This window comes from Lagopus leucura, unplaced genomic scaffold, assembly GCF_019238085.1.
Source record: "Lagopus leucura isolate 7727_CA_CO unplaced genomic scaffold, USGS_WTPT01 Super-Scaffold_100159, whole genome shotgun sequence".
Classification (NCBI taxonomy): Eukaryota; Metazoa; Chordata; class Aves; order Galliformes; family Phasianidae; genus Lagopus; species Lagopus leucura.
Window position 1 is genome coordinate 16,239,774 of NW_024962335.1, and position 144,179 is coordinate 16,383,952.

The 144,179-nt window shown below is 40.3% G+C and overlaps 4 protein-coding genes across 5 annotated transcripts in view; 2 read left to right on the plus strand and 2 right to left on the minus strand.

The window, feature by feature from the left end:
* Window positions 1-617: 617 nt before the first annotated feature.
* ALDH1L2 (aldehyde dehydrogenase 1 family member L2) lies at window positions 618-30,024 on the plus strand. The gene is made up of 23 exons (XM_042889376.1): window positions 618-726; window positions 6,674-6,815; window positions 8,988-9,222; window positions 12,354-12,519; window positions 13,149-13,250; window positions 13,997-14,086; window positions 15,041-15,175; window positions 15,526-15,651; window positions 17,136-17,227; window positions 17,998-18,145; window positions 18,899-19,018; window positions 20,176-20,303; window positions 21,304-21,454; window positions 22,159-22,229; window positions 22,364-22,469; window positions 22,828-22,915; window positions 23,901-23,994; window positions 24,249-24,345; window positions 25,105-25,203; window positions 25,890-26,055; window positions 27,219-27,324; window positions 28,411-28,610; window positions 29,284-30,024. The coding sequence occupies exons 1-23, from the start codon at window positions 676-678 to the stop codon at window positions 29,337-29,339; spliced, it is 2,769 nt and encodes a 922-aa protein (XP_042745310.1). The 5' UTR covers window positions 618-675; the 3' UTR covers window positions 29,340-30,024.
* A 496-nt stretch (window positions 30,025-30,520) lies between these two features.
* Window positions 30,521-34,631, minus strand: NOPCHAP1 (NOP protein chaperone 1). Its single transcript, XM_042889377.1, has 4 exons — window positions 34,553-34,631; window positions 34,263-34,349; window positions 33,595-33,731; window positions 30,521-31,827 (listed from the first exon to the last, which is right to left on the minus strand). The coding sequence occupies exons 1-4, from the start codon at window positions 34,611-34,613 to the stop codon at window positions 31,645-31,647; spliced, it is 468 nt and encodes a 155-aa protein (XP_042745311.1). The 5' UTR covers window positions 34,614-34,631; the 3' UTR covers window positions 30,521-31,644.
* A 705-nt stretch (window positions 34,632-35,336) lies between these two features.
* SLC41A2 (solute carrier family 41 member 2) lies at window positions 35,337-85,361 on the plus strand. Its single transcript, XM_042890390.1, has 11 exons — window positions 35,337-35,367; window positions 43,076-43,820; window positions 46,827-46,934; window positions 52,035-52,106; window positions 52,950-53,094; window positions 54,641-54,787; window positions 60,352-60,499; window positions 61,112-61,191; window positions 70,661-70,792; window positions 72,805-72,953; window positions 82,420-85,361. Exons 2-11 carry the CDS (start codon window positions 43,266-43,268, stop codon window positions 82,603-82,605), a joined length of 1,722 nt encoding a protein of 573 aa, XP_042746324.1. The 5' UTR covers window positions 35,337-35,367; window positions 43,076-43,265; the 3' UTR covers window positions 82,606-85,361.
* Window positions 85,362-93,405: 8,044 nt separating this feature from the next.
* CHST11 (carbohydrate sulfotransferase 11) overlaps window positions 93,406-144,179 on the minus strand; it is a 155,744-nt gene continuing 104,970 nt past the window's right edge. For both annotated transcript variants that reach the window (XM_042889897.1, XM_042889898.1), the window contains exon 3: window positions 93,406-97,582. In XM_042889897.1, the coding sequence (XP_042745831.1) occupies window positions 96,734-97,582 (849 nt within the window). In that variant the 3' untranslated portion in view covers window positions 93,406-96,733. The remainder of the gene's footprint in view (window positions 97,583-144,179) is intronic.

Below are 144,179 nucleotides of genomic sequence, written 5' to 3' on the forward strand. Positions count from 1 at the left end.
GGATCTGGAGCACAAGTCTAATGGGGAGCAGCTGAAGGAACTGGGGTTGTTCCGTCTGGAGAAGAGAAGCTCAGGGCAGACCTTATCTCTCTCTACAAAAACCTGAGATTGTGGTGAGGTAGGGGTCAGCCTCTTCTCCCAGGTCACAGTATTAGGATAAGAGGAAATGGCCTCAAGTTTCACCAGGGGAGGATCAGGTTGAATATTAGGAAAAATTTCTTCTCAGAAAGGGTAGTACTGCAATGGCACAGGCTGTCCGGGGAGGTGGTGGAGTCACCATCCGCGGTTGTGTTCAAGAACCGTGTGGATGTGGTTAGTGAGCACGGTGGGGATGGGCTGAAGGTAGGACTACATGATCTTACAGGGTGACTTCCTACCTTAACGATTCCAGGATTCTACCCGCAACAAGACGTTGTTGTTACGGCTTGAGAACGACACGGAACCCCTCGCCTCCCCGCAGGGCCCAGCATGGCGGTGCCCCTGGCGGCTTCCCGCTGCTGCCGGGGCAGTGGCGGCAAGCGCGGGGCTGCCATTCCGCCGCCACGTCGCACCCCGGGCGGGGCCGCGCCGCCGCGGCGCAGCCGCAGGATTTGATCGGGCGCCATAGGCGCGGGTTGCGTCAGACGAGGCGCTCCGCCGGGTGGGCGCATCGCTCGCCCGACCGCGCACCGCAAGATGTTGCGGGCAGCCCCGCGCCTGTTGCGGACCTTCTGCACGAGCTCCGCGGTGAGCGGGGCGCTAAACGTCGACGGACGGGGCCGGGCCGAACCGAGCCGAGGCAGGCGGGCCGGGGTCGGGGGGGGATTGTAAGGCGCGTACGGGCGCGGGGAGGGCGAGAGGTTTCTTGAGGCACCGGCGCAGCATCCTGCCCGGCCCGCGGTCATCAAATGGGCGCCGCGGGGATGCGGCTGGAAGGAGCCGGTCGGCCCCGGGCCCGGCATGGTGGGGGCCTGTGGATGCCGTCTCCCCCCGGGTGTGGAGCTGCTCCCGAGCCCGTCTGGTTCTGCCTCACAGCCTAAGTGCCTCCGCGGCCCCTGCATCAGATTTTTGGTTCCGAGTGCTTGTTCCGAGCTGTTCTCTTTTTCCTCCTCCATATATTAGACCGTACAAGTGCCTTGAAGTGCCCTGCCCGATCCGCATTGTCCAGATGCTTGAGTCTGGCAAGCTGAGGCTGGGAGAATGCTTCTGCTTTCCTAAAGAGCACTGTGTTATGCTGGCTCAGTTTAGTGCAAGGAACTAATGCCAAGGGCTTTGCATGGAAAGGTCAGAATAAAGAGATTGAACACGAAATGCAGTCAGTGGGGGCAACAGATAAGAGTAAATAACTGCTGTGAGCCCACAGATGTCTAATGGGAGGGAGGGGGACCCTATGCTTGGATTCTATTTGGAGGCACTGGAATTTAGCACAAATCCTGATACAGCACTGCTTTTCAAAGGAGGCACAATTTTAAATTCATCTTTGAAAAGATGCAGCATATTGAAATATTTACTAGCTTTGCTACATCCTGGTAGAGAATAAATAAAATATTGCAGTGTTCTTGGTAGCTTCACAGTCAGAGTAGCAGTTATTCAGCATTCACCTTCAATAAATTTGATTAGAAATTGATAACTCATTACAGGTAAGACCTATGTATATGCCCATGTATGAGAAGCAGCAGCAGAAAATGATTTTTAACTATGAAATAAATATTCTTACCAGCAAAAGTTTTGTAGCATTAGAAAGGAAAGAAGAATGTGTAACTCTTGGACTTGACTCCCTTGTTAGGAAGAACAGTTTGACAGAATATCACAGAATCATAGAATCACAGAATGGCCAGGATTGGAAGGGTCCTCAAGGATCATGAATCTCCAACCCCCCGGCCACATGCAAGGCCACCAACCTCCACATTGAATATCAGATCAGGCTGCCCAGGGCCCCATCCAATCTGGTCTTGAACACCTCCAGGGATGGGGCAGCCACAACCTCTCTGGGCAGCCTGTTCTAGCTCACCCTGTAAAGAACTTCCCCCGACCTAAATCTTCCCTCCCTCAAGTTAAAGCCATTTCCCCTTGTCCTGCTGTTATCTATCTTTTCAAAGAGTTGAGAGTAGTCACTGGATTTTGTTTGGCTGCTTCTCTATGCAGTGTTGAACTCAAAACCAACTGAGTTACAGTAGAGTGAGCAGCAGCTTATCTTTTGAGAGCACTGTCATATTAACCTCGTTATCCTGTGACTGCTTAACTAACAAGAGAAAGACCAGATCTCTCCAAACCGCCTGGGCTCCATTGTTTCTCATAAGTAGGAATTGGGCATCCTTGCAGGAATAAAACAAGAAGTGCACTGCGATTATATATGACCATTAATTTTCCCATGAAAAGGAGTGTCTGTTGATGAATATCATATATCCACAGTGAGCCAGACAACTGCAAACAAAATCCAATGTAACTCTTAACATCACTGACAGAAACAGTGATAAGTTTGTTCTTTGGATGTGCCAGTGATAATGCTCTGGTACCCGTCCATCACTTTATTCAATAGCATTGTTTCGGTGTTCTTTAAAGACCTCCTTTCTACAGCTTTATGCTGAGTGGCACTGATGGTATCCTGCCGCAGATATGCCATTTCCATAAGAAAGAAAACACCAAACTATTTTTTATTTCCATGTAAGTTTGTACTACTTTCCATTTTAACTGGGTGTTTTGTTCATACCTACTTCTTCAAGAAGGATTTCCCACTTTCACTGGTCTGACTCATCTTAGGTAGAAATTCTTGAGGAGAGTTTCCAAAGTAAGGTAGGAGCTGGCTCTTAGATTTTCTGCAGTGAATCAATTGTCATTTTTCAAATAAGACAAAAAAATGAAGGACTGAATTTGTGGTCTGAACTTGCAAGTCCTTCCACATACGGGATTTCTCCCACAGAACCCAACAGACTTGTGAGTTTGGCTCCTGCTTTCTGCTGATGACAAAGCATGTGTTATGGTGAGACAAGCAAACTGCCACATCTAAGCCAGGTGCTAATAACAGTCACACAGTACACATGTACCACTTGTTGGAGAAGTAACTGAAGAATCAACAGTTGAAAGATCCATTCTGCAGTTGAATTAGGTCTCCATCTGAGTAGCTTTCTATGCACATGAGACACCAGAGTTGATTTCTTGCCACGCTGATCGTTTTGTGCAGTGCCATTAAGAAATGGAACTTTCTGAGCCCATCTACATTCTTAACTCCTCAGTCCTTCATAGAACATAGTCCTCTCTTTACTTGTTACCATTTGTTGACTCAGCTCCACAATTAATGTGAACTAAGCTAGTATAACTTACTTAACATAAGGAAAAGATACTGATTTACGGCAACTCGTGATTTGGAACTGGAACTGATACAGAGTTCCATGTAATATGATAGCCAGACTTCTTCACAGAGAAACATGAACTAAGAGTTAAGTTTAGCATTATGCTATGAGGGAATACAAGAAAAACTGTTCAGAGCAGAAGCTTTGGAGCAAGATAAACAGCAATGCTATATGTAACACTTTGTGAATAAGAGGAGAGAAAGTAGCTCTTAAAGTGATGGTAAATTTGGACTGTAAATTTCAAAGAAGATTGCTGAATATCAAAAAAGTAGTAGAGTACAGCAGCAAGTACTTGAAAAGTAATTTAGAATGGACGTTGGATAAATCTGTAAAAGCAATTGTATTACATGATCACTTGTGATGGCATAGGACTGGATTTTAACTAAGCAGAACACTTTCAGTCTTGTGTTCTTACTGAGAGATGTTAACAGAAGGACGAGAGTAGAAGTAACTCATATCTGGACTATCTTCAGTATTTCTTCATTGTACTGGTTGGGTTCCCACTTTAAATTGGCTCTGTACAGAGATCAAAGGATTTCCATGCCAAGCATGTTCAGTGAGCCAGCACATTTATCTTTCCCCATGTATTTCCCCTGGTGTACTTAAAATAATTAAACAATTACGAAAATCTGATGACTGATTTTGATAAGGCAGCAGTGTTTCTGCTGTAAAAGTAAAAATATTGGTCATAAAAACATTGGTTATACAATCTACTTGTATCCACAGAGCCTTACTAGATTAAATTCACAACAGGGACTTGTCTTTACTAATGTCATTGAGATAGTGGATGTATTTTAAGCATAACTAGCAACAGTGCAGCTTTGGTTAGGAGCACCAGTATTACTGGTCTCGCAAAGGATTTCCACCATCCAGTCATAAAAATCTAATCTTGCAGCAGCCCAAGTTATGTTCACCTTTGTAATTATTTAGTACTGCTTCGATTGCAAGCAAGCTGACTAATGCTGTAATACAGAGAAGTTTGGCCATGGAGCTTCGTTCTGATAGAAAATACTGCCTTTGGACAAACAGTTATTGCCTACTGCTTTACATAAAAACAGTATGCATAAAATAACAAGCTTGCTTCAGCGTTCCTGTAGTGGAACCTTCTATTTTGTAATGCTCTTTCTCTGAGGCCATCTGCAGAACTAAAACTAAAGCTTGAAAACATCAAGATTCATCCACAGTATTTCAACTGTGAAATGAATTGTGATGAAATGGACTGTGGTTTTGAGTAATCTGTTTCTCAGGACATTTGTCATATGATCTGATGGGCAGTCCAGACCGTTTAGCATTCAGTCAATAACCCATTTTGTCAAGGATCCTCATGTCCCAGACTCCATAAGAAAGGGAAGAGAGGAAGGAGAAGAAAAACGTGTGTCAACATACAGCACAAATACCAGTGGTTAAAATATTCAGTGCTTTGATTCACAGAATCATGAATCTCCAACCCCCCTGCCACAGGCAGGGCCACCAAGCTCCCCATTTAATACTAGACCAGGCTGCCCAGGGCCCCATCCAACCTGGCCTTGAACGCCTCTAGGGATGGGGCATCCACAACCTCCCTGGACAGCCTGTGCCAGCACCTCACCACTCTCTCTGTAAAGAACTTCCCCTGACATCCAACCTAAATCCTTCAAGTTAAAGCCATTTCCCATTGTCCTGTTATCTATCCTTTGAAAATGTTGATGAAGAGTTGATAGTTGGTTCCTATTTATGCTTCTGAGCTTGTGGCATCCAGTGTGTCATTCAGGAAAGAAAGGCAGTCGAAGTCCATTTGGGAAAGATGAAAGTTAGGATGAAGGTGAGGATGTGGATTTATATTCCACCTTTCATTCAGGGGCCTCCCAAGAAGTCTGAGTCTTTAATAGTCTGGGTCTAGAAGAAGTTTCTGTCCTATTCAGCTCTGGGGAAGGCAAGCCTTTTTGTTTATGTGAACCTTTCCTTCGTTGCCAGGTCTGTTTGTTTTTTAAAGGTTGAAAAATGCAAAGGAAGTGCTTGCAGGGGCAATCCCACCCTCTGCTCATTCTTGTACCCTGCTGGACCTGCATTAGGGCTCATGGCAGTGCAATGAACTAGATCTGTGAATCAGTTAAGAATTAGGCGTGTTTTGTTAGGTCAGTGTCCACCTATCTCAGTACCCTCAGGAAGACTTCTTCAGGAAGGAAGCGAGGAGGCATATGTGAGGAGGATTGTAGGATTGTGGACGTGGCACTGAAGGAGGCACTGAGGCTTAGTGATGGGATTTCATAGGTCAGATATTGGTATTCGTAGGTACATATTGGACTTGAATCTGGAAGGTCTTTTCCAATCTGGATGATTTTGTGGTTCTACAAGATCTTGGGTTATTTGAAGAGCATCCCAGTGTACTTGTAGTGTTCACAGTAAAATTCTATTAATCTTGGAGCAGTTTCAAAGTTGGAGCAGATTCACTGAATCTGGGCCACTTCTCCCTGCCTTTCCTGTTCATACAAGTACTACATCCTGCCCAGAAAACATATGCTGTGCTCCAGCTGGCATGTTTTCCTGGAAGGAAAAAAGGGAAATCAATGTCCTCAAAGCTGGTATTCTGCAGAAGACTGCTCTTCAGATTTTGAGGAGTCTAAAGGAGTTAGTACTTTTCTCAGGGTTTGAGAGCTTAAGTAAAGCAGCAGTAAGTGATTTTCTGATACCACGTAGTGTCATTATTCTCACTCCCCTAAAAATCAAAAGGTGGGGCAGCTATTGGCATCTGCTCAGTCTGAAGAAGCTTGAAAGCTTGTATCCACTGAACTTAGAAGCAGACACAGAAGGCTGGGAAGTCCAGCAAAGGCACTGAGTAGCAGTGTTCCCTTGTAGGAAGATTGAATGAATGATCACTACCTTTAACTTGGTAGGAACAACATGAGCTTGTCTTCTTTGTGTATCCATGTTAACAACAAATTATACGCCACCATTTAATTAAAGGGATTTAGAGGGCATGCTCCAGGCACCAATGTTATGCCAAGAGAAAATGTTTTTAATGTTTTCAAAAGTATTGTTTCATTTAATATCATATCTTATGTCCAGGAGTAAGATAATGGAGCCTGTTATACCTCTTGTAGCAAGCAGTGTGTCTGTCTAATGAAAATTATGGGAAACCAATATACATAAACGTAGTATCTGCTGATACTTTATGCTCAGTGTGGTCTCACAGAACTACACATTGCCTATTGCTTATCTAAAAAACTGATTGCTTTTCCTTCAAATGAAAAAAGATTATTTCACTTTAAATTAAAAATAATGCTGAAAGAGCAAAAGAGAAACATAAGCAGCAACATAAATACTATATATCCTATAACATGGTTTGTTTTAATTCTTTTGATCAGGCATACCAGCATAAGCTAAAGCTAGCCCTTATAGGTCAAAGCATTTTTGGACAAGAGGTTTATAACAAGCTGAGGAAAGAGGGCCATAAAGTTGTGGGAGTTTTCACAGTGCCTGACAAGAATGGACAAGCTGATCCTTTGGGTAAGTGTACTTAATCTAAATGCTGACATTACAGGCATACAGAACTTGCCTTGCTCTGAGATGTCTGCATGGGAGTGACTTACATATGCATGTATTACATATATTGCCTTTGATACATTGGGTTCAGCACAAGAACTATGCTTAAATGAATACACAAGTCCCAGAGCTGGTTTAACACTTTGTTAATTAGTGAGCATTTAAAAATTGTTTCTAGCTATGCAGGGCCATATGCTACGATATTTTCTTATAAAATAAATTATTCTGGGTACCTTATTTGAATGTCTACCTAGAAGTACCATCCTGAACTAGATCTGTATCTTAATAATAATCAAAGATGTAAAAGTAAGTTTGAGGAACAGTCCATTAGTCTTGATTAGCTCCTGACTTGACAGGATGTATTAGCAAATAGCTGCTGAGCCTGCACACAAGCACAAATGTCTGTCACCTGTTCCATGGTGCTGTCTGGGGCACTCAAGTCTTGGAGCCAAGCCTGTTTATTCTTGGCTTTCTGCTCTTTCTGACAAGTTTGTATGCAGCAGTATATCTGCAGAACCCATTTATCTTCCATTTAGACTAAGGAAAACTCACTGGAAAGAGTAAAAGAGGCTTTGCTCTTCTTTTTTACATTGCCAAGATTTTGGAAACTTTCTAAGAGATATTCAGAATTGAACTCATACAGCAGAAAATAGCGTGGTGAAGAAGCTGCTTTGTAGCCATTATCTGAATTGTAACTTTCTCTTATTTTTCAGTGCCACAAAAATGGTGAGTTAATAGGATTAACAAGTGCCAAAGAAGAACTTACCTGTATGAATTAACAGAAATTAAAACTACATTCCATGACCTGTCTCAAGTGTCTCTTTTTCTGATCTGTTCGGGTCCTGACATGTTTTTATAGAATGAGGGAAGAATCAAACGTAGATTTTTCTTACTTGTTCTGTGGCATTCCCAACGGCTCTCAAGTTTGTTGCTTTCTGTGACCTCATTGAAAGAGTTATCATACACTGGAAAAATTATAGGAGATATTTATTGGTTTAGAAAAAGACAGTGTGTCTGTCCAGCTCTGGAAGTATACCGTAACAGTTGGTTGCATTATAGAAACTATTATTATACAGTTTTTATACTAGCAGATGTGACTCAACAAATCTTTGGCTGATTTCCATCATGACCATTTTAATTGAGCTGTAGAATGTTTGCTGCTTTCCTAAGACTTCTTTCTTTTTTTTTACTTTCTGATGATCCAAACAACTTAAGTCGCAAGTGAAATTTTTTACTGTTTCTGTATCCTCAGTCAGCTATGATTTTTATTTCTAAAAGCAATTCTAGTGCATGCTAGCTTGCAAAGCACTGTGTGGAATGATACTTCATTAAGTATTTACTTAGGACCTATGTTAATAGGCTAATGATGTTTCAGGTCAAACTCAAAATTCAATTCTAGAAATGAAAAAGAGGACGGAAATCCAAAAAGTGTTTAGAAATAGGAGTTAAATTAAGTGAATTTTCTGTATTCCCTTTTCTTCCTATTACAGATTCAGCTCAACAGCTGTAGAGTTTGACTCTACCATCTTTTCTGTGATGGTTTGTTAAGCAGATGTTCAGTGGAATTTATCAAACATCTGAAGATTCTGTCTGCAATAATGCAGTTGCTTTTTCTCACCCTTGAGCTAAATTCTTGGTATAGCTGTGTCTCTCACAGATAAATGGGAGCATATCCAGAAAGCATCAGTAAACAGAATATTGAAGAAATGACTGAAGGCTTCTAGCATCTGTAATTATTTGAGCCAAATGGTAAATTGCTGCTGACACAGGCACATATTTGTAATCAAATACAAATGTGAAAGGTAAAATTAAGCTGTGCTAAACAAGTTGCAGGCAAATGTAATGAGCAGACAGTAAATGAAGTGTAATTTAATATTCAGTGGCATTCATCACTCTTACTAACAAGCCATGAGAGCAAAATTAAAGTTGAGAATGGCCCAAGCTATAGTAATGAGAATCAATGACATAATTAATCAAATTTATCCAAGTGTAAAGTTTTATTTAAGTAGCATACAGAACAGTACAAAGGGCTATCTGTAGTACATTTCACTATCTGGGTTGTCGTATAAAACTTATTTCAGTTTGAATTTTTAACACAAAATGTGAATTAAAGAAGCATATATTTTTGTCCCTCAGCACTGGCAGCAGAGAAGGACGGCACTCCTGTTTTTAAATTTCCCAGATGGAGAACTAAAGGCAAACCTATCCAGGAAGTAATTGCAGCCTACAAATCGGTTGGAGCAGAGCTAAATGTCCTTCCATTCTGTACACAGTTCATCCCAATGGATGTCATTGACTGCCCAAAACATGGCTCAATTATTTACCATCCATCCATCCTACCACGCCACCGAGGAGCTTCTGCAATCAACTGGTAAGCTTTTGCCTGTTGTTCATCAGAACTACAGTGTAGTTTTAATGTTTCTGTTAGGATGTTGGGCCAAATCCATTATTTATGTAAACATTGACACAGTTCTGTTGCCTTGCAACTGCTCTGAAACAACTTCTCCGAAGCAGCTGAGTATTTGGATCATGGACTCCACTTCATACCAGAGACTCAATATTATTTCCACCACAAGTGTGGCTGTTATTCCTAGAAGATCAGTGGTATGGTCTGTGGATTTGTGTATTTTACTCACACGGGTATATCAGCAATATGTAGTTTCCATAGGCAGGATGATACCCTTTCAGCTAGTCCCCTTCAAACAATAGGTAACTGTCACAACAGGGCTTCATGAAGAGTCTAAGACTTCACAGAAGGGAAAGAAAGAGATGAAAGAATCCATAAGAAGAAAAACTTCTATCATCCTGTGCAATGCACAAGACTAGATTGAAAATGTTACTTTGACAGAACTAAACTACAGTAATGAGCACAGTGGATTCTGATGTAACATTCCTATGTCAGAAGAAATGTCCATATCATTATGTTTAAATTCAAAGAGAAATTGCCTAAATATATTTAAAAAAAAAAAAGACTCTTGCAGGTGTCATGATGATTATCTAAAAAATTAATGCTGTAAATTCAAAGCAAAAGCATGTTTTGTTTTTTGAAGAATGACCCACAGTGAAAAAAAAAGCTAAGCTGAAGTACTTGAAAAGAGTACTTGAATGGAGAGTAAAGGAGACCATTAGAGATGCAAGGAAATCCTTCAGAAAATGGCATTTCTCTCCAAAGAAGTAAAATAAGAAAAAGCACCAAATCTGTAAAACATATAAAGGGCCAGCTTTTAAGGCACGAAATTGAATAACAGCTATTTTCTCAAATGTGCTAAAGGTGGGAGGTACGTAGAGTTATGTAGGTGTTTGATATTAAAAGGTGCTAAGCAAAAAATATGGCATAGCAGAAGACATATATTGGTATTCCAGGTGAAGGAGCTTAAGGTGTTACTACAATACGTAGGTGAGTAAATTAAGATCCAGAAAACAGGAGGTAAAATTTGAAGTTAAAAAGACATAAGGTAATGATACATAAGAGGAAAAAAGCTGACTTTGTATAAGCAGTAAAATCTAAGTTGTTGTTCAGAAAACAGACCATGGGAAGGATCTTAGTGCATGAAGGAAGTAGAAATGCCTCAGAAAAATCTTGGTATAGACCAACTTCTACATGATGGCAGATAAGTCTAAGAGTCTTCAAAGTGGGAAACAGGTCACTGGGAAGGAAATATGTCAGCAGTATAAAAATTCGTGAAAGACATGGGAAAGTGAATAGGGAGTGATTGCTCATTCTTTCTTAATCAAAGTGAGGAGGCAGCCAACAAAGAGATCAGATGGTAGAATTTGAATAAATGAAGTACTTCTCTCCTTTCTGTCAGTTATTAACCTGTGGAACTGTTCATCTAGAGAGAGAGGTCAAGAAAGAAGTTTTCTTGGAGAAAGGGTTCATTAAGATCTGTTCCACAGGAAGGTGTAGATACAGACATCAACTATCTTTCAGTAAGTTCCTAAGGTAAACATTTCCGGAATCAGGAATGTATCCCAGTGGTCTGTCACCAAGTCTTGCCTTATTTTACATATTCATTCTGTAAGCATCTGCTTTTGCCCTTTGCAGATAAAGGCTGTTCTTGTAAGACCTTTTAACTATGCTAGAATTTAACTTTAGTTTGGCCTTTTCTGATGACTCTCATGTTTCAGCTTTACACCCCTTACTCTTGTTACAGTTTCTTCCATCTGTTGTGGCTGCAGCCCATGAGCTGTGGCAGACCCTTTTCCCACACAAACACCATGACTGAGAAAACCAGTGGGAACGAGGCATGTCTAAGAGGCATCTGTTACAGGCAAAGGTCCTGAATCTCTGAGGGTTCCTCACTCCATTCTTTACAGCCTCTTCCAGCTGCTGCCACTTTGTTATCAGCAGCCATCTGCTTGGAGGGAGCTTGGAGATGGTGCACAGAAGAAGGAGTTCTCAGGAGTTCTCATCCTGTTGTCTGCTCAGCATCAGAGATGTTTTTCCACAGTACTTTCTTCTCTGCCAGAGCAATGCTGAGGACATGCATTAGGGTGATCATTCTGTATTTCCAGATAATATAAAACAGATGAGATGCTGCTTCAATGTGTGGAGGATCTGTTATCTGTTTCACTTTTATTTGAACTACTAACTCCCCCAACTGTCTTCAGAGTTTGCCCCTCTTTCTACACAAATGCATGCTTTTAATAATGTAGTTTTCAGTGTTCATACAGTGAATTTTCAAATATATAAGCCAGATTTCAGATGATCCTCTCACAACATGGACTGCCAAAGGAATACTTACATATGTCTTATGTCTTACAAAAATGGTATGAATGTTTGCACACAGACACTTCTGGGTGCTCCCTTAAGCACTTTGACTTTCCATCATTCTGAAGTACCTGCATCTCCAAGGGACAAGTGGAAAATCTATCTGGCTGGATTTCCCTTCAAATTCAGAAACAAATCCTGAGTTGATGTAAATTAGTATAGATCTGCTGTATAACCAGTGCTATGTTCATGCAGACCAGCTGAGAATCTGACTGGATATAAATTCCCCCGATATTTTTTCCTTAAACAATTGTGTATTAGTATTTTGCTAAGTGTCCACCATTTTCCACTGTTGGTTTAGCTCTTTTTCAGCTGTGAGACAAGTGTGCTTCTTTTGCTGACCTACAGATAAGCTGTGAAGCTTAGCTAATTACAATAAACAATTAGGAATTATTTAGACTGTTTAGATGCTTCCATCTTTCAAACACACACAGCTATTGCACACTTTCTGCTCTATACATTTAAGCCACTGATGATGCATTTTAAATAGCACAATGACTGTGATGGGCACTCTGGATTCAGCTGCAGCCTTTCTTATGTCACTTTGTGAAAAATATATATACAGTATCAAAGGTCTGGGTACTTGACTATGAAATGAGCAATGAAACTGGTGATAAAGACAGTTGGGATCTTCTATCTACATAAAGCAAATGAATGTGTAACACATACATGGATATCCCTGGCTGCTTTCACATTTTCTCTATTTACTGTAAGGCTTCTTTTACCTCCAGGACTTTAATTCAAGGAGATAAGAAAGCAGGATTTACAATTTTTTGGGCTGATGATGGTTTGGACACTGGACCAATACTTCTGCAGCGAGAATGTGATGTTGGCCAAAATGATACTGTGGATGATCTGTATAACCGGTTTCTCTTCCCAGAAGGAGTAAAGGCTATGGTATGTTTACCTGTACTAAACATTTTATAAGAAAAGAATAGCATCTGCTGGAGTTTGAAACGACAAAAAAAAAAAAAAAAAGGGAAATATGGACTAGATGGTTACATTTGGGGAGAGAGATTGTGGTGCTCAGATGAATTCTAAACTTCACAGGAACTCTATTGCTTTACAACAGCTGAGGAGGTGGCCTCAGAATATTTGTTGCTGACAGTGGGCAGAGCATATCCTGTTTCTGCAGAAGACAAGAGTTCAGGTTTGTCCTGAGTGTATAGAAATAACTTTCTTTGCAGAAAGAAAGGGGAAAGAGATGAATGCAAAGGAATGCAAAGGTACAGAGCCACATTCTGTCCTTACCTAAACTCTGGTCCTGCTTAATTCCGGCAGCTGCTGTATGTGTGGTGACTAGGTACTCCCATCATATTCTGAAGCTATTTCTTTTGTCACAGAAGTTTCTCAAGAATATATGTACATTAACCAGTGCCACAGTGGTCCCCTAGATTTTGGAAAACCTGGGTTTTGAAAATAAACCATTTCCTCTTGTGGACGAAAATTTTCTTCTGTCAGCCATGAGCGTGACTGAGGACAAAAGGAGAACCAAGCTGATGTTAAATCTGTTCCTTTTTACTTAGGTGGAAGCTGTACATCTAATTGCTGATGGTAAGGCGCCTCGTATACCTCAGCCAAAAGAAGGGGCAACATATGAAGGGATCCAGAAAAAGGAAAATGCAGAGGTACTCTTAAGTAACACTGTGATACGTGCCAATTACTAGAAGAAGTTGTTGCTAATTCAGACTGCAATAGCAGTGACTTGAAATGAATGTACGTTTTAACTCAGTTGTTTCCTCCTCTCCTATTTCTGGGACAAATGCATGAAGACTCAGGTTAAGTTCAGATTGTCAGCCAGCAGTTACATATGTTTAGAAACTTGATCTACTTGGGATCATCTGCACATAGCTAGATGGCTGTTGTGCCTTCTGTGGGTACTTAAGTTACCGTACTTTGAAATATAACACTGAACAGGGATAAAACTGTCCTAGCATGTTTACCAATAGTCTATGCTGTTTTCTTTACCAGAAATGGGTTGGAAGTTAGGAAATGGGAACATACACTTTTTACATTTATACTATGCTTACTAAATTTGTTAATCATAATATTATTTATGAGTCAATAAATACCTAGTAGCAAGAGTTATGTTACCAGTATTTTAGTATGAGGAGGAGAATCTGTGGACAGATAAAAACTGCACAGAGCAGAGAAGTGTTAAGATCATCCCATATGATAGGAAGAGCATCCCATTTGATAGATCTTTGATAATCAGCCATGTGGAGATCACTGATCTTCCTATATTAGATCAGACCCTTTCTGTGTTCCTAACAGCTGAAAGAAAGCGAGGGAAAAATTTGTAAAGTGGTAAACATTAATAACCTGATTTGTAACTAAAGAGAGAAGAGTTAGCTGGTATGTCATGATTTCCTAGATCTCCTGGGATCAACCTGCAGCAGCTTTGCACAACTGGATCCGAGGGCATGATAAAGTACCTGGAGCATGGGCAACAATAAATGACCAGGTATGCTCTGTAAATTCCACACCCAATTTGTGGCTGTTTTCTCTTATAAAAGCTATGAGTGTCTGCATGCAGGTGAATAAATATGTGAATTACACTGGAGGAGCTCATTTGGTAACTGTATATAGCTAATTTTTTAAAATCATAATTTAATTAAAAGATAAGAGCAGTATATAAAAAAATACATGGTATGAAGCAGTAAATAACAAGGCTAGAACTGCAGTCAATTTGGGAAGCAGATAAGCATTACAGTGCAATGCAACTCATACTGAAAGGGCACCGCCACCATGTAACAGAAAAATGAAACACTGTGAGTAACAGAAATAGCAAAGGAAGGGTTTTCTAAAAGAAATTCAGGCCTGGGAATACAAAAATCACTTGCAGAAATAAATATGCCTAATTTTATCTCTGGACGGCTATTTCCTTTTGATGTTTTAAGACCATTATGCATATGATCCACATTTTACTTGCATAAAATATTTTAAAAATCACATTTCCTGGCTCTGACATCCTAAGTTTTTTTACTTAAAAATTAGCCATCTATGGGTAGATTATCCCAAAAGCCTGGTTCTGCACTGGTGTCCAGGGACTGATGATGCTTTGAGAGCCCAGAAAAAGCAGAAGAGCCCAAGTTCAGCAGCGCCAGCCTGGAGGCAGATCTGGACTCCAACACTTAAGTCTGGCTTCTGCTGTTCATATACTGTTTTATACTGTCAAATGTTCCTTCCCTTTTTGCACTGGTTTAGTCATGCACAATGTTAAAGCTAAGCAGCTTTGCAGGTTTAGGCAGCTTGCAAAGTTCTACGTGTCCCGGGTTGTAAAGATACAGAAATTACGTTGTAACATGGTTTGCACCTTTGTATTACTTTGTATTGTATCAGTTTCCAAATAATGTCAGTTATTTGGTTTTTAAAACACGTTTAGAATCTATGTACTTTTAATTCCCTTTACTTTTAGATGGTTACTTTTTATGGTTCATCATTACTTGATGCTTCAGTGCCTGCTGGACAAGAGCTGGCAATAAGAGGTGCTTCAAGACCTGGACTTGTAACCAAGAATGGTCTAGTCATTTTTGGTAATGATGGGAAGATGGTAAGTGCTCCATCTGACAAACATGAGTATGGATGGAATAAATTAGCAAGAAGTGCAGGTAGTGTGGAATTGTCAGGTTGTACAAATCCAGCTGCAAATGGTAGCTGTTTTGTTTGACATGTACCAGTGCACCACCATCCTATAGGTAGGATATCCATGTTTTGCTTCACACTCAATATATTCATTTTCAGTAAGGATTAAAATGTATTAGTATAGAGGATAATCTGAAAGACAAGTAGGAATGTCCTGTTTTATATTATATATATCATATCAGCTTTCCTGCAAGGCACACATTTTACTATTTGTGACCATACTGATGCATAAAAGCTCATATCCCCCTCAATTTTCAGGTATTAGTGAGAAATCTGCAGTTTCAGGATGGAAAAATGATCCCTGCTTCTAAATACTTCTCTGCTGATGAAACAACTACCCTGGAACTTACAGAAGAGGAGAAGAAGATGGCAGAAGATATTAAGGTAATTCAACAAACTGCTTAAGTTGAATATTACTACAGATGAAAACATCACTTCATTCTCATGAGTGGCATATCGTTTATTTAACCATGCAGATTGTCTTTGAAAAAATATTGTATGAGTCTTCAGTTAGTAAAATTAATTTGAATGGATTTAAGAGTTCTCAATAAGCTTAGACGTATCCTTATCAAATTTTATTTCATATGCAAGTGATACAAAAACAGTGATCACAGAGGCAGTTATGGTAAATGTTTATGAATGATGAAGGTGGGAGCAAGGGTAGAGTCAGGAGAAACTAGGAGATCTTTATCTCACAAAATGAAGTTATCTCACAACAGTGAGTCTACTGAAAACAGCCTTGAACTGTGATGTCGTTCACTTGCATGCTGTCAAAAGTGGTTCTTGTGGACAAGATCCAGGGAGTCTTGAAACAGCAGTCTGAAGGAGAAAAGCAGCGGTTTTCTCCCTGTGCCTTTGTTACTTTAGCTATTAGTAAGCTGGCTGGTAGTTGCTGCAATAGTTTTGTTCTGCCCTGATGTCCAGGAACTGGTGCTACTTTGAGAGCCCAGAAAGAGCTCAGAGATCTAGCTGGTAGAGGGAATGCAGCAGTAGGGCAGCTGGAGCAAAAGGTTGCCAAGGCTAGACAGGCACCTTGCTGCTCTCTTCTGTAATCTGCCCCTTGGTAATGAGTGTCATGTGCTTAACTGAAAGCCATGTTGGTCAGTAATTTAGGTTTTGTGCCAGAGCAACCAAATCATAGATATCTTCCCTTCTCCTAACTCTGCTACAGTCAGTAACTTTTGACACAAGCCAGGCAGCTTGATGCGCTCATGTTTTAAGCTGCTGCTCCAACATTACCTTGAACTTGCTTGCCAGCAACTGAAGTGCTGAAGGATTGACTGACTAAAACAACAGCTAAAAGAAATATAAACTCTTTAGTTCAAGACATGAACTGCTAACTCTGAAACCTAATTATACTTAATTGATATGTCTCTCTGCCAGTTATTTCAGCTTGTGTGTTAGCAGGGATGTCCATTGAATGCATGCAGGTTAAACTACTTCTCAACTTTGCCCAGGTGCCAGAAATTCCATCCATCCTGTCACAGCGTTCTCCAGGCTGCTCCCACCTCTGCTGACAGCATATTCCATAATGCAGTGAGAAGTTATTGTTAATATTGTTAATATTGTTCATAAAGATCTTAAAAATGGGCCTGTACATTTTTAGCATTGTAGCCTTTAGGTTCCTTGCCTGATTAGGTGAAATTATCATGGATGAAATAATCATTTTTTATATAATTTTGCTGGAGATTTTATTGGCTAATGTGAGGCCTGCATTTCCAGATCCTCTTAAGATAGTTTTCTGTTCTAGGATCTTTAGAAATAATGCATTCACAGGCATGAATATCTTAGAAAATATTGTGTGATAAATACTTCTTTCAATTAGAGGATTGTTCATTATTGCTTCCACAATTTTTGTATATTATTAGGCTATCTGGAAAGGAATTTTGAGCAATGTTCCTGTAATAGAAGATTCCACAGACTTCTTCAAATCTGGAGCATCCTCTATGCATGTTGTCAGGTATAAAACTAATCTAAACAAGGAAATTATGAAGCAAAAGTTAATGGGAACAATATTGTCACAGTGCTTTTAAGTCAGGGTGGATAATATTAAAAAAAAATTAAAAATCCAGTGTCTTTTCCAGTACTTGAACTGTTGATTTTTCTACCTTTGAAAATGTGACGGGGTTCTGTTCCCAAAACTAGGACTTACTGGTCTTTCTATCCAAACGAAGTTCCCCTTAACATCAGGAACAGCAGCCTCACAGGCAAGCATGGTGGTGCCCAAACCTGTCTGCACGTAGTGACAAGTATCTCAGGGGGGCTGATTGAGAAGCTGAGCAAAGGACTCCCCAGAGGGAGAGAGGAGCCATTCATAGAAGTAGTTCAACCCATGCATACAATTGCACAGAATTTAATGGGTCACCTCAGTTAACTTCTTTTTCCAAGTCAGATATCCTAGGCCATAGTAGAAGATCAGCATATCATTGGGTTTTTTTGTTTTTTTAATTAATGTATTATTGTCCTAAAATACCAGTCTCATAGAGCTCTGAACTGCCTCTGTGTATGGGTTAGGGTCATCTCATATGCAGTTTTGTCTATCAATATATGCTATTTATCATTTATTTACAAATGTTTATCAGAAAGTATTCTCAGAGAAACAGATACACATATATTCAAATGCATACGAACTGGTGCCCAGTTTTGACCTCTTTCCACCTTCCAATGGCTTGTTTATCTGAATAATTCTTCCATTTGTAATTTAACTTATTCTTTCTTTAAAATCCTCAGAATGCTAGAAGAGATCAAACAGAAATACAGCGGGCTTCAGCTTCAGAATGAAGATGTGTATATGGCCACTAAGTTTGCAGACTTTATTCAAATGGCTGTCAGAAAACTCAGAGGAGAGGACGGAGAAGAAGAGTTGGTCATTGATTATGTAAGACCTTTTATTTTCCCTTCCCTGGTTATTCTTTATTTGTGGGTTGTTGTTTTTTTGGGTTTTTTTTTTTTGGAAGAGGAATAGACACTGGATTGCTTGATGCAATGAGGAAAGCAACTGTTTGGTCATGCAAACTCTCCTTTGTAACTTTTGTTTTTCAAGTTTTACATATAGGCATTTTGAATTGGAAGTACGTATGTAACGTCATGTACAGTGTTATGGTGTTCTAGAAACTGTGAGATCTAGAATAGAGTGGCTTGCACATGGGCAGATACTCCTACTGCCCCTGCACTATCCTACCAGAACGCCTCAGTCACAGTGGTTCCAGGCCTTCTGTCCTGAGGCAAAATGTGCCAGACTCACTCCTAAGAAAAGAGAAGATTGTGTGTTTTATGAAGTGATTAAGCAAGTCAGAATTTCTTGAATTTAGAAGTTAAGCATGTGTTCAATTCCACTGGGACTAGCCTTAACCAGGATTTAGTATTTGTTTAACCATAGAGATCCAATGATAAAAAATACAGAAATCAGCTTAACTGTCTCGGAGTGTGGGCAGTGGTGTTAATAGATAATGTTACTTGCATTTAATTTTGCCTTTCTGGGCATTCCTAACAGCCATATATACATCCTAAAATTCAGCTCAGTGTTGACTACCCATATATATACATGTACACATATCAAAACCCTGATAAGCTGCATTAAAACCTTAATTGTTAAAAAGGTAAATTAACTTCTTATTTATTTTGCTCCTAGGTTTCAAAAAATGTGAACAATATGACTGTGAATATGCCATACCAATGTTTCATTAATGGTCAATTTGTCAATGCTGATGATGGAAAAACATACGATACCATAAATCCAACAGATGGATCAGTAAGTAATTTTTAAATACAATCACAGAGTCACAGAATTGTAAGGGTTAGAAGGGATCTCTGGAGATCATCTAATCCAGCTCTAAATTTCCGTGTATTTCAAGTACTTTGCCTACTAAAAAATCTGAAGCACCAAATATCACCATGTTCAAAATCATACATTAAACAACTTCCCAAAGTAATTTTAAATGTAAATTTAGTTCTCAATTTATATATTCTACATTTTTTGCATTTCTGTCAAGTTGTGCTTTAAAAATAACCCAATTCCACTTCAGCTAGCATCTTAATCTCAATACAGCTGTATGTTTTACCTTGTTCTCATTCCTGTTTATCTTCACAACAAAAATTGCTAATGTTTAGTTGCTAAAGAGGTATTTCTTTTACAGTATTGAATGTATTTTCTGTCAGTCGTTAACTTCAGCTTTTACTTTACTACAAATCTGTCTTAGGGTAAAAGTGACTTTAAAATATCTCATTAAATTCCCAGTTAGAAAAATGACTTTTGAACAGGAAAATACAGTTCCACTTTTTCCTCTCAAAAGCACTAAATCTTGGTTGAGCAACTCAGAATTATTAATATAAGTCATTCTGATGCCCATGTATTATTTCTGGAGTAACTGAATTCTGCTAAAATCAGTAGCACAAATTTCACTGTCATCAGAAGCCAGAATGTGGCACTTCTCTGTACCTCATTCTGAAATGGAATAAAAGTCATAGCAATTCTGTTTTAGGGTTTACACTGTATATTGGTATAGAACACAATCGTCATAAAATACTACATATAAGTCGTGGTAACAGAAACTCAGCTTCTTAGAAATGAAATGTTCAGGACTCGTTTTACCACATTTGGATATAAGATCATAGACCTTCAAGATCTGTAATACCGTGCTGATCTTACATATAGAAAGAAAAGGTGACTTCCAGTGGGATGATGTGCCTTGCTGTGAGAAAGGAAAGGAGTTCCTACATTGTCTTCCAAGTTCTGCCTCCATCAGCTGTGTCTCAACTTCTTGCAGCATGTCTCACCCATGGCAGCTGATTGGCTCAATGATATTATTTGCTATGTTATTATATCAATGATTTGCTTATACCCAGTTAAGAGTAACACTCTGCATCCAGCCGTTCTGTCTGAGCTAAGGCATTTCTACCTGGTGACAGGTGATTGCCAGTGTATCTTCTGCTTCCTTGGCTGATGTTGACAGAGCAGTGGCAGCAGCAAAAGAGGCATTTGAAAATGGTGAATGGGGAAGAATGAATGCAAGGGAAAGAGGGCGACTCATGTACAAGTATGTAAAGGGCAGCATGTGTGGGTTTGGTTTGGTTTTGTTTTTAAATCATATTGTTTAGCTCCTCTGAAGATCTGTTACATATTTTCTGAATATGTTGGATATTCATACTCCAGTGTCCACCTTATTCAAATAAGGGCCATTTTTCCTCTGGCCTCTGTTCAAACTAGACCTTTTGAGTGCCAAAATGGAGAAGTTTGTACTGTTAAACACCTATCTCTGCTACTTTGTCTTAAGGAGTCATTAATAGAGGATATTAGGCGTGCACTAAGTGGAACTTTCTCCTTTGTACTTGACATGCCATATTTATCCTTTTGTGCAGTAATGCTGATGCCCTAGCCATTAACTGTTGGATGCAGTTAAAACAGGTACTGAAGAGCATTTTTCCACATTTCTACAAATTTTTTTAATTAGCAGAATTGATGTAGTAGAAAAAATAGTTTCCAAATCCAGTTTTAAATACTCTTTATGGAATCTAAAATGCACCTAACTAACCTCTTAAAATCATACGAGAGCATTGATTATACATTTGAGTAACAAAACACAGACAGAAGCTTAAGAAAAACCTTGATGCATGTTTTGTTTCTATATAAGAGACTTAAGACATGGTTGTAAAAATCTGTTCATGCAAACATGCCTTTCTGCTGAGCAGGGGACAGCAATGAGACACTCCTGTAGTTACTGTTAACAGTTTTTATCACAAACACTTTGACAGTCTGTTATCTCACTGATGTGCTTGACAAACCTAACAGACAGAGAACTTGAGGCCTAAAAAGAGACTAGCCCAGATTCTTAAACATGCTGAAGCATATAAAATTCAATCTGCACTATGTTAGGATCTGTATCTTTGAACGTCAGTATGCCTTTGAAGCATCTAACACTATATCAGTATTCCATGCTGTTTTAGCTACAGGTCTTTGCCATACAAAACACAATTTTACACTCTCAATGGTTAGAGGTCACTTCTCTTTGACATGCATTTGTAATGGTTTGATTACAGGCTTGCAGACCTAATGGAAGAACATCAAGAAGAGTTAGCAACTATAGAGTCTATCGATTCAGGAGCTGTCTACACTTTAGCTTTGAAGACCCACATTGGAATGTCTGTACAAACTTTCAGATACTTTGCTGGATGGTGTGACAAAATTCAGGCAAGTGAAAGTGTAAAGAAAGTAATTGATGGTGATGCTTCTTTACACATTTCTTTTTTTCTTTTTCTGATATAGTGTCGAAAAATAGTATTGACAAAATCAACCAAGAAATTCAAAAAATAAACTAAAATTAGAATTTTACCTAAAGTGAGTCTTCCAGACAATACAAAAAGCACAGTCTATTTTCAATTTGAGAATAAGAGTCTGACTCCAAATACCTAATAAATTAATTGAGGTGTTATTGGGTAGGTATGCTTAGTCAATTCTTGAATATTCCTGGAGCAGAATCGCTGTATTACAGTCATGCTATATGTTATGTTCTGATCAAGGCTGGCGTGCTTGTTTGGTACCACAGCAAGTGGCACAAGTTCAACAACATGTCCTGAAGTATCTTTAAGGTGCACAACCAAGAATATCATTCAGCTTTCTTTCCTCCATTCATTCCTCACCCTATGCTCTTCCATGGTTTTGTTATCTATATTTTTATGTCACCCAGCTGAAAATGGGGAGGTGGTTACTGGACTCTTAGCAGGAAATGTTATAGTGTAAACATCTCCCTCTTTCCATGATGCATAAATTGAATAAATGCTACCGGTTTTAAAGACTATTCTGTGGCTTTCTAAAATATACTTAAATGGCAATTGTATTTGTAAAAAAAATAAATGGTTAAATGGTACCAGTATTAATCTGTCTTTTTTTTTCAGGGTGCTACAATTCCAATTAACCAGGCCCGGCCAAACCATAATTTAACATTCACCAAGAAAGAGCCAATAGGGTAATTATCTTTTTTTTTTCCTTCTTAGTGACAGCCTGGGCATATAGAAAAATCATTATAAGGCTGCATTCAAAACTACAATTTTTGCCTGATTTTCTGGTTTGTTTGTTTGTTTGTTTGTTTTGAATCTTAAGTGTCTGTGCCATTGTTATCCCTTGGAATTACCCACTGATGATGCTTGCATGGAAGAGTGCAGCATGCTTGGCTGCAGGCAACACACTGGTTCTCAAGACAGCTCAGGTAAGAAGTAAAAGGAATGCTCAAGTGGCTCCGGCCCTCCAGTGTTTTGTTCAGACACAACAGTTCATACATCTAGCAGATTTCATCCATAGCTTGACCTGTTCATATATTTTAAAGTGGAGGTATAATTATATAAATTACTGTGCTCATACCAGGTACTGATTATTTTAAATTCTGCTCTAATGGTACTTTCATTTTCAAGAATGATTTATTTTCTGCAAGAAAATGCCATTTTTGATTTGTCAGTACTGTGAGGAAGAAGATGCATATTGTATCAAAGTGAAGAACTATTGAGTGTAAGAGTAATTACTATGCATTTCATTAAAACAGGAGACCTAACCTAAGTGTTTCTATTTAGGTCACACCTCTGACTGCCTTGAAGTTTGCAGAACTCTCAGCTAAAGCTGGATTTCCTAAGGGTGTTATAAATATACTGCCTGGTTCAGGTAAAACTTTAACAAATCTTTAACACTTCTTTATAGAAAGAGTTGTTAAGCACTGGAATAGGCTCCCCAGGGAGATGGTTGAGTCACCATCCCTGGATGTGTTTAAAAACTGTTTGCATATGGTGCTGAGGGACGTGATTTAGCGGAGGGCTGTTAGAGTTAGGGTAGTATGGTTAGGTTGTGGTTGGACTCAATGATCTTTAAGGTCTTTTCTAACCTGAGTGATTCTGTAGTGCTATGAAATCATTTTTCTATGAAGAACAGGTCATACTAAAGCTGGTGTACTAGTATTTTACCGTTGAAGACCTGTTACATAAGTTCATTATCTTTGTTGATAGTAGTCTTGCATCCATGACATGCAGCAGTTTCACATATTTTCCTGAACAGAATTGGAAATTTCTGTACGTCACGTGACTCTACCTAGTGGTAAGAGCTGTCAGCCCACACCTTTTCCAAGCTCATACAAACAGCATGAAAACTCTGAAAAAGAGAATGCGTTACAGAGAAACAAATTGCACTTGCCTATAAGACTTCATTGTTTTTCTCCTAATCTTATAATCACTTGGAAGTATTTTAATGTGACTGTGAGGCCTAGGGCAAGCTATCAGATGTTTCGTGGTCACTGTAAACTAGCTGTTCTTCATACCACATCACCTTAGGTCATCATTTTCATCTTTCCCCTGAAAAAGTGAGATGACAGAGTAACTGTATGGAGCAGACTCTGTTACAAATTATACTATTGCACCTGAAGTGGAATATTAGGAAAAAAATTCTTAACAAGAGAAAGATGGGAGAATTTGGACCCATCAATGTGATTTAAGTTAACTAATATGAGATTTTTGTAGTCCTATGAATAAAGCCGTAAATATCAACCAGAATGTGATATTTTATTGGGTTGCCATAGGTCTTTCTGTATACAGTGCTGTTGCTGGGGTAGTAAAAATCATATTTGTACTGTCCAGTTAAGGTGTTTTCCTCATCCCAGGTGGCTTAGTGGGACAGCACTTATCTAAACATCCAGATGTTCGCAAAGTTGGCTTCACTGGATCCACACCAACTGGTAAAGAGATCATGAAGAGGTACTTTTAGCATAAGATTCATGAATAAATGCTGCTTAATCCAGTTCTTAAGCACCTTATTAGCAATATCTTTCATGTAGCCATAGTAGAAAAGCATACCTACATATGCTTGTTTACATTTATCTCAGATTCTGCTAAGTCACTGTTGAAAAGTAGAGGCTTATACTGTACATTTTCACTAGATATGATTGAAAGGAAATGATTAAATGAGCTGTTTAAAAGGTTTGTTGTACTTTTTTTCTTATTTTTTCCAGTGCAGCCACTAATCTGAAGAAAGTTTCTCTTGAACTTGGCGGTAAATCACCACTGATCATATTCAATGACTGTGAACTTGACAAAGCTGTAAAAATGGTAACTAGTTTGAAGTAAAATATATTTGAAGCCTTGATGTTACATGCTCACAGTATTGCAGTACTCTTCTGGACTTGTCAAAAACTGCAGCAGGAAGCCCTTGCATGAAGATTCATGAAATCTGTTAGAAAACACTCATTTTCTGTAGGATATTTCTTTGTGTCAGCATAATTAACTTATTTGTGCAGCACCAAAAAGATAGGGATACATTAGAGAACATGACAAGGAAGAATTTACATCAGCCAAGTCAACATATTGGAAGTGATTTCTGTCAAAATCTATTAGCCAAGAAAAACAAGCTTTAAAAAGAAAAGCCTGAAAATGAGCTAAAATATACAGTATACTCCCTGTTGTCACACAGTGCCTATTAATTCACCATCAATCACATAATCCACCTTCCCAACTAGCCATAAGGTGTTTAAGTACATGAGTAAAGTGTGAAAATGAGAAAAATGGTAGATTTAAGCTTATTTCCTGCTCAGGTGATCAAAATGACAGCAGAAGCAGTTCGCTCACTAAGAAGCAAATAAAGATCTCCCACACTGTGCTTACAAGAAGTGCTAATTCCATTAGTTCTCTGAACCAACAAAAGCAGAAGGAAAGCTTCCCATATTTTTTTGAACTTTTGTTGGCAGGACAAGAGTCTGAATGTCTTCACTGATATATGGAAAGTGAAAGCTGAAACTTTGCAGTCAGCAAATGAAACAGAAGGATGCCTATGAGAATATAAATATAAATGTTTTTTATTTCCCCAATCAGGGTATGGGAGCAGTATATTTCAACAAAGGAGAAAACTGCATTGCTGCTGGCAGGCTGTTTGTGGAGGAGTCAATACATGACGAATTTGTTAGAAAAGTGGTAAGATAGTTGAAGACTAAAGTTTAAGCAGACGTATTACTATGGCACAAAGCTGCTATGACACGTGCTTTTCTTATTATTTTTGTTATTGCTTACCATAGACTATTCTGCTTCTTGTGAATGTCTTACAGTGTCAAAAGAAAGGCACTGAAGGCAAATATTTTCATCAATAATGCAGATAAGTGACACTGAAGTAGATAGTGCATCTTCAGTGATACTTCATATTTCACTAGGAAAGTAAAATGAAAACAATGACTTGAACTTCAGTCACTGTGACTGAAGACTGCTATGAAATTTTGAAAAGGCATATTGGAAGAGTAGCTGGTCATAAAAATCCAATAGTTACCTCAGTGAGCTGCTGGACAATTCATATATCTAGCTTAGCCCAGGAAATTATTGTGGTAACTCATTTACTCCTGGTAAAAGCTAACATTTCACCTGCTTCCATAATAGCATAAGAGAATTATTACATGCAAACTGCATCAAAAACTTTAAGGAGTAACTGGAACTTACCAAACAAGACCATATAAACAGCCTCATTTTAGAAGGGGAAGAGCGTTCACCTTCTAAGATTGCATCCCTTTTTTGAGCCAAGCTTCGCAACACTAATAACAAAGCATGCTGAATCACCGGTCATTTTAACAACTACTTGTTATGTAACTTCGTTTTGCTTGGGTAACCCATAGGTGGAAGAAATAAAAAAGATGAAAATCGGTGACCCACTTGATAGATCAACAGATCACGGCCCACAGAATCACAAAGCCCATCTGGAAAAGCTGCTGAACTATTGTGAAACTGGAGTGAAAGAAGGAGCCACTCTAGTGTATGGAGGAAGACAAGTATGTAGACCAGGTAAGATACTGGTCAAAGCTGTTAGGAGTTAGAAAGCAGCAACATCATGGAAAGAGTACAAGGCAAACCCAAGAAAACACCTGAGGACAGAGTATTCAAGTCAAATATTACAAAATGCTGTGCAACTGAAATATATCAAAATGAGTCAAGATTCCCATCTGTAGCAGTATCTTGCACTCATTTACTTGTATTGTTTATGAGGCATGGAGGCCTTTTTTGCAACAACCTTGAATTGTCAAGAGCTGTAACTGTAGTCATCCACTTTGATGAGCAGAATACTTAAGCTGTGTGGAAAGTCTGCATTAGATACTATTATCAAAAGCCTGTTTTGTTATATGAAGACTTTGTTATATGAAGAGTTTAACAGGAAGGCATAAAAGCAACATTTTGTCATGATGATCAGTCCTTTATTAGTAATGGAGAAGAAACATTTGCATGAGAATTTTAAAACATATGACTGCATCCACAAAGAAAATGAAAATGCAGATTTGTAGCTGTAAGAAGTCAGTGTAACAAAATAGGAAGGAAAAGGTGATTATACAAAACACTGGAAGCTGGCTTTATCCACTCTCAATGAAATGTACTCACTCTTGTAGATGGAGATACCCAAAATCACTTATATCTAACACTGTAACAGTTCTTGATTGACAACAACGTGAACTTGTTTATAGATGGGTCTTTTATACCGCTTAGAAAGGAACAGTAGTTATGAGGTGAGCTTTTGTTTCAGTTAAACCTCAATAAACCGTAGGCAAAGTTGCTGCCCATTGCATATTTTTTTCTTGTTTTTGGAAGATACAGATATGTATGGCTATCTTCTTGTCAGGTAACAAGAGAAGCAGTGGTCTCTCTGACATTCTGTAACGCTGCCTTCCTGCTGCCAGAATGCAGGATCTGTCCCTGAGGAGCAGCCTAGCCTTGCGCATGCAGGCCTTCTCTGGACATGACCCACATGTTAACTGCTCTCATCAAGAAAGGCCATTCTTTTAGCCTTCTTTCTGCTGTTATACATATGCATCACCATTCACTATTTATTCTTATTGATCTTGGTATTTTCTGTTTCAAGCCTCAATGTATCTGTGACATTAAGTACAGATAGCCTGGACAATACAAACAACAAAGCATTTTGTCTTCACTTAGATGCTGTTTTATCCTCTATTTAGGTTTCTTCATGGAACCCACTGTATTCACAGATGTTGAAGACCATATGTACATTGCGCAGGAAGAATCCTTTGGTCCAGTGATGGTCATTTCCAAATTTAAAAATGGGTACATTCTTCTTATTTTCACCGTGTGTTGAAATACATTGAATGGTTCTTTTAATCTTCTAAGATCTAGCTGAAACTCAGGTTCTCTTTCTGCTAAATTCAGAGGTTTTCTAGTATGAGTGTCCTTCTGCATGTCAGTATAGAATAAATGCTGTTACAAGTGTGCAAGGGAGTAGGAGGGAGCACCAAGCACCATTTCTTAAATAAGACTCAATTTTCAATGAAAGATTTTTACTCAAATTGATACAAACGCAGAGGTTGGATCAAATTGCTAAAGGTGCATTTTTTTCCAGTGGACAAAAAGGACCTCATAGTGTTTGTGCATTGTCTAAGTCTGGCACATTACTCCTGTAAATGAAAATGCCCCTGTATATTTTGTGGAGTGCCAGTTTTAGTAGCTTTCATTTTACATCATAGGAATTATTTTACAAACAGATAATATAACAGCCTTATGTAGAAATTTCATACAGCTGTTTCCACCAGGTTTCTTTTTTCTGCAGCATGAAAGTGAAGTTGGGAACTGGCCACACAGATACCCCTTTACGTCTACAAATTATGTGTGGAAATACGGGATTATAATCAGTTTTTGAAGCTTTAACATATGGATTTTTAAAATTAATTGAGATTGGATAGAAATAGCAATTTGAACATTGCTTGAAAAGACTGCTTGAAATGGACAGCTGAGGTCCAGCATTTACTCCATTAACTGACAGACTTTAGCAAACTGACTCATAACGCGCTGCCAAGTTCTGCTTTACAAGTCATTTTGTATTCTTCTGATCCCTGAGATGTACAGTGTAGTTGAGTGAAGATAAGTGTGCATAATGCAGCTTTCTTTTGACATTTCCTAGTGTAGATCTTAAACACCGAAATGCAAACACATGCTTTACAAGCTTGAAGCAAGTGTATGAATTTCCATAACTGAAACAGACTGACACAGAGAGTAGTCCTTACTAAACTACTGTGTCTTTGTAACAGCTAAGAGAAGAAGCATGGCAGAAGATGTTTCTATCAAACTGAGGATCTAAGCTTGCTAGCACTTACTTGTTTTACCTCCTAGCAATTAAATCAATATTTTCTCCTCCAGGGATATCGACGGAGTGCTGCAACGGGCAAACACCACAGAATATGGTTTAGCCTCCGGAGTTTTCACAAAGGACATAAGCAAAGCTCTCTATATCAGTGAAAAGCTGGAAGCTGGAACAGTTTTTATCAATACGTACAACAAAACTGATGTGGCAGCACCATTTGGTGGATTTAAACAGTCTGGCTTTGGAAAAGATTTAGGTAAGTTGTTCTCTCCCCTCGTTTCTCATCTGACAATCCAAGTCAATGAAAAAATAGCATTACCTGAAATCTACAGATGTATTTCCTGCATCTCCCACATTCCTCCAGCGAAGTGATCTAATTCTTCTCCTGTCCTTACAAATCCCACTTCAGTATCTCCAGTATTGTTCATTTTATTACAAGACTGGACAGATCAAGCCTCATGGCAAAGAGTAATACAACAAATTTTTGCCCTCGGAATCCCTTTTTTTTTCCCCCCCCTCATCAACATTATTAATAGGGGAAAAATCCCTATGTAATGTAATTTTGTAATGTAATTTTTTTTTTTTAACCCAGAAACTTAACATAGGCAAACCAATTCTTAAATTCAGCTCCAAGCACCTCCACACAAGTTGCCACCTAGAGATTGCTGCTGCTTCAGTACTCCCCCCAGGTGGCAGCTTGTTAAAATTAAGCTGCATTTTCTTTCCATACTTGTTGGGTTTGGCCTCTTCTCGTTAAACCAGTCCTGTAAATCTTAAAGGGAGAGTAAATGCATTAGTTTCTCATCGTGTCTCAAGGACTCAAATGTTGGCTAAAACATTACAAATTTATTTTAATGATACAGTTACCTTCCCTGACAGCTTTCTCTCCTTTAGCCACTATTCTAACTGGTTAATATTTGCTTGTACAGGTGAAGAAGCTCTTCATGAATATCTTAGAACGAAGGCTGTCACTGTGGAATATTAACAGCCTCACTTGGAAAGTAAACTTTTGGCAGTTCTAATCTTAAAGGCTCCACTTAATACCATGCCTGGGATATGCCATCTGCAGTGCTGCAACTAGAAAACAAATACACTCATTCCATAGATAATTTCTTTAAATCAGGTCCAAATTTTAGTCTCACAGAAAGACAGAAGCATTTGGGAATTAGCCTGACACCATATAAATGATCCAGCAACAGTAGCAGTGATTAGCACAAGCCAAAAATAAAAAAGTAGTTTGGCTTATTTTTAAAAAATACAGCTGAATAGAAAATTCTCACATGCCTACTTCTTATTTGTGTGACCACATTTACATGAACATTTTAAACTTACTTCTTAGGTGTCTTCTAAAATTGAACTAAAATATGCATATTATATCATTTTTGCTATTAACTGGTTCAGATTTACAGTAGCAACTTAACATTCTGCTCTGGTGATTCGTCAGCAGTACAGAAAACCTTTGTGCCATAAGAAGTACATCAATGCAAGGAAGTGCACTTACTATGATCTTTGTATAGTACATACAGAGTTCAACATCCATGTTAACTATGCATACCAAGCTAAAGTTACTGAAAATATTTTCTATCTTTTTGTTGAAATGGAACATGTGATCAGCCTGCAATCTGAAAAGTGGATACATTAAAAGATTAAAATCACTTGGTGCAAACAGACTCTTATCAGTTTTATATGGCATGACTATTACTTTGTACTTCAAATGTCTTTCCTTCTTAAATCTATGCGAAAATCTCTTGTAAAATGACTGAGTTAAGACTTTGGCTTTCAAATTTTCTTCAGTTTGAAGTTTTCCATACAGATCAAGACCTTACCCAACAAACAGACTGTACTTAATGCTGGTTGCTCTTCTTACATTGTACCTCCACCTAAAACTTAATCTGATCTCTGGACTGCCATTAGAAAGAGCAGTCCCACTTCCTGACTCCTATTCTTCCTCTTTCCTAAAATATTCTGGGACTTCATCAGCTGATTTTGATAAATTGTACCCCTCTTCCATTTTTAAGAAGCTATACTGAGAGGGGAAAAAAAAAAAAAAAGAATCCCTGTAATTTCTTATCACAAACACTACTGAAACAGGTCTTAAAAAGAAAACTTCAGAATTAAGTACTGGATTTGAAACAAGTTGTGTACATAACTGCAGGTTTCAATTCATTATTTTTTAAGTTTAATATCCGAGCAAATACAATAAAGAAAATATGAATGATATAGCAAATAGAAAATAGTACTTCAGGAAACAACGTGTGATACACAGGAGCATCACAGAGACTTTTGAAACACGAAACAATCTGTAAAGTAAATACAGCAGCCCAAATCATTGTATTTCACCAATCTGAGGTAAGTACAAATGAGACATATTTTCACTGATTGTGGTTTCACGATTGTTTCAAGCTAGCCTGAGGACAGGCCAACTGAAAATAAACTTTTTGATTCTTCTGGTAGTGACAATTAACAAAATGAAGAGCAGAAATGTGATAAAGCAGTAGATGAGTAGCGTGGCTTAGTGCACCTGTAACACCACAGAGGTGGACTTGACCTGAGTACCACAGGTATTTACTCAAACACTGCAGATAGGAGCTAGCTCAGGGAATAGCAGCAACCTACCTGTAACTCAGCGCAAGCCCAGAAGTATAAGTAATTCTTTGCTAAACTCTTTCAAGTCATGGCTTATTAAAATGTTATCCTTACCTATGCTACCTCATCTTGAAACAGCCTCAGCTGTTGCTTTGGTATTCAGCAGTTACTGTGATGATGGCAACATACAAACAACTTCTAATGTACTTTAAGGTAACATTTAATATTGAAGACATTGTACACTAATACTTTACAGGACATAATAAAGAACAGATTTTTCCTTGTCATTTCTTTCCTGCCCTCGAAGTCAAGCTTTATTCTAAGCACACTACAAAAATCTTTCTTCAACAAAACGAGAACAAGAATTTTCTCAACTAGCTCTGCAGTACGCCTTTCTGCTCAAACATTCCAACTTGTAGCTGCTTTCTTAGTCTAACTTCACAAGAAAGCTTGGAATTTTCATGTTGTCTGATGAATAAGACATTACTTAATTCTTCAGAGATGTGGCTTGCTTCAGAGCCATGAGCGGATCCTGAATTCTCCACCAAGTAAACAATAGCATTTCACAGGATCCTCGGGAATCTCACATGGAGAAACAATGCCATTTAAAGGCTAAGTCTTCAAAGTAAGAAAACATGGTTTGCTTGAATACTATTTTTTTTTTTTTATTTTTTTTATTTTTTTTAAGTATAATAAAAATTGATTCACTCATTCACTTTGCTGTCCAAAATTTCTATTTTGCCCTTTTCTCCCTTTGGTTTAGGAAACTTAATGTTGTCTATTGTCACTTCATCAGTTATACAGTCATCTTCAGATTCTGAGTCATCTTCTGAAGTTAGGTTCTCTTCATCTGTATCAGAATCACTCAGTTCAACTACAGCCACATTCTGAAAGAAAAGATCTTAGTTAACACATGATACGTTTCTGTACTCTTCCATAATTTGATTAAAACACAAAGCAAACAAATCAGCTCTACTACTGTATGAAAACCACAGTCAGACAGTGTTTTGTCAGTCAGACAGACTTTTGGGTTCTAACATGACTAAGGCAAATATCATAAACAGATTCCCAAGTATTTAAATTGTAGCTTTTATCACCCAAAGCAAATACAAGGGCATTTTTATATCCTTATAAAAGAGAGAAAGGAAATAGATGAACTCAGTCAAAATCTAAAGTAATGAGCAGGAGGCATCCAATAAAGAACTTAAACCACTTAAGAGTATGAAGACGTCACGCTATACGTGTATATATATATATATGCATATATTTATGAATGTTATTCATATCATCTGGTATTATTAATGCTGCTACAACTACTGCAAAGTAGTCTAAATCACACTTTGTGAATCAAGTGATCATATATTTTCTTAACTAGAGCTGTAATTTCTGAGGGTTGTTTTTCTCTCTGAAAACATCTGTCTTAAACTGCTGATCCTCACCTCAAAAACTTCCTGCATGCTGCAAGGCAAAATTTACACGAAAAATACACGAATGTGTATTTATACAAAATATTTATAATATAAAATATACAAAACACAAAAATAAACGTTACACAAATAAATGTATTCCATGATCTGCAAATAACACGATGCTATTATCTCCTGACTTGTTTATTGTAAAGCCAAGGATTGTCAGACACTACCACATGAAAAATCTTTTGAAAATCCAACTCGTTCCACATCAGCACGTTACAACAAACAATTTTTAGAATCCATTCTGTTTTCTGACAACTTATTGCACGTAGATTGAGTACAGTCTATAAGGAGGGGGAATGGTTTTAAACTGAGACAGGGGAGGTTTAGATTGGATATTAGGAGGAAGTTTTTCACACACAGATTGGTGACGCACTGGAACAGGTTGCCCAAGGAGGCTGTGGATGCCCCATCCCTGCAGGCATTCAAGGCCAGGCTGGATGTGGCTCTGGGCAGCCTGGTCTGCTGGTTGGCGACCCTGCACATAGCAGGGGGGTTGAAACTCAATGATCATTGTGGTCCTTTTCAACCCAGGCCATTCTATGATTCTATGATCTAACCAGCATCCAAGCAGTTGCTCTGAGAGCTCGCAGACCAAACTATCTGGCTGCCCCATTTCTGCCTTATTTCTTGTCGGTTTGCAGACCAGAAGACACTTGTCTGGAACACACATATATCACATCGCTTTCAGAATGAAATTTTCCTACGTGAGCACGTGGACTTATAATTTCAGCTAAAAGCAGAATGAAAATATTGCTGTGACTGTAAATATTAGCTGTAAAAGATCATAACACTAACAACATTTTTCAACCCAAAGCTATTATTATATTAAAGCCTTCTGTTATGCTTTACTAGGAACAACGTCCAATTTTGAAATCAAATCTCCTACATTTAAAATAGAATGAGCAACTTACTTTCAGTTCAGAGTTTACAATTCAAAGATAAAATACCTTATTCTGACCTTAATCTACTTCATCCCTAGCCATTATATTCTGCAAGTATTAAAATCAAGCAGTAAATTTCAACCCCAAAAGGGTTTACTACTTTCATTATGAATTTGCAGGTCACAGAATAAAATGGTAAAGATTCCACCTTATTTATCAAGCTAGCTTAGTGTAAGATCAGAGGATTATTTTAATCATACCAAAATGCAGTTTGTAGAACCAAAAACGTGTTATTTACCATTTCTATAACTTTCTCAGTGGCACTGTCGAGATTTTCAATATCAAACTGATGAGCTGGTGCTGTTACCATTTTTCTTTTTAGCTCATCATTTGCATGAGCCATCTGTGGTAAAAAGCTCTGTACTCTGTCCAAAACTGAAACAGAAATAATTACTACCTGTATATATATATACACATACACACAGACACATTTATAGTTTTATACCTCAGAAATCCGAGCATCTAAACAGATTCAATTTCAACTCTGATTCCCAATTGTCAACCACAGCAGCAAATATTTCACACTGAGAAATTACATCTGAGAGATACAAGAAGCTCAACAAAAAGCAGCAAGGCTGATTATACTGGAAACAAAAGTCCGAGCCTAAAGAGCACTGGTCTATTTTCACGAAGAGAAAAATTCTCGAAGATCACATAATTCCTAAAGAATCTCAGTTTTTCATTACATGTAGAAACACACCAAAGAGAACGCTAGATGTCTATGCGTAATTTGTCTAAGAACCCAAAGCAAATAGAAATGGAATGAGTCTCCCCCTTTACCAAAGCAAATATTTGATGATTCACGGAAGCAAAAATACCTTAAAGTTGTTCAAGCGTTAAATATTCAGCTATGTTAAATAAACTACTTAGTTGCTGCCACTGCTCTAGTAACAGCGTTACACTTACCATTACTCCTTGGCACCCTTACAGTCTGTAAAGTCGTAGCCTTCTTGCGGCCAGGCTTTGAACTAATCAGTAACGTTTCTTCCAAACCTAGAAACAAACAGGTATTTACACGTTTACCTGCATCAACCACAAACTCCACGTTTTTAACTGTGAGGCTTTCCTCCTGCTGCTCCTTCTCTACTCTTCTATGCCAAACCTAAACAGATGAGGATTCATTTAACAAGCACTGCGGCATTCCCGCAGCTCTCGCTCCCGGAGGAGCCCCGCACACCGACCCCTCGGCCCCTCACCTCCGCGGCGCCCCGCGGCCAGCAGCTCCTGAGAGGCCGCCGCCTGCCCAAGCCCCGCCATGCTCCCCACAGGCCGGAAGTAGGGCTCTCCCTTCCCCGCCCACCGCGGCGCAGCGCCCCCTGCAGGTCGGGATGACCGCTTCCTCCGCGAGGTTCGGCGGGTGCCGACTACTGGCGGCCGTGGGCGGCGGGAAGGTTCCCTTTGCTTCCCCTCACCTCCGCGGTGCAGCACGTCTCATCTCCGCTAATGATGTGCCCCGGCAAACTGTGCCCTTCGGCCTCATATTGGCTCAATAGGTCAAACACACACGTGGTGTTCTCTCTGTTCCCGTGCGAGCATTCGTGAGACCCGCCTGGGACAGTCCCGTATCGCCATCGCCATTCCCAACGCGCTGGCGCCGGCGCTCAGCTCCTCGCACAACTCCCCGGCCGCCACCTGCGGATTCAGGCAGATGAGTGCCGGAGGGCCGAGGGAGAGCCCCCGCCTCTTTGTTCCCCCCTTGCGGGGTGCGGCCGCCCTCTCGCCATCCCATCAGCGCCTCTCAGCGGCGCGGGGCGGCGGCTGCCGCTCGGCTCTCCCCCGCCCGCCGTCGGATCGGAGCGGCCGGCGACGGCGGCGGCGGCGGCGCATCACGGCCACATCATCGCGGGGGCCGCCCGCCCTCTCTCTCCGGCCCCTTCCGCGCCTGCTCAGTGGCGGCGTTGCTCACCTAGCCCGGAGCTGTCACCGCCGCCGGGTGGCCCCTCCCGCCCGCCGCGATGGAGCGGGACCGCGAGCCGCCGCCGGCCTCGCCCTCGCCCTCGCCCTCGCCCAGGTAAAGGGGCAGCGGGGGGGGAACGTGAGGGGAGGGCGGGCGTGGGCGGCGGGCGAGCTGCAGCCGAGGGAGGCGGGGGGCCGGGAAACTTTCCTCGCCGGCGGCGGAGAGGCGCGTCCGGCCCGCTGCCATCCCCGCGGCTCCGGGCGGGCTCCAGCCTTCCCGGCGCCCCGCCGTTCTGCGCGCGCCTCGCCTCGGCGGGTGTGCGTTTGTGCTCCCGTCTTTACCCCTGTGGGATACGCCAGAATGTGGCACCGCGAAAGCGTGAAACCTTTCCCCGGTTGAGTTCGAGTGGCAGCTGTGACCGTTTTCTTTAATTCCGGTAAAATATTGCCGTGCTCTCGCCCTGTGCTGTCCAGGATGCAGTCGTCGGAATCTTTCCGTTTGATCTCAGGTTATGGAGCACTGAACATCAGCCAGGCTGCATATAAAATGTTATTGCTTAGTCTTACTGTAAGTAATAACATGTGAAAAATACAGGGTGATACATCTGTCTCTTGTATTTAGAGCCCTACCAGCTGTTAATTGGCATCCTAACAGTCGTGGGTTGGGCACGGTGGTCTCCAGAGGTCTCTTCCAACCCCTACAATTCTGTGTGATTCTGTATGTGACCTTAAGTGAGATCCTCCCTTTACCAGTAATGCTGAAGATAACAGATGGGACTAGACGGGCTGACCTGTTTTGGCACTGTTCCCTGCGTATATTGCCTTATTGAAGTTCTGAGCCTGGAGCCATAAGGCTACAGTATGGTGGGTAGACGTTTCAGAAAGAAAAAAGGTGGATGTCATTTTCTTTTCAAATACTTTGGGATATTATCCTCCAAAAACAATGTGAGATCTGTATTCTAGTGCCCGACTTAATAAGCAGTTCATGCCCCCCTTAGAAACCTGTAATCAAGATCCCAAGTCGTACAGTTAGGACTCATCCTGTTAAGTACCCACTGGTTACATAATCTAGACGAGCGTGTTACCTCTTCTATTTCAGACTTTTCCCACCTTTTGGCAGGTAGTTTTTGTGCTGGCATTCCATTGGGATGATGTAGCAACGTAACCACATTTCACAGCCCGCTCCTTCATTTCTGGCTCTGTTTTGCTCCTTTTTTTTTTTTTTTTTTTTTTTTTTTTTAATTGAATTGAAGGTCAGAGGCAAACCAAGTCTTTTTTCTGACAGCTGCTTTTCCCTTCCTTGGGGCCAAAATCGAAAGCTGACATGTTCAGGAAGTGAAATGCAGCAGTCTAAAACTTGTCTGAAAATTGAGCCTGAGGCTGGCTGCTCTTTCGATGTATTACTTAAATTCACAAAGGCATTTGGAGGTTGTTTCATCTCTTTCTTTTCCTCATGCTGTTTTCTCTTTTCTTTCTTCTGCTGTTGATTTAACCTACAACTGCCACAAAATAAACACCATGTTAAAAAGTATACTGCATAACATTTAAAAGTGGTACGTACTGCCCATAATGCTGCTATGCATGTGACATTTATTGTTTTTCAGCACGTTTTCCATCTTTTTGTACCAAGCATTTAATATCTGGTATAAATAATCATAGCACAGCGCACTATCCTTGGTTCTGAGTTCTACAAAATGGTTAATGATAAAACAGTCTGTTTGCTTGCTCTATATGTTCAGGTGATCTGATGTAGCTTTCACTTTCTACTGAAATGTTCACTAGGATACAGCAGTGTCAGTGACAGTCGTCTCTGTCATAAGGATATCAGCTTGATACTGTGAACTTGCACGTACACAGGACACAGCAGTGGAGAAGAGGCTGTGCAGAACACTGTCTCATCTGCATAAATCTTATTCAAAATTTACAAAATTCCCATTCCAAACTTCAGAATATGAGAATTCTTGAGATTGGAAGGGAGCTCTGGACGTTGCCTTGTCACTAGCCTTGCTCAATGTAGGCTCGACTACAACAGGTTGCTTTGGGCCACATCCAGAAGCTCAGTATTATATAGCTAGGTGTTATCTTTTGTTTTTTTTGCCAAACTCAGAAAGCAATCAGAAAATTAATTTTCCCAGCCTTAGACTTCAATAAATATTTGTTTTAGCCCATCATAATGCTGACACTATTTGTGTTTTTTTTGTTCACTGTTCTTCTTCCTGCTTTCTTTGAATGAACTTAGAAAAGCATGGCTATTGTTTCCATGCTTTAAATTAATCTCTAGCAGACTAATTGCTGTACAGTCAAACTTTTAGCCCTAATGTCCACTCCTTTAATCCTTCCAGTGATGGATATTACAGAATCACAAAATGGCTTGGGTTAGAAAGAACCTCCAGGATCATCAAGCCAAACCCCCCCTGCCACATGCAGGGCCACCAACCTCCCCATTTAATACTAGACCAGATTGTCCAGGGCCCCATCCAATCTGGCCTTGAACACCTCCAGGGACGGGGCACCCACAACCTCTCTGGGCAGCCTGTTCCAGCACCTCACCACTCTCTCTGTAAAGAACTTCCCCCTGACATCCAACCTAAATCTTCCCTTCCTCAACTTAAAACCATTTCCCCTTGTCCTGCTGTTATCTACTCTTTCAAAGAGTTGACTCCCCTCCTGTTTATAGCCTTCCCTTAGGTACTGAAAGGCTGCCATGAGGTCACCCCACAGCATTCTTTTCTCCAAGCTGAACAAGCCCAGCTCCCTCAGCCTGTCTTCGTAGGGGAGGTGCTCCAGCCCTCTGATCATCTTTGTGGCCCTCCTCTGGACTCTCTTTTTATTCTTTAAATACACATGAGGATGTGTGGAAGAAGCACCTCCTACCCATACTCTTGAGAACTGAATCAAGACTGTGACTGAAACAAAGTTTAGAAGATGAAATCTGTTCCTGCTACTCCATCCCGAACAATTACATTTTCATTTCTTTTATCTTCCTCAGATGAAACAAAAGCAATCAAGTCAATCGAAGGTGAAGTATGGAAAAATGTGATACTGGTCCAGTGTTCAGCTTCATGGCTGAAGTGTGTGAGATTTCCACAAGTCAGCATCTCTTCCTGCTTATGGGCCTGTCTATTTTCCATACCATCTGCTTCTGCTGTTCATTTTCTGTGTCATACATTCAATCTCTGTTGGCATTTTTAAAATCGGTGTACTCATCAATTGCATTAATTCTATATGGGGAAAATTGCTTTGTTGTATGTTGAACTGCTAAGTGTTTCGCTTTTCAGGAATATGTCCTCAGCAAACAGTGGGGTGTGGTTGTATTTCTGTTTGTGTACATTTGCAGGACTGAGAAAGAGAGGTAAATAATGCACAATAATTGATATGTGAATGAATGAAAAGAGGAAATTGTTAAATGTAGCTGCTTAGGAAACAAAGAGTAGAAAATGTTTATGTCTGGGCATAGCTCATTATTTTCCTTGTAGGGAGAAAGACAGGGTCTGCTTTCATTTCACTTATAACATGCCAAGTATGATAAATTTGAGGCAATTTTATGGCTTCTCAAAGAATCTTTATCTCTTGGTTTCTGGTTGTTTTTTTTTTCTCATACTTCTCCTTTCTCTGCAGCTTAATTGTATGGCAGGAAACCAGACTCACTTATCTCCTCCTGTTTTGGACTCGTTTTTGAGCATTTTGCTTCCTTTATTTCACATGAGTTATTCTAGTAGTGCTTGCTTCTTTACCTGGCTATATCTTTTCTAGACAACACAATAAAATTGCAATTGTTCATGTCAATGATAAAGCTTCACAGGGATTTCTGATCCTCAAGATCATATTGCTCTATAGATGGTTTGCTGCTTTCTGTAGCTGCAAGCAAAAAGTAAATACAGCAATATTAGCATCTAGAACTCACAATGAAATTATTGCATCAGGTGACATTTGGAAGAGCAGGTTTTTAGAAATGAATAGCTGAATTCAGGGGACTGTACACTTATCCTCTGAAGATGTAATTACTTTTCACTGTAGGTTTATGTACTGTAGTATATTTTTCACTTCATCTTCTTAAGTTCTCATTTTTCAGCATTTACTGTTAGCTCACATTTTATCATTCCAGGCAGTTTGGTGGGAAAAATCTAAATGACTGCCTTCTAAACTGCTTTAGTACTTTTTTGTTTCAGCTGTTGGCTACCAGTCTGTCTCTGAAGCTTTTACAGTTGTTTGAAATATTTTTCTATCTCTTTTTCACACTTGTAGATGCCATTTCTATTTGTTAACACTTCTACACTGTTCTACTTCTACACTGTTAACACTGTATTCAGTGAAACCACTATATCCCCAAGGAGTTCATTTCTTGAAAAAACAGAAAGTATAAACTTACAAGGAGAGAAACCCATATGGTATAAAGATATGGATAATTAACCCAAATACTTCTAGTCAGAGTTCCTGAGCAACGAATAATTTCCATGAATCACCAGCCTAGCACTCCAGTGATGTGAGAGGAGGACACTGGAGAAACCGCAGTGACAGCTGAACTCTGCCATCTTACAGCTATTGGGAAATTTTCTCAGTGTATTTCCCTGGGAGTGAAATAGAGTCCTTTGTTTGTGAACACTCCTCAAAAACTAACAAGCAAACAAGTATCGCTACCCCTAAAAGACCTCTAATGAGACTGCTTTAACGTAAGCATCTTTTATCATGAACACATCTTAGTTTAGCACACTATTCTTGAATTATTAAATAAAGTTTCTCTAATCTGGATGCTTCTTGTGATCAACTGAAACTCACCTGTCGGAAGTGGTCTGAATTTCCCCTTTGCATGTATCATAGCTACTGTACCACTTTCCATCCTCATAAATCAGTTGGCCACTTCAGCGTCCAGGGCCAGAGCCTTTCTGCAGTCTTAATTTTCCAGTTTCCATGAAATGCTCCTCTCCTGTACTCCTTTTAATCCTTCTACAATAAACCTATTTATTATTGTCTCAGAAGTTGGTAATAGTTTGCTAGTTTAATGATACACCTGCTTGTATTTCTTTATGCACCGTATCTTTTCTTTTACACAGCTAAAACCTTCTTTGTGCAGGGCAGAAACAAAATTGTTCCCTGTTGTTGCCTTTCTGTAGCGTATAACCCAGCACCATTTTGGCCTGTGGTTAGAGCTCCTCTGGGAGAGAACAGAGGTTGTTTTGTTACTCGTAATGATGTGTGTGGAAACTAGAATTGAGGCCTAGGAGTTTTTATATGCTTATAATAAAAGGTTCAGCATAGCACAATTTACTACCAGGTAGCAAAAAGTTATTTCAGGAATCTTGGTTTCTTTGTTGGTCATGTGGAAAAAAATACTTTTCTTTTGCTAAATCAAGCAATACACTCCTTTGTTGCTTTCAAAATGTTCTTTTCTTGATCAGAACTGCCTTGGATAAAGCAATTGGTAGGGGGAAAGTCTTCATGGTAAATATGAGTCTTTGCTCAGAAAAGCAAACCAAATGCTTCTGTAAGCAGCAGATCTGAAGTTGACTTGCTGTGGCCATATGTGGGTGAATTATCCTTATGTTTGAAGATGCCTTACAGCAAGGGCACAAATGTAAATCTCTGGTAAGGCTGATAGCTTTGACCTCTCTATTCTCTGTGAAATTTAATAGGATAGAAAAATATTAGCTTATTTAAAAACATTGAAATGGAGGGAGTGAAAATATAGGAATCATAACATAAACGTGAATGTAGGAGCCTCATCTTCATAGGCGAGGAGATGAAAAATCCTCCAACCTTCAACTGTTTTTGTTTCCTGCAGTTTGTAAAAATTGAAGTCTTTCCAGCTTTGCATGTTGGAGGGCCTACAAGGCTGACATCCTGGTGGGGGTCTGTTACAGGCTGCGTAACCAGGCTGAAGAGATGGACAAGGTGTTCTACAAGCAGCTGGCAGAAGTTGCGCAGACACCAGTCTTGTGCTCAAGACTGTGGGGGACTTCAACTTCCCTGATATATACTGGAAATATAGTGCAGAACAAGCAGTCTAGGAGGTTTCTAGAGTCTTCAGGAGGATAACTTGCTGACTGGTAAAAGAGTCTGCCCGGGGAGGTGCCCCACTAGACCTGCTGTTCACAGAGAAGGACTGGCGGGAGTTGTGGAGGTCAGGAGCTGTCTTGGGCAGAGTGACTGCAAAATGGCGGTTCTCTATTCTTAGTGAAGCCAGGAGGGGGGGTCAACAAAACTGCTACCTTGGACTTCCAGACAGTGGATTTGGATCTGTTCAGGACAGTGGTAGGGGAGGGTCCCTACGGATTCAATGCTGAAGGATAAAGGGGTCCAAGAAGGCTGGACACAGTACGGGTTTGGGGCAGAGTGGCCAGAAGAAATGGACCTGGGGGTGTTGGTTGACACTTGGCTGAACATGAGCCAGCATTGCCCAGGTGGCTAAGAAGACATCCTGGCTTGTATCATAAATAGGGTAGCCGGAAGGAGCAGGGAGGTAATTGTCCCCCTGTACTCAGCTCTGGTGAGGCCATGCCTGGAGTACAAGGGAGACCTTCATAGAATCATAGAACTTTGCAGGCAATTGGACTCTGCTCTTAGTGACCTCACACGTAACTTTGCAGAAGGAATATAGTACTTTAAAATGCTTGTGGATGTATTTGCTCCAGAATTCCGTAGTCCAAAGAATATGCATTTGAGGAACTTCTATATTATTGTTCCCCCACTAGTGAGAGTATTGCTATTGTTTGTACCAGCACTTAAAAAAAAAGAAAGAGTATAGGTTTGTTTAAATATTTTGAATGAGACTATCAATGACTACGTTATGCTTTTTTCATAGCACCATAGAATGGCCTGGGTTGAAAAGGACCACAGTGTTCATCTAGTTTCAATCCTCCTGCTATGTGCAGGGTCACCAACCACCAGACCAGGCTGCCCAGAGCCACATCCAGCCTGGCCTTGAATGCCTCCAGGGATGGGGCATCCACAACGTGGGAGGGGTCCGCCTCTTCTCCCACATGACTAGCAATAGGATAGGAGGGAATGGCCTTGAGTTGCACCAGGGAAGGCTCAGGTTGGATATTAGGAAAAATTTATTCTCTGAAAGGGTGGTCAGGCACTGGAACAAGATGGGAGGTGGTGGAGTCACTATCCCTGGTGGGGAGATACTGGTGGTAAGTGGACAGTTGCATGAGATGATCTTTGAGGTCTTTTTCAACCTTGGTGATTCTATGATTCTGTATATAGTGTATTGAACTTGTGGAATTATGTCATTCAGCATTGTCTTGGTGTAGTCTGACCAACTTTTGTTTCTTTGGTTGTGCCAATGATTTTCTTGTATTTGTGGCATCCAGTAATAAAAACAGATCAACAAAATTTCAAGTCAAGTAATGTTGTACTTACAGTAAATTACTGTAACTATTATCACCACATGAAAGCTAAAGAAGAGGAAAGTAAAGTGACTACTAATGGAGGAAATGTCAAATGACATGAGACTACCAATATATCATTGTTTAATGTTCGACCATAACAGAAGTTGGAAAGTAGAAATAATTGCACAGTCATGTTAAATATAAAAGATATAATTGTATTTGTATGACTTGCAGAAAGCAAAACAAAGTGACCATGACTGGTGTTAATATTGATCAATTAATTATAGTTTAGTGGTCACTAGACATCAGAACGTTATATATTTCAGGAAATATTTACAACCTACTCCTCATGCAAATTTGAATGAAAATCAGGTTTTTAATATCTTATTTATCCTAACTCCTTTTTTTCCTCTTAATTTTAATTAAATGTAACATGCCATTACAATATATACCTTTTTTTTTTTTTTTTTTTTTTTTTCTCTTTTTTTTTAGATCCAGATTTGTGTATGGAGTTGTTGAAGATGTGAGATCCATTAAAAAAACTTTTTGCATTCAAGAAAGCATCATTTAAATTTATCTGTTTTAGAATTATCAAGTGTGGCACTTGATAACTCATCTTCAAGATTTCTTCACTGACATCTGAAGAACAAAGTGCTTTTCCAACCTGTACTTCTGTAGCACTATGACTAACTGTAAAGACAGATCTATCATCACCAAAACAAACAGCAAAGTTCATGACAGAGAAGGTTTTGTAAACTGGACCATAAGTCTTAGCACAATTCAGTCCGATAAATTTTTGAATCTGCTTTTGAGTATGGTTCCAGTTGTTTACCAAATAAACCAGGATGAAAGACACAAAAAAGTGAATGGTGTTTGGCAAGATGGATTACAACCAGCAGGACACAATTATAATGTTAAATCTGAGCAGCACGCGGAATATCATCACTTCTCGGAACAAACTTTTCATGGAAGTAATGGACACAGCCCTTCTAACTGTAGCCCTAAGTATGATGACTTTTCCAGTTATAATTACTGTGATGGAATGGACACTTCAGAAACAGATGCAATGTTGCAGGAAGACCATCTGTCTAGTGACAGTAATGAAGATATTATTGTGGAGGGGAGTAGAAAGCAACCCAAGGAATCTAGTAGTATTATGGCACTGCAGATACTCGTACCTTTTTTGCTAGCAGGATTTGGAACTGTTTCAGCTGGCATGGTTTTGGATATTGTACAGGTTGGTATTTGCTTTGGGAACTATATTTTTAACAGATAATCTGTGAGTTTTATAATTTGACACATGGTATTGTGGATGCTTACAATAATGAGAAGTAATAAAATGTGTGTATGATTCTGCTATTATGAACTGCTTTCCCTTCCAGATTATCTTAAACAGCTCAAATATTTTGTTTGGAGTTATTCAAGACTTGGTAAGTATTACAGCCACAGTGAACTGGTGGAAAGGAACTGTTACTTCTGCTTTAACTGAAGATAGAAATATAATAATTAGTATGAATCAGTTAAAAATTCTGGTCAGTAATAAATGTTCCTTTTGTGCTTCGGATCTCTGCGATTTCTGACATAATGTATAGATTTGATCCAAGATAATGTGTATCATATGTGGAAGCATGCCTAAAATTCGTACACCACATGAAATTCTTCTGCAGTGAATTAGAGCTTTTTTAGATATCCAGGTGTGACTTTTTTTATGTAGTGTTAAGTATACTGAACACTTGGAATTACAAACATTATTGGTGTGAACAGGGCTGCAGAATCACTTTCACCTTGAAATATAGCTGTGGTAGGTCCATAGAAGCAGACTATCTTAATTCATGATAGTGTATTTAATTGATGATAGTTATTCAGGGTTAAGATAAACTACAAGTTCCTTTGAATTTCAAGAGTTACGTAAATAACCTTTTTAAAACCTGTTTTGGAGTATTGTATCACTAATATCCTACTGATACGGAACTTCTGTAGGTCTGGTTTTGTAGCTTAACACAGCTGTAGTGTTTTTTAGTGAAGTTAAAAGCAGAAGTTTCCTACCAAACATTTCTTTGTGCAGTGACGTTTGAAGAAAATTATTGAGAAAGTAGCAGCTAAGGAAGGTTTATTAGATTAGCTTACTTTCTTGCTTTCTCTTTGCTTTTTGGAGGCCATATTTACTTTTGTTTCCTACCTACTTTTATTTTTTCCCTGAAGTTGAAATTTGTTGTAAGCAAAAATCTAATAGATTCTGTCTTCCCTTATGGGTAGTTTCAGAAAAATATATTCAAACAGATTAAATATCCATGCTATTCAAAATGAAAAGGCAGTAGGAAAATTAATCTGCTTCTATTTTGTTTTGTTTCATTCTGTCTTGGGGTTTTCTTTAGCTATACTTAGAGTTAAAAAAGTTCTCTTGAAGGAGGAGTAAGAAGTGGCCATTTTTTAAAACTTTCTGTTAACTGCCCTGGAATGGCACATTGAACTAAATGATCTATGAAGGTCCCTTCCAACAGGAATTACTCTGCTCTATTCTGTTTTTTGTTACTCAAAAACTCGAGAGAGAAAATAAAGCTTGGTCTTAAATCAGTTGCAATGGAAAGACACTTCATGCGTCAAGAAAAAGGAAAATTATAATTGACAAGCAAACTTTACTGCTTCCTTACCCTGTTTTGCCTCAGTCTTGTGCTTTGCCTGTGCCAATCTTATTCTTTTTACGGATGCTTTGTTCATACATTGTTGATATGTGATTTACGTCGCAATACAGCTCAATGATCAGCCAAAAGAGGCAGTTGTGCCTACCGCCACTATTGGCTTCCAACCCAATGTTTCCCAATGCCTTTCTTCTCTGAAAGGCACAGAAGTGCTCTTTTGGTGTATTTTTTTTAGCTGTTCTTTGATCTGGATTGAGATAATACTTCTTTTTTTTTTTTTTTTTTTTCCTTCTGTATTACTTCCAGTCATTATTGGTTTCCCAGCCCAGCACTGTGACTGAGAGAGAGAGAGGGCACAAAGTCAAAAATAATTGGCCAATGTTACCTTTTTCCATCCTAAATGGATGTTTCATCCATGAAACCATAATGTCAGTAAAACAGGGAAGCATGAAAGAATACGTTGTGAAAACAAAAATTTAAGGAAGACAAAGAATTCGAAGCTCTTTGAAACCATTTCATAGCTACTCTTTTTCAATAGTAAATACATAGGTAACTTCTCCCATCTTGTTTACATTTGAAAATTGAATCCTTTTTTAAATTAAAATCATATTTTAAATTGCTGCAAATCTCTGAATACAAAGATGATTTATTAAAATGATATATTAAAGTTTTGTTAGTTTCTGTGATTAGAAATTAAATACATGAATAGACAGGCATATAAAGTAGTACAGCTACTGTGCTGAGAAGTCAGCACACAAAATAATATTGGAAAGTTTGTCTTGGTTTGTTTTATAAAGTCTAGGTTTTGGAAATCTGTATTCTTCTAAATTTCTCACATGTGAAAGAGTTAGGAGACAATTTTTCATGTACAGGCTCTGTCTGTTCAATAACTTATTCCTAGCTGTTTTTTCAGATGAGGTTTCTGGAGAGCCACAAGAGGTGAGATGAAAACATCACTGTAAATTAAGAGCAGTCATAGCACCCGGTACTATTTTGAAATTATTTAAAACCTTGAAATTAATGACATTTCTTTTTAACTAGGTTTTTTTTGTTGTTATTTTTGGTTTTAGTTTTTTTGTAAGCCTAAGTTCTAGCATCCTGCTAGTACAAATAAATGTTATAAATGTTTTTTTTTTTTTTCTGGTGCTGACTTTCATGTATTAGTATTGGTGCAGTTTAAGTGGCCAAAATTAATATGCTTAATCAAACAGAAATTATATGCATCAAACAGATTAAGTACCTAAACTGTTCTCGGAGAGAGTAAAATAAATACTGACAAAACAGGAAGAATAATTTTTTAGTGACCTATAATTAATCTCTATTTTAAATACGCAGAGAAAGTGCAGTAGTGGAGAAATTAGTTTAGGAGATTTTGTATTGCTTGCTTTTTGTATTCTGGTCTTTGAAGTAGTGGTATGCAGGCACAATTAACTAGATGCATAGCAACTCTTGCCTTAAAGACTTTTGGGTCTAATCTTCAAAGGTCGATTTTTTTAGAGACCTAAATTATGAGTTACAGATTTTTTGGCACTACTTTTAAGATGGTCTAAAGGGCATTTTTCAATTGATTTTTTTTTTTTTTCCTCACTGTATCCTTTAAATAGCACTGGGATGTATTCAAGAATGTTACTGAAGTTTTTATCTTGGTTCCTGCTCTTCTTGGTCTCAAAGGAAATTTGGAAATGACCTTGGCATCCAGGCTGTCAACCGCAGTAAGTAACTTTCTCTTCTGATAGGTGTTGTAAATTCTTGAAAACAAATCTTTGGAACACTAGTGTTTTATGTTTATGGCTTAATCTGGCTTTTGCAGGAGCTGTTTAATCTGTTATTAAATTGACGGTGTTAAAAAGGCAAGCCTCTTCCAATCACCACACATCAATATTTTACTTCTTTGGTCTCTTCTAAGCCATCATTCAGAACAGTATATTAGATTATTGAGATTTACGTGTGTATTCTGTAAGGTTGTCTAATATCTCTGACCTTGGTGGGGTTTCAATATGCTAACATGCAGATTTTACATATTTTGAACGTGTTTTTCCATGGACCTCTTAACTCTGAAATGAAGCTATTCCAGACCTTTGTTGATGAAGCTGGAAGGTTTGATTTTATTAACCTTCTAGCTAAATAATTTTACGCTTTTTTTTCATCGTTCTTTTTGTTGTTAGCATTGCAAGATAACTATTTCTTTTTTTTTAATATCTTCTTTTGTATGTGTCATAGTTCTTTTCTACATCTCAAGAGATGTTCTGTACCTTCATTTTTTTTTTAGCCTAAACAAGCCAAACTGCCTTAGCATATGTATTTTTCTGTGTGTGGGAGTAGCTATTGTGAACAGCATTCTAATTATGTGGCTAAACTATTTCTAGTGCCTGAATTATGTATTTCTGTACAACGCCACCTTTGCAGTACTTCTCCTTTGTAAGATAAGCTTTCCATTTTCCATCAAGGCCACCTTCTCTCTGCCTGTGCCTGCTTGCATGAATCTTTGTAGAAAATGCTTGGTCAAAGGTGTGTGTAACTGCAGATGAGACCTCAATATAACACTGTAAAATAACACTTCCATATTTCTCTGTACAATTGCTCTTGAAACTTTCCTGTTTATATCTATTTATTCTCCTAGTAATGTCAAGCTGGGACCTCATAGTTACTTTGCAATCAATTACCATGTCCTACTATTTCTTCTTTTGTGTTATTTCCAGTTGTCACTCACTCCCGTATTCTGGCAGAAACATTGTTAGTCTATAAGTGCATGACCTTGCACTTGTGCTATTGAATATCATCACTTTTGATGTAATCCTCAAGGTCATCCAGTTTGAAATGCTTTGTATTGACAGGGCCTCTCACCATTCTGTCGTTAATAAATTTCATTATCACGTTATACTGAATCATTGCCCAAATGCACACTGTGATGGACATAACTGTAGCAATCCAGTGAAGGTTTCCTTGTGTTATGCTAACCCCAGTTCATATCATCGGTCAACTGTTACCGAACTGACAGGAGTTGATCTTCCTCACACAGAGAAAATTGACACTGGAGTTTCTACAGTAGTGGGTGCATTCTCAGTGATTAACTAAAATTGACATGGGGTTCATTCCCCTTTCCCTAATCCTGAATGGAATGGAAATCTTATCTCATAATCTGTGTGATGATATAATCTGCAGGTGTTTTAAGATTGATTTTTTTCAGAGCCATTTGAGTTTGGCCATTTGAAGCACAAACCCCATAAGAACAGCCCAATATGAAGGGGCTTAGTTTGAGGAGTATTGCCAGTGTCACTTAGCAGTGCTGTTAAGTCTCACCAGAACATAAGTCAGTTGATGCTTCAGTTGGTTTTATTCAAGCATATCATGAAAGGCTTCCTCTTACGTCAAAGCAAACATTTTCCATGGCTATCTTGACCAAGCCAGGTTACTGCCAACATAAAGGTAGATTAACTGACCAAGAAGAGGCTGGAAAAGCATACATTTCTTCAGACAATGCAATGTCGCATGTGGGAGCTCTGATTTCCTTGGCATTTCCTGATGACACAATCACTGAACCACACAGAACCACACAAGACTTCAAACTCATGAACAGTTGCAGTGGTTGCTCTGCCTTCCCCAGTTTTTGAGAACAGGTGTGATATTGTACAGTATCATTCCTTCTGAAAAGTTTAATCAAACAGCTTGCTACTGGACCTGCAATTTACATGCCAGTTCTCTGAGATTATTCTGACTTCTGCACATTTCATAAATTTTGATTTAATTGACTGTGACTCTCTTCAGCCATCCCATCTTTGCTTCTGTTATCCTCACCCTAAGTGAAAACTGAAGGAATATATTAATACAGGACATATCTAAGCAGTTATTGGCAGGCAGTTGTAAGATTAATCTTCTCTCCTAAATTTTCCAAAGCCAGCTCCCCACCAGATACACCCTAAACGCAAGACTATGCCCCTGTGAATAACTTTACTTCGGAGATAAAATTCCTAGCATGACTTCAGTGTTGGAGATAATTCTTGCTCAGCTAGCTTATAATTGCATATGAATTTGTATTTGTGTCTGTGCTTTTGGAGTTGTAAACTAATTATTTTCTCTTATCAGTAGTACCTTTGGTTTCAAGTTTTACCTGATCACCTACCTTCATCTTCTTGCTCAAATTTCTGCTTTAGCTGTTTGCTACTGATCATTCTAGTTTGGAATCAGTCACTTCACTGTCTCAAGACTGTGGTTTCAGTCAACTTCAGGGCATAGCTTGTACTTGTCTTTGGCATTAGCGTGGATGTAAACAGTTTCCTCTTACTCCTTGAAAAGCGTATGAGGTATACTTAGGTCAACTGCCTGCTCAAGCATGATATGTATGTGATATGTTTTGTATTCTTCAGTGTTGTTTTGGCTTTTTTTGCATCATTCTCATCTTCTCTATTCACACTGTTGCCTTTTCTCCTTATTACTTCTCCCTTTTTAAGAGGAGGTAAAGAAAAAAAACACCAAAACCCACTCATCCAGACATCCCTGTAAACTTTATTCAGACTCTCATTTTTACTGTGTGTTATCAGGCTAGCAATGTGGCTTTACAAGCCTTTTCTTTGGATTCGTGTATTCCACAGTATATCAATAAACTTTACCTCACTTAATAGAAGTCTGCAGCTGAAAGGAGTCCTCCTACTTTCCTTCTTCCTTTCAAATACTAAGAGTATTTGTGCCACCATGGGTGGATCAGATCGTTTTGTAGGAAAAAAAAAACAAATTTTTCACTACACAAAAGAATGTTTTCCATCAGTCTCTGCTTGATATGCGAGTTGATGTGAACTCACTCATGGAACTGATGGATCTGGCTGAAGAATGACAAACATGTAGCCAATGGTAGGGGAAAAAAGAACTGCACTTTCTGGTAGCAGCTCACTTTTGGATTGGATTGGCTATTTTGCAAAATTACTGTTTTAACAGTTTTTTTGGATACTTTTTAAATGCTTCTTCAAAGAACAAAAAAAAAAAAGCTCTCCATTGCCTGTCATTTAATTCATTGATTGTGTATATTTAAAAAGAATACAAAGGTGGTTCATAGAATCACAGAATCACAAAATGGCCCTGGTTGGAAGAAACCTCAAAGATCATCAAGCTCCAACCCCCCTGCCACAGGCAGGACCACCAACTTTCATGTCTAATACTAGACCAGGCTGCTCAAGGCCCCATCCAACCTGGCCTTGAACACCTCCAGGGATGGGACATCCACAACCTCTCTGGGCAGCCTGTTCCAGCACCTCCCCACTCACTCTGTAAAGAACTTCCCCCTGACATCCAACCTAAATCTTCCCTCCCTCAACTTAAAACCATTTCCCCTTGTCCTGCCATTATCTACCTTTATACAGAGTCATAAAATGCTTGGGTTGAAAAGGACCATAATGACCATCTAGTTTCAACCTTCCTGATATGTGCAGGGTTGCCAGTCACTAGACCAGGTTGCCCAGAGCCACATCCAGCTTGGGATGAGGGAGTTGACTCCCCTCCTGTTTGTAAGCTCCCTTTAGGTACTGAAAGGCTGCAATGAGGTCACCCCACAGCCTTCTGTTCTCCAGGCTGAACAAGCCCAGCTCCCTCAGCCTGTCTTCGTAGGAGAGATGCTCCAGTCCCGAGATCATCTTCATGGCTCTCCTCTAGATCCTCTCCAACAGCTCCCTGTCTTTCTTGTAATATGGGGGTCCCAGACCTGGACACAGTACTGCAGATGGGGCCTCACAAGAGCAGAGTAGAGGGATAATCACCTCCTGTGGAGCTTTGACTGTATTTCAAACACCATAAAATAATGACAGTGCAGACTGAGATAGTGTCGTATTTCATTTCCCTTTTTTAAGCCGCTGTTTTTTTAATACTTTGTTCTGCACAACTGATTAATATCACAAATAGAACAATATGGAACAGAAGTAAAACCAATCAGAAATTATCAGAAGAGGAAAAAAATATGCATTAAGACCTATAGAGAAATATAAAGTGCTTTAAAGATTAGGATTCTGTGGACAACATCACTGCAGCTTATGCTAAAAAATATTAAAAACTTAGTTCAAGAAGGAAGTTATTTTAAATATTGTCATATTGCAGTGGTACATGCTATCTTCAGAGTTTTCGTTTAATTCAAAAAATAAATGCAGGTATGAAATACTGCAGTAAAAGTATGTGCATACTTTTTGTCAGAATAGTTAATTTACTGTCTTTCCAGCAATTGTGTTTCAATTGGACCTACATCATTAAAGCATCGTAAGTCTGTAGCAGTGCTGTATAAGTGAAAAATTAGAATACTAAAGGCAATGAGATGTGGTCTATCATCTTCTCTAATCTAATCCAACGTCTGTATGCAAGTATTTTTATTGCAGTCAATTAACACATTCCCACGAGAGTGTTTGTGCTCATACACTGTATTCCTGTGCAGTTTTTGATTGGCTTATGGAATTTAACAGCCACAGAAACAAGCTCAGCCTGTGGTGATTGAACACTGAGAACTTTCCCTTTCAGCCTCTGATCTAATCACTAGTGGTGCCTGGACATTCCTGGAACACAAGGCAGCTAGTGTACCTTGCACAATAAGCTAATGTTAAACAAGTTAGCATGTAAAGCTGCACTGAGCTTAGCTACTTTTGTATAGATGGTTTAAATACAATTTTAAATCAACCGGAATGTTTAACTTGAAAAAGCACAGAGAAGTTTTAGTTTACTTTCAAAATGTCTCTTTTTGCAATGAGAGTTGAATTATTTGTGGGTTTCTGCCTTGTTAGTGAATTTTCAAAGTAATACAATTTTAAACCCAAATGTCTGAAATTCTCTTACAATTTTGACAGGTAAATATTGGAAAAATGGATTCTCCCATTGAGAAATGGAACTTGATAATTGGCAATTTGGCCTTAAAACAGGTAAGTGTAATTGATTTTTTATTAACTTTTTTAAGTAAATGAAGTTATTTAAAAAGCCCACCACAAATGTGGACAAGAAAGATCCAGTGTTAAAAGGAAACAAATTCAACTTAAGTCTCATACTTAATGTGCAATGTTTTTGTGACTGATCTTTTTTAGTGCTGCATAGTTCTTCTATAAAGCAATAGAAACTTATATTTATCACAATAAATATAAAGTATTCTTTGGGCCTGCAGCAAGGGTACTTCCTTTTAATTTTTTTGAAAGCACATTTCTAAGGAATTTGACCTCCCAAATATTTTCAATGCTGTATTTTCATTGGATTCAACGTTTAAAGAATATGTGATGGAGCTTTTGGGTAACAAGCAATATTTTAAATAGTTTGTTCATTTGAGGAAAGGAGCGTTTGATCTCCAAAGCAACTATTTCTTAATCTTAGGAACTATTTCATGTGCTGTGTTATAAAGCAACATACTCAAGAATAAGTGAAAAGTTTATGCTGTGACTTCATTGTTTTAAGTGGCTTAGAAACCTCTTGGAAGCATTTCATCTTTTGCTCCTTGTAATTCCTCAGCTCTTTTCCCTAATCTGACTTCTGTTATTCTTCAGTCTATGAATTGTGGTTAAGGCCTTTCCTGTTAGCATGAGATGTTTCTTCTTTGTCAGCTAGAGTTATCATTGTCTCCACAAAGTAGATGAGCGGAGCATGCTCCCTTTACAACTTGCAAATAGATATGGAGGAAAGAATAACAAAATCATTCTGCAATCCTCTTAAAACTATCAACTATTTTAGGAGTCACTTATCACTAAAAAACAATTGTTTTCCTTCTTTTATTTTTCCAGGTTCAGGCAACAGTAGTTGGTTTTCTGGCAGCAGTGGCAGCAGTTATATTGGGTTGGATTCCAGAAGGCAAATACAGCTTCAGTCATTCAATCCTTCTGTGTTCTAGCAGTGTAGCAACTGCATTCATAGCTTCTCTTTTACAAGGTAAAAGAAGTATATATGTTACTTTTTATAGCTTTTTAATTCTCTGTGCATGCTGAGTGTATATTATGCTGCTGTTCATGAAAAAATTAAGTCCAATAGGGTCTAAAACATCTGAAACACAGTTACGGGTAGGATACCCTTTTACAATTTCCATATAAGCCTGAGTATTGCATACATCTGTCATATTCTTTCAGAAATACTTGATTTTCTGTCCTCCTTAGCATGTCTAAAACAAAACATATGTCTTTTAGATTTTACCTTGTAGGGTGAAGAATTTGTTTTCTCCTACTTTCTGTATTCAGTGATGTACAAAGTTTATTCTTAATAGTAAACAGGTAGGACGTATTTGTAATTAAGATCAAGTGAGCTTGGATTTTAGTTCAGCTGAATCCAAACTTCCTGTTTATCCATGCAGCTTGTATATTATCCTGTGCTCTGCTGTGTTTCTGAAGTGAACAATTTGGTTTGCTGTGTGAAGGCTTTGGGTCAAGTTGAGGTCCCCTTCTGCAAACAGCATCAATGTATCTGTCCTGAGCCACACAGTGTGATGGATTTAAACCTCTCTTGCCAATTGTCAGGAAATACTTAACTGTAGAGTGCAGTACTTACAGGACAGAAGGGTGAAAAAGGAGTGACTCTATCTTTGAAATATTCTTAAAAAAACACAGTATCAGAAGCCTTAATAATGGTAGATCAAGTAAAATATGTTGCTTCCTTTTTATTAAATTGACTTGCTTATTTATGCAAAAATTATGAAATTGTTAAGGTTATGCATTCAATTAAGAGCTTACACTTTTTTTTTAATAGCTACAAAGCCATTGAATTTGATCATGCTACAGAATTAAGAGCAGCAGGAGAGCTGGGGAACATTAATGTGTTTTTTCCCCTTCTCATATATTAGGTGGACATGAAAATAAACTTTTGGTGTTACTTGGTGATGGGCTTGCGCAGGAAATTACTATCTGAACATCAACCTCCTTTGCATGAAACAGGCACTTTGGAAATCTGACATCATTTCAGTCCTGTTGAGAATTTCTTGGCATGTAATTCTCTAGGCAGTTTTTCTGAAAGTGAGCTCCTAATTTAGCCTGCAATAAATAATGCTACTTTGCTAAAATAGATGAAAATTGTAATATCAGTTTTTCCCAATTTCAGACACATGGATATGTTATCTAATGCTGTTTTCAGGGTAGAGGCATTAAAATTTCAATCATCTAAAGTTAATGGGACGTAGAAGTAATATGCTGAATGTTTTTTCTTCAGGGAATGGTTGATTTACAATTTCAGTCTCGCTAATTCTAATCATAAGCAAAATAATACATTATACAGATGGTTCTTGATTTTTTTGGTGTATGCTTAGTGTCATTTTCTTTTAAAATCTAACTTAATTTTTTAAAATGACTGAAACTTAAAAGAGTAGTCAGTCAAGTGGGAGGGACAAAAGCAAAGACTTAATTACTAGGTTTCCACTTGCCATTATCTTGAAATTTCCTAAGTGATTACAACAGTAGATACATTACTGTTCTTTCTTCTTTGTTGAATCTAGGAATAATAATGGTTGGAGTTATTGTTGGATCAAAGAAGACTGGAATTAATCCTGACAATGTTGCCACTCCTATAGCAGCAAGCTTTGGAGATCTTATCACTCTTGCTATTCTAGCGTGGATAAGTCAGGGTCTTTATGCTTGCCTTGGTGAGTATGTTCCTAGGTTTGTTTATCCCTAGAAGCCTCTTTTGTGTGGGGGATGGTAGCGATATGGCAGGTAGGGAGAAGCCAGTTTTCTCGCATGCCCCGTGTCAGTTATTTGCTTCGCAGAGCCCTGTTGAATTGTCCTTTTGCACTGAAGGTGTTGAACTGCCTCGATCTTTATGATTCAAATTCGTGCGCTTCGTAATTACTGCGCATTGTACGTATTGCATAACATCACGACGCCTTCTAACACTTTGCTACGTACTTACATAGCCAGGGGAAAGGAATTTCTCACAGAGGATTGCGTCCTTCTGGCCGTGTTCCCCGTTCCAGCAGGGGGCGGAGCTGCCGCTAGGGGGCGCTCCAGGCCCGCCCTTGGCACCTCGTCACTCGATCTCACGGGGTGACTTCGTTTAACGCCTGTTCTAACTACAGAACGTGCCGTAAATACATGCGTGTATCTGTCAAGTCTTCTTAGGCGTAGATTGAGAAGACAAAGCGTGCTCTTGCCATTATTGTTTTCAGATTTCTAGTTTTTGCTTTGAAGTAGAATCTAGAATCATTAAGGTTGGAAAACACCTCTATGACCATCCAGTCCAACTGTCAGCCCAGCCCCACCATGCCCACTGACCATGTCCCTCAGTGCCACATCCGCACAGTTCTGGAACACCTTGACTCCATCACCTTCCTGGGCAGCCTGTGCCAGTGCATCACCACTCTTTCTGAGAAGAAGTGTTTCCTAATATCAAACCTAAATGTGGTGCAACTTGAGGCCATTCCCTCTCATCCTATCACTGTTACCTCAGAGAAGAGGCCAACCCTTACCTCACCACAGCCTCCTTTCAGCTCACTGTAGAGAGCAATGATGAACCTGAACCTCCTCTTCTCCTGGCTGACCAATGCCAGAAGTAGTGTAGTTCTAATTCATATCTAATTCCTGCCAGTGGCTGCATTATTTTCAGTGGCACCACACTGCACAGTACATAGCAGTAGATACCTGCGTAAGGAATAAATGTTGTGCATCTGAGTTCTCCAGACACGATTGATGGCTGTCAGTGTTTACTGAGGGGATGGGGGCTTAAAAAATTGAAGATCAGTAAGGACTTGGTTGGGAACCTTTTCTCTCCTTCCTCCTTCTTTATTTACTCAGGCTCACAGGCTCAACTTTGTTGAAGAACTGTTGAGTGTTTCTAGAATTTATATTTCTCTAGTAGATGTCATAAACTCCATAGCAGAGCCACCAAAGCAGACTGAGCAGGATTACATCTACCATGTAAAAATCTACCAGATAAAGATTACAAAGTGATCAAAAGTGGAGATAAATGAGCCCTAAAAGGGGGGTCAGTTATTCCATTTCCCCTTCTCCAGCTACTGTAGAATAATTTGTTTATTTCTCTGTGAATTGAATATGACTGGGGTGCATCTGGACGTTACAGTTTCCTAAGATTTTTGTAGTAAACTTTTCTACCAGTAGAGTGTCCCATAGCTAAAGGAAAGTCCTGCATGCTGTTTCTAAGGGTTGGATTGTGCTGAGCAGTTTCTCTGGTCTTGCAGGGAGCTGTATTCTAGCATAGCTTGTGATAGTTTCTGTGATATGCTTCTAAACTATTAATTGCTTCTATGGTTCTCTTTTTAGATAAACTTAATAGATGAGATGTATAATTTAAAGTTATAAACAGCTGCCTTGGCTTAAATTTTACATCTTCTTTCCCTTAAAAACTAGGTAAATTTTGGTTGTGTAGTCTAAAACGGGTAAATTGATTAATATGTATACCTGATTTTTTCCTCTTTAGCAGTATGAGCATGGCTGATAGCCTATTCATCCATTCATCATTCTCTCTAGTACTTTTTAAGCAGGGAATCCTAATAGAGTGCTAGTATACTATCATAACAGAAGTTTGTATTATTTTTGTCGCTATTGTTTTGTTTTGTTTAAATCTAAGCTCTGGACTCATCCTGACATCAAACATCTCCGCTTCTGAGAACCACTCTTGGCTTTTGTTCTTTTCAGGAAGAGACTTACGACTCTTGTAACACTGGGTAGCTTTTATAATCTGGTCTATGTGTGTTTCCATTGAAAGGTGTCAGGTATAAATTTTTCTCTGTATTTTTCTCCATGATAAAATTGAGACATTTGTACGTAGTAAAATATGTACAAACACTAAAATAAGGCCAAAAAAATAACTCCTCTCACTTGCTGTCTCAGAGGAAATTTTTACTATTGCTGAGTAGTCTTGACAGCCCTCTCTCATGCGTGTAAAAAACACTTGTTGCATTTTCTTTCTTATCATCTTTTATATCACTAAACACTTTTTTAAAATTACTATAAAACATATATTCACCCTCTTGAAAGTTTATCTGACTTTTGCTTTCCTCACTGTAGATTGAAAAGCTGTCATATTGTATAGATACGCATTTCTTTCTTTCATGTAGCTGCTGTTGTTGAGTTCACCTATAGTGGAAAAGGGTTGAAAATCAGCCATGAGTTAATTGCGTTTCCTAAGAGTTGCAAAGTTTCCATTGCTTTTGGCTGTTGATTTCTGAAATAGTACAGTCCTGTTGCACTGCACATGTAGATTGCAATTATTTTGGTTATAGTTCACGAATCACTGTACACTGAAGACTGTCTTCCACTTTTTTTCCTTTTTTCTCATACCATATAAAACATTTCTGTGGCAGAATGATACATTTGTATATGCATTTTTTATTTTACATAATTTATTAAAAGCTGCTTATTAAGTAGCTCTTGGTTACTAATCATTGTACATTTGCTGGAATGATTTCTCTTTTATCTTTGTGCTTTTTTTTCTTTTTATTTCCCAGAAGAAGGAGTTACACAACATAGTTGACTAGAAGAATGCTTATTTTTAGTGTTCTTAGTAATTCTTGAACAAGCTCTCAAGGCTTAGAGACTGATGATGATAGTTAAATATTCTCCCTTTTCTCACGAACATGTTTTAACAAGTTCTTTACATTGTTAATGCCATGCTTTTGTGAACTTTAATTTCCTATGTTAGTAAAAATCCTGTCATAAAAGTAAATGGGCAAGTGTGCAAGTGAGAGATCTTTAAAAACTGGTGAATAATTAGGATAAGGCTCAACACTGCATCTCTATTCTGCTGCTAAGTGTTTTTTGTTTGTTTGTTTTGCAACAGAGGATCCTGTCTTTGAACTGTTTTCTCATTCTGACCTTTCAGTTATTGTGGCACTGGTGTATGTGAGTGCCTCAACTTGGGTGCATATGAGGAGAACAGACATAGAGGGAGAAAATGAATAAGTAAAAGGAACATAACGTCTCTTAAAAGGAGAAAAAGAGGGAAGTATCAAAGGTTTAAGAAAATAGGAATAAAATAAATGATGCCTTTCCATGTGACCAACTGTAGTATACACACAGATCTTTCTTTGCTGCAAATGGAGGGAAGAATCATAGAATCATAGAATTGCTCAGGTTGGAAAAGACCTTAAAGATCATCGAGTCCAATCGCAACACAACCATACTACCCTAACTCTAACAACCCTCTGCTGAATGCATTTAGCTGTGCAGTAAGCAGCTGTCCACATGACAAAAAGTTCAAGAACTTTCTATCAGTACTTTTTTCTTCTTTTTTATTGTTTGACAGAACAAAAGTATCATGTATATGTTCTTTTGAGTTAGACTTTTTTACATTAGGCCCATCTCTTTGCTTATAGAAAGAAAAGACTGAAAAAAGGCACTACGAAGGAAGGATATAATATATTGTAAAATAGCTAGAAAAGGAATGGAAAAATTACTTCTCTTTTGGACTTTTTCTCATTCTGATAGCTTTCTACTTTTAGCTTACACTGTGATAGGAATCTTAGTCTCTTGTGCCAGCTCTGCTGCAGAGGTTGTTACCAGTCAATGCTGAAGGACAGTAACATCTAAAAATACTGGAATGATTCTTCCAGGAGTAATTTTAGCTGTTATCCCTCCCTCCACCATGATAACATCAAAGTAGTAATTGCTTGAATTTGCAGGCTTTGTAATAAGTCATAATGCTTGGTTGGGAATATTTTTATATATACTGGGTATTTGTCTTTGTTGAAGAGTTTATGTGTTCTACATCTCAGAATCACAGAATCACAGAATGGCCCGGGTTGGAAGGGGCCTCAAGAATAAAGAATCTCCAACCCCCCTATCACAGGCAGGGCCTCCAACCTCTCCATTTAATTCCTGACCAAGCTGCCCAGGGCCCCATCCAACCTGGCCTTAAACACCTCCAAGGATGGGGCATTCACAACCTCTCTGGGCAGCCTGTTCCAGCACCTCACTCTCACAGTAAAGAACTTCCCTCTGACATCCAACCTAAATCTCCCCTCCCTCAACTTAAAACCATTTCCCCCTGTCCTGCTGTTATCTACCCTTTCAAAGAGTTGATTCCCCTCCTGTTTAAGGCTCCCTTTAGGTACTGAAAGGCTGCAATGAGGTCACCCTGCAGCTTTCTTTTCTCCAGGCTGAGAAAGCCCAGCTCCCTCAGCCTGTCTTCGTAGGGCAGATGCTCCAGTCCCCTGATCACCCTTGTGGCCCTCCTCTGGACCCTCTTCAACAGCTCCCTGTCTTTCTTGTACTGGGGGCTCAATACTACTTAAAAAAAAAAAAAATTAAAAAAAAAAAAGAAGAACTACTTCAGCCTGTTAATTTAAACTGTATTTTGCATTGAGTTGTCCAAATTCTGAAAATTCAGATGAAATGTGTTTAACATTAAATACATTGCCACATTTCTCATAAAAATAATATATGCAAAAATGAGGTGTTTTTATGAGCTGCGTATATATTTGCCATGAGAATAAATTTTCTGTTGCTTACCACACTGTTGAATTAGGAATTTCTGGACCACTGTGATGGCTTCTGAGTGGAGGGGACTCTAAGACTGAACTAAGCCAAAAAATTATTACTCTTTCTGTGGAGACAGCTCTCTGCATTATTAGTTCTGTTTTATGATGGTACTCAGTTAATGGTATTTGTATTTGTATTTCTATGAAATATGATGCTGTTCTGATGGATGGGTGCAGGCAGTGAAATTATGGGTGTGGATTTCCAGTCTTGCAGACAGATCATAAAGCAACTGAACTACTAATAAAAATGTTTCAATATTATACCAGGTACTTGCATCATTTTAGATGTTCTGTGTTGGGGAAGGTTAGCATATTATCTGCGCTTTGGCAAGAAGGAAATTTACATATGCTCTGAATTTGTATATTAAAAAATATATATTTTCAACATGTTCAGTTCCTTTTTTTTTTTTTAATAGACATATAACAAAATAATGTTTTATATTCCACATCTTTATTGCATTTTTATCATTAAGCATCAAACAAAAACATTCTTCAAAGGTTCCTACTTTGCACAGATAGTTTTGTCCTTGATGGGATGGATGAAGGTGATCACATACGGTAGATGTTATACCAACCATATCATTTGATGCAGTAGTGGATAGCATAGTGAAAACAGTAGTGATAAAGACTATTGAAATTTCTCAACTGCTTGATGTAGAATACAACTTACATTATGTCTGGAGAGCAAAACACTTTTCTGTATTATTTTTCAGAAACATATTACTATATATCTCCTTTGGTTGGTGCCTTTTTTTTGGCTCTGACTCCTATGGGGATTGTCATAGCTGCCAAACACCCAGCTACTAGAACTGTTCTCCATTCAGGATGGGAGCCTGTTATAACTGCCATGATTATAAGCAGGTGAGTCTGTTGTGGTTTGCCTTGGCTCTCCTCTGTCTCCATATATCTAATTTAACTTTGCTTAAAAGAAACATTTAAGGAGCGTCTAGAATATGGAGGCTAATCTTCCAAAAATTAGGAAGTTACATAGTTGGTTTATGTGGTTTATTGTTGGTTTGGTTTATTGTTGGTTTATTTGTTGGTTTTGGTTATTTTGGTTTTTTATGTGGTTTATGTGTTGGTTTACATGGTTTAGAATGAGTGGAGAAGGTAACAATACACTGTGGAAATGGTTCAGCAGCAATGTGTCATATCTAATGAAGGAAATGGTGAGCTACTCAAACTATTCATCTCCTGCAACTTTTTATCAACACTGTGATTTAGTCAAATGAAAGCTATGAATCTTGAAAGATGAGTGACTGCATGAAATTCTGTTGTCTTTGTTATACAACCAGTTGTAATATTTAAGCCAGTAACTGTAGCAAGTTAATGAGGTTGACAAGTAAATAAGGTTAGTAAGATAAACTGAGAAGAAAATTGTGATATTACAAGGATGAGATTACTAAAACAGTTTTGTAATAATGACTAATGTGTCTGTTTGCCTTATTCTAAATATTGTACTTTGTCTTTCAGTATTGGTGGCCTTATTCTGGACACAACTGTATCTGATCCAAACTTGGTTGGAATTGTTGTTTATACCCCAGTAATCAATGGTAAGACCATGGCAGGATTGTATAATTCAATATAGCAATTGATGCACCTTCATTTGATAAAAGTCTGTTACAGTAAATGGTTTTTATGCAAATTAGGATCTGCTATATTCATTGCAAGTCTTGATTTTGATATCAACAATTGTTAATTTGAACTCCCAAGGAGAGCTTCTTGATCCTATTTACAACTATTAAAGTATTACATGTGAGAAACAGAAACCTAAAGCATGCATTAAGAAACCATGAAAATGGAAGTAGAGGTATATACAAGTATTACCAAATAGAATATTGAAACTGTTTTGACTGAGGAAAACGTAAATAAAATTTTATTTCAAAGGATTTCCTTTTGGACATCCAGGAACAAATTTTCAAAAGAGTATTTTAATATTTACTTGCAACATATGTAAGTGTAAGAACTAACACAGATACTACAGGCAAATAAATAGATTTGTAAAGAAGTATTTGTATTGGCTCCTATTTTGTGGTGCACTTTCCAGTTGTGAGAATGTGTTGACGATAATTTACTCCATGAATTAGAATTTTAATATGTAATGTTAACATCAAGCCAAATTTTGTATGAATATCTAATATCTTATTAGACTTAGTCTGAATGTTTTGTGAAAATGCATGTTTTTCAAATGTTTTTACATCATCATCATATGATTGATATGTAATTAGCTTGCAGTAATTATAATAACCAGATATATTTCCATTATACTGCTGCCTGGCTCTTCTTATCCTCTTTTGTATTTCTTTATTTGATTTTGTACATTATTTTGCACTTTAATGCATTGCTATTTTTAAAACCATTTCTCCAGTTATCAAGATGTTTCTGACTTCTGATTTTGGCTTACAGAGTGCTTTGACTTATCGTAACTTGGCCTTTGCAAATTCTCTAGGGGCACTTTTTTCTGAGGTATCTATTAAATAAATTATAATCACTAATTTTGCTCACCATCTTTGATAATAGAATGTTAGTATTAATGATGAGTAATATTTTTGAAACACATTGCCCATTGTATAACTAATTGCCAGAGGTTGCTAATGTAAATGTGGCATGGGGTAGCATCAAAACATCTTGCTAACCTTTATTACAGTCAAGAATTAGTTTATCTGTGCCCGTTAGGCAAGCTGTTTTGTTAAAGGAGGAAATTGTATTACTTTGATGGAAGCAAGTTTTTTGCAAATTCATGTTAGCTCTTGTTTTACCACTTTTATGTCTTCTCAACACTTACAAATTGTCTGTTTAATAATTTGTTCCAGTACTTGTCTAGGAATAAATTCCAGTGACATGCAGATTCCCCTGGTGATATTTTTTTGGTCCTTAGAGATACAGTTTCTGTTTTCCCTATTACAGCTCTCTGGTATTTGCTAACCTCCAAGATAATCAGTTTCCAAAAATGATCCCTGATAATTCATGGATTGTTCATCTGGCTCTCTAAGGACACTCTAAACTTAAATTGAATTTATCCTCAGGCACTACAGACTTAATATGAACAAGTGTGTGATCAGGCATCTCCATTTTTTACAAAGACAGGATACAAAAGGAATCATGTATTTCTATGTTCCATAAAGCAGGTTGCTTGTTCTTCCTTCCCATTACAGTCCTATATTTCCTTTTTTCTTTTTTTTTCTTTTTATTTATTAAATATGAAGCATTTCAGTATTGCAACTTTTGTTCTTTGCTGACTGTAAATTGTTTTTTTACTCTTCAGTCTTTATGCTCCTTGCCTGTGCCTGTCCCTTATATTCATTTAAAATTAGAAGCATTTGCATCTACTTTTATTTTGTTTCGTTTTGATTTCCAGATATCTAAAGAGCAGAGCAACTATGCTGACCTTCAGCTTTTACTTTCTTTACTTTGTTTTACAGCTTTACATCTGAAAGTTTTCTCATAATAGTCCTCTTTGGTTACTCCCTAGATTAACTTTCATATAGAAGAGGATCCTGTTTTCTTGTTAGTCAGGTGCACTCAAAGCTCTTACCAGTGGTCCTGCTTTCTTAGACGATATGCATTGATTACAAATGCAAACAACTGTCTAGCAATTGTTTTGTACTGTTTTCCATCAGACTTCTATCTGTGCTCCAGTACAGTACCAGAATAGTTCTGGATTTCCTCCATAGACTTGCTTGTTCTAGTCTTGCTGCCTACAGCGCATACAGATCTCAAGGGCTCAGGCCTTTCTCAAGGCCTCGTGCTCCTTCCAAATGTTGCAGTGATGATGTTCTTTTACCTTACAGCAGTTATGGACTGCTGTTGTACGTGGAACTCTGCATCCTGTTCAAGGTTGGCTTCTTTCACAGAAATTAGCTGTGAAACCTGAGTTGCCTGCATGTTTGTATTTTACCTTTTTACAATTTTTAGCTAATGATTAGACTTAAGTAAATAATGTTAACTGCTAGGAGTGACAGCTTGCTATAAACATACCTCTAGAGAAAATGTTAAATGCCCCGCTTTATTTCTTATTTTCTTTCATAAGTTAATAAATGGAATTAAGGCAATAGTACATACATTCTTTTGAACTGTCTTGAGAGAAAATGAACTAGCCAAATGCTATACATTGTTCTGGATGATTAGCTGGCAGGTCAAAAGATTCTTGAAGAATTAGGCAGGTGGAAAGGGAAAGCTGGAGCTACTGCAGTAGACTTGTAGCTGTAGCAGTTCCACAGTGGTTCTCTGCTGATTCCTGTGGTTACTGCACCACTCCTATTCTAAATGCTGAATTTTTATGGATATCTTGTGTTTCAAGGCTGCTCAGCCTTTGACATTTGCACTCCTGGACTACTGTGCAATGCCTGAGAATGTTGTTTTCCAGGCCATAAGTGGTGCCTAATCCCATGGCTCATTTGGGTTTTTCACACTTGTTACGAGTAAAGCTGTCTTTTCCCAGTTCTCAAGGTTTGAATGTCTTCAGTAAGTAGTAATGTCTGGACCATCAGCTAGTTGTTCGTTGTCTTGTGTCCATATATTTGAGGTTCTTTGCTATCATCTCAGACTGTAACAACAGAAACCTAATCTTACAGTTAAAAAAGCACATCTGTTGACACTCATTTACTAACCTAAAAGGTGGGCCAGGCCACTTAATAAACGGCTTTTAAAATATTACTGTTGCTGAAAGCTTTCTCTATGAGCGCTTTCCTGTCCTTGGAATTCTTGTTGTAAGCATAAACAGTGAAAACTGCCGAAGGGTTTCCCTCGCAAAAAGCTTTTGAGGTGCATTTTTCCTTCTCCTTTAGAGACTGTTGCTCCTATCTCATAGGGAAACCTGAAGGGAAAATTTTAATCTATTGAGATTATGCCGACCAAAATTTGAGGACAATATAAATTTACTGGTGATCTCAAACTGTCACTGGTATTTTCAGTGCCAGTTGTTGGGTGTCTTGAAATCCTGGGCAGTATGGCCTGCACTGCAGGTGTTAGACTTCCTGCATGTGCCATTGAATGACTTTTGACGTGGTCCTGTTAAGTGGTTTGCGTATTCTTAGATGTGGGACAAGTCACTTTCCTCACATATGATTTGGAACCATGTATCTTTTGGTTTAAGAAATATTGGTCTGGAATTTGAACAACCTCAAAGGCTCCTACTCCTATTAACAATAACTACAAATATTTGCCAAGAATATTAAATAGTTCTTAAGCAGACAGACATTTCATAGTGAACTTTACTGCTGCTGGGCAGAAGTATTTTACAACCATTTTTCCATTTTTCCCTTGTTAAACACATTTCTTTAGATGAATTATTATTTTTAACTCTGTAGTTGGCTGGGTTAAATTGTAACTCTGCTTTCTGGAAATAAATAAATCATTTTGTGGTTTTAGTCATCATGATACTTGCAGTCTAGTTGAGGCTTAGATACGCGTTTGATGTACTGAAGTTATGAAGAACATAACTACCAGAAGATACCAAAAGTTGATCTTTGATTGAACATAAGTTTTCCAATGGATGAGAAGGTTACAATTTGCAAATCTTCTCACAGCATCACAGTATGCCAAATTTGGCTCAGGAACTGCAATTTGCAAATAACTGAGTTCCTTTTTTTGCAGGAAAAAGATAGCACTTTAAACAATTATATACTTCAGAATAATCAGAAGAAATGAACTAAGGTGCAGTTACTAGATAAAGCCACTTCCTTTTTCATATTCCTTCTATGCTTGTACAAAACATTATGAGAGTTTCTGCATAATAACCAACATTTCAGTAGATGTCACTCCATTTTTATGCATTTTGTAGAAAGGAGGTTCTGCAAATTAATTCCAAATATGCCTGAAAACCAGAACCACTTTGTAGGCTTCAGATAGAAAAACTTGCATTTACATATGGTTTGAAACAAGACTCTTTAAGGGTAACACCAACCGCTTATAATAGTTCCTGCTCTTGGGCTGCACAAATTACAAGAGCATTTGATATGGGGAGGAAATGAATGTAGAGCAAGGAATATTAAAAACATGTATGAGAAAATTTTACACAAAACTTATTGAGTGTCAGTTAGCTTGGAGATGAAAGTTAAGCTTATGTAATATATTCCCCAAATTATACCTTTTTTTAATTGTACAATTAGTAGGAAAATTGAATGAGTTTCAGGCTTTTCAGAAATCTTTTCCTTTAAGTTATGAGAATGTGGAAAGAAAACACAGAAATCACTCCTCCTCAAAAAGTAAAATGTATTTTTTTAGTTACTTTATGTATTTTGCTCTGTTATAAGATGGTTGTACTCTCAGCTTTCATGCAACAAAGAAATACTTTGATTAGAAGCCAATCATTGTCTTAGTTGAGTTTCTGAAAATTTCCTCTGCAAATTACAAAGATATTAGCATACCTTTATGGTATTAGAGCAAATTGGCTGAGTAGCACAGTAGCTTTTATCTTGAATTGGAAAGCATGTAAGAGTCTTACAACACACCTATGCTGAATGAGAACTTAATAGTTCAGTCCTTATTTTGGTATGAAAAAGGAGGATTTTGATTCTGCATATTTAATTCTCATTCATTACTAGGTGACAGTTCTATTGCTTTTTAGTTGCTAGTCTGTACAAGCAAATCTTCACAACCTATGCTGTAATAGATGTGAGTTCTTCTAAGTATTTTTACATTTACATATAATACCTAACTATTAAATACTATACATTTTTTACAAGATTTCAGTAGTGATTAATTCCCACATCACAATTAGATCCAGAATATTTTCGTTTTTTGACAGTCAAGGAACGCTTTAAAAATTATACATAGGAAAGAAGTTATTTATGAGCTGAATCAGACACATACCATTCAGTTTTAAAACGTAATGGTTTGCATGGGTAAGGTTGTCTTTTGGGCTTCTCTTAAAAATGGGCCTATGAGTCCCAGCACTCGCCAGTGCTAAGGGGAAACGTCACTTCCTTCCACCTGATGACGATGCTGTTCCTAAAGCAGGTCAGAATACCATTGTCTGCCTTGCCATCAAGGTGCACTGCTGGGTCACGGTTGACTTCTTGCCCTCCAGTACCCTAGGTCCTCCTCTGCACAGCTGCTTTCCAGATAGTTAACTCTCAGCCTGTTCTGGTATGTGGGCTTGATCATCCCCAGATGCAGGACTTTGCATATCCCCTTGTTGAACTTCCTATCAGCCCAATTCTCCAGCTTGTCCAAGTTCCTCTGAATGGCAGCACTGACTTCTGATGTATCAGCCACTCCTCCTAGTTTTCCCAATGTTACCCAAAGTATGAAGTATAAGGTATGTGGAAAAAACAACAACAACAAACAAACCAACAGCCTGGTGTATTACTTAGAACATTAGATGATCTGAGATTAGGATGCATCAGCAAAATTCATCCTGCTTCCTTTAACTTATCTTTGTTTACCTGTAGAGCACTAATGTGGGTAAAGAGAGACAGATCTTCTTTGAAATACTCTTTAAGATCCATTGATTTGAATGTCCTATTAGGCAGGCCTTTTTCCACGTGATGATTAGTAGAATCATGTCCAGAGGCATATTCACAAATTCCTGACATGGTTTTGGCTCTACTTTAAATACGGTTTTGTGTGCTTGTTATACGAAAAAAGAACTGTGAAAAAACTGAATTCAGAAGTATTTATTCTCGCTTAGCCCTTGACTGACTCAATAAAATGATGAGGTCTTCAGTTTTCTTTTAATGCTGTAAGTCAGCATGACAACCTTCACACTTTAGCAGACAATGTCTATTCTTAGGGGAAGTACAAAGCAGCACCTTGTATTCAAGCTAAACACACCAGCTATCCTGAATGCAGATGCAGGATGTTACTTTTGAAAGCAATTATTTTCCTCTATGATATTCTCTCTCATGAGAATGAAAAGAAGCTAAGGAAGTTAGCCTTTGTTATGAATTATGTGCTATGATGATTACAATACTATTTTCCAGAAAACAAATTTTCTCAATTAAATATTCTTGGAAACAGTCTATAGGTATGCCTGAAAAGATTTTCATAACATGAGCAGCTACCGTGTACATTACAGTTTTATGCGTTCAGAAGATGCTCAGAAGCTATCAATTGTGTGTATTGACATTTTGTCAACCTACACAGTTTTATCTGTTTTTTTTTTTTGCTTCTTGTAGGGATCTGATTAATCTGATATTGCTGGGATAATTTCACATGCACAGTAACTGCTGTACAAGGAAAAAAGCCCTGAATATCTCTGTATATAGCGAAGTGATTCATTTAATGCAAGCACAGCTTTATTCAAGTCATTCTTTGACCAGCAGAATAATGAAACCTTATTCCGTGTTGATTTATATCCTGTGCTTTTAGAGCACCTCTCTAGCCACAGTGTTCTGTAGCCTCATGTCCTTGCAATACCTATTTCTCACAACACTCTCTGTTCTCCCTTTGCTTTTGACACCATCATTCATCTTCTGTGTCATTTAACTACCAGCTGAACAAGAGGCATCGTGCCTCGCTCCAAGCTGTGTGCTGACTGTGCAGCTGGCACACCTATGCTGAGAAATATACAGCTTGTATTACTACCTTGACTCACTTAGGACATGGATTTGAATCTTTACCTAGGATTAGCCACGCTTTCATTTTGGTTAGCCTTTGTACTTGGAGACAGCTGTTATTTATAGAAAGCCTTCTGTCAGATGTGGTTGAAATTGGCCCAAATGTTCACTAATAGTTAGGAGGAAGAGTGGTTGGGTAGAATTAAAGGATAGTATGACTGCTGCTGTCCATCATCACATACTGTTAGTGGGTTGAGACTGAGCAGGACCTATGGATTCTGGAAGTTTTTTATATTGCACCTGCATAAAGCACATAAGGTTATTTGAGAGCTATCAGTGGTGTATCCTGTGGGGTTCTCTGACATCTTAATGATGTTAGATTATTGAGACTCAGACCATAAGTGATCTGAAATCTACATATCCAATAGGGTTTGGGAATTGCTTTTGCTAAATTATTGTTATAAAACTATTTGGGATGAATAGCTATTCATCAAACATTTGACAGCCAATCTCATACTTTCTCTTCTGCATTAGTCTACATCTCTGTTGCTTAGCCAGATATGTTATTATTTCAAGTGGTTGAATTTCCATTTTCCTTGATTGTTTTTTCTCAGTTTCTTCTGTTGTTAATGAGGGAAAGATGTCCAGATAATCCATCATATTTCTGTTTGTCTGAATTTGTTACAGCAGATGATTATCAGTCACAAGAGGAAATTGCCTACATCCTTGGAAATACTTGAAGTCAGTTTTTTATGCCAACATCATATATGGTTTCATTGCTACAAGCCTCAAAACATACCTTGGAAGATAGCTCTATTTTCTTTTATCTTTTATTTCTTCTTACAATGCTTTAAAAGATAGGGATAGCAAGAGAAGAGATATCTAATTGAATATATAAGTTGTTGCAATTTCTAGCCTGCCTGCAATTACCCCGATAGCTTTTATCCCCTCTTTTTAAAGCAGAAGCTTTCTTATTTTCTCATCATATAGCATCATCCTGAACTTTGTAGCTTTATTTAAATGCAGTTTTACATGACAGTTTTTTCTGTAGTTCAGTCACAGAAATTATCTGATCCCCATCCAAACGTAGTGCACTGATCCTTCACTTAACTTCTGTCTCCCTTTCCTCACCTTATTCTCATTAGTCAGAACTATCAGAATAATTGTTCTTACTCAAAAGATAGATTTGAGGCTCTACTCAGATCATTTTTTATCTTGTTCAAATCCCCTTTATAGTTTATATACATCCCTTAATTCACCTCAGTTTCTGTAGTTTGCTGAAAAAAATATCTGTTACTGTAATTTTCTTTGCAAAGGCTGAATAAACATTTTCATAGTTCACATTTTTTCCCTGTATCTCCTGGCTGGAAAGAGGCAGGTAGGTTTGGTAAACTGTCCTTTCTGCAAACTCTGTGACTTCTTTCTAATTCCTTATTTCCCGATTTTTATTTGAAGCCTTTTGTTTAGAAGTTTTACTCCTTTGTTAGATTCTATCAAAAATCATCTTTAAGATGCAGTGAGGCAGAAAATTTTCTTTAGGTTCTTAGTATCGGGTCTTTGTCCTAAACACATTATGGTCCCCAAAGAGATTTGGTAGATAAGTTCTGGTGATGACAGACCAAAGCCCCAAGATTCAGATATACAAATTAGTTCAACTGCAATAACCAAGGGCTTTCTCCTGCTTAAGCAGGGACAAGATATGCATGACTTCTACCTAATCATATCTTCTCAGATCTATAAGGCATATGGGGGAAAAAAAAAAAGGCATATGTTTGATATGCAAGCAGGCAACTTTCAAGTGTAATAGTGAGTGGAGAGTTTTATGCTAGTGCCACTCCACTCTGTAACATAGCTATATCAAGTTGGTTTCATTTTCATTTCATTGAGATGAAATTTGTTCCCCAGCAGTCTTTTCTCTCCTAATGGAAAGCATACCAACAGCTGTCACAGAGAAGACCTATGGCAAAGGGGAATGGATAAATTATCTCTTGAATTCCTTTTTGTCCCTATGTGTGTGAAGTCTGCATTTGTATTTGTGGTAATGAGTGCATCAGCTCTGCATTATTTATACATGTTAGCAGTATCGACCTAGGAAAGTCATCCAGCAGTGGCATGGCTGTACAGTACTTCTGTTTTTCCAAGGGGGATTGCCAAATAACAAGGAGCCTTACAATGGAGCTTCACCTATGCAAAAGTAGCAGGTTGGATGTGTTGGAGGAATTTTTTGCATTTACTCCAAATAAAAACTCATCATAATATTTCCAAATTTCCAATTGGAATATTCCAGATAACGAAATTTTCAGTGATACAGTAAATTGTAACCCAAGTTTGACTACATTAGAGATTGGTGGCAGCCTGTCTGTAGCACACATATTCTGAAGATGTTTCACTTTTTTGACTTTCATGTTTAGGGGACTGTGGTAAACAGAGAGGAGGTTGGGAGTTTTTACAAATTTTACTTACTAATGGAAAAAAAAAGTTGAAAATGTACCAGTTTTTATACCAATATTTTGTTTTTCAGGTATTGGTGGTAATCTAGTAGCTATTCAAGCTAGCAGAATTTCTACCTACCTCCATTTGCATAGCATTCCTGGAGAGCTGCCAGAAGAAGCCAAGGGTTGCTATTATCCATGCAGAACCTATTACGGTACAGGTACATATTAATCACCTTATTGTTAAAACTAGTGTCTTATATTTCCTCTTTTTCTCCCTGTATGAATGTAACCCCAGCGAGACTCAAATGCAATTCAGAAGCAGCAAAAGTCTGGCAGTTTCCATTGCCTGCAGCTATTTACACAGAAGAACCACAAGCAACAGCTTGCAGGAGGTGATGCATAGAGAGTATCAGGGAGAAAAGTGTAACCCTGGCTGGAGTCAAAGACAGAGATCAATCAGGCAGGACACTGATGATACCCACTTAGAAAAATTTTTATCTTTTCTTGTTTCCCTTCCAGCCTTTGTCATTTAACTCCAGAGTTTAAATCAGTCTTCAGATCAAATTTTTTTTGTAGCATCATTACTAACCTAGTCTGTTTTCATTCCTCATATGCCATTTTCTTTCCACATGCTTTCTTTGCAACTCGTTTCTTCCCTGTACTTCCCCCTTTGCTAATAATGTAGTAACTGTAGAGAAATTTGACATTTAATTGCATGTATTACAATGTAATATTTATGAAATGCATTGGGACAGATGTGAAAATAGTGTGGAATTTTTAGACGTATGAGATACTTTTGAAGATGGCTTGAATATGGTATCCAAAACATCCTATTTCCTAGGAAGGCTCTAGGAGGCCGCTGGAGCTCCAAAAAACTAGACGCTATTTCTTAAGTACAGAACACAAATGGATGAAATACACACAGCTTGCCCCTTCTTCTGGAAGAGCTTTGCTTGACTTTGCTAGCATACATTAGGGATGACATCCCCTCCTCCTCCCCCCTCCCCAGTGTGGAAAACTTCAAGGATTGTTTTAGTTGAAAATAATGCATGCTGTTCCACAATAGCCAATGCTGTGGAATGCCAAAATTTCTTCTCACGTTAAAATCAGTAAGAATCATAGAATCATTCGGGTTGGAAAAGACCATAAAGATTATCAAGTCCAACCACAACCTAACCATACTACCTAACTCTAACAGCCCTCCACTAAATCATGTCCCTGAGCACCACATCCAAACGGTTTTTAAACACATCCAGGGATGGTGACTCAATCACCTCCCTGGGGAGCCTATTCCAGTGCTTAACAACCCTTTCTATAAAGAAGTGTTTCCTGATAGCCAACCTAAACTTACCCTGGTGCAACTTAAGATCATTTCCCCTCATCCTGTCACCAGTGAGAAGAGACCAACCCATCTCTGCTGTAAACATCTTTCAGGTATTGGAAGAGATCAATAAGGTCTCCCTTCACCCTCCTTTTCCCCAGACTAAACAGCCCCAGATCCTTCATAGGGCATATGCCTCTTTATAGGGCATATTCTCCAAGCACTTCACAAGCCTTGTTGCCCTTCTTTGGACCCACTCCAGCACCTCTACGTCCTTTCTGAGCTGAGATGCCCAAAACTGGACACAGTACTCGAGGTGAGGTCTCACCAATGCCAAGTACAGGGGCAAGATTTCTTCCCTAGTCCTGCTCACCACATCAGGATGCCATTGGCCTTCTTGACCACCTGGGCACTTCTGCTGGCTCATATTCAGCTGACTGTCCATCAGTACACCAAGGTCCCTTTCCATCAGGCAGCTTTCCAACCACTCCTCCCCAAGCCTGCAGGGTTGCCTGGGGTTGTTGTGACCAAAATGCAGGACCTGATACTTGGCCTTATTGAAACTCATACAGTTTGCCTTGGCCCATTGATCCAGTCTATCCAGGTCCCTCTGTAATGCCTTTCTACCCTCTGGCAGACCAACACTCCCTCCCAACTTGGTGTCATCTGCAAACTGCAAAATTATTAACGTTTTAATTAATAAAACGTTAAACAGAAGCAGCCCCAGTACCAAGCCCTGGGGGACACTGCTTGTGACCAACTGGATTTATCTCTGCTGACCACAACTCCAGCCAGTGTTTCACCCAGCAGAGTGTACACCCATCTAACTGTGGGCAAAGAATATGGTATAGAAATTGAAAATCTTAACTGAATTTTGTTTTTTTATATATTTTTTTTTTATAATTGTAGGAGTAAATAACAAATCAGCCCAAGTCCTGCTTCTTCTGGTGATTCCCGGTCATCTAATTTTCTTGTACACTATTCATTTAATGAAAAGTGGCCACACTTCCTTAACTCCAATCTTCATAGCAGTATATTTGTTTGCAGCTCTGCTACAGGTAAGAAAAAAATACAGTTTGAAATGCTCACATACATAAAATTAAGTTCTTAAAGAAGGTCACGTATTATCTGATTTCTGAAATCTCATGAATAAGTGAAAGAGGAGATGTGTTATTACAGGCTTTCAGCACAGTTACAAAGCAACTAATTATCTCCACATGCATATAGCTTGTAGACATGTATCCGTATTGTAAGTGCTTTTCAGAAGATACATGACTACATTACTTCCCAGTCATGCATTTTGCACTCTTTTGTGTGCTTCTTGGCACCATTGCATCTAAAACCCCCATCATTTTAATCAACTGGAGGGGAAATGAAGAGATGGAAAAGCAGTATTTATGAATAAAGAATGCATTAAGGAAACTCTCAGAAATTTCCCACTGTGGTTTGTCAAAATGGTTCAGGATCCTGTTTTAGTACAGTTAAAAAGGTAGTAGATGGGACTTCTATTACTTGGTAAAATTTTAGTTAAAGCTGAAATTAGTGTAACGGATCAGTGATCAATGTACAAGAAATTATAATTGCATCAATTGTCAAACATTGTTACATTATTTTATGGGCTACTGCCTAGTGGTCTGTCCAGACCTCAACAGTGGTGATTTTTGAAAGATGTCTTCTGAAATATTAATGTCTTAAATTGAAACAGTTTCTCCTACAAATTAGTAGTATAAAATGAAGTGTTTTTACTGAATGTACAGCCATTTTTAGCTAAAACTTGGCTGACTTAACTGGAATGTTTCATTGTACTTTAAAAAAGTAACAAGATGTTCACATTACACAATCAAAATATAGTGGAAATATCCATATGTTCAATATATATTGAGTGCTTCTAAAGTGTGACCAACTTAGTTTTAAAATTCTAACAGCATTATCACCAATAATTTCTTGAGAAAGTCATGATTTTAATATTCAAAGTTATCTGTGTTTATTTATTCCTATTCCAATAACAATAGGTCTTGAAGACTGCTACTATTTTAATTTTATATGAGAATTTTATACTCTTTTCGTACAGTATTACTTTAAAAGTTCCACATTTTGCATGTAAGAATGTCATAGTAAAAAATACAGAACTTTACTTTTCATTTTCCTCTTCTGTGCCATTCCTGGTTTCCAACCTTACCACTTGTTTTACACTGTGTTCTCCCAAGGAAGTAATAACATTCATTGTCAGCGATATGAAGTCCTTATAAGCTTAATGAAAACAGCTGGGGGGTGAAAGAGTCCCCATTACTGCCTTTACTGTAGGTAAGACTGAAGTGTGATTTCAGCAGGTAGTAGATTTCAAAGACTTCAAATGGGAGTCAAGCTCAAGACAAATCCATATGAAATCCATATGGTCCTTCTGTACACAGATCTACAGTCATAATACATTCAGGGCTGCAAATCTTTTCTTCTGAAGCAAAACAGGGTAAGATGAGAGAAATGGGGAAATTCCAAGTTGAGGCATTAGGGCAGGGCTTTCAGATCACATTGTTGTTCGAGACAAGTACTGGAACAAATACATGTGCAAAGTTAATTTTTGTGAATTTAAGGCCTGATCAGAGTATTCCATTTCAGAGTCACCTATCTCCTTTGAAGTCTATAAGGCCACATCTAATTTTCTAAATTTTTCACGTAGAAAAGCAGATACACAGCTTCTTCTTTTTCCCCCCTATTGCTTTAATAGATTATTTTCCCTTCTTTACCTTCTGCCTTTAGCTGTGGCAGGCAATTTGAGATTAGAAACCAAGTAATGGTACTGCACATTGTAAATTCTTATGGGTCTTGACAGATTTACAATTTGGAACCCCATGTTTTTTTTGACACCTTCTGTGTAGGTGGATTTTTTTCCCTATTTTCATTATTGTAACATTTTTCAAGTAGTGGTTATTGTGGTTCTGCATACCTACGATCACAGCAGATTTAAAATTTTCTGAGACCCTTAAATTTGAAATTTCATTTACCTCTCAGCCTGATAAGCTTCCCTGCTGGAGTTGTATGGTTGTATATTACTCAGTTCTCAAGCAAAATAACTAGTTGTGCTTGGACTTGATGTGTTTTAGAGTGGACTAAAATAGATTTTTAATTAGCTTCAAGATCTGTGTTTTATTTCTGATGTTTAAAATGGAGACAAAGAGGGTTAGAAAATGATGAAAGTAGAAGTGTTATAGTAAGCTGGAATAAATTAAGGAAAATTTAACATAAATATAAAAGTAATGATTAAAGCTCTTATCTGTTGCTCAGTTTATGTTATTCCACATTGTCTGCAGTAAATTCATAACGTAAGTATGAGTTCTTCTATGTGGCATTTTAACAAGAGTTTTTCAGGTTGCCTATAAACTTCAGACTTCCCACAGTGATAAAACAATTTATTTGCACTGCTTTATAAAGTTACATAGCACCAATACCAAGCGCTGTCTTTACTCTGTTCCTATCTGTATTTAGAACCCCTGTCTCCCGAATGCCATGTAAATGAGATATTTATGGTAAATAACTGATTATTATGATGTGCAATTAGCAATGGTATGATTTAGTTATTATTGACCCCAAATAGACTTTGTAGTAAAACAAAGTACAGATTCACTGAATATGCAGTTGTTTCTAAAAAAAAAAAAAAAAAAAAAAAAAAAAACCACTTTAAAGTGAGATATTTTAAATAATAAGAGTAGCCAGGATTGTGATCTGCAATTTTTCTATCTGCTTCCCTCCAAACAAAACTGTTCAGGGTTTCCAGATGCAAGAAAACCCAGAAACAGTTTTAGTTTGTTTTTATTTAATTTTCCTAACTTTAACAGCGCAATATTTTTTTCTCTGTAAGAAATGCATATTCTTGAAATTTATAATTTGGTTCTATTGAAATCTAAGGCAAAAAATTTCTTTAGTTTCAGTGAAACCAGAGCTTCATCAGCATGGAGAAAGCCGCACATGTATTTATATTAATCTCATTTGAAATTCTGTGTTTGAGATGCTCATGCTCGAGTCTGATACATGTTTATGACTGGCAGCACCAGGAAAAAGAAAGAAAAATATTTTGAGGAAAATCACCTATGTGCAAGAAATCCATAGGTATGTAGGGTACTTCACATAATGCAGCATAGAGTAGCTGGGCAAGACATTGTGCACTACTGAAATGAGTATATTGATTTGAAGTGAGGGTTAAATTTAATGAGTGGTAAAAATAGAGCAGTGTGCTGTATGACATTACAATCTTGTTTGGACCAGCAAAAATACATTGATTAAAAGAAGTGTCCTCCTCTTTCTTGCAAGGCCTCAAGTATTTTTTAATTGTATGATGCTCTGCACTAAGCAAGGTTTCAACTTCTGTCTTGTCAACCTGCAGCAGAATGAGAGCAGCTCTGGAGCTGCCATCAGTCCTGGCACGCTGCCCTGAGCACTCAAAGGCAGCCTCTGTTCTTAATGTTCTCACTGAGCCAGTAAAACGCCCTCTGAGGAATTTTCACACCTCCTAACCAATTCTGAGCACACCACTACAGTAAATACTCAGAGAATAAACAAACAATAGGAGGTTCCCTGAGCTCTTACCAAGCAAACTAGTAATTCTAAAATGTGGCTGTCCTTATGCAATAAAGATCAGGTGTCTGCTCCTGGGAAGCAACCTCTGCAGTGCCTTAAGAGGTGTTTGGTCAATAGAAAACCAAGAATTCAGCAACGCACATGGTGACTTCCTGTTCACATTAGAAATGTTTTGGACTTCTCGGTAGCCCGAGGGTTCTAATTACAGTGCAAGCCTCTTCAGTGCAAAAAAAGAAATCATGGAATATTGTATAACATGATGGAAAGTACAGCAATAATAGTGGGGTGGCACAATCCTAGGCTGCAGAAATGTGAACAAGCCAAAATGCAGCAGCTGTGGACACAGAAACAAAGGGGGGAAAAAAAAAAATGCTTCCCTTTGGAAGACCTCCAGAAGGCAGGAATCTCCATCAGGATACCTTTGCCTCCCCACCAAGCCCTAAATGGGTTGGGGTGGGAGGAATGGATCCTGGCTCCACCCCTTATGGTCACTCAGGTGCATTGCTTGCACCTGAGTTGGCCCTGCCTTCCCACCAGGTGCTCAATCACTGCTTCAGGCTACAGAGTATACCGTACATTATACATGAATAAGGAAGACTGTGTTTATAAAGAAAACGTTGCATTTTAAAAGTTACTTTTTCTACTTCCAAAGTGTAGAGGATATAACTGCTAGGGACACTTAATGATTCAAGGCAGTATGGAAACTAAGGCCCAAACCTGGACAGTTCTGCCCTAATTCAGACAGGCAAACAACCTGAAGTTAGGACTGCCTTGATCACAGGATGTCTGACAGAGCTACCGAGAAAGCAAGAAGACTCTCTGTGGAATTTGGATTTAAACTGGGAAATAATAATTTAAAAAATAAAAGTTAATTCACAGACAATTACACTGATACAACTATGTTGATTTAGAAGCACCTTCAGCTAAAATGGTACAGTCTTTATTTACTTAAATGAGGCATTAGTCTTGCACAAGTTTATGCTCAGATACCATAGAGTTGTGCACTTCAGGCAGAAAGCAAGTAGTTATACATATTGCCTGCACACATGCAGTGTAAAGGTTTTATGTTAGGAGCTGAATGAGTGTAACTGAGTGAGCATTACCAGAACCTTCAGTTTGCAGATAGGCTTCTGTCCTTGCTCCCAGTAGATTTGCTGCAGTTAGAGGGAAGCAATACAAAACTGAACTGAATTTAAGTCTCATGGCAATTTTCTTAAGCTTTGTATCATAGATTGTCTAAGAAATGACAAAGAGCAACCATTTCTGATAGTTGATGTTGACACTCTCTTTCTTCAGCCCATTCTTCTCATTCTTTTCTGTCCTCTTCTGTCCTTAGAATGACATGTGGCAGGACATATCCACACCTGACCACAGTCCACCTTAGAAGCACTACACCACCATTACTGGCAATGTAATGCCAGTCTTCTGTGTGAGGCTGAAAAAGGAATGTCAGACACAGACATATGTGTTGCCTTTTCTTTACCTCAGAATGGTGGCAGTAGTTTCTAAAAGACTGTTGGAGTTTATGATGTCTTAATTGGCTATATCAGGAGTTTCCAAATCTCATTAGCCAACGTCCTAAATCAGCTTGGAAACTGATTTAAGTTAAACTGGTGAGACTTTGGGTACAGACATGCCAAAACTCCTTGGTACATCTGTTTATGTGCTTAGATAGAGTCCAGAAGGACAGAAAGCTAATGAAGTGTGTTTGTTATTGATGAGTGTTATTGGAGAAGCAAGATGTTGTCTAATGAGTGGGCTGGATCTTCTGAAAGGTATCTATATTTGCTACTAAAGAAATTAAATCAGTGGTTCCAAATCACAAGATTACTAAAATACCAATAGCAAGAGAGAACTATGGGGATTTTTATAGCCAGACACTGAAGAAAGTGATTGCTTCTTTGGAGAAGATAGATGTATAATCAGAGAATATTAGGATGTTATAATCACAAAATAAACAAGAGAGCTAGGCAAAGCAGACTATGATAACAAGAAGAGAATAAATAGAAGGCTTACCCCTACCCCGGGCTCACTCACAAAACACCAGCAGAGGCAGTCTCCAGAAGAGATCCTTCCCTACTGGTAGCCAGCTCTTAAATAGGTCTAGGAGGGGTGGAGCCAGGCAGAGCAGGTGAATTGCCTTCACCTGTGCTCCTCTGGCTGACTCATGGCTCGCCTCAGGTGATCAATCAGACCTTCAGGCCCTGACTCAGCAGTTCCCATACAATAGATACCGAGTTGTTTCCCTAGATGTGTTACTATGTAGACCCTGCTCAGCCTACAGAATTTTGGCTGTAGACCACGGAGATTCAGCAAATAAGTTCAGTGTAAATTTATTGAGTGCTTTACAGTTACTTCTTAGTTTTGAATTAAGATATCCAAAGATATTTAAAATCTGAGAAATGTGTGATTTCATCATTAACTTAATGAAGGGTCAAAACCACTAAAAACCTAAACCATAACTCAGATGAGAATGATGTCAGTCAGGACACATTTAGAGATCCCTAAGTGGAGGTTTTCAGTAATAATTATACAGGGTCTGCTCTAAAATAAATATCTCCTATTTTTTTTTATATTGTCCCGTGATGTCAGAGGCGGATGTTGGTGGGATGGCAGTAGAGGCAGAACCTGCCATCAGTATTCCATTACGTTTTGTTGCTGTGCAACAGACGGCAGCGTAGGGGCAGTCTGGCAGACTGGCGTCTGACATGGAAGTGTGTATGAAGCAAAGGTGTGTCACTGAGTTCATCTACGTGGAAAAAATGGCACCCATTGACATCCACTGATGTTTGCTGAACATTTATGGAGACCAAACAGTGGATGTACTTAGGCTGTAGGAGATGCGTTTCAATAGTAGTGGCGGTGGTTTACCTCCACTGATGCAGACTGTTACAAGCACAGCATGCAGGATCTTGATGAAAATGCGCAGCTAGTGGTGGTGTCTGTGTTTAAAAACAGTAATTGTTAGCTGAGTATTTGCTCTATCAAATAGTGTTATTGTGTTCTTGGTTCCTGTTGAATTTTCCATGGAAATAAATAGGAGGCATTACTTTTGGAGCAACCCATGTAAATAGCTACTTCATCAGTTTTTACCTTCCTTAAACCACAGGGTTATCTCATTCTTCAGTCCTGAAGAATTCCTGTGCTACTGTTTCGTAATTCTACTTTTTTGGTCTTCCTTCAAAAAGCACTGCATTGTTCTCTTCATATTAAATAGATGTGAACTAATATTTTAAACTAAAACAACAGCTCTGCATACATTTTCAAGCATTTCTTCTCACTTTCCTACAGCATTTTATGGGCTTTTTATGGCTTTTCAGTACTGATGACAACTTTGTTTTTTCCCTCAAGAACAGTTGGCTTTCAACTTGAGCTATGAAGACTTATTTGTAGAATGAGAGCCGAGTAGAAGTAAGCTGTACTTATACTGCTATGCCATATGTGTGAATTTGCTGAAATGAGTATAGGTCACTGACAGATCCCTGCAAATGGAAAGTGCTGTGCCACTACACTGTCTTAAAATGTCTCTTATGTAACTTTCCACCTGTGCCTAAGAAACCTTTCCTTTTTATTAGTCTTTGCTCTCCTTTACACTTCTCCTTTTATTTCACCTGTTAGATCTTTGCAAATGACTTTTCTTATCACTTGAAATGCAAGAATTGTCTTACTTTCAAAAAAAAGTCAGCAAACTCATAGTAGAAGTTTTGCTTATTTTTAGCCAAAAATTTGACAAAATTTGTTGGTTGATGACTTTGATTTCTTCCTCCTAACATTGATTGGAAGCAAAATCTCATTAAAGATTTAAGTTACATGGATTGACTTCTATCTTTCAACAACTACTACTGTGGCCATATATTTCTTACTGACTACTTACCATTTCCAAAATCAGATCTGTATAATTCTTAAATGTTAGTGAGCTTCTACGTGTGCAAATGCTCAATAATAACATTATTCCTTCCTCCAAATAAAGGCTGATAGACTGCAGTCTCATAACTTACCCTGTAAGTGCTGTGTCTCAACTGCCATCATGTACTGTTGCAGTCATCAGTTGACACAATATCATCTTACAACTTTTTTCCTATTACGGGTTTCTTGTAATTTGTGTTGTGTGTTATATACCCATAAGCTAACATGCCAAAAGAAATTATTTGGGAAGGTTCACAAAACTTAATTTCCAAACTACATATTCTTCTCAACAGTCAAAGTCCGTTGCTTTAGGGTCAAAAGTATATAGGCAAATGATAAGTTTTCATGTTATTACTTTTAAAATACAGAAATATACACTGCTATTTAAGTTGGGTTGTGTATGTCATGTGTTAATGATTGTGAAATATGAGTTACTTTTTCAGTGATTGCTCTCATCTTCTAATAGAACATACAGTAGCAGAGCTATAGTAGCTGTGGGGCACTGCAGAGTATTGTGCGCATCCTGTAGGTGATGTTACTATGCAGTGTCTTTCATAAACAGACCTCTTTTTGTCCGTGTTAGAAGAAGGAGCTGACTCAAAGAATCTGATAGTCTTCCAAAGAAAACATCTGTTTCAAATATATTTGTTTGGATTCCAGTCAGCGCACCTAGGACTTGCATAATTAGCTTAGACTACAGAGTTCCTTTTTCAGAAGATATGTTTAGATAAATAAGCCATGCATTTTTCATTAAGCAAATATTCTTCCTTCTCCCTCCTCCCTTTTTTTTTTTTTTTTTTTTTTTTTGTAATTAGAAATTGGGTTTGTGTTTTAAAATATACTTCTGCAGAGCAAAGATGGAATATTTGAACTTTTTAAGAAGTTTTTTCTCTTTTTTGATATTTGTTGTACAGTATTTTGTATTATGGGGAATGTTTGGCAGATATCATTTCAGTATTTCGTTTAACAAATGCATACATGTACACACGTTTTCAATTCCAAGAATTGATAATTAACAGAGCAAAATGTGAATCTTCTACCTTATACTATTTTTGTTACTGTTCTTCTATATGTATGTTGTATGACTTTTTGAAAATGAATTTGGTAGTAACTTTTTAAGTTTAACCTTCCTAAAAGATCTGATTAACTGAAATGCATAAAATACGCTTAACTCAGTTTAAGCAGCTCTTCAGAAGACGCAAGAAACAGAAGCTCAGTTAGAGGTCTTCTCTCCATTCATCTTGTGCCATGTCACACCGCATGATTCCACTGAACCGGAATCTTTTACCATACAGCTGTGTAACATTAAAATAATTCCTTTCTAAAACTGGGCTAATAATTATGCATATCTTTGATATCAAAATCAAACCTCTAGAATGTTTCAGACATTCACGGTTTGGTATGAATCTTTGGGACAAATTCAGCCTGGAGTGACAGTTTCATAATATATATTGCAGGTGTGCCTCATACAGCAGGGCTGCGCATGAAATTGGTATTTCACACACAAAAGTAGCGTCTAGGTCATTCTCGGTATTTCACATTATCCAGATGGAGTTGTTCTTAATTTGACCCCATATTCCTCATACCACGTCTGATTTCATTGGTGGTCTAGATTTGTGGAAACAAGAGCAGTGCCTGTGTTGAGTGCTCTCATCTGGGTAGCACCAGTCAGTTGTGTGTGATCTTGAAAGCCCATTTATGTCCTCACTGTACACAGAGTGATGTCATGTGTAGGAAGTGCAATTTGCACATTTGGTTGGTGTTCTTACGATTGTCAGAAATTCTCATAGGCTGGAGGAAGAATGCTGTCAGTGACTCATTGTGTTCTTTCTCCCTGTCCGCATGATTTTCTAGGAGAAGTTGGATAAATGTCTCTGTCCCCACTGTTAGGTAGTTTCAATCTAAAATTAATTCACATTGATTGTTTATATTTTTTCAAAAGCATTCATGTACAAAATTGCTAAATTCTAGAACGTCATTGTCTGTTGGCTCTTTTACAGTGTAATTCAAGTGAGAATAATACAGATTTTGGTTGTTATTCCATAGGTGTTTACTCTGTTATGGATTGCTGACTGGATGGTGCACCACTTCTGGAAAAAGGGAAAGGATCCTGACAGTTTTTCTATCCCTTATCTTACTGCACTGGGAGATCTGCTTGGAACTGCCTTATTAGCTGTAGGTTTTCATTTTCTATGGCTCATAGGTGACAGAGATGGCGATGTTGGAGATTAATTATTTCAATGGATGCAATGACTTTTCCTGAAGTACTGAGATGAGCAATCATTCCACTTGATGGTCCTCAAAATGGTTGTTCCATTTGGTCTAAGTAAATCAAGTTGACACAGATGCAAAACAGCCTTAATCATTTTGGTTTGGATTGGTAAAAAAGGATGGATCTAGGAGGAGACTTGAGGCCTTTAGACTGGAAAACAAGGTGGATGGCTGCTAGTTGAAAACATCTGAGCAGAAACAATGAAGGACACATCAACCCTTTATCAAGTTCTACATTTTTAAAAGAGCTGGTCTTTTAAAAGAACTGTTTCTTATCTGTTAGTGCAAACCAAAACAATCTCTTAATTTCTTATTCAGTGGTGACAAAGAGGGTAAAAAACAATCAGTGACTTACCTTGTTTTTCTTCCCTAATATTAAGTGGGTATATGTTCTCATCTTCCCACAGAAGTGGATAGGATACCACAGATGAATTCTCTTTCATAGACCTGATTAGCTGGTACGTTCTTATCTTGCAATGTCAGTGCTGTAACTCTGACCACTGCAGACTTGATATCAATAATAACTGCTAGAGTGATTTGTACCCTGATTGTTAAAATGTTTTGTCACAAGCTTCATGTATGCTAATAGAATTATCATCATTTATAAAATCAGGCACTTGAAAAGCGTCTGCAGGACCGAGCCCTTTTTCTTTCTGCTAAAAAAAGCAACCTAATTATTTTACTGATGTAATTTATTAGAAGAGTGTAGTGAAGAGAGAGAACATGAGACTGACCTGATCAATAATAAGGGATAAGTTATTAAAACTCCTTGTGCTGGAAAGTGTCTTTTCATTTAGCAACTGGAAGAAACGTTGGACTAACTCATATTAACAGTGTTGTGATGGCCGGTGTCCTGACTTGAAGGAAGTATTTCGAGGTGTTGATTCAAACACAAATGCTTATCCCAGACTAAAACTTAGGGGATAAAAGGTTATGGTTGCTATTTTAGGCACATAGGAAGTTACATAAACTTTTGAAATTCCAGAGCTGTCTACATCATCCACTTCCAAGCAGAAACCTCCGTTCTTGCTAACAGGATTTCTGCTTTCAAGCTCTAGAAATAATATTGTTCATTAGGAATGACTGCTTCTGAATGATTTATCTTATTTCTATACCGCAGTATTTCAGATGATGCATTGATCGTGAAGACTCTGGTTACCACTTAGAAAAAAGTACACTGATTGCTCTGGTTTATAATCTACTGGAAATTCCTCGTGGCATGTGCTTTTTAAAGACTGCAGCATACATCATAAATGCATAATTACATAACTCAGATTTCAAATGTTATTATCAAAAGTTTTTAATTTTGAGAATTAAATTAGACAACTAAATCCACCTATCAGTGTAAGCTGTAAATCTGTAAACATTAGTCCTGGAATTTATGGATATGAATTGTCCCTTTTAATTCGATGGACCTACTCAAATGAATTAAGTTAATTAAATGCATAAGTGGTAATGGGGCTTCTACAGATGTTGGTTGCCTTAAACTCTGTGGAAATTGGAAGTGTAATTCTGCAAATTAAACCAGCTATTCAGTGCCTAGACATGGATTTAGATGCCTGACTTAGCACTCTCATTTTAAAGTTTTTATTTGAGCTTTTTCTTAGAGCTAAATGACATAGTTGTTTGAATGAATCATATGTATTATGTCTTTTATTATGTGAAAGATGAAATCTTTCTAGCTTCAAGTTCTCTGACTTCTCTTAGTTTCTATTAATGTTATTTAAACTAGTTGTATGTAGCATTGCAGGAAATACTCCTATTAAATTGTTTAAAATGGACTAAATGTTAATTTAATTTTATCTTTTTAAACTTATCTGTTTATTTTCATTCAGGGCTGTTTGCTTTTGGTACAGGCTTAGATGCAAGATTTTTTATTCTGATAGAACTGCCGTCTGTATTAACTAAATAAGTATTTCAAATGCTTTTCTCATTTGAGTTATTGGATTTTAAAGCCCTTTTAAAACAGATTGCAAGATTCTTGACAATTAGAATTTCTTGAGGTACTTGTGATCTGTACTTACATGATGCATGAGGGCACCGTGCTGTTTGGCCAGGGCAGGATCCTTACTGTGTTCAATATTTTCACAGTAAGTAAGCAACAACTGGTGTTACGGCCTGCTGGCAGGTGGGTGAGTGATCAGACTGCAGAATTGGGAAAGAAATGTCAAATGGGACAAATTCAGTGAAATTTGAAAAGCAGAAATACACATTTTGAATAATCTGTGGCATGGAAAGGTTTTGATTCCTGTGTGGAAGAGGCATCTAAAATTAAACATGCAGGTTTGCTAGCTCTTCTGCACAAACATTATGAAGGAAAGAAACCCTAATGACCAAGGTTTGGAGGGTGTGTTACCCCATTGCACAATGATAACCTGGGAGAAGGCACAAAAAAGTTGTTGTATACAAGAGAATCTGTCATCTGCTCAAAAACCCTTAGATTAATTTTAACTCTGGTCAAGTCTACTTTGCTACAGTAGGCCACTAATTTGATTTTTATGCTTATCCTAATATGAGTCCATTTCTTTTCTGCACATGTGTAAGAAATGTTAATAACATTATATTAAAGACAGAATAACAAGTCCCTTACGTACCATTTAGAGCATTCAATTGAAAGATATATCCTGAGATGCTATTCTGTCTCTTTTTATCAAAACAGCTATATTTTATAGTCTTGCTGATAAAATGATCACTCTTTGTACTAAAATGAATATTTTCCTCCCGTCTACCTGAAGAATATTCTTTCATATCTCCCTTAGTGTTTTTTCTAGCCTACTTAGGGCTATGAGTGATTTACATCCATTTGATTTTTATTTCAGCAAGTAGCATTTTCTTTATTTTGCTCTTATTCATATTTCCTTATTCATCTAATTTAAGCTGCAATTCTTCTAAAAGCTTCTCCTGCAACTTCTTGTACCATTCCTACTCTTCTGATGAGATAGACCAGCAAGAAACTCCAGTTGCTTTGCCTTTATGAGCTACTATCTGTTACCTGATGCTGAGTAACAGCTGGAGTGCTCCTATGGAGTGGCCATTCCCACTGTCTACTCTTGTCTGCTTCAGAACTGTCCATATGGTAAACAGAAGTAAGGGCAAGTTCTCTGAAATGGGCACTGTTTGGCATTTTGAAGAATTTTGTGGCCATCTCAGTTGTTCTATGAGTGTGCTTGGCAGGAAAACTTCATTTCTTAAACTACAACTTTTTAAAGTAGCCAGGATAGTTCCACAGCTGGATTATGCTGTTGGACACAGGGGAGGGTGTGTGTTTTAACCTATTTAGATCAACATTTTGAGTTTTTCAGCATCACTGTATGTCTTGCATTAATCTGAGAGGTTTAAATTTGTGATCTCCTCTTTCATTCCAGTGTTGAATGCACTAATTTCTCTGGGGCTTTTAGAATGTTGATGATGGAAAAACTGGTGAGCAGCAAATTAATTGCAATTCTTTTTACGATTTGCCAACTAAATTGGACTTTTCTTATACAAAAATTAAAATGGCATGAGGATTAAGGCCTTATAAATGCAGTCTAGTTTGAAGAATCAGGCCTCAAAATAAGGCTTATGATCTTCTTAATGGATTTGCTATTTGGCTTCAGTTCTGAGTATCATGTGAGTAATGCAGAATACACACATTAGGAAGCACTAGTGAAATAGAGTGTTTGAAATCCATTCTTATAGTAACATTGCTATTGTAAAGTGGGTAGTCTCTTTAGTGAAGCAGAAAATTGCAATAGAATATGCTAATTAAATTACAAACTGCTAAGAGAAGAGCACAGTGGTGCTCAAAAGCACTACTGAAGGTATCAGAAGTCTCCAGTAGGATTTTTCTTTTCGGCTAGGTTGTTCTGTGATCTCTAATCCATTCCTAACCAAGTCAGTCTATTCCTCTGTTATCTTTTGGATCATCATTTTCCCATATGTACTCTACATCAGCTTTCAATATATGGAGGCTGGGAGAAATAGCTAGTAGAGACGTGATTTATCATTAAAGCATCATTCTCATACTCGCTGCAGAAAAGGTTTGTGTTGAATTCAATGGAAATTTGATCATGTCATGCAAGATACTCTAGAAAATCCTGATTTAACAGATCACGAGTAATACATGATTAAAGCTGAGAACCAAAATGTTTAATAAATATGTAAAATTACCATATTTTCTGCGGGTACCCAAGAGCAGTAGTGTGTCTCTTTAGTCATTCAGCACTGTAAGGCTTAGAGGACAGTGAGTTTCTCAAGTGGAAATAAAACTGTACCCCCATTCCGGATGGGCTTTACTTTCTCTGCAGTTAAAAATTTAATTTGATTTCAGCCCTGCTAGTTGTTCACATAATATGCAGGAGAGTTCATCATATGCTCTATTTACACTTCTATTTCTAATCTCTGACCATTCCTGAAACTTGCTGCTTCTTTTATTTCACCAGCCTCTTATGTGATTGAACATTCTTCAGATTGCTCTGTCAAGGGTTTGTTCCCTCCACAAGACTCGATAAAAGTCTTGAGAGGCCCAGGAAGTGCTTTCCTTCAATAATTTTAAATCTCTTTACTAGTGAAGGAAGTTACTGAATGAATTATTTGCTAGACATCTTTGGGAATAATCGACTTCTTAGTAGTGCCTTGAAATTTAATATCTACAAGTTCTCTGATCTATATTACAAGTTTTACTGTGAGCAAGGACTAAGAAAGATTTGTCAGTTCACTCATATTTTCTGGTGTCTACTGGTTTTGATTAATGAAGTTGTTGCCGTGTTCTGGCTGAAGTAGAACAGCATTCTAGTAATATCGACATTCTAAATGTTTTTCCAAAAATGATGATCAATAACACTTGCACAAAGTCAGTTTATATTTGGAAAGCAATCATCCAGTAGGCTGCTTTCCTGAGAATCCTCTTGCTATGGCTGCCTTTACATCATGCATAGCTGTGTTTTCCAATTTCAGTTTGAAGCAAGTATTTGTCCCTGTGTTGACACAACCAATTTTTTTTCTCTCTCTTGGCGTATCCAAAGTTCTGGAGTAATGTCAAATGTTTCATTTCAATTGTTCTGAGTACTAAGCCAATTTTTACTCAGTAAAGTTTTACTAAGTGAAAATATATATCCTATTAATTCTAGTTCTAGAGAGATGGATGGTAGCTTTCATTTAGCATAGAAGTCTATCTCTGGAATTGGTTGATTTTCCAAAATAGAAGTTAGCTCTTTGAACTTGATTACATCAGTGATCTGAGGACAACTCAAGTACCGAGATTATCTGAATTCATTGCAAAAGGGTATGCAAAAATCATTGCAAAAATGATTTGGAGATGCAAGTCAATTGTATTTATCTAATGTTTAAAGAACAGCTGATCACTCTTCCTTCTGTTTCCCATTTGAGATCTCAACTACTTAGACTCTTATTGCTTTTTTGCCCTAAATGCTGTGGAAACTGTGGTCCTCCTCTGGAGTGAAAGACGTTGAGACCTTTAAAAGCGAACCAACAAAACCCTACCAAAAAGCCCTGCTTGCTATTTATACAAAATGAAAGATTTAAAATGCTTGAATTCAAATACTGAAAAACACTCTCATTCCTACGTTTAATTTTCATCTGGCCTTTGCTTGTAGTTGAAAGCAGATTAAATTTTTGAAGACTTTTTATAAATCACTGTAAGACAACCATGCCAAAAAAACATGAAACCTGGCTCATCTAGATGCCATGTCTGGTTATGTACGATGTGCATGAGACTGAAATGATCGGTGACAATGTTAGTGTCTTAGGGAGAACTACCTTGCTTAGAGCAAAACTTGACTGTAGAATCTTGGCATGAAACTGAGTATGGCACTAGATAGGATTGGCACTATAATCAATATGCAGTACTTCACCTCTGTCAGGCCCATGGCTGGAAGAGCAGCCACCCAGACAACTGTTGTGGTCATGGTATGGTTTATAATGGTTGCAAGATAAGATTTTTTTGCGGAAAATCGGGAATTAAAAAATGTTTGCACAACAGTTTGTCCAACCCTTTTCTCTGCCCCACACAGGGTGTCTCAACCATCTGCTTCCTTTCTCCTTTATCTTGCTGGAATGGGGCAGCATGCATATTCTGCTGCACTCCCTGTTCTCAGTTCTTGCTGGAAACACAGGAAGATGCGGAAATGTCTGTTGGCTCAGGGGAAGTCCAGTTCCACTGCTACAAAAAAATTTAAACATTTATTAAGGCATGTAAGTATTTTAAAGTCCGTCTGATGAGATTATTGCATGACATAAATGTTTAATAGATACAGAATCTGCACTTAGAGCCCTGATTAATGGAAACACACCTCTGGAGTATGTTTAGCTTTCAGAACAGCACTAAGAGAGATAAGCCTGAACGTCTGCAGCACTCCTCACCGGAACCAAAATAATGTCCTCTTCCCCTAAGAGGTCTCTCACAACATGTACTCATTTGTCAAACATCATTAAGTGCTCACCTTTACGACTGGTAATTCTCATTCAGCAGCATCACATCCCTTTTGTGGCAGATGACCAAACTGAGGTGTTCAGCACCGAATTAAACAGGAGCCAGCAGTGTGTCCTGGCAGCCCAAAGGACCAGTTCCCTGGGGCAGCCTTAGCCTGGGTTAAGGCCTGGAGGAACTGTTCCTATTGGCTTCAGGTGGAGCCCCTGTCATTCCAAACAGAGCACACGATGTCTTAAACCTGAAAGCAGGAGATCATTTCAGAAGTGCTGACCTGAGGGCTTTCCACCCGACATCTTTAGGCTCATGAAAAATGAGGCTGGAATCCCAGCACTGCAAACAAAGCTTGCAGCTCTGCACCGAGAAACTGTGAGGGAGCCTGTGTGCCAGCACCCGGCTGCATTTCCCAGCATGGAAGTGCTCATTCATGTTCTGTGTGTGTCATTTGTAGCTTTATATCCACCTCCTGCATAAGACTGGCCAGGCAGCCTGAGCCACGTTACCATAAGCCAAGCAGCTTTGCTGGCTTTGCTGTAGTTGGAATGCTTTTCTTTCATTTAATTCTAAATATCTCGTAATGAAACTCCCAGGACTTTCCACAGAGATTTTGCAACTTAAATTTCCTCCCGTTCCTTTTCCAGATTTACACAGAGTTAATCTCTCATCTGAATTTCCCTTAGCTGTCCCTTCTGCACCATTGACTTTGAGGTCTTTTTCCATAAAAAATAATTGTGGAGTTAATTTTCGAAATTTTCCTAATGCGAAAAAGGGAGGCTTAAAAGCATCTGCTGGAGGAACGATACATATTGCACATAAAATCTCATTGCATACACAGCAGTAACATTTTTATGATAAAATAGCAACGTTCATTAAGACACAACAGCAAAACTGTTTCGTCCTTCCATATTGCTGAATATTACTCTTAATAAATTCCATATAGCTCCAAATCCAGGAAGGAAGGGAGTAGAACAGGGACACCCACAGCTAGATCAGGGTGTTTAGAGCCCCTCCAGCCTGACCTCGGATGGATGGAATGAAATTATTGTCTTTGCTCATTCCCATGAGAAAGCCCCACACTCAGCCTGAGACTGTGCTGGGCCCAGCAGTGCCACGAGGGGAGCAGCACCCACCCCAAAGCCCAGCACGCTGCAGCCCAGCCATGCAGCATATGGGAAAGCATGGTTGTGCATCACTGCAGTAGGGAAAATAAAGTTGGTTCTTCTCTTTCTTTTATGAAGAAAGGTTGAGGGAACTGGGCTTGTTTAGCTGGGAAAAGAGAAGGGTCCAGGTAGACTTTATTGTGGCCTTCCAATACTTGATAGGAAGGTGAACAGCTGATAGGTGATAGGACAAGGGGGAACGGTTTTAAACTGAGACAGGGGAGGCTTAGGTTAGATATTAGGAGGAATTTTTTCACTCACAGGATGGTGACGCACTGGAACAGGTTGCCCAAGGAGGCTGTGGATGCCCCATCCCTGGGGGCATTCAAGGCCAGGCTGGATGTGGCTCTGGGCAGCCTGGTCTGCTGGTTGGCGACCCTGCACATAGCAGGGGGGTTGAAACTAGATGATCACTGTGGTCCTTTTCAACCCAGGCCATTCTATGATTCTATGATTCTTTCAGCAGACTTTTTTCTAAAACCTGATCTGCGTGCAGTTAGAGGAGGTGGCTCCAGCATCTGCTGTCCTTTAGGCAGAATGAAACTAGAATGTAATTTTTCAAAACTTTCAAGCTTTGGCAAAGCTGTAAATGCAACCGGAAAGGCGAGCTATTTCTGTGTGCCACCAGGAGCTTTATGTGCAATTCTGTACAGTGCAGCCGGGGAGAACAGCCCTACACAGCACTCCGGGAAGCAGATGCTCCAGTTTCCATTATGCCGCTGAGTGCGCTTTTTTATTTTTCTCTTTTCCTCCTTGTTTCCCAGATTTTAGTTTTAAAATTACAGTAGAATTAAAGGAAATGCTTTTTCATCCAGATGAAATACTGGAAATTGATTGCAGAGCTCATGCCCACACAGCACCCAGTACAACTGCAGGGGTTGAGCAGGACGGGGCTGTCCCCTTGCATCGCTCCGGGCTCCATGGTCACCCCTGTGCCAGCTCTGCTGTCCTGGGGCAGCAGTGGGCATCCATCCCTGTGATGTGGGTATTGCAGAGATTGTGGATGGCGGCAGCTTTCTTAGCCCTGTGCACTGACAGAACAGGGTCGGGTTGCTTTGAAGCATGTGTGATCGCTGCCAAATTGCTGGGGGAGGCAGAGCAGTCAGCATGGTGGCTGAGCCAGGCTGAGCATTTGCTTAGTTTGAGACCTCCTTAATGACCTCCCTTGGATCAAAACCACAGAGAAAACAAATCACAGAATCACAGAATCACCCGGGTTGGAAGGGACCCCAAGGATCATGTAGTTCCAACCCCCCTGCCTAGCAGGGCCACCAAACATACACATTCAGATCAGGTTGCTCAGGACCCCGTCCAACCTGGCCTTAAACACGTCCAAGGACGGGGCATCCACAACCTCCCTGGGCAGCCCATTCCAGGGCCTAACCACTCTCCTTGTGAAGAAAACCACTCTCCTTGTAAAGAAACAAATGAGCGGTGTTTGGCAGCGTGAAGGTGGTCGTACTCGGAAAGGCTGTGTGCTCAGGAAGCCAGGCTCCACATCTGCTTGTTACTTAAGGTATGTGGGAGGCTTTAGTGGTGGAAACAGTTTTGGTCTCCAAAGATGGACGGTGCACATTGTGTGCCATGGCACCTACTCAGCAGATTTCATATTTTCTGTTTAACGCTCTGCCCCCATTGTGAATAACGAAGCTCACGGTGCATCCTGTGAAGTGCAGAGCCTGCAGGTCTGTTTGCCACGGGCTGTGCTGCACCCGGAATATGGCATCCGGTTTTAGGGCTGTCCTAATTCAAGAGGTATGCTGAGTTGCTGGAGAGAGTGTAGTGATGGGCTATGATATTCAGAGGAATAAGGCATATAACCTACAAAGGGAAGGATAAGTATCTGGCCTGTTTAGATGGTATGGTGAACTGGGAACCTAATGATGGGGACTTCTACTACTGATAGAGAATGGATGCAAATTGAAGGCTGAGTCTCAGTGACTTGGAAAACATTTTTGCTGGGCAGACAGTACAACAGGGCACCCAGGGAAGCCGTGAGCCCTCTGTCCCTGAAGGCACCTTGGCTTGTCAGACCCAGCCTAGTTTTGGTGACCTTGAGCAGCAGGCCAAGTGCTCTTGCAACAACAAAGCCCCACAGTGAGCAGCTATTTCCTTAATGTAGGCTTTTCCTAAATACTTAATCATTCTGATTTCCTCACATAAGTTTGTGTTCAAGACTGCATGCTGCAGTCTCAAATCATCAGCCCTCATCTTTGTTGGCTTGGAACTTGGGGAGGAAGGGATGCCAGTAGATATTAGCTTTCCTGCTCCAAAGCAGTACACAGTTTTGAGTCTTCTGCTGGTCCTACCAAAATAATCCATTGTGAGAAAGCAAAGACTTATGAACAAAATCCCAGCCCTGAAAGCACGAGTCAGAAATAAATCACACAGAGAGGAATTTTCTTTCTTCAATTTAATTGAAGTTACTTAGAAAAATAATCAGGCTTGAATGGCTTTTTAAGGAAAGATTCATGAGCAGTTCACACTTGTGTTGGCAATGTATAATTTAGCTTTTTTCTTTATTAACAGTATATTTAGGTATGAGGAGATACTTTTCTACAACAAGCCTTCTACTGCATACAAATAGGTAAAAAAAAAAAAATCCAACCCCACATTGATGTTAAATTATTCGTACACATTGTATTGTGCATGCATGTAAGAAAATAACACTCTCTGTAACAAGAGTAATAGTAAGGACAGTCCCTTTTTGTACCTGAAAAGTGCAGCAGACTACAGTGAAACCCTAAGACATCTGGGGTTAATTTCTAAAAGCACTTCAGCTCGTGAATTAGTTCACTTATCTTATGCAGCGCGTGGTTCAGGCAGTTTGCAAGTTTCTGTGACAATGGGCATGGTACATGAAGAGGCTGAAGGATGGGAGGAGCCAGGTTTATGGGACCCCATGTCCTGGAGCCACCGCTGTGTTTGGATGGGCTGAACTCAGGTGGGCTCCAGGTTAAGGTGTTTGGGGTGAGCAGTGCCAGGGAAGGGGCTGTGGGATGGCTGCTCCTTAGCCCAGGCTCTGAGGGAGCTGGTGGCAGAGGTGGGACTGTCCCTGCTGGTTCCTCTCTTTGTTCACCACTACTTGACCACAACTGATCACAGAATCATGGAATCGTTAAGGTTGGAAAAGGCCTCTAAGATCACCTAATCCAACCGCCAGCCCACCCTCACCATGCCCACTGACCATGTCCCTCAGTGCCACATCCACACGGGTTCCTGAGTACCTCCAGGGATGGTGACTCCACCATTTGCCTGGGCAGTACCTCCTTCCAAAACAGCATCTCCCTAACTGGTCCTCGAGACCTCCTGCACACATCTGTGGTTTGAATTTTGCCTGCTCATCTCCTGGGACCAGCTGTGGCCATAGCAAAATTGAGCTCCAGAAGGAGGTGGCACTTCAGGAGCAGATCAGACCCTCTGCTCCTCCAGCTGGGAGACCCAGTGAACATAGGGGGTGAAAGCAGCCCAGTGCCAGGCTCCTTCTCTGAAGGAGGTGGCCACCACCTCACCATGACAAGGAGTTGTAGACCTGAGCTTCCTCCTATGTGGGGGCAGGGGAAAGAGATTGTTTTTGGCTCAGTCAGAACAGAACACCCAGTAGTCTGAAAAAAACCTACCCCAGCTAAATTTGTTAACATCTGTGGTCCTCCTTTGACCTGCTGAGGGCTTTGTGTTCAGCAGGCAGGACGTGGTCATACCCAGTGCGCCAGCTCTTCATTTAAACAGGAATGTCCAACTCAAAGCACCCCAGAACAGATCTACCATGTTACACTGATTGTAGTGGTTTGGGATTGGGGTTTTCAGAAAGCATGAGGTCTTTAAGTACCTCTCCTGGCTGTGCAGAGGCCATTTCAGGGCCCAGAACCCAGAACCCAGAGGGCTCTGCAGGGTGACCAAGGCTGGCTCCAACAGCGGCAGCCCTCAGAGCTGAACAGGCCTCTTCACCTGCAAATTTCAGAGCTGCCAGCTGGGGTTGTTTTCTCTGTGTCTCCCAATGTGAACGCTAAAGAGAACATTTAAAAACGGATAAAAACATGGTGCTGAGAGCAAAGCAAGTAAGATAAGAAGGGGGACAGCGCGTCCTGCTTATAACACATTTACTTTCTAAAGTAACTTTTTTCCTAAATCAAAAAATTGAAATCATATTCTGTTGAAGTGGAGTAGCTGACAACTAAGAAAATTGGAGAAAATTATTCGCAGCCACAGATACAACACCAAACAAGCACACAAACTGCTTGCAGGATATACTGGGGGAAGGACAATGTACCCTCGTACAGATGTATTATATTTTAACATATACCCACTGAACTACAGCCAAAAGAAAGACGGGGCACACTGAGATAGGCACTTGCAACAGCTCCACGTACTCGAAATGAGACAAAACTGCTTTCAAATAAAGCGCTGCTCATCAAGCAGCACTTGATGAAGTAAAGCGATCAAAAAGCACTCAGGAATTCAGAGCTGTGGGATCCAGCAGACAGCGCTCTGCCGGCCATTCGTAGTAATGGGATTATAAACAGGAGCTGGGCTACAAAAACTGCTGCAGGGTGGGTGAGAGATTCTTTTGGAGGGCATGATAAATATGGCCCGAAGCCTGGGTAACAGCAAGCACAATTGCAAAAGGAGTTCTGCTGCTGTTTGCTGTGTTCACTCATTCGTCACTGAGATCCACTCAGTGACTTGTTTTTGCAAAATCAGACAGACCTGTGTCACTTCTTTAACCATGTGGTGTCCTGGGGGCTGTGTAACTCAGCAGCCATCATCAGCTGCTGTGCAGGGCGCCTGCCAGGCTCTGGCTCCAGCTGAGTTTACCTAAATCTGCTTTTCTTTTTGGAAGTGTTGGGTGTGATTAAAGAAGACAGACATGCAGACAGTGCAAACCCCCACTGTAACAAACGACCTTAGAACAGATTTTAGGTTCCCATAAATGTCTCGACTAAAACCTCTGCCAGTCGCTTCTCTTTTGTTCTCTGAACAAAACCCCATGCAAACAAAGCCTTGCAAAATCAAACCTACCCCTTGTCTCTAGGAGAGCTGTAGTTTGCCTGGTGGTGTGGACAAAGGCTGCAGCCCTGAGGACCAAGCAGCATGCTGCTGGCCCATGTCACTGGAAAAAAGCCTCCCCTTCCTGCTCCAAACACCTGTTGTTGGCTCCAAACCAGATCCCAGCCCTCCTCCTATTGCCCTCATGGCCACACATCTCACTGGCATTGCATTAAAGCAAGCGAAACAACCACCACAGAGATGTTCACCTTAGATAAGAAGGCCATGTTCTAACACTAGACCTGATTTAGACAAAATATTGACCGACGGGAAACTAGAAACACTCCTGTCGTATTCAGTGACAACTGAAAAATGAAGATTCTCCTTTTCCCCATAGGAAAAAGCCATGAAACCAGCATGTTGGAAGCTTGGAGACCTATTTTATTGCCCTGCTTAGAGATCAACACAAAGATGACTGTCTGATTTTTTAAATAACATGCCTGCATTCTTTCTAGCAACACATGACTGGTGGTTCCTGAGCATGTTAGCCAATTCTGGTTGCCCGTCTTAAGATCAAGGAGGAGGCACGACTTCCAGAGGCTGGAGCTCCCTAAATCCCCCATCTTGGATATGAATTAAGTGAACGCCAGTTGCTTTGGGCATTCAAATATCTCCACGATCACATTCAAAGTGACAATTTTTCAGATGGAGCCATCTGCAAATTCGCATTCATTTGGGTGGGCAGCCTTCAAATTGCGAGACAATGGGACTCATCATAGTCTTGATAAAACGATTCAGTACAGATTTTTTTACAAAAGTTCATGGTTTCTCTTCCTAAGGACTACATTCACATTTCTTGTAATCGAGGGTTTAGAGATCAGTTTAGAGATCATGTATCTATGAAAATCAGTTTTATTTTTCCCTTTCAGGGATAGAAAGACAGCTTTATAGTACGTTTAAGTGCAGTATCACTTCCTAAAGTAATTATTTCCATCGTTATTCTCAAGATATGTGGTATCAAGAACCACTCCTGTATTTACCTGCATGAAAGGCTAACAGAAAAATATTACTATCCAGAGAAAAGCTCAACAGAAGAAAGAATAAAACCAAATTCCTTTTGTCCAAATGTTATCTTACCTCTGTTGCTACAGTAAATCCTCCCAAGAGACCATGTTTTAAATAAGCATAAATAATATTAATTAGAATTTGAGGAACGCAAGATCAATGAAATTCACCAAAACACAATTAATGGTTTTTTTCAATAGCATAGCAGTATTATTCCTTTCTACGTCTAGATCATCACAATCCTGTTACCCTGCAAAGAGAGCTGTCCTTTCTTACAGTTGATTTAAATAATTTTGACTGTGCTGCTCGCAGCATCATTCAAAAAACAAAAAAAAAAAAAAGAAAGAAAATTATTAATTTACAAAATAACCCACTCTCCATATTTATTATGACAAATAAAAATCTTAAATAAAACAGGCTTTCTCTCCCCTCTCTCCCCCCAACCCGTCCCTCATTCCAATTTCAGGTAGCTTGGCACTGAGTAATTGAACATTAAAAAATCAAGTTTGTAGACTTCATACAGCTGCGTTTGGTGCTCCGAGCTGATGTTCTGGAAGAACTCTGTGGTCATTTCATCAGTAGTTCTCGTTGACTTTGCATAGGTGGGGAACTTCAGGTAGTTGCCGACTCCTGCGAGCTGGAGAATGTAATTCGAATCCTCTTCGAGCGTTTCGTATTTTCCTATGAGGTCATAGTGAATGTGGCAGGGGTGGCAGAGAGAGTACACAGTCTGCCAGTGCTCGTTGAAGGGCTCTTCTCTTTGGGTGTGCGGGTCGATGAGATAGGCCACAAACTCTTCAAATTTCACATCGTCGCCTTTACGCAGAGCTTCCTGGGTCGCATTCTTCCTCTGGCGCCTCACGATTTTGGTGCCGTAGCGCTTGTGGAAGGAAGTGTTGTACTTCTGGGTGAACTTGTTCCTGTAGGCTGACACCAGTCTCTCAAAAGGCTCACGAACAAAGAGGAACTTCATGTAGTTTTTCAAGCGGTGGTTGATCTCTGGGATGCTGTACTGGTTGAGGGTCTTCAGGTTTGAAGACACGTGGGCTTCGTTGGCCGGGATTTCCATTGGATCGCTGTATTTGCCTCTTCCTGTCAAAACCATCATCACTCTCTTCCAGTTTGTGCAGGCCACTTTAGGGACGTAGCAATAGATCATTTCATGATCTTCATCCACCACCAGGTGTTTGAGATCATTGGGTGTCAGCACACGGCGCTTCCTGCTCAATACACTGTTTGCTCGGCACGTGTCTGTCACTTGGTCTCGTCTAATCTGATGGAGAATGGCTGTGTTGGACAACTGCAAGGAAAGCATATGAACCAGTAGGTCAGGCACGCTGGAAGCTTACTACCTTTTTACTTACTATGCAATTCAGAGAAAAGTACATTAGTGCTTGTAGAAACTTAAAAGAGTTCACTATGAGGATGAGTGGAAATGTTCCTAGACAAGAAGATAGAGAAGCCTTTTTTGCCTCCGAATTTCTTGACAAGAGCTGCTTAAGTGCTGTTCACACTGTTCAGGGTTTTGCTTTGAAGCCAATGCAAAGGAGCACAGGCGCTTACACATCCTGGTGGCAAATATATTTACACAAAACTCACAGCCTGAGTTGCCATCACTGCTTTTCTGAGCCCTGAAAAATCAATGCCCAGTTCACAATCCCTCCTCCTGCTACAGCAAGCACTCCCTGCCTGACTTTCTGCTGCTGAGAAGGGGTTGGAGTACACCAGATCTGGAAAGTTTGTCAAAATGAAAACTGTGTATGGTTTTGTTGGTGATTTCTTTTATTCTGGAGAATTAATAATCTCAGCTTGTTTGTTGGCTATGACCTTGGCAAAAGACATGAAGCCAATGGAGACTCCTGCTGGTCCCTATGGGAAACGTTCACACAGACATTTCCTGAAGAGCAGGGAGAATATTAGCCATAAATCTGCCTCTCTGCTAAAGTCAGACTGACAGAAAGAAAGAGCACATGGCCTTCTAACACACACTGCACCATCTTCATCCACAGCCCTTTATTATTTTGTTAATAGCTCCCTAATTTTCTACTATTATTGCTACTGGATGCTTTGGAGAGGCTGTAATCTGTCTTCAGGGGAGCCCACAGGGCCCACTGGGCTGCTGCACAGCAGCCACCAGCTACCACACTCGGTACAGCATGATTTTCTCCTGTAATGAACCCCCTGGGAAACAGGGACTGTTAGCCCAGGCAAAGGACAACGCTGACACGGGGCTCCTACCTTTGGTTATTCAGAGCTACCTGAGGTGTCCCAGCATGGGCCCATGTTTTGCTGTGCAGATTGCCCTCGCTGCTATAAATGCCTTTTTACATATTCTAAATGAATTTTATCACAGCAGCAGGAGAAAGGTTTTGGTAATGGCATTTACATTTACTTAATAATGCTTACCTATGGATTTCAAAGAGCCTTATGCACAATAATTACTTTAGCCTCAAAGCCAAGTATTAACGCAAGTGCTGACCTTCCAGTCTGATAGGCAAAAGATGTGAGATGACTTCTTGAATGCTGACTCTTTCAAATATATTCATCTAATGCCTTCTAGGCAGGTCAACATGAATCACAGGATCCTACAGGGAAGCAGCTGAGGCAGTGCATCTCCTGGGGGCAGGGGCTGGCCTCTGAGCAAGTACTAAGCCTTCCCCTCCCCTGTGTAATACCCTGGGCAAGTGGCTCCGCACAAGCTTGGGGCCCCATCTCTGCTTTCAATACCAGTAGTCCCAACTTAAGGAAAAAGGGCAACAAACAGGTTCATAATGCAGTTTAGAGGTAAAAAACAGCACAAAACAAGATCCCCCAAAAACACCTTAGTGACAGAAAAATGGACCTAAGCCAAACGTAGGACATCTGAGCTCTGGAATGAAAGAAGACAGAACTGCTACTTTTATGGGCAAACCCTAAAAGCCCAGACTTCATCCATCCACGGGCAACGAAAACTTTTCAACACTTCAGTAGCCAACACTCTTCTCCTCTCTGTGCTGCACAGGGATGTTCTCAAGGGACAGGACACACCAAAGGCACCTCAAATTTGAACTGGAGGATTTTTCCTTCAGGCCAGCACGTATGTGTTTAGCCTGGGACCTCTATATTTTGCACACTGCCAACCACCACTTTTCTTGGATTCCTTGAGACCTTCCACATTTCATCTCTTTAGTCCCTTGTTCAGCAAAATGTTGGCTAATGGTTGAAACATGCAGTAGCCCAGTGAGTCCTTCATTCAGCTTGGCTCAGCTTTTGTGCGTGTGTGGTAACCCCCTGAACACTTTCCAGGTTCATTTCAAGGGCAGTTTTGTGTTGGAGTCCAAGAGAGAAGACCAGTGTGAAACACACTTCACGTTTCCTAGGGAAATGACTGCTCAGGAGTTTCCAAAGTAAGATGTTAGAAAGCAGTTGTCACGGACCACACAGATTTTTGGAGAAAATCCCCCTTTCATTAGGAAAAAAAAAAAAAAAAAAAAATCACCATTTCAATCTGCTATCCTCAAAGAGATACAGAACAAGAGGCCAGCTCTGCACTGGTTTGTTACCAGGGAGTAATTTACAAAGCACTAAACAAAATCCTATGTGAAAGTAGAGACTTACAAATTCTCTACAGACTGATAAAATGCCCAAATCTCTCTCCTCCTGTAGATTATCTGTCATCATCATATATAGCACAGTACTACTGTTTGCCTCTGGTTTCAGTGTAAAAATAAGAGAAGCCTGTAGATACTGCTACATTACAATATGTTAATGCACTGTCCTTGTTGGTCTTGGGATAAACACAGAATTAAGTGGATGAGATCCCACGACCTGTGTTAGATAGGTCAGACTTGATAATCTAATGGCTGCTTTTGCCCCTAATCTATGGATGAGTCCTTGTGGAGCTGTGCTTTGCTCCTGATTTCATTCCAACATCAATAGGCTAAGCACTTCCTCTCCACCCATTAACATTAATGAGATTTTCAGGCATTCAGAATAAGGAGAAGAATGCAGCCTTACCATTTGCAATTGCAAATGAGCTTGTGCTGCATTAAATTCACTTAAAAGACAGTGCTTGTGCATTTGGAAGTGGTACTTGCCTCCCACTGTTAACACAGAAGAAATATGATGAAATGGCACCAAAGTGGTCAGCTACATTAAACACACACAAGCACCCTGAGGCCAGCTCTGCACCTGCTCCAGCCTGACTGGCAGCACGCAACACTCAAATAGCAACGTAATGATGAAGAGGTATTGCCTTCTTCTCATAAACTGCAGTACCACTTGCTATGGCTGACGGATGAGGAACCATGTAGGAAATACGGCTTTGAAAGCTCCACTTTATTCTTTTTCCCAGATTTCAGTGTGTTGTGTGGTGTAACGATCCCAGCCCTCCCAATGAAGGTGACAATCCCGCAGTTTTATTCTCACTAAACATGCTCTCAGCTATTGAAAGGAAAACATCCCTTAAGAGATTTCAGAAGGTAGAGACAAGAAAACCCAAGGGACAGGTATGTCGACCTCCACGGATGGCAAAGGACAAGTCAAACCCCTTAGGGTCATGGACGCTCATCCCTCAGAGTTGTAAACTCGGCTGAGTCCTGACAGCCGGATGCTATCCGTCGTCCCTGCTGATCCTTCAGTTCAACAAGCCACAGCAATGGCTTAAATCCACCCTGCTTTGGGAGAGGGCTCTCTGTTCAGTGAGGGCCAGGTTCTCTCACAGCAGTGTGGGGGGCAGTGGGAGAGGCAGTGCCCCCTGCCCACCAACAGCTCTGTGTGGCCTTCAGCTGGGCTTTGAGGGGCTTGGGAAGGTGTCTGACGGAAGAAGACGCTCTGCCCTGAAAGGACTGACAGCAACTGAGTTAGACAGGGAAGCAACACAAGCAGTGGGAGACTCCTAAGCTCAGCAACACTTAAAAGACAAAAAAAAGCAGTCTGCTGACACTGACACCAGAAGCCTCTCACCTCCATCAGTCTCAAACTGACGCAATGGAAGAACACTCAGTCCAGCATGCCCTGCAAGTGTGGGTGCCTCGTGCACACAGAGCTCTGACTGTGACCGTCCCCAGTTCCAGCAGGAGGTCAGGCCGTGGCATTGGCCGCCATTTAGGGCTGTCCCTCCATAGTGCACTTGAGAACAGGCTGCCAGAGAACACAAATACGTATGCCAGCCACTGGACAGCCTTCAGCCCTGGCACACAGAGGTTATTCCAGGTAAATCACAGTAATGAGAGGGGAGGCATTTCTTTCTGACTGCTTAGGCACAGCAGGCTAAAATAATCTTTAATGGCCTTTCCAAGCCAGACGGTCAAACAGCATGTTCAGATTTAAACACAGGACATTTTTAATTATAATTTCTTTAAACTGAGCAGAGTAGTGTACTGCAGCTCAGGAGCACAGATCAACTGAATTCATTGAATTGCCTGCACTGAAAGCACTTTTTGAATGGAAAAACAGGAACACCAATCTGTCACTCAAAAAATCCTGCCCAAAAACCCAGCACACATTTTATTAAGCTAACCTCTCTGTATAAAATGAGCATGCAAAGAAGTATTCCTTCACAGTGCTAAAAGGCAGGGGTTTATTTGTTCCCATTGCACTGCCCGCAGCTGCAGCTTGCTGCCTGCTGTAAGTAGGCTCACAAATCATTGATGCTGGAAGCACTAACATGACATTGGGCATGGCAGACTGAAGGGCCAAAGTATCTGAATCAGTTTAAAGAAGTGGATCAAAGAGGATAAATACTGAGACAGGGGTTTGCAGACCCATGCCCTGCTATATTGCCATTTTTTTCTCTTCGGTTTTGTATTAAAAAAGCTTTTGCAGCTGCCTCCTCAGTTACATGCATGCTTAAGGTTTGACTTCTGTCCTGTGCTAGAACTATGCAAGTTGCTGAGCATTCCAGTTATCTGTGCTTTCAAGCAGCTACCAAATTTAAGAGCATCTCCACTGCACTGGGAGTTGTGCCTATCCAGCAGCACTGGATGCTTAAGCTTAGCATGAACCAGAGCTCATCTCCACCAACATCTTCTTAAGAAGGTGAGCAGAGCAGACCCATAATCCACTGAAAGCAAGATCTTAAAGTGAGAAGTGTCAAGCAGACCAACTATAGGTGGCACTAACAGTCCTGCTTATGTGACATCTACAGCCACTACAAATTCACTTGTCTGAAGGCTCTCAAACACTAACAGCTCTCCTTCCTCCTGCCCATCAACCACACCACCTGAATTTCAGCAGGTGCTTAGGATTTACTATGTAAAATATTTCTTGGTATTTATATTTTCCCAAATGTTTACAGGTATTTTTATTTTTAGTATGATGCTACATATAAGCACATTTCCTCTCTTATTCTCACACAAAAGACATGAATATGACTGCTGCAATCTTGATGCATTGCCTTGAAGTTACAAACATATTTTAGGCATCATTTTAGAGGTTGTCTTTTAAAGTTGAGTTCACAACCACCATACTTGGTATGCACGCATTCTTTCACCAAGTTCCATACATCTAGTTCAGTTATATGGTCTGATTTTTTGGTGGTCCTGTGCGGAGCCAGGAGTTGGACCTGATGATCCTTATGGGTCCCTTCCAACTTGGCATATTCTGTCACTCTATGATTCTAGATTGTTTTCTCAAGAACACTCATCACTAGATAATAAATGGGAAGGCTTCACACCTCACAGTCCGAACATGAACATAATTATTAATTACTCTTTATACAGATGACAGAAAAGAACAGGCACGTGAATCAATAAAACAAACCTAACAGAATAAGGAAATTTTAGATAAAGAGACTTAATTAAACTGACCTGGGCTGAAAAAAAAGAGGCAATAGGTTTGCAATGTTTCCACACATTGATTTATTTGGCATTTCATAGTGTATTATTCTTGATTTAACTTTTTCATAAAAATCTCAGAACTCAAACAACCCTATCAAAACCTTGACCAATATTTGTTCGGAGTCCAATAAAGCAGACTAGAGAGTAGACAATGCCTATGGGAGATGGGAACGTTTAACATCACCCCTGAGAACTTGCAGATGGACTGCAATGCTATGAAAACGTCTGTACAGAGTGGCCGAATAGTAAAAGATAAGAAAACTAATATTAACTTACTTAGGAGCATTTGTGCTAAGAAAATGTTAGAGACAAATCGTATCCTCTGAAGAAAAACTCATAAAATATTACAAAGCCGCTTTCTTTTCTCCATTTAATTCATTGAACTTACTGCCCTGCAGAGAAGATAAGGCCAAATAGGCATTTACTTCAAGTAATTCTCTGTATTGCAACTCAAGATAACCATGCTATTTTAAATTCCCACTGTACAGAATACGCTGGAGCTATGAAAAAGGAAAAAAAAAGGATCAACTGTTTTGAGGGAAAACCATCTTACATAGCAGCTGCTGGCACTGTATTGTTGCAAATCCTTAATACCAAATATAGGTTTGGATTTGGGAAGAAAAGAGTGAGCTTCCTTTAAATGACAATGCCTCCTGTAGCCCTGACCATCTCTGGGAGCCTTTCCATTCCCATTTTATTAGAAATTGTGTGGTGTCAGGGCTCATTCAGAGAGTAGGGCTTGGTGCTGACAAGATGAATGTACACACTTATAAAAGGTCCATTTTGAACAGGAAGATGGAAAAGTTGAAGTGCTGGGGAAGAACAGGTAGAAAGATCGATGGTCTGTCCACCTGGGGTGACTGAACTGTGTGTCCATGGGTACCTCGCAAACATGGGACAGGCAAAATCAAAGTGACTGAGTTGAAGAGAGGAAAGGAATCATTCGGAAGTACAGGGAAGCAAAAAATCTTAGAGCCAGTGTGTTCCTTGGGACATAATGCATAGAAGACAAGCTTGGAACCTCTCACTGTATGTACAAAGAGCACATTGCTGTCATCGTCTCAGTGTTTCAAGGCAGCTGTGGAAAGGGAGGGGGCAAGGGGAATTCAGCAGAGAGCCAATCCGTTTTTCTCTCACGGCCAAACAAGTGGATGAGACCCAGGGCTGGCCCCGACCTGCCGTGACAGATGGGTGATGGCGAGAGCTGCACTGCCATCCTGCAGCACAGTTCTGCCTGAGGCCCGGCCTTGCCACTGTCTCGACAGGGGAGGACAGCACGTGATGGATCTGCCTGCTCCCGGCTCATTCTTAAGTGCTGCCATAAATCACTGCTCGTATTAAAAAGCTGAAAGGTCTGGATGTCTTATGAATTTCATTTTGAAATGAAAACTTTCCAGCCTTTCCCCTCCACTGCACACACACATGGCTGGAGCTGAGCTCCGCCTGTATGTGCAGCCTGGGAGCTCAGCCACGGTCCTGCTAACCTTTCCCAGTCCCCAGGCACAGATGTTCTGTGACAGGGAGAGGGGACCTTGCAGTGGGGTGCAGCAGCATGCCACATCTGAGGGCACGAGGCTGCGCTGATATCCTCCCATCTGAGTGGGAGTCCACGGCCTCTGGCCTCCCCTTGGAGACCCTTCAGTGTGAGCCACAGAGCAGGACAACCCAAGCCCAGGAAGAGCTCATGCACTGTGAACCTCAAGTCCACCATCTGCTGTACTATGCTACTGCATCTCTACTTGGGAGCTACAGATGTGGTTTTCACTTGAGACCAAGTAAATAAAAGGCATGCCTGGTATATCTGCAAGTGGTGCACCAGGAGGAGCACTGGGCTGGGGTACGGAGTCAGCCAGGGTGGAGCTGGGAGTAGTCTTTGAAAAACAGAGCAAGAAACTGCATCTCAACATAGCTGGCATCCAGGAGACAATGGAAACAGTGACATCTATTTCTGTGTTGCAAAACATTATAGTAGGAGGGGTGAGATAAACTAGGTGGAGCAGGGAAACAGGATGAAGTGGGTAAGTAAATTCATAAATACGTAAAAAAATCCAGAAGGAGAAAGGGAATAATCTGTTCTCAGCCTTGACTATGTAGTAATAGAGCTAAACAATAGAAACTCATTCTAGATGTGGGAAAAATCCTAACGGAAAGGATAAGGTACGTCTGCTGAAACATAGTGAGGTACGTCCAGCATGAGAAACCTCCATGAACCTGCTGGGAAGGTAACAGGGAGAGACCGTGACTCTGCCATGCGCACAGGTATCTCTCTGCGACTCCTCCAAATCCTCCCCTTGTATCTCTGGTCTGCAGCTTAGGTGTCACACAGTCAAGTAGAAACACTTATTTTCTTCCCAGCAGGATACCCGCTATTTTAACTGAATACAATTTACTCAGTCTCATGCTAAATCAGAGTAATACATTTCCAATTTTTAACTCAGCGTGCGATGCGCCAATATTGCTCCCAAGCTTTACAAACCCAAATAAGAAAAAAACGGAAGATAGTTGCTGCATAGTTGGTTTCTTTACATACAACTCAAAGACTTTAGCAACCCATAGGAGGAGAGTGGCACCACACAACGGCATGTTTAGCTGTGCTGAGCCCACATCCCCCACCACTGTGCATGGCAGAAACAAGAAGAGAATTCGTCTTGCATCTTCGTTTCTTTTTCCTCATATAAAAACTCAAATTAATTGATCTGGAAACAGATTAGAAAAACACCTAAATCCTCTGGATAGCGGATTTTTTAATCTTTAACTACACCACTACAAATTAACATTGAATTTCTTTTGCTTTCTTTTGTGAAGCTCTATTCTGCTCAGATGAAACCTTGCTGCTCCATGAGTACCTTTTTTTTGGCCCATTTATCCATGCTGCTCAGTACTGTTCACAGAAGGTGACTAACCAGGGCTGCTCTTTCTCCACAGCCTTAATTACAGGAGCTCCAAAGTTCTCACCTTTCTGCCACCATTCTGCCTGCTTGAGAAGACAAAAGATCTCTTCTATTAAAATGCCAGCATCCATCTATAATCTTAATTACAATAGGCTTCCCAGGAAACCGTTCTGCCACAGAATGAAAAATGATTCTGGGTTAATAACACAAAAAGCCTGTTTCATCGAGAGCTTCCTAGCTGTGATTCTTCTATCCTGAGACAAATACCAGCAATTCCAGTCCTGAGGGATGCTCAACCCCAGAAAGCCACCAGCATTCACTCCAAATCCAGTGCTATCAGGATTAGGCCCACAGAGGGTCCAAAGCAAAAGACTGAAGACGCACTGCAACAAAGGAGGGGGATCTGTTTGCTTCTGCAAGGATTTCTGACTTTTTCTGCTTTAAATCCTGACAAACCTGACAATGTCTGACTTGCCACATTAAGCCCTCTTACATCGGAGTACATGGGCAATACTAAAAGTAACTTTTGCCAGTGGTTAGCACAACAGGAAGGTACAATTATTAGCAAGAAGCCTTGTTATTCTTCCTCATCTCCACAGCTGTGTTTACTGTGATTTCTAAGGATGTCTGTCTCATCTAATAACAGATCCATTTAGGCGCTGCTGTGTTAGCTTACAATGAAAGAACAAATTCTTAGTATGCTGTTTAAATGCCTGGTATTTTTTTAAACCATTCCCTCAACTGAAAGAAATGGCACGTAATCTCTTCTTCCCCTTTCTGTTTTTTTTTTGACTGTTCCGTCTTGTCTCAACCTCCCAAGTCAGTAGAGCAGAAAAGGCCACTCCAAGCTGTTGTTTCCAGGGCCCTTCTCAGCTTGGCCAAGCACGATCTCCTTACTCCTGCCATGGCCCTTGAGCATGCCAGGTCCCTATCAGTCTCTTCCACGTCTCCTGACAGCTCCTTCTTCACTGCCCTTGTATCCTCATTGCACACCCCTTCGCACATCAAATCCCCACAGCAGGTCCTTGCTGCCCCTGAGGTAACTACAGCGCTCACCGAGGGGATGAAAAGAGCAGGGGGATCCCCTTGTCCCGTCCCTTCCTTCCCACCAGCAGCACGGCCAGGAAAGTGGGAGAGCTGCCAGGCTGCAGCCCTGAAGCCCAACCGAGTGAGTTGAAGCATTCAGTTGTGCACACGGTGAGAGGCAAAAGCGTGTGCCTGATGGAAACGTGCCCTTTCCTTTGCAGCAGAGAACAGGACAGCTTCTGTCCGAGGCACAGGGCTGGTGCTGTTCCTGCTCCTGCATGGGAGAGGACTGCTCGGTGCCACAGGCTGCCAGCACAGGCAGCCTCCCTTCAGCACAGGTAGCAGACAGCATCTTGGAGTTACACTGAAATGCACTTACAAGGAACCAACAGATACTGCAACTTGATTCTGTCCTGGCTCACTGAATGGAGCTTGTCCTTCTCCACAGCTGCCAGGTGACAAGCGCTCAGGGGTGGGGAAAAGCAACAAATTCACACAGTGCTGGAACAGCTGATACTCCTGAGAGGAGAAGCCAATCTCAATTACAGTTTTCGACTAAGGGTGCTGTCATTTCAAGCTCTGTGCAGTTGCTTCCATCCACCAGCTCCATACAAAGGAAGGGCCAATGGTTTCTTGCCTGGCTCACATGACAGCCTTGAGCACCGCCGAGCCCTTCATCCCACGAGGGATCCTGTGGCACAAACGTCTCCCATAGAGAAGCCAGTAATTAACAACAGATTTTTGCCCTTTGAACGCATCAGGTTTTGGACAGGATGCATCAGCACAGCTGACTGAGAGATTAACAGTGGCCTTGAAATGTTCTGAACCCTTTTAGCTTTGCATTTCAAATATGAAAGTGATTTTGTGAAAGTCCGCTTAGCCTGTTATTTCTAAATCCCTTCTGGAGGTTAATGGTAGCTGGAGCAGGTCACCATGTGAAGGTCCCATTTGCAAGGACCACATTTAAATGCTTTTGATCTGGCTTTGATCTGCAAGTCTACATCCATTCCCATACTCCATCCCCAAGTGTATTTTCCAGCTAGCACAAGTAGGGAAATCTTACAGAGCCTCTGTTTTTAGAGATCTTCTCTTCCTGCTTCATGACCTAACTTTATCTCTGGCTTTGTTTTGTTTGAAAACAAGCTTCGTGCACAAGGCAAAGCATTACATGGGATTCACTGCTCTCAACTCACCATTGCTTTTCTTTTTGCAAGTGCCAGTGGTTACCCCCACATTCAGTCTCTTCCCCCAGACTGCTCTTCGGAAACAGTCAAGGCCCCCCAAATTTAATGTCACTGTGTACTCTCAGCCCCTTGCTAATGCTATACAGATAATCCTAGTTATTTTAAGGTTAGCCTTAACTGTTCACTCTGCCTGAATTTCTTTTTCACTCATGTTTCACACTGCTGTTTCTCACTCTCTTCAGCTGCTCTCTACTTAACCTGCACAGCGTCTCTATTGCGAGCTGCACTCAGTACCACCAGAGCTGAAGCTGAACTTTCAAACCCATGGAGGGCTGGTAGCAGAGGTGGGAGATGCAAACATTTTCAAAGGAAGGCATAAATGTTAAACAGAATGAGTTAGAGGCTGCTCTGTAAGACACTTAGTAGTTTGGAGATTAAGATAAAGCAGCTACCATTCATAGCTTGTTTAAACCTGATGCAGACCATCTGCTTCTATTTCACTTTTAATGATTCATGCTCCCTTGTCTGCAGCTCTAGCAAGAGAAGGACCACCTGAGCAGAGAGAAACTGACAGGTTCCCTTACACCATTTCCAGAAGGAGAAAACATTCGCCAAGTTTAGCTGAGAAAAATGGAACTGCTGAGCAGGCAGCAAAGCTATACAGAGCCTGTGCATCAGCCTAGCGACACTTTCAGTTCCCTCTTTATTTACCCCGGCATTGAACGCAGGATCAGGCCCTTCTTGTCCTCCCTCCCCTACTTACTTTATCTGGACCAAGCGTGATCACTAAATCTTAGGAACTCGACAGCAGCCTGTTGGAATTACCATGAGATCTCTCTGTTCCCTGCAGCGAGGTGGTGGAGCAGTCCTGAAGGCAACAGATGCGCACATTCAATGGGAATAAATGCTAGTTCCTAAACAAACCTCAGACAAACTGCAGAGGAATGTGCAGGTGCTGGCAGGATGAATAACTCCTCCTGAAGTTGCATCTGGAACTGCTAATGTAGACTGAGGTCTGGGATAAAAATAATACTTATCTGGTCTTCTGCTGTCTGCAAACTTCAAAGCACACTGCATTATCCTTGCTTTCCAGATGTGAGAACCAAACCACAGAGAACTGGTCTGGAGTTACTGTATTTTTCTACCCTTTTCACAGAGTCAGCCTTGTCCTCCCAGGAACCCTCCAGACAACCCTTCCCCGCCCAGGTACAGCAGGAGCCCATGGGAAGCAGCTAGGTTTGAGGCATAGAAACCCACTGCTATCACCATGTCCCATTTTCTGTTATTCTGCAGGTATTTTGAGGTGTTTTGAGATGAGGATGGGGAAGGAGAATGGAGAACTGGTTCTTTTTCAGCTCTGGTTCCCAGTACTTCTCTGGAAGAATTTCAGGACAAGTTCTCTCTTTAAATGTTTTTGTCCTCCCTCAAGTTTCTAGTCCTCTCAGTTACATAAAGGTCAAAGGATTAAAGGGTAGTCTCAACATTCAGGCTGAGAAATTGTGGCACTAAGGAATTCTGGTATCAGCAGATCACAAGTATTCAAAATGTTTGGTTTAGATTTGCACGTTCCCCCTCGTTATGCCTTCCCTAACCAATACTGATGAGATTCACCATTGGGTGTAACTTCTGTATCAAGTTGGTGTTTATGAGAAATTAGCAGCACGCAATTAGCACTGCCTCTTGTGAAGACATACAGCAGCAACACACACAGCAGAACAACTATTGGATACAACACAGAAATCTAATGCAATGTCATCAGAACTCAGCACGATCAGAGCTCTCCAAGATGTTGTACCAACTCACAGAAGTCCAAACAAAGAAAGGATGCACATTGATTTGGCTTTTAATTTGACAGTATGAGTTTGCTGTACACTTAAAAATAACTGGTATGTTACTGAAAAAAATATAGTTCGTGGATAAATAAGGAGCATGGCTGGAAATAGGAGGAGGCACTTTTTTTTCTGGCAAAGTACTATATTCACTGCAAGCAAGAGAGAGACTTGGGAAGCAGTTTATCTCAAGTATCTGTGCAGTATTAAGCCAAAACAGTACAGTTTGGAGAAGCAGCACTTCTAGTCAGAAGTGCTAGAAGAAGCTAGTTAGTGGGTATAGCTTAAATGAAGTACTGTAACTCAGGCTACACGCTTTAACCTACCATAATGTACTTGCTGCATTAAAAACAACCAGAAACACGGTAGAGAAGGTGAAAGGAGGCCTGAAGAAAGAAAAGTGGTTTAAGCAACCCGAGGGGAAATAAAAATATCCACTAGCAATATCACAGGCTGCCTGGGAGCAGCTCCTTGGGTTTAACTGGCATCTCGTACCTCAACATCGGCACAGAGAAGAATGACCGCCCTACAATGCTTGCCTGTGGAAGACAGTAACAAAAATTGGTAGACAGATTTTTAAAACATTAAACCTCCCTCCAAGGGAGCAGGAGAATGAGAGTCTGGCTCCGGTATCACAAAGTGAAGGAGAAATAACACGCAGAAGAAAAAGGCCAGCTGCAGCAAAAATACTGTTCCTACTTCTCCAGGCTGCAGGGTTGCTTCAGAGAAGTTCTTGCTTTTGATGGCAGAGTATGACATCTCTGTGGGACAAGGAAGGAAAGAAAAACAGAAAAGCCTGTGATAGAAAAAAGCTACTAAACACAAGAGACTGTCAGGGGAATTAATATTTATGAAATGCAAAAAAAGATTGTGGTAAAGAATGAGATAACATAAACCTAATAAAAGCAGAGCTCTTCTGGATTAAAGAGAAGATATGGAGACTGCAATCTGGTTCTGTACTATCAAGAAACAAATTCCCCTCTGTGTTCAGGCAATGTCAAAAGAAAAAAAAACATACAAAAGCCTGATCCAAAAGTCACTGAATTGAACAGAAAATTTCCCCCTGGATTCCAGAAAATTCTGTTTTGATCCTTTGGTAATTTCTGATCCTGTTAAGAATTGGAATCAGCCTCTACAGACATCCCACTGCTCATCCAGAGGCACAGAAAAATGCTACAGATCCAAAGGTTTACTGCCAGAAATTAACAGCTTCTCTGCTCAGAAGCATCCGAAGTCCTGCCATGGGTCACTGGGGGCACGTTACCTGCAGCGCTACGGAGACAATTATTTTTGAAACTGCATACAGGAGATACTCCACTAATGGACTCATGGAGCCTTTGAGAATCTTTCCCATCACAAGCGTGAGAGAAAAGATGCTTTCGCTCTGAAATCCTCCTCCTGCCATGCAGTCAGACTGTACCGTACTCAGTGTATCACAGAATCACAGAATCACAGAATCACCCGGGTTGGAAGGGGCCTCAAGGATCATGTAGTTCCAACCCCCCTGCCTGGCAGGGCCACCAAACATACACATTCAGATCAGGTTGCCCAGGACCCCGTCCAACCTGGCCTTGAACACGTCCAAGGACGGGGCATCCACAACCTCCCTGGGCAGCCCGTTCCAGGGCCTAACCACTCTCCTAGTGAAGAACTTCCCCCTAACATCCAACCGAAATCTTCCCTCCTTCAACTTGGATCCATTTCCCCTAGTCCTGCTGTTATCAGCCCTTTTGAAGAGTTTACTCCCCCCCTGGGTGTAGGTTCCCTTCAGGTATTGATAGGCTGCAATGAGGTCACCCCGCAGCCTTCTCTTCTCCAGGCTGAACAAGCCCAACTCCCTCAGCCTGTCCTCATAGGGGAGGTGCTCCAGCCCCCTGATCATCTTAGTCGCCCTCCTCTGGACCCTTTCCAAAATCTCAATGTCTTTCTTGTACTGAGGGCTCCACACCTGGACACAGTACTCCAGGTGGGGCCTCACAAGAGCCGAGTAGAGAGGGACAATCACCTCCCTGTCCCTGCTGGCCACCCCTCTCCTGATGGAGCCCAGGATCCCATTTGCCTTTCGAGCTGCCAGAGCGCACTGCTGGCTCATGTTCAGTCTCTCGTCCATCAGGACCCCCAGGTCCTTCTCTGCCGAGCTGCTCTCAAGGACCACTCCTCCCAGCCTGTATGGGTGCCTGGGGTTCTTCCGGCCCAAATGCAAAACCTTGCACTTTGCCATGTTGAACCTCATTAGGTTCACCCGAGCCCAGCTGTCCAGCCTGTCGAGGTCCCTCTGAATGGCATCCCTTCCTTCCACCGTATCAACCGCACCACTCAGCTTGGTGTCGTCAGCTAACTTGCCGAGGGTGCACTCAATTCCCTCATCGATGTCATTAATAAAGATGTTAAAGAGCACCGGTCCCAAGACAGACCCTTGGGGGACACCACTTGTTACCGGCCTCCACCTGGACATAGAGCCATTGACCACCACCCTCTGTCTGCGGCCTTTCAACCAATTGCTTATCCATCGGGTCGTCCACCCATCAAATCCACTTCCCTCCAATTTGGAGATGAGGATGTGGTGGGGGACCATGTCAAAGGCCTTGCTCAGGTCCAGGTAAATTACATCAGTGTGTACTCTCTAGCCTTCTAATTTTTAAAGCCCAATTGCTTTGGGAGTATGTTTTATAATCCTACTGCATCTCTCTCTCTTGAGAAGCATTTCTTCTGACACCCGGCTAAAGTTTACATTTCCTTTTTTTTTTTTCCAATTACATATATTCCTGGCCAGAAGATCACGCATGGGGAAATAGGTCAATTCAAGAGGTCTGAATGAAAACCACTGTGACAACCTCAATTCTGTTCTTGTTTCTCTGTGGGTCAATTGCTTGGATGAGGTTTTCATTTTAGGTAAGGTTGTTTTTTCATTTCCCGGCATGGTTTGCTCTGGTTTATGCCCAAGGACTTGCACTAACAAAGTCCCACGGTTCTGTGAAAGGAGTATAAACACAGATGCTAATCATCTGAAAATTTTACCCTTTGCACTGTTTTCTTCTTTAATAGAGCTTCTCAGATAAGGGCCTTCAGACGATGTAATCACAACCTGTCTCCCCAGGCTCAGAGTTACAGAAACCACATTAAACCACTGCATCCCTTCCTCACAAGTATCACATTGGAAAGAGCATTTGCCACGGCGAAGAGTGAGCAAGCCCTCATCCCAAAGTACTTATGCTGCAAGCAGTGGATGCCACAGAGACCCAAACCACTCAGATACTACTCAGGGGAGCAGTCCTTGGCACCCAGGAGCTGTCCTGATTCGATGGGGTTGCTGATCCTGAAGCAAGGCAGAGCTGGGTTAAGATTGGGATCCCATGGCTGGGTTACAGACCTGTGCAGGTAACTGCTCCTGGCAGCACAGGCTTCTTTCTAGGGAAGAGAGAATGAGTCTCTAGAGAGAAATGACAGGTCATGGTGCAATTCCAGCCTATTAGTATCATTCAGAAAGAAAATGAAAATCCACATTGGAGTATTAGTAAAAATCAGGTGTCGGAGTGCAGGGAATGTGAATAAAACACTGCATTAAACTACTGCAGTTTTGCTCTACCTCAGAACATAAAATTTATTGAATGGCTCCCAGAAGAGGAGAAAGTGGATCTGGCACTCAGCAATAAAGTCTATAATTAGTTCTGTTTTTTTTTTAATAGAAAATTCACAAACTGTGCTCTACTCCTGACTATTTTTGAGGTGCTGGCTGGGGAATGCTCTCAACCAGCATTGCCATGGGTGGAAGCAGGATGCAACATGCAGGGAGGGCTCTGGGATGCCCAACACAAGGAGCTCTGCAGACGAACCCAACTCCTGCTGTGGCGCCATGTTAGCTGCAGAAGCGTGGTCATGCGTCTGTTGTCCTGTCCACAGCTACCGTGATCACCTGAAGAGCTCCCTAGGCTACAGGCTTGTGGTAGTCACTGACACAGATGTCCCTTTGGTCACCAGACCTGAAAACCAGTTGGAGGCTGCTTGAGCTGACAGCCGGGCCGATGGCTGCCAGCAGACCCCAGGCTGTGAGAGGCAGCCATAGCGCCCAATCCTTTCAGCTCGAGCATGTACAAAGAGCCATGTTCTGTGCACATCCATGAGCGTGCCTGTGGCAAAGCAGCCTCGGGTTTTGGTGACTCACTGACCCTTGAGCATTTCCAACCATCTGGTTTCCCAGAACTTGCCAATGTGGGAGGTTTGCTGCCAAACTGACAAAGTAAACGAAACGCATGGATATGTAAACTCGTGGGAATGCAGCTGGGGACATATCACTTCATGAAGTTTTAAAACAAACTGCATCTCAGATCAGACAGGGTGAGTATATAGAGATGGGATCATTAAAAAGATTCACTAGTACCATAAGAAAACACTTTCTGAAATTATTTACGCAACAAAATTTTATGTTCAAGGATGCCAGAGTTATTCAATAAGCAACTCAAAGTTATACAGCTACTGCAAAGAATAACAAATGTAATTTTGGATGAAAAATTTATGGATGTGTTTTTAGAATGCACATGTCGATACCCTCATTTTGCTTTTTTTTTTTTTTAGTGGCCCTGCATTCCATGCATTCATGGCCTTCCTGAGCCCTACACAAAGTTTGAGAGAATGTGTAAATCAGTTCCTCCCGTGGCAAGAGAAAAGAACAAAAAGCAATCTCTAATTATACCGGCAAAACCACGTGACTAGTTATGGCTGTGGTCAGCGGGCATGAAGTAAGCTTGCTCCATCTGTTGCCTAACAAAGTAGACAAACCACAGACTGCTCCCAGACTTGGTTTCTAAAGGTCTAAATCTAGACATTGGTAACTTACATTACAATTAGTCACAATAACCTGTCTTTTATATCTAACCTAGAAAGACCTTGAGAAAAGCATATATTTTATGTAAAGATTTCAGATGCGCATTCAGCAGTGTTCTCACCAGTGCACACTGAAAAGGTGAAAGCCAACAAAACCATGAACAGACAGAAGTCTTCTGTCACCCAAACATAAAGCAGAAGCCTTTCATTTGGGACATCTATGAACATTTATGTAAAGTATACATGATTCCCCATAATTACAAACTCTCAGTTGTACCATGAAGCATGCAAACATTATTTCAATTCAATAAAAGTGCAACTTCTGTTTGAATTGAACGTCCTTGACTTGCTCAAGCTGACATGGTGAATCTATGCCAGAGCCAATCTTGACACCTAACAATGTCCCTGTTTCCCACCGTTAATGCCAGCTTTAATGAGCAGCAAATCCACCAATGTAACAACGAAAATAAAGGTTTCACAGTTTCTAGTTTAGTGTTTCTCTTTCTGCATCACTCTTCTCAACTTCCTTATCGAGTTCAATGCTCAGTGAAAAATGTATTTGCCATTAAGAAGACTGGAATTGAGTACAGTACAATTTTTTACCATTGTTCTTATTTCACTGTGAGAAGATTGTGGATCATACAGTGAGCCTTATGAAAATCAATGTCAAGCCTGACAGCAACTTCAAGGAATTCAGGATTTCCTCTGCTGTATTTGTGCAGTGTCCAGAGCCACAAAGAGCTCATTGCTAACTGAGACCAATAAGTGCTGTTCGGATACAACAATAAAAGTAATGAAGAAGTTGAGCATGCTCAAATTAAAAAGTACAGAAAACGAGCAACAGTTAGATTGCAGACAAATAATACCAGAATGCTTTTTGGAAACAGTTGTTTCATCACAAAGTCAGGTATTAAAGCTTTTCTTAAAAAGCCTCAATGCTGGTGCATCAGCAGCAGTTTCAGAAAAAACGTGATACTTTTAAAGAAAACAAATAACAGGCCTTCAAATGCTCCCCCCAACCTCCTCGCCTCTCTGGGGCTTCTTGGTTTTCATCACTCACAAATGATGGGAACTGTCCAAAAGTTATTGTGAGAATACCAACCTGAGAAAGTTATGGGAATTTGTGCAGGATGTATTGCACCCTGCTGAGGGCTGAGCAGATGATCCACTAACATGACAGAGATTTATATTATTATGAGAGCTGCCCACAGGCTTTATTATTAAGTCTCACACCAGAGTTTTTGCACAGGGGGCATTAAAAAAAATGACAAGGGCGAAGATTTTGATATCCTAAACAAGAGCCCAGTTCAGGAAGTTCAGACGGAGATGTGAACTGAGTGTGGAGTACAAAGAATCTACAAGAATTTGATGTCTAGATCAACAGACAGCAGCGCTCTGCAGCTGCCTCCCGCGGTGCTGGGATTTGTTTTAAGCTCTCTTGCTTTGGAGAGCATAACACAGACATTGAGATTTGGTAAATTCAAACCTGAAGACATTTTTACAACCTTGCAGGTTGCTTTTCTGCCTGTGCTACCATTGGAAGCCTAAGAAAAATTCATGCCAAAGCAGTACTTCATGCTCTCAGTAATAATCCAATCTCTGTAACGTGATTTTTGGAACAGAAAGCTCTTACTTTGAGCAAATCCCACGAGAAGGACACTTCCTCTGAGCCCACTTTCTAATGAATGAATGAACTTCATGCTCATCTGTCATGAAATGAAAATGCTAAAAGTCTGTAATTCCCTGCTTGCTCAGCTGCCAGTGGTTGCCTCCATAGGTGCTGCTATCATGCCTTACGGTTCCACTGCGCTGGATGATTTCTAAACTGAATGGGAAGACAGCGTTGCCTAGTCCTATATCTCTGAGGATACTCTCTTCTTCAATGGCCAGCTTTACTAGATGATCCTATAGATGCTGCAGCAAGAGTCATTTCACAGTGACCAATAAAATTAAGTATTCAGCTCAGTCCTGCTGAGGAAAAATAGGAAAGCCAGTCTGCAATCAAAGACTGGCTTTTAATAAAAGCCACCCAATAACTTCCAGCTCATCTGCCTTAGTAAATGGATGTATACTTCCAACTTATACAACTTTTGAATTCTGCTGGTAGATAGACAGCCACTGTTCTGTGCTTCATATATTTAAAAAATATTGCCTTGTGCTGCACTCAAGGATGCAGGAACCTCTGGACTCGTGTTGGAGGGCTGATCTATGAAGAACCAGAATGAAAAAGCCACTGTTTCTGCCAGAGATTTCTAAAGGGTTGCAGCAGTGTCGTTCTTTTTTGTGTCTCCATGAATTCTTGCAATCTGAGCACAACATTTCTTCTTTCACATCCACAATGCACTGAGGATCACCTAATGTCAATGGAAATCCCTCCTGGGAATTGAATACAACATGAGAGTGAAAGATCGGAGCAGATCTGAGAGCAAAATTTTCATCCTGCCGTTTCAAAGGCTGTTTGCTGCAAGATGCTCAGGAAAACCTCTGGTGGATGCCATCAGCAGTGTTTCTGCATACAGAACACAGTGAAAGGACATCTGTTTCCCACTGCCTTGGACCCCTGTTCAGCCATACCCCCAAGGAGAGCCTCATCACAACCCCAGCATGAACAGTGTAGCATGCAGTCTGGTCCTGCACCATTCTTGGCAATTTGCTCTGCAGTCCATAGCACTGCGGGGACAGAAAGTACAGGTACTGCCCTGAATGTGCATTAAAAACAAAAGAAGCCAAATTCACAGAGGATTTCTCAAGCTAAATCAAGTCTACACTTTACAACATGTTACTGTCCTGGCTATTTTGAAGTGCTGGGTGTTGGCTAGAATTCTGCTCCCATCAATGTCAGGTCAATGAGATCAATTCCCCACTTCAGTGGGACATTAATTAATATAACAGCTAGCATTTTTTGAAGATGCCACCTATCTCACTTGACAGTTTTCTTATTTATTACATTTCATTTGAGAAAGACAAAGCTGGTAGAAATACAGGAATAATAGCAAAGAGCTATTGGAGTCAACCCATTATAACTCACTGAGGAACTGGCAAGGCTCATCTGATCACTTATTCTACTTCCCATTTAAATGGGGTCTGTAAATAAGCACAAGCAGATATATAACCCATGTGCTGAATTTTATTTTTGCTATAATAATAATAAAAGCCACACAGAGAGATTGATGATAACATGAATCCTCACTTGACTGCGCACAAGCAGCAGCATTCATTACATTCTGATGATGCATTTAGCCTTTGGAGTACAAAGAGAGTTTTACCTCTTTTTTTGGCAATTTGCGTATGAAGTACAGAGCATTTAATCTTTGAATTAATCAAAATATCTCTGCCTTCACTGAATAAATATATTTGAATACATGAATAACTAATATCTTGAGTAAAATAATGAAACTCATTTAAAATAAGGCTGTGAATGAGGTCACAGTTTTTATTAAATGTGATATTTTCCACAGTGTTTACATTGCAGGAGATAATGGCCCATATTTTTTAAAACAGCTAACAAACCATCGAAAATCAACTTTAGATAAAGTAGCTTAATTTTCAGCAAGCGCTGGGCTTTTAACCTGACTTTCTGAAAGAAAGGTTAAGATGATTCAAGATGAAACTCAGGTTTGTGTGCCTAGGATGAAAATCTTCATTTAAGAGCAAAGCAACCACTTAATTGAAAGTCAATCCTAAGCAATGGGGTCCAATCAAAAGGTCAACGTTCTGAAAGCTTTCAGACTCTCATCCTGAGAACAAAGTATAACTGTTTCCAATCAGTACTTGCACTTCAGCTATAGACGTATCATAAATTCAGTATATGATTATCTTAACAAAAATGTTTGCACAAGATTCTGTTCTTGGAAGCAAGCAGAGAACTCCTATAGACATAAACAGGAAGCAAGCTTGAAAAATTCTGATGAGAGTCCATGAGGCCAGATACAAAATCTATTCACCAACAGTTAACTTGAGGACAACTTTATTTTACTTGGCTGCCTGAAACCAGACAAGTCAGCAAATAAAAATATGAGTGAAACAGGTTCTAGAAGTGAATTCAATTACTTTGCAGAAAGAAGAAAGCACAACGATGATGGACACCTTCAATAGCGAAATAGGTGGAACAGATCCTATCACACCGCCTTTGCCTCACTCCATCTGTAACATCCCACCAGTCTGCACCTCATGAGCAGTTAGAAAAGAACTGGTTGCACCAATGCGTGGCAGAAGCCAGGTTGCCAGATTGTTTTCATTTCCCTCTGACTGCTCAGAACTCACGTCAATTAGCACAGCGTAATCAGTATTTCATTAAAAAGGTAATCAAAGACCTAACTCTACGAGAGATTTATAATGTTGTCCATTAGCACCACATTTGAGTGCTGTAATTAAACCAGACTTTTGCTACGCTTCACCTCTTGTAGCTCCAAGACAGGTCTCATCCATTTAGCAGCTACATTGACTGCCCCTTCGTGGTCTTCTTGTTAGTTACCCATATGCTCTCAGACAGCTGATGAGATGAGCTTCCTAGATTAAAATAATTCAACAGTATTGCAAGAATTGGGGTGATTGGAAAGGTTCACCCTACTCTGCTCTCTGTTCCAGTGTAGTGATGGAAAGGTTATATTGCTACTAATATGCCATATGTTGCACAGTCATGATAAAATGGGTTAAACACTTGATGAAGCTACCTAATTCAGTGCATTGATATGCAAGGCTTTTTCATCTGAAAGCGAGTGATTCAAGCCCACAGATAAACTGTGTATCAGGCCGGATGAAGTCTTCCCTAGGCCCAAGCAATTGCCTGAAGCTGTCCACACCAGCAGTCAGTGCACTGACAGGCACCACATCGCCCTCTCCCAAGTAGTCCCAGAGCATCTGGATGGTCTGAAAATGGCCATTCCAGTCTGGAGGGCAATTGGGGAGAGCTGCATGAAGCAATCTGTGCCACAGCAATTCATCTCCAGGATTCAGAATGGAGTCTGGCTCTTTTCACTCACTGTTAAATCCCATGCTTTGTTCTCTCTCTACTCTAAAAAGCTACATGTTTTGATTTTTACTCAGATATGCTTTTGAGTTTAAAAGTCTTCCTGGTCTTTGGGCTTTCATTACAAAAATAGTTGATGTTGCCCCCCATTTCAAGCTTTTCATCAAAACCTTTATAAATCCTATACATTCTGACGCATTAAGTTTTGTAGTATAGAGAGTTATTGGCCCAAAGCAATACTCAAAAAGCATAATGCAGGCAGCACTCTTGGCAAATCATTAGGATTAGTGATGAAACAATCCACAGTACAGCTAGCCCATGCAACCTGCAGAGAAAAAGCTCAAAGACTTTAGCTGACCGCTCAGAAACCTTCCTAATGTACAAAAACCCAGTATATTTTAGTCTCACAATAACTCAAGTTGAAAGCTGCCCTTAGGCTCTGGTGGCCTCTCTCCATCTAGCAAGTTTGCCCAGCCACCCCGGGAGGACCTCTCTGTAGCAGGAATGCCTGAGTGGTTTCCACTATTATGCTCAAGTATTTCAGCAGCAGGGGAAGTGGGTGGAGAAGGATTTGCGGACGTACTATTGGAAGACTGATGAGCAAGTGCAAATAGGAACTGTACAACTTGTAGACACATGAGTAAAGACACATGAGTAACCTGGGTTGTAAGTTGGTACCAAGCACCTGATAAATGATGCTGGGAGGGGGTCACAGGAGTGAGATGGAAATACTCCTGGCATACCACAGATTGTAAATTCCCGTGATTTATTATCCAGAATCAATTACCAAGTCTTTGCCTCCAAGAATACTTAGGTAAATGTGGTGAACAAAGTTCAGCTTCCAATGGAAAAAAGCTTTTTGGACACATTCTACAAAGTTGGCACTGGATAAAATAGTACTGCTTCAAGGAATGTTTGTCCCCACAGAATCTTTCCATTCAATCTGAAAAATTGGTACCTATGACTCCTTTAACTAACTCTCATTTAGCCAATAACACCAGTAACTTCCATGTAATATCTCTTACTTATGCAAGTGGAAGCAACTTTATGTGTAAGTCTGAAATGTGCGCCAAATACTTCCAACAAGAAGTCCTGCCCTGGAGAAACAACATATCTGAGAACCCACTTGTATCACTACTATCATTAAATTATGCCCATTTTTCTAAGTGCCATCCTCTGTTACATCCCCCTCTGACACTCTGATACAGACTGTTCACTATCACCTTTTAGTCTCACAAGGATGCACAGGCATGCTCGAGGTACTTTAGACAATAACACAAATGCAGTATTGAATTTTTATCAAGACTGGGCACTGATGGACAACAGTGTCCCATTTTTGTTACTGCTGAGAGTCAGTGTTAAGGCCTCTGCATTGTCTGACATGCTGAGTCAGAAGCTCCCACGAACCTTCTTGAAAGAGGCCTTTGCACAGCATTGCCTGTAAGGCAAGTTTCTTCCCCATGTTGAAGGTGTAAGGAGCATGGGACTCACTCTCTGGTAAACACTCCCTATGGGGAAGTTAGATCCATTTTTGGGTGCACCCCAATGATGTTGCTATAAAAGGAAAGTTTCCATTCCTGATTGCCTTCAACGGCAGTAAGAACAGGTATGTGGGATGCACACTGCAGGAGAAAACCAGGATTTTAACTACCAACAAAAATGTTCTTGGGAATAATGCCACCCTGACTGACTCCTTTTGCAGCTCATGGTCAAGTACCTTTAAACCTCAACCACAGTTCTCCACTTCTACAACATGAAGTTAACAATTCTTATTGCTGTTTGGCAGAGACAATAATACTAAAACTTCCACGCTATTTGATTTACTTCTGTTTTTCTTGATACAAATTGCACAAACCTGTGATTCATGTCACAATATTGATCCTATCATTAGTTCAGTGCAGGTAAGCTTTCATGCTTGATACATTTCCACATTTACTTACTTGGATACCATTGTAAGATTGGGCTTTAGATGTTAAACCTTTACAAAAAAATCCTATTTCATGGTAGTCAAGAGCCTATTTCCCGCTGTGGTAGCAGCCTGATGTAATGAAATCTTATCTGGACCAGATACTTGTGCAGTTTGTACCACCTCCCTGACGCACACCCAGCTGGGACACCAACAGTACTGCCCTTGTTACCTCAGTCTGCCCCCTGCTCCTGGGGAGGATGTGTATGGCAGCTGATGGAGGATCCATGGGAGCCACTGGTCTGGCTTGCGTTGCTCTGTGCTCTCTCCTCACTTTAGCAAGCATCCCAAGTGGCAGAGGCTCCTCTCTGGCAGTTCATGACACCTTTCTGAATGCTCTGTATAGCCTTGTGTTATCCTGCCCATCACAGTGCGCCTTCCTTTATTGGGCAAAAGGAAATACAGGGCACAGGCACAGCCATGTTTGTGAAGGTACAGTTTATGGAATCCAAAGCTTAGTGAATTCCACCAAAACCTGTTAAGCACAGGATCCTTTAAATCCTCCATCTGACTAAAACCAGACCTGACCTGTTGCTCCTCTGGGCCTAGCTGTGATGGCTTACTCATTATTTGGGCTCACTTGGGTCCCCTGAGGATGGCTAACTCATCCTTTCACTGAATGGCATCACTCACAGAGGGTGGAGTCCCAAATCCTGCCAAGAGCCATTTTTCTGAGGCCTGCCAAGCAACGTCCATCTCCACCCACTGAGCTGCTGGGTTGACTTGACCCATCCTCCTGGCCACAGCATCAGCAGCCTGTCAGCACCCTGAGTGTCTGGGGGAGATTTGTGGAGAGGTCCCTTCTGCTACAGTCTGAGGACATGGCCAGTGAGCCCAGGAATACTGCTCCACCCCTTCAAACCTTCCTGGCAGGACCCTGTGGATCTGGGTTTTGCTGAATTTTGCACTGCGTATTCTGTCCTTGCAGGGACAGGTCTAAGGATTTGACAAGCTCTTTCACTGTTATCAGCACATCCCCTAAAATTAAAAATTAAGCAATACACATTTTTCCCTGACCATTACAAGGAGAGCTGCAGTCATGGGGAGATGCAGGTCTTGGCTATTTTGGGCTTCCATTTTAGTCTCATCCCCAGAGCTCAACTGCAGAGTTCCATTTAGTCTTTTCCATGAAGGTAAATTCTTTTCATAACAACTGATTTAGAAGCAAATCAGAGGCACAGCCAGTAACACAGAGCCATTTCAGACATTCATTGCCTTGTAAGCTGAAATAGGCTTCTCCTTTCATTCAGGAAGGAGAAGGGATCCATTTGTATGGATGGACATTACAGGCACTGTCTATTTCAGAGCACGCATCCAAGAAGTGGCATTCAGCTGATTCAGTTAGTGGCTTGAACAGATCACATACTAAAGTTCTCACTTATATGTATCTATGAAAAAAATATCAGACTCCAGCTCAGCTCATCATCTTGATGCAGCAGTGCACTTTAGTGCGTATTTAAGTTTAAGCCTATGCTTAATCATCATGAAAATCATGCAGCTGTTCTGCCACTTTGTGGAATTGTGCCTTCTGCTTTTCAAGAAATAACTACAAAGGGTATGTTATTTAATGTTATTTAATCTCCCTTAATATGCAAGGAATCTTTTAGACCCTTACAAAATTATAATCATCATCATTTCTCTACATGACTGCTACAGTTTCTCAAGACAGAGGGGTGTAATTATTGTCACATTTTGAGGATGAATGTGTGATTTCAGATAATCTTGCCATGTGCTACTGGAAAATGTTGCAAGATGTTAGGTAGGAAGCATGGATGGGTAATACACAGCAGCTCACATGAAAGGTTAGATTTCCATTAAACTTGGTGAGGACAGGCATTTCAAGTGCTTTGGCATTTCTGAAGACTGTATCTGTAACTAAAAATAGGGATGTCTTTGGTAATGTGACCCAAACCACCTTGCTTCCTTCTTCATAACACATGAGAAGTAGTAATTCCCATGTCCACTGTCCTTCCATGTAGCTACTATCTCCCTTTAAAAGGTGAAGAAAATATTGAGGAAAGCTGTGTTATATAAAGTTTCACCACAAACTAAGGATCAAAACCCAGACACTGCACTACACCAGATACAGATTCATAGCTCTCATCTATCGAAACTAAGCAACGGAGATGGATAATTATATATTGCTGAAGCACGCACATTTGTTGAGGGAGTTTTGTGGAAAAGAGTTGCTGATATGTTTCAGAAGGCATGCTGAGGTTATACACTCAGTGGAATTAATCAGTTAAGTCAGTGAAAGAGGAGATGTTCAGGTCAACACCAAATTATTCCAGTTTGGTCACGGTCATCAAGACTTCAGCTTCAGGCTGTGGTGCAGGGGAGTACGTGGTCCTACACTGCCATGTATACAGCCTCATTTACTCCCATGACCAAGCAGAAAACAGCATCCTGTGATACTGCAGCAATCACGCACTTGGGCAGCAGGCCATGCACTGGCGGTAGGCCATGTGTTTTATTGCTCCTTTATGGACGGTTTATTGAACACCAGATGCAAAGAGTAAGGAGAGCCCGCACCGCCTGGTCACTTCTCCTCCTGTGCCATACATCCTGCCAGCCCCCAGCATGGATTCATCTCTAGAAGATGACCTGCCATGAGGTGTGGCTGAGGGCAGTCACAACACCCACTGCTTCCTCATGCTAGTGCTGTTCCACAGCCACAGGGTGTGACATCAAAGGCAAACCTTCTTACGGCTTGTGCAGGACAAGCATCCCTCACATTCATAATACACAAGTATTAGCCTCAAACAAATAGATATTTTTGAGGGATTTAAGGCTAGCCAGATTGTCTCTTTAATCTTTTGCTTCAAAGAAAATATGTTGCAAGACCCTGGAAAATAATGCTAGGGACAGACCAAGTATGGAATTGCCTTTCAGTTACTGAGACAATTAGCAATAGTTGTCCCAGAACGTTAAGCTTGCACTGTGCTTTAATTACTAAAAAACAGACCTAATTGCCTACCTGGTAGACAAGAAAGCAATTATAATGCCATATGTTGCTTTCTGTGTTTGCTAATGCCTGCAAAAGTGCCCACTGGGAAGAAATCTTCCCTTAAAACCTATCAGGAACGCCATACGCATTGTGGCAAACGCTGCCATGCATAGACCAGTGGCCCAACAGGTCTCACTCTTCTTGTGTAAAGAAAGGATGTTGGGAGCAGCAAGGACAGGAGCATGTTCCACTTTGGCTATCATCCTGAGCTATAAATTACTTTGGCTCATTAGAAAAGCCATTAGGTCACACTTAACTGTGTTATCCAAGTCTGTTTTCTGAGATCCAGAGGGACTGTGTTAAGGTTACCAGGCATCTTTAATCCTATTCACTGCTAAGTTCTGAGAGACTGACTTTTCATCATGCATTCTTGTGTGTAGGCCAGTTAAAGTTAATGATGACCAAGACTTTCAATAGCAATGGAACCAAAAGGAATCAAGGAAGCATTGGCTACAGAAACAAGAGAGCTTCCAAAGAGAAGTACACATCTTCAGGCAAAGAATTTGCTGTGAAAATTGTTGTAAATTAAATTGTTTTGGAAAAAAATATAACATGGAAAGGAGTTGCCATAAAGGAGAATGACAAAGATGAAGAAGGCTGTTACTTCCTAGAAATATTTCTTCTGGCAGCTACCAACAATAAATGATGCTTCGCTAATCCCCTTCAGCACTCTATCGACACAAACACATGCAAACACACTTAATTATTACTGAATACAGAGAAGTTTTCTCTCCCCAAGAACAACAACACAGGCTCAAACAATGTGCCATCTTCAGTACATTGACTACTGTTTGTCAATTGCTCGACTGCAGACAGGCAGGTCCAGTGTCACAAGCAACAATCAAGCCCTTATTCTTGGAACCACATGCACTTACTTCCAAAGCTGAACTCACAAAACTGACCCACAGACCTGTCTGTCAAATCAAGATCAACACGTTCTCAACTAAGCCACTGCAGGAAATGTTACTGCTCAACGAAGACTTTGATTTGAAGTTCATCTGTGAGCCAGGAAACAAATGAACTGTTGTATTTCTTGGAACTCAAGGAACGGTTGTGAAACCAATCTGAGACCAACAGATGTCTATTGATCACAGACTATTGTCAGTTCTCATACTGAACTGTAACCCATCTGCCATAGGGGCTTTGGACTTTGTAACTATGTTCTCCAAAAGTCTGAATAAGATGAGTTATGTTGAGATGGAACAAAAACAAAAGGGTTCCTGGAGAAAGCTGTTTTAATTTTCTGATAAGTAATAAAGATTTCTGCGTTTAGAAAGGCTATCTCTAATGCTACAGCAAGTCTCAGAGCAGAGAGCAGTGATACTCCAAACTCATAGCTGAAACATAACCAAAGTGGGCAGATGGCCTCTGCTGCTGGTGCAATTAGCTAGAAAAAGATGTGTAAACACAGAGAAAAGATCAGAATAAAAAAATTGTAATTTGTCCATGCAGATAAGTACTTGTGTGCTTAATGAATTGTCAGGACATCAGACAAGACAATTTACAGAGATTTACATAAGATTACAAAGCAACAAACGAAAGCCTGATCTGTATTTATACTCCAGTGTTCTTACTACACAAAGGCCACATTCAGGGTTAACAAAAGACTGCACTGAACTTGATGACCAAAGATAAGCCTCTGCTGCAGACTTGATTCAGGTGCTTGGATGCCTTGCTCAGCTGAAGCTGGTTCGGAGCAGCCATCCTGCAAAACTTGGGTAGTACATCCTTATGGGCACATCATGCAGAGCACTAGATATAGCAGAAGCTCGTAGGGGAAAATCGCCTAATCTGGGCTTCCCTAAGCAGCTCTTTAGCAGTCGGCAGATTGAGGACCTGCTTATCTCTCTAGGCGCAAAGAAAAGAGTAAATCCTGAGGCAATATGAAAAGAATATAATTGCTTGAGAGGAGGGTGCTCCTAGCAGGAGTATTCTTGTTGCAGGAAGAGCAGGCATCTGGAAGCAAAGCTGCCCCACTTACTAAGAACCGCTATGCCCACAAGGGCAGGTTTTGTGTGTGGTCAGGGATTCAGCCATCATCTGAGTTGATGTTTCAGAGAAGATAAAATCTCACTCTGCAGCCCACTCAAAGCTCTCTGTTACACTTATTCAGTTGCGGAAACACAAGGATGATATTTCAAACACCTAGGAATTGTCTAGTGTTGAGGCCAGATCTGTTAAAAGCCCAGTAATTAACGTAACAGCATCACCATCTATCAGAGGTCACTGTTATTCAGGACAAGGCTTAGATCATTCTGAGGGACATCTGTTTACATGTCCCTCAACCTCCACTAAGTGCAAGATAAGTATAGCATGACACATGAATACAATGCTGATCAAGTCTTCATGGCTGTTGTTTTATAAAAGTGTATAGCAAGACTCAGAAAGAAGCTTTAGAAAACCCCTACTAAATGAAGTTGAAGTGTCGGAAAGGGTCCCTCTTTCTGAGCTCTCAGAATAACAAAACAGATTACTTTAATCCCAGTGGGTATACAATGCAATGATTCTGCCACAGCAATTTATACACTGGATATTACAGGGCCTTAACATGAGCCATGGTAATTACTGTAGGAAGTGGAACAGGAACACAGAGCCTGTGAGGGTCTTTTGATGGAAAAAAAGCCAGCCCCAGAGCAGCAGGAGGCTAGGTCATGCCCTCATTGCCCCTCATTTGCCCTCAACCTGCTGTTATTTGGAGCAACTAAAAGGGATGGAGAATAGAACAGAATAATGTAGGTGCAGAACTGGAGCCAGACATGTTCACTGAGGCTAAGACACATCCTACTGGCTTGATTTTCAACTGCTTTGTCTCTGGTCCCCTGCCCCCAATAGGGCTGCCCCATGCCCAGGCACTGCTTTCAAGTGGGTGGATGAGATTGGGTACCTCTCAGGGTCAAATGGGGAGATGCTTCCGTGGAGTATATGCTAACAAGATCCACTGCATGCAATGGGGTCTTTGCTGTTTGTCCTAAAAATGCGACTCCACACTGGGAGTTCTGGGCAAGCACACATCTCCGTGTCAGGAATGTTTATACATATGCACATGGCTTTCTAAGGACTGCAATCACCAAGTTCACGAAACAGGAAAAAGTTCTGCAAAGAAGCAGCCTACTAGCGAAAAAGGACTTCTCTGGTTCTTGGAAGGGGACATAGATTATATGCCAGCCTCCCATGGAGAAATGAATTTCACATACCATTTCCCTTCAAGTGTTTGATCCTGCTTTTATCCTCCAGTCCTATTCAGAAAAACACTCAGCCTGTAGTCCTACAAAAGCACAGGGGTAACTCTTCAGCATTTTCATAAAGGGTATCTGTGGTCCATTTCCTGAAGGCAATCACAGATGAAGCCCTCTATGACTTCCTTTTCCTTCACACATACTCATCCAAAGATGAACTTTTCAAGCTTTGGGCTAACACCACAGTAGCTTTTACACATTTTTGAGCAAATGTTTAGTTTTAAAGCCCCGCAAGGAGAGCTAAGAAGCCATCACAGGGCTGCCATTTGCTAAGCAAACTTATTTACCATCAAACCAGAAGAGAAAGGAACAGTATATATTGATAAAAGTTATAAGTCATTAAGAAAAGAAGGGGAAATATGCAGACGGTTGTTTAACATACTTAGAAGGCATCCCGAAGGCATCTAACATTACACAGTGCGTATTCAGACTGACTACTCAGCCAGAGGCAAAGCAAGCAGATTTTTAGATACCTACACTTCCTTAAGCATGAGCTTTTCCCAGAGCAGAGAGGTCAGAAGATTTATTTGTAGATTTTCTTTCTTTTTCACATACATACAAATTATTCAGCAACTCTAACCCTCATCGAGACAATGACACTGAGAAACTGCAACTGGGCCCATCTTATCCATACACTGAAAAGACAGATCCTATAAGATGAATTGCAACTGAAGAGCTGGATTGGATAACTCTGCCTGAAGCTGGTTCACGAGTGTGACTCGGCCAGCATTTAAGTGTTACTTTCCACAGGCACAGCCTCCAGTAGGAACTATGCTTCAAGTTAGGAAAAAATACGGCTCCACTGTGACCTTTCTTTTCCTGTGCTTACAATGGTCAGCAAATCTGCAATTTTATAATCTGTCCAGTTTCAACACAGAAGATGTAGCTTGGTCAACCAGGACAGATATCTTTACCTCTTTGTATAAAAGATCAGCACCTCAAGAATAAACAGCCCTTCTAAATGTTGCTTTTCAGTGCTCAACACTATTGATCCAATTCCATTTCAGTGCTAAAAAGAAGGCTGCAATCAAAGCATGCACAGCACAGGACAGCGATGGACAGGCTCTCCCTTTTCCCAAAGCAGGGGTTGTATAGACCAGCTTCCTGCAGTGTCTGGGAGAAGCTGCCTCTGGTATAGGCCCAGTGCCACCGCTTAGCTGCATGGCAGCATCCCCTCTTTGTGCAAGCTTCTCACTGAATTTCAGACCCTGTAGGAAGAAGATACCACCCTGGCCTTGGATACCACGGCTCCCAGCTTTTGCATCCCATACTGGCAGCTGTGCCAAATTTTGCTGTCCTCTGGCATATTGTTTTTCATTGAGCATTGCAAGCAGCAAGACAGACCTGCACCAAATGACATTCAGAAGTGCAAATCCTGCTCTCTGTTACCAGCCCTGTCAGCTGTGGCAATCTGTGTCAGAGCATTAGGATGTGTGAGATAGGTCTCGCCTCTGAGCTTCCTGCCTTGTAAGCCTTTTCTGAAGCTTGCTGAAGTCAAAGGAAGTCTTTCATTACTTCCAGTGAGCACAGATCAGCATCAGTTTAAATCATAATCATACATTCTAAACAAAGCCTTTCATACCCTGAACACCATGCAAAGCTGAACAAAAGCAATACGCTACATATAAACACGTGGAAAAAAAGCATTATGAAATCCTTTAAAAGTTTCCTATAACACCCACATGAACTGAATCCTTTTGCTCAGTTCCTCTTCATGACAAGAACCCATCATTATCTTTCCATGTATAGCAAGAAAAACTAAACCTAACCTCACTTTCTTCTACTTTCTTTTTCCTCGCTGCCAGAACACCAGCTACAAAGGGAAATGCTAAACATTTTGACTAGTAAAAATAAATTTGAGTCATTGCTAGAATAGATTATGTAACGCAACAAGTTCTCTGATGCCCTACCTCCTCTGAATTCAGCGCAGTTAGAGGCCCAGGAATTGTTCTGGAGCAAAGACAGGGGAAGACTGTTAGTTAAATGATGCTCCTTTGCCATTTAACATCCCATCCTCTCCCGCTGCCAGCTGACCACTCTTAAAATCACTCTCCATAAAATCTAATTCTTAGCTTTAGAGAGCCAAAAGTTCTCTGAATTATATCACTGCTAAAACCCTTGAGATTGACCTGGATGCTCTATCTTCTTTAGGTAGAGGTTGGTGATATACAAAAAGGATTTCTTTTTAATACTGTTGGCTCTAACCCTACATCAACATGGAAAAAATGAGAGACAGGAGTCTATATGCACTTAGAAATTGAATGTAATTTCAAGAACACATGCATATATTTTTCTTTCACATTCATACAACATTGTCTACAGCGTAACCAGCATACTGCAAGCTCTCCAATGAAGGCAGAAAATATTACACAGTACCCATTGTGTGTTTTAGTATCACTTCACTTGTCTAAGGAAAGCCCCGCAAATTACAGACAGCATTTGATGGGGAAATTAAAATATCATCTACATTGTAACTGGTCTGCTGCCAGCTGTATTGCTCACATTTGAGATGCAGCTGCTGTGTAAACAGAGCTATTTACCAGTTTTACCTAAGGCAGATGGTTAAGTAGGTTTCAGCTGCCACAGAAAAGACTGTGAACCTTTCCTTGCCTGCAAATAGAGTCTCTGCAGAGTCACAACTGTTTTGAAGCTGTGTTGCATTCCAAATCCCCCAGATTGGACCTGAGTGGGCTGAGTGTATCAAAAGGGTAATCGACAGCTTGTCTGTTGCTGGTATATATGCTGAAAGAAAAACTCTTTACTGCCAAGCTGTGTTTTCTCAAAAGAAATGTAGTGTCAACTTTCTCATCTCTCATAATCTTCATAAAGCAGGGCAGTGTGAACCTCATGAGTTGTTTCACTGGAACACGCTGAAACAAAAGGCTCAGGATTGTACCAGTACTACCTCATTTAATTGCCACAGGGAAAAAAAAGCTGTCAACAGCCCCAGCAAGCTGCTATCTTTGGGTCTTATCCCAACTGCAGGCTTTCTGCTCCTAAAGCAAGCTGCTCTGAATACGAGAGACGGCATCAAACTCCACTTGAGACAGAACACAAGTAGATTGCACCAAGGTGACTAATAAACTTCATTTCAAGCCCTTCTCTGCTGGTCTTTCACTTGTCTGCGTGCTACGCAATAGAACAGAAAAGCATTCAGACATGGAAAAAATCGCAGTATAATGCAAAATTTGTAATTTTAATACTAGCAGTTGATTCATGCTATGGCAGGGAGGGGAGCAGTTCTGTGGCTGTCTGAATATCAGCAATTTTTTGGTTTTTTTTTTCCCAGCATCACCGTAGCAACACTGTAGTTATTGTCAATGAAGCGCTTTCATTCTAAGGTGCTATTTTTAGATGATTTTACCTTTCCAGAAGAATTACCCTCTGGGCTGCAATTTATCACGTTTGTTCCTTGGCCCACGAGTGAATTTTAGCTGGGCCTTTGTTTTGTTTTTAAAGCAAAACCTACCAGCTCCACTCTTCCTCCCGCAGACATTTATGCACTCAGCTCTAACAGCCCAGACCTGGCAAGTATCAGTGAGGAACTAAACACAAAGCGCTACCCTCCCACCTTCAACATCTTGCAAAAGCAAAAGGATGAGCAAACAAGTTTTCAGCACACAGAAAACGTGGGGCTGAGGGCTGGGAAGGAGAAGTGGGGACAGATGTTGAAGCTGGAGCTGTTGAAGTGTCCCCAGCACACCACATTCTGCATTCTGAGGGGTTAAATGTGTTTTTATCCAGGCAATACACAGGACTGAGATCTCTGCACACACCCCCAGAGCTTCAGTTCAGAAGCACTAAAGGGTCAACACAGAGTGATGATGATTCAAGGTCATGTCTGATCAGGCAGCCAACAAGCTGAAGCAAGTTACACACAAACAGATATGAGATGCAAATGAGCCCTTTGCTCCTACTGCTATCATTAAATAAATCCTGAACATATTGACTCCAGGACTTCAAACAATAGAATCGCAGAATCATAGAACAGCCTGGGTGAAAAGGACCACAATAATCATCAAGTTTCAACAACCCCCCTGCTATGTGCAGGGTCACCAACCAGCAGACCAGGCTGCCCAGAGCCACATCCAGCTTGGCCTTGAATGCCTCCAGGGATGGGGCATCCACAGCCTCCTTGGGCAACCTGTTCCAGTGCGTCACCACTCTCTGTGGGAAAAAACTTTCTCCTAATATCTAACCTAAACCTCCCCTGTTTCAGTTTAAGCCCATTCCCCTCAGCTGCACCTTATTCATCCTTATGGAGAAAATAATAAAAAGGATTGGCAAAGAACTTCATTTCACTTATTTCGTAGCCTAAGGAAACAAAATAACAAAACACCTTTCATTTGCGACCTATCACTAAGAAACAGTGAAGCTTTACCTCAATAAAAATGATGACATACAATTCTAAGTACATTTTCTGTTTGTAAAACTCTCCAAAACTCAATTATGGTTGGTGGGTCTTTCTCTTTTTCCACATTCCAATATCAGCGTCTGTGGAGAATTTTCTTCCAAATTTTTGTTTTGCAGGATGAAAGATTTCAATTTTTCCATACTTGAAGGCTCAATGGATTTTAAAAAACACTTTCAATAAAATGCCTTACAGGGACTTCATGCTGAACAGTCAAGTTTCCCTTTTTTGCATGTCCAGCCCATGACCCTTAGTGTCCTGACAAGCTCATACAACCGAAGTTAAAATCCTTCACATAATTTCAAGAAATGCCCATTGATAACTTTGTTTTGGGCATCTCTGAAGAAGCCTTTAGTATTAAGACCTAAAACATCAGGAGTGTTTCTTCTGTATACTAATAGTAGGATATTTCCCACTTGCTGCCACTCACTGACCTGTGGGGACTCAACTTCTGGGTGTTGAGAATCTGAGATTCACGTCATAAATAAAAAATGCTGATAACCTGTACAATATCTAAACAGTATAGCAAAGTTTCTAAGGCCTTAGGGGCCAAGCAATGGTTGGGAAGGTGGCATGTGATCATACACAGAGGAGCACAGCCCAAAGCACTCCTACTGTAATACAAGCTACATGATGCCACATGTTCTTCATACCAAAACTGAATGTACTGACCATAAAGCTAATGCAGTAATCAAAGTAAAGAAAGAAATGTTGCAGTAAAGCAAGAAACTAGAATAATGTTACAATTCCCAAACACTATCCTGTCTGCCACCAGTTTGTACTGCTCACCTCTTGCTACATTTCATTGCCATATTAAACTGAATGTCCTCATTCTCCTATCAAACTGGTAGTGGCAATGAGCACAGATTGATTTCTAGAAATCATCTTTTTTGAGAGCTACAATTATGCACCTGCAATTGCTCTCTACTTCTTTATTCATAGCATGCATGATAACAATTCACTGAAATGTCAGCTTATTACAATATCAACTTTTTGTGTCGGTGATAGGGATGTGATGCCTTGCTAAAGTAAAGAGACATTGCTTCATTTAATTTAGATTACATAGGCAGGGCCACCAACCTTCCCATTTAATACTAGACCAGGCTGCTCAGGGCCCCATCCAACCTGGCCTTGAACACCTCCAGGGACGGTGGTCTCTGGAGACCTCTCTGGCAGCCTGTTCCAGCACCTCCCCACTCTCTTGGTAAAGAACTTCTCCCTGATATCCAACCCAAATCTTTCCTCCCTTAACTTAAAACCATTTCCTCTTGTCCTGCCATTATCTACTCTTGCAGAGAGTTGACTAAACAAGTGAGTGCTCAAACTACTGCATGTTCACTGTGCAATACCACAGGATGGAAGTCTTAATGGCCCTATGATGATATGATGAATATGATGAATATGATGAATGATGAATGTGTGACACAGAATCACACAATCACAGAGGTTGGCAAGGACCTCTGGAGATCATAGAGTCCAACCATTTTCTGTGTGGCACGTCCAGAAACTCATGTCAGGACTTAGTTCATTCAGCAACATACACACCTAGGTTTCAAGATTCCAAGCAAACACTTGAGCACAGAAACATGCCAAATCGTTCTGCTGATTGTACTTAAAAAAAAAGAAATCACCCCTATCTTCTCTCTAAGGAAAACAAAGCAAAATGGAAGGATATACCTCGTGTCCAGGGAGGTAGAAAGAACTTTAGAAATGCTACCAAGTAGAGCAAGTTTGTAGCAGCAATTCTTTTTTCTTAAAAATATACTTTTTATTCAGTCCATACAAACCTGTCCACAAATTCAACAAATTATTTCAATCAAAAGAAGTAAGCTTTTGTGGGTATTTAATCAAATTAAAACAGAATTAAAGAATTAACAGAATTAAAGGATGGCGAAAGAAGGAAAACTATCATGTAAAAATTACTTTTCTATTTCATAAAAAGTAATATACCTTGGACTGAGGAACAAAAAATGCTTAATCCCCCCTCTTTTCATTTGGGAAACCCCTTCCTTTCGTTGACCTCAAATAAATTTCTGTTATTTTTTTGGGCTGGCCAACCAGCTAAAGAAATCAATTATTCAGCTCAAGTACTAGCAAGCCAGCTATATTTCTACTTTAACGTTTCTGTATGGTAAGTACTTGGTGATGACATGTGCTAGGTTTTGCAATAACACAGCCTACATATGCATACTTGCCAGTATTTCAGAAACTATAAATGGAAATCTTTAGAGAGAAGAGTAGGGACATACCTAGGGAAAGACGCTGGCCTTTTTTAAAAACCAGATGAAATAATCTGCACTTCATTTAAAAAAGCAGAGCAATGCAAGCTGAGCATTCTGAAGAAAGGTAACTTGTACCTAACAATTACAAAGGCTGCTTAGAACTTCTTCATGTGCAGAATGTTTCCCAAATTTTTCTATACACCTGCTCACTGTTCCATCTCCATTTTGGAGCAGAAAATTTAGCTTTTTTATTATCATCAGACATACCCACCTTTGGGATCTCCTCTGTCTCTAGAGGACAATCCAGTTACACCCTATGGAGAGCTTCAGCTACAGCCCAGATTACTATTTACATGCCTAGGAACAAGCTTAAATGCAATTTGTTGGATTTCAATCTATTTTGGTCTGCTGTTCTACAACCCTCACTGTGTATTTTAGCTTTTTTCCCTTTTTAGCGTATGATTTTGATTAGCCAAAGAAATTCTTTAGAAGTACTCCAGTGAAAGTCAAATGCCAGCTCAAATAATTCAATGTTAAACTCAGAAAGCTTAACGCATGAGTGCCAGAAAACACTTCTGGAGATCCAGGAGTCAGCGATCACGAAGCAAAAACAAAACCCAGAAAGCAGCCAGGTCCCCCTGGCTACACTGCATCGGCACTACTAAGCGTGTTTGAGGCAGAGGCTTTCTATCCAAAGTCACCATTGTTCTGATTTGTGCTGTTCCCTTACAGATCTAAAACAATGGTGCTGAGATGTATTTTGTGGCTTGTGACAGTTGGGGCAAGAAGGAGAAGATGCTCTGTGAATCTTGCTGAGGCAGAAACACCCGCAGGGAACTGGAGGGGCTCCTCTGGGCTGAGATTTTCAGTGTAGGGAGGGACCAGGAACCACAGGGAGCAAAATCCAGTCACTGGGGATATCCTAATATGGTTTTAGGAAGTCTGTATCTCCCAGCATGTCTCCATCTCTGTGATCTCTAGAGACGTGGTGCCTCTACACAACGCAACACAGTACTGGATGCCAAAACTGTTAGCATGGTTTAGTAGGCATAGTGGGAATGGGTTGGGGTTAGACTAGATGATCTCTGTGGTCTTTTCCAACCTTAATGATTCAATGAAATAATTGTACTCATGCAAAATCCCATTAAATTTGCTATGATGCATGTCATGACTTGATTCCCAGGTTTCACTTAGTCCTTCGAGAGCCAGCTTGGATATCTCAAGAGATACACATACTCTGCTGCTTAGCAAAACCTCAAGGGGCTGAGCTGTGAGGTTTGGATATTTGCTGATCTGCAGGCAGGGAAGGACTTGATGGTCAACCAACTGAGTTATTCTAAAATCTGTGAAATACTGAAGCAAACCTGTTATCGACTTGATACAGGCTACGTACACAGCATTTTGATTTAAAAACATATACTTTAGAAGTATGCTCTCACTGCACACTTCCCTCCAAAGCTTGCAAGATTCACTATGCAAGCCTTATCATTCATGTATTCAAAAGAATGCATTAGGTACTTCCTTTTCTCCTATTTTTAAAGGCAAGGAACATCAAGAGAGAATGGCTGGGTTCTACAAGTCTGCAGCATTCCTCGTGGTCATTTTTTAGTTCCCTGGAGTTGTAGCTACAGCAAGGAGCACAGAAGTTATCAGTGGTGCATTGCTCTGGGCTGTGTTGGGAGCCTGGGAAGAACTCCTGCTGCAGCCCTGCATCTCTATCAGGCTGCCCATAACATGGTTTCTTTGTTCAGACTGAGCAGCTCCAAGCACATACAACTCATAAGAGGGAAAGCTCTTCGCTCTGCATTTACACAGTGTACGTTCTCTTCTTGATTTGGGCACACTAACTATGTAGTAACACTGATAATACCAGCACTATTTCATTTAAGCATTTATAGTCATCCTTAAAGCTTTAAAAAATACCACAGCATTGCGTCCTGGGCTGCGCATACGGCTGAATCACTCTGCACAGATAGGCATTTTGCCTTACCTCCATAAAGCAATAACACCATTATGCATCTCTTTAGTGCGCTGTTTTGAGTTGCAAACATCCATTAAGCCATTGTTTATTACGAGTTTCTCCCCCCTCTGCCCTCCTCTGCATTATAAAGTGCAGAAAAATTTTATGCTTAATTCCTAGTGGAAACATTACATTACCTGTGAAAGCCTGATCAAACACTGCTGCTCTTTATGCCCTGTCACTGCTGATACTCACAGTAATACATCCTGCCTTTTTCAGTATAAACTCCCTCCCAATAAAGAGGCTTAAGCTGAGGCATTTAGAATGAAATTCTTTTCGACACAAGGTCGTGCACCCCTTATCCCCCTCATTTGCGTCTATCACTTGATCCACTGAATAACTCCTTGTTCCCCACTGTCTCAGAGTTGTTGTGCTTTTTTTTTTTTTTCTTTCCTAAAGCAGTTCTGTGTGTTTTCTGGTCTGTTTTTTGTAACCACTACATTCCCCTCTCCAGCTGAAGGACTGATCATTTGTTTAACCCAGCTCTGCTTGAAATAAAAGCTTCATTTGTTGTTCCTTGTTCATTTACTTTTTAGTGGTGGCTAATAAAGACTAAGCACATAGCTGCTATATGTTTAAGAAACAACAACAGCAAATCAACACAGAGGTGCCATTTTCACTCATAGCTCTGGAGGGGTATGGGACAGGAATAGGACTATTGTCAGCAAGGCCTGGGGGGCTTTAGCAGCAGGAGGAAAACGCCCTGTGCCTGCCAGCATCCATTCAGGCTGTTTCTGGTCCTGCTGGGTACTTGCTTTTCAAGAGCACTGAAATACCTTCCTCTTTTAAATCCACGAATAAACAAACAAATAAAAGCAAGACTGCCTGAAATCCTTTAGGAGCAGGAAGGAGTGATTTCAATGTGTCATTTGTTTCAATCCAAATGACCCGCTAGATGCTGCTCCAGGGAGCAGAGCGGTCATACTCCATGGATTGCTGCAAAACATTATGCAGCCTATTAAGGGCCTGAGAGCTCGACTGCCTGCACACTGCACCTCTTAAGTCTGCAGAGGCTTCTGTTTGTGCTCATAAAACTGTATGATCGAGGTCTGAAAGAGCAATCCCACTGTAGACTTCCCTGCGCACTGGGCACAACCTGCACCGCTTCATTGGCTTTATCAACGTTTGCAGATTGTGTTTGGTATCACAGGAATCACCAGAACATTCATTCATTTTGAAGCGCAGCTCCTTCCTGTAGTCAATCCAGACAAAATAAGAATAAAAATAGCAATAAAAACAATCACCCTTTATGACTGCACCGGTTTTGTCAAAGTCAGGTTGCGCATGAGAGATGTACTGGATATAATTTAGCCTCTAGAGCTGTGTGAATCTCCAAAGGTTCAATTTACAAAAGACCAATGGTTCTGTCAGAGCCAGTTTATACATGCTCTCTTGATGTCCAAGAAAATTATGTTTTGAATTCATTTGAGCGTTTCAAATATAGGCCACATTTTGAAGACGGTTAGGTCTGGGGATGCCTTGCTGCCAACTGCTTCAAATATAGCAAGCTTCATAACACCAGTATGTCCTTGCAGCCTTAGTGGCTGGGAGAAGGCAGTAGGCTACAGAGAAGACATCCTAGCCTAGATGACACACCTGCATGGATGACGTAGCTGCCTGGATGGCTTTCCTAAATGAGGCTTTTACCTGAGGTGAGGGAAAGCAGAATGCTTATTGATACTTATTGTCCCATAGATGTGAAAAGCACATCCCCAGACCCAAAAACTAGACAGGAAATAAAAGCAAACACATCTTTGGGTGTTTTGTTTTTAAACTGTATGATTTCAGGAGACATAACTCATGATTTTTTTATTGTTTTTCAACAGTGGCAGGAAAATGTGGCGCTTGAGAACTGGACTAAGAGTTTAAGGGAGAAACACGCTTTCGACTACTCTCAGGGAGCCTCAGTTGAGGCAAAATTATCTTTTTGTTATCACCTTTTGACAGACTCCAGTCAGCACAGAAGATACCACACTAGGTAACGACAGAATCTGTTCTACCCTTCCTCACATCAGGTTAGCACCTGAGGATGGGGTTAGGCCAAGGTTAAATTTGAGGAGAGCAGATCTGTTCCTGTAAGGGGACTGAAGTCAGGCAGAAGTCTAAGGAAGGACTTTTCAAGCATGCCTCAAGGATGAGGAAAGATGTCCCCATATCACACAAGAGCCAGGTGACGCTGTGCTGTGGCTGGCATCAAAGGGGTTGAAGTGGCATAGGATGGGACGAGGGTGCAAGGGCTCATCACAGCCCAGCCTCCAGAGTGGAGCTTCTGGGGCTGTTTGGATAAATTGGAGCTGACCCTCTAATATAAAAGAACAAAGTTAATGCGTGTCTCAGACAGAAGGAAATAAAGTGCTCGCTTGTGCCAAGCCTGACTCAAGCCAGCTATTAATATAAAACTTGGCTATAAGGAGTGATTCAGTGGTGCTGCAGCAGAGCCTTCTTCCAGACAGCAGGCGAGCACGGGAGCAAAATAAATCTTCCATTGGTTTCACCTCTGGATTTGCTCCCAAGATCTCTCCCCCGCTCCAGACACTTCCAATCCCTATTGTGTTACTGCTGCAATACATCATCGTGCCAGGGATGTGACAGCATCTCTCAAACAACATTTTATAGCAGACATAAAGTTTAGTTGGGGGGGAAGGTAATAAAAGGAGAAATGATGCTTGTTACCATGCCAATCCACATGAAGCCAGAAGGACCAGATTGCTGCACTTTTCCAAAGAGTAGTTTTAAGCATCATTTCTCCTGTGTTTAGGTTTTCCCTGTTTAGTGCTGTAAACAGATATCAAAGAGGTCTTTAAGAACAGATAATTGCATTGGGAAGCCCTGTAGGCTGCAGGCCCCCCTGGGCAGACCGGCTGTTCTTACCTGGAGCCTCAGCCTCTGAGGGAGGCACTGTGGACAGAATCATCACTAACAAAGACAAATGTCCAAATCCATTTTTTTTAAAAAGCCTGTTAGTTTGGTAGTCTGCTTTTTGTCTTCTTCTGGAAATAAGGACTGGGAGCTAGAAGCCATGAGATTTAATAACTGGGTTTGTTGCAAGCTCCTGTGACACTGCACAGCCACCAGCCCCTTCTGAATCTCCATCTCCTTGCTTCCATCAGCATAATAATTACCAACTATCTCATGGGCTTCATTAAGTGTTATAAATTAATAGTGGTAGTGCTTTGTTCAGTTCCTCACATTGTGAGGTCATAGTCATATAAAAGAAAAACAGTGTTACTGCTACTACCTGATTAAGGGTCCAGTGGGTGCTTTGCTCAGTCCCTAGGTATGAGAAGAAAGGGAGATGAATAAGTGGGAGAATGCTACCTGACAGCACATCCAATATAACTGTAGGAGAGAAAGTTCACTTCAAGGCTTAGGTGATGACAGTATTTTGCAAACAGAAAATTGTTGTTTACGTCAATAGGGGTCAAAAAAGTAACACTCACCTAAACGTGTCCATTATTCACTATGCTTTAGAAACACAGTATTTATTCTCCCAGTGCCTCTCTGACATCAGCATGCACCCTGTCCACATTTAACATGTGAGGAAGCTCAGTGCAGAGGTCACCAAAGTGCCCAGGCAAGTGGAGATGTGAAGCACCCTAATGTGGGCTGCCAAACACCAATGGTTTGTAATGGGCAAGACTCACCAGTGTGCTTCCCAGCATGTCTGCCAGATGATATGACCAGTCAGCCCAAACATACTTCCTGCCCCGGGTGATGCTTTGTTTCTAACAAAGGGGAGGTTTAGGACTGCTTGTGCAGCAGCATACCTCCTGCCATGCTGCTAACAGAAAAGGAAGGACATGGAGCTTAGAAATTCAAATGCTCCCTTGTCAGAGGTCTGCTTAATCACCTACAAGCTGCTGAAACACCAAAACAAAGGAAGCAGAGGATGTTTTTGAGCTGCACCCTCCAGCGGACTCGGGCAGCCTGTTGGAGTCTCACTTGCCAGCAGCAGCTGAAACACCAGTTCCCCCAGAGCAGGAGTCAGTGATAAACAGTTTGAACAAATCCTCACACGGTCTAATGACTTGAGGGCCCCAGTGACATTTCCAGCATGCAGATTTGAAGTAGTAACTTCTCAGTTTGACAGTCTGAATGGGAAATGGACAGGATGGAGAGCAGCTGAAGAGATAGTTGTTACACTTGGTACCAAAAGAGAGGAGGAAGGCCTTTGCAAAACAAAACCAGAGACTCATTACTACTTCAGAAAGGAAAACAAACAAGAAAATAAATGGTTGGAAATATCAAGTAAGATCACAGTAAAACGATTTTCTTTTCTCATCACATCCTGTTGTATAACTGTGCAAGTATCCAGCATGATGTGCCTAGACTGGTGGTTCAGAGCAAACAAAGAACAGTGTACAAAAGGAACAAGGTGGTGGCACCAAGGAAACAGCCCTTAGATCTCTTTACAGTTTGGAAAATAATAAAGCTACTTGATTTTCAAGTGTGGGAGATGCAGGCAATAATTTTCCATTAATTGGGAAAGATGTTATGATCCCTATAATACCCCAAGCTTCACCAAGGTCTCCATGAGTCAGGAACTGTGAAAGCACAGGGTAAGAGGTAGCCTATACCTAATCAACAGACAGGTTTAGAAGTACATCTAAAAATACCATAAAGTGATGAGCATTTTCTCTTCTTCTGTGGACTGGGAATGGATTTTCCTTACAGAGGTCTGGCAACATTCCCACTCGAGGGGGAGAGGGGTTGCATGTCTCCACTGGGACCTGGAGGAAAGGCTCTCTGTTCTGACCGTAACTTTATGGAATGTGCCAGCAATTCAAGATGACAGCATGCTAGAAAGGCTTGGAGGAATCCCCCACGGAACTCAGCACCAACTGCCTGCAGACCTCTACAACTGGAGTGGCATCTCCACGGTCTAGTTAAGTCAGAAAAAATATCCATGAATCCCGCCCCATTGGTAAACTGAAAGAGAGGTAATTTTCCTCTCTCCCTCATACAGTAGAACAAGTTGCCCAAGGAGGCTGTGGATGCCCCATCCCTGGAGGCATTCAAGGCCAGGCTGGATGTGGCTCTGGGCAGCCTGGTCTGGTGGTTGGCGACCCTGCACATAGCAGGGGGGTTGAAACTAGATGATCATTGAGGTCCACTTCAACCCAGGCCATTCTATGATTCTCACACAAGCACATGTCCACTCTTCTGGCCTTCAGTCACAAAACAGAGGTTTGCAATGTCAGACTGGGGTAATGAGAAGGAAGAAGCCACTGAAGCTTCTTCACTAAATGGTTAACTATCGAAACTCCAAAAACTGTTCTCCAACCCACAGCAGTGACCTTTCTCAAGGGGTGGAGAAGAGCACTGACTAAAGACATTGCTCCCTTACTAATTTCTATCTAAAAGCAAGTGGCTCACCATCAACAGTACAACAGCATTCTCCGTTAGTAATTTACTGAAATCTATAGGGCTCGATTCATAAACTCCACTGAATTTATGGGAGTCCACATGACTCACTCAAATGGGCTTTGGACCAGATCCACTGCAGGTTTCATTTAATGGAGTATCTCAGAAAAACATACATTTATTACTCCGACATAAGACCACTAACTTCCTGCACTGGGTATGAAAAAGAAAGAAGAGTTATTCCACTGAGGAGCAAAGCTTCTCTGCTGTAATATGGTCAGCTCTCAACAGGGCACAGATGCTATTTAGGTTTTGTGAGAGTCACTAGGGGAAGGAGACAGTGACAGAAGGCACAGCAATGCACCCCCCCACTGTTCCCTGCCACCACCCCACGGTACTAACCTGGCTCTGTGCGCACCAAGCTCGCAAAGCTGCCAGATAGTGCCTAGCTCAGCTGAGGCTTTGAGAGAGCAGCTGGTATGCCAAACTCACTGCATGCACATCTCCACTAATTCACCAATGACCATTCCAGAGGACTAGACAGTCCAATCACCACAAGTCTAGGCTGACTTCCCATTGCTGAGCTAGGCTAGGAGAGACCCTGCATGCCCTTTTCTGGGCCCACATGGGCCTAGTCCTGTACTTCAGAGAATTAAATGCACTTTCTGCACTTCCTGAAACTCACAGTGGTGCTGACCAGTCAAGAAGTCTAAGCAGCGGCCTAGGGTGGCTGGGACACACTAGGATGCACAGCATTGAGCAACCATCTGCTTCCTCTCCTCCTGTCCAGATGCTGTGGGTCTGACTTATCAGAACTTCAGTCCTTGTGGACACCAGAAGAGCAGTCACTATGACCTGACATGAGGAAGTGCTGATATCTCTCTGTCTGTTTTACCCCTGCAAAGCCCAGCTCAGTGCTTTGAGCTGATATCACCCTGTTCTCCCCAGCGTACTCTGCACCTCATAGTCATGGCGCTCACAGCTACTGCACACTTCCTCTGCACCTAATTCAGAGGAAAGAACGCAATCATTACGTTTTGCTTTTGTGCTGATTCCCTTTTCTAAAGAAGCAAATATAAGAAGGAAAGAAATCTAAATGCTATACTTGTATTTTGCAGCTCCACCCTTCAGAGACACTCTCAGACTGGCACAGGACATCAGTATTTTTACTGCATATTTTTACACGTCCCAAACTTTGAGAACCACATGTTCAGATGTGGAAAACACACCCATTTCACTTACACAGTCCTGTGTTTGTCCTTGTCCCACATCCCAAAAGTGAGGTTAGTTTGCATGCCGGAGTAAACGTACGAAAGTAAATAAACTCAGAAATTGGTTTACTCTGCATTTACCTGACTTGCAAATAAAAACATAAAAACATATTTTCACACCTTATCAAACTGTGTAATATTCCAAAAGTATACAGCCAAGTTTTTTCAGATCCACACTAATCCAAACCAGAAGCATCTCATTCTGGGATCAAGCAAGTGTTTGTCATGTAAAAATAACCTCAAAGGAAAAAAGGATGTACATGAATAACCAAAATGAAGGAAGAAGGGATTCATAAACAAACAAACAAAACCCTGCAAATAATACCAAGGAGCTAAAATTATCGAGTTAATTTTAAAGATCACACAATGAACTCTTTCCAACATAAAAACAAGCTCTTGATTGTTGAGGTTGAATACCAAGCCCATTAAAAAATGGAAAAGGCACCAGAGGCACAGGAACTTTCAGTACAGCTGGCCTAATGTAAAAACAAAGTATGTAATTGTCGGCGATTAACAAAATTGTGCCTTCAAGAGTTGCTTATTTATCTAAAGCTCAACTCTGAACAAGGATTGACTGCTTAATGATTTTCATTTTTCCAAAGACTGCCATGCCACAGAGAAGTTGCTAATAACTTGGTTTCTTAAGCAATTGCTCGAAGGTAAAAATTGCTCCCTTGGAAATGGAGTTCTCCATCACGTTCTCCCACTTCTCTGCCTACTTCAAGGGCTGTCTGCACCTTGGTAGAAGGGTGGCATGAAGATTCTGATAAGTGATACAGCATAAATTTAAGTTCTATCTTTGCCTTAGGCAAAAGCTGCCATGCAGGACACCTGGAGGGAAACACTACCTGATTCTTATGGG

Coding starts and splice junctions, on each gene's coding strand:
- ALDH1L2 (XM_042889376.1), top strand. CDS start 676: ATGTTGCGGGCAGCCCCGCGCCTGTTGCGGACCTTCTGCACGAGCTCC. Junction 22,470..22,827: donor TGGTTCTCAAGACAGCTCAG/GTAAGAAGTAAA, acceptor GTTTCTATTTAG/GTCACACCTCTGACTGCCTT. Junction 25,204..25,889: donor ACGAATTTGTTAGAAAAGTG/GTAAGATAGTTG, acceptor GGTAACCCATAG/GTGGAAGAAATAAAAAAGAT.
- NOPCHAP1 (XM_042889377.1), bottom strand. CDS start 34,613: ATGGCGGGGCTTGGGCAGGCGGCGGCCTCTCAGGAGCTGCTGGCCGCG. Junction 33,732..34,262: donor AAGGGTGCCAAGGAGTAATG/GTAAGTGTAACG, acceptor TTTCTGTTTCAG/TTTTGGACAGAGTACAGAGC. Junction 31,828..33,594: donor CTGAGAAAGTTATAGAAATG/GTAAATAACACG, acceptor CTTTTCTTTCAG/AATGTGGCTGTAGTTGAACT.
- SLC41A2 (XM_042890390.1), top strand. CDS start 43,266: ATGACTAACTGTAAAGACAGATCTATCATCACCAAAACAAACAGCAAA. Junction 54,788..60,351: donor GGGTCTTTATGCTTGCCTTG/GTGAGTATGTTC, acceptor ATTATTTTTCAG/AAACATATTACTATATATCT. Junction 61,192..70,660: donor TTATACCCCAGTAATCAATG/GTAAGACCATGG, acceptor TTTGTTTTTCAG/GTATTGGTGGTAATCTAGTA.